Here is a 121,896-nt window from a genome sequence, read left to right as displayed (position 1 = left end):
TCCAGTCAAATTCTCTGTGTGCAGGGGAGAACTAGCAAAAGTAAAAGGGGGTTATGTTGAAAGTATCCTTGGTAAGAAATGAAGAACTGAGACTGGGAACACCAAGAACAGAAGCTGATGAGAAGGTGGGACTTCTTGCAGACTAGAACTGCAAGGTGGCTTGGATTTCAAGACAGCTCCAGGAACCTCACTGACAAGTAAATGCCCTGTCTTTTCATTCTCCTGCTCACGCAGGTGCCAGATGGAGCCATAATCTGACTTCTTCAGCTGGCTCAGAGTTTCCGATTACCCCAAACTTTCATCCCTCTACCTTGTATCTTCAGCTAGAAGGACAACATTAAACAATACAAAATAAAAGTCATTACTATTTCACTTCACTGGGGGTGGTCATTAGGGATCTCATTATTCCAGAAGCTGCACCAGCTACATTACAATCAGGAAATGTTTAGGTCAATCTGAGAATAATGGATTCACTAAGGCCCATCAAGGATGCGTGGTATAACTTTCTCAGACCTCCTCGTGGTGGCTATTGGAGGACAACCATGACCTCCCATGCAAGTTCTCCTCAGAATGTTCCCCCATGGCTAACGCACACCCAGGCACAGGGAATCTCATGCCCATTATACCCACTAGGATTTGTGAAAGGTCTTCAGGTACATTTAAGTTCTCAAACTGTTCAATTTTTTAGTGCTCAATTATTTGTTACATACTTTCTGAGTATGAACCGTTGTTATGGAATGAACTGTGTGTGCCCAAATTCATGTGTTGAAGGCCTAACCCCCAATGTGACTCTATGTGGAGACAAGGCTTTTAAGGAGGCAGTTAAGATTAAATAAGGTCCTAAGTGTGCCGTCATAAGCCCACAGCATTGCTGGCTTTCTAAGGAGAGAGAGAGAGATACAGAGACAGAGAGACAGAGAGAGAAAATAGGGATAGAGAGACACAGAGAGACAGAGAGAGACAGAGAGAGAGAGGGGAGTCCTCCCACGATGTGAGGACGCAGATGGAAGGTGACCCTCTGAAAGCCAGAAAGAGGCCTGGCCAGGAACCACACCTGCCAGCACCCTGATCTCAGACTTCTCAGCCTCTGGGGCTGTGAGAAAATAAATCTGTTGTCTAAGCCACCTTCTCTTGGTATTTTGTAGTCGCAGCCCTAGCAGACAGAAGCAACTGTCTCCTAGGGACTATAATACTGCTGTGCTCCTAAATGCTGAACTTCACACCTGGGAAACACCACAGCCCCGAGAGAACAGCTTTTCTGCACCTGGGGGTAACCCAAAGCCACATCAGACTGCAGTGCTGCCAGGCTCTGCCAGCTGCGGGACAGCCTGGCCCATGACACCCACATTCTCACCTTCCTGTCTCCTGTCTCCCCTCCCATCTGCATCCTCTGAGCTCTCACGCCGTGTGGGACCCAACAGCTACTTATCACTACGTCCACTCCGAGGACACTGCCGCCAGCAATCTGCTCAACTGCACTCATCCGGGTCCCTTTACCGGCCCTGCTCCGCCTTGACTCCCAGGAGTACGGGCCAGTGGAACTGCAGCGCGCTGGACAGGATGGGCTCTGGGGTCAGGTGCCAAGAGTGGGATCCCAGCTGTGGCCTTGCTGAGCTTCCTACCTCTAAGCCTCAGCTGCCGCACCTGTGAAATGGACGTGGTAATAGTGCTCACCAGCGCCTGTGGAGAAACGTACAGACGAAGGAGGAGAGAGTCCACGAATGCGTTCTAAGACTGCCAGAAAAGGTCAGTTTTGAGAGCGCTAGGCCAAGCCCAGCCAAGTTAGGAACCTGACAGGCAAAACCCGTTAGATTTCCCACGCGCCCTGACAGTTTAACTGAAGGTGGCGCATTCCTTGGTGTGGCCTGCCTTCTCTCATTGGCCTCTCGACTGTCAATCAGTCACTGGCTCCGCCCCTGCGGTTCCTGACCGTTTTCTGGAGCTGCTTCGCCCCGCCCCTTTGCCAACGTGCTCTCACGTGAGCACAGCTGCTCCACTGACCACGAGGCCACGCCCCCGGTCGCGCATGCAGGAAGCCATCCTGTCAGCCAAGCCCTGACAGAAAACCTTTGGTTCCTGTCAGATGCCTCCCTCCCAGTCAGCTGCTGGGCTCTGGTGGGAGGGATGGCGGCTCTGGCTCTCCACCACAGCTAAATTTGGACCCAGGAGAAACCTGGGGACCCGCAGAGCACTCTACGTGCAGCCAAGTGTCCCAGCTCTGCCCAGGGCAGCTGGAAATGGATGTAAAGTGGCAGCTCTGCCCCATCAGCGCCACCCGCCTAAGCAGGCGTTTCCCTGAGCTTCCTCCTCCCCGTGCACAGGGGAGCCTGGCGGTGCCCAAGTCCCGCTTAGGGCTGTGAAGTAGCGCTTTTATTCCGTGGTGGTCTATATTTTGGGGAAAATATTACTCCCCAGGTGAATGTTTTTATTTTGGAGTTAGTCCAAAATATTTTTGGGTTGATATGTGAAAACCTAAACCTAATTCTTTCAGAGCTTTGTGTTATTCAAGGATGAAAGACGTTCATATTAAAATGTACTCCGCCTTTTACCAGGGACTGCGGCCATTAGCGTGTTCACACATCTCAGAAACAGCCCGGGCTACACAGTCAGGGCTTGGCAGAAAGGCAGTTCTCAGGGAGAAGGTTAAATGCAGGTGAACTGAAGGGCAGTTGGGCAGTTGGTGCAACTGTGGGGTCAGGACCTGCTACCTCCCTTTCACAGCATGGCGCCTCAACCCGGGAAAAGCTCCCTGAAGCTACTGGCGTGCCCCGTGTGCGTGTGCACGTTGCACGTGCCTGTGTGTACGTGTGTAGTAACGTGCGTGTATTTGTGAGTGTGTCTGTATTGGTGAGTGTGCACGTGTATCTGCCTGCAAATGTGTGTGTTTACACTTATGTGCGTGTTTACACGTGTGTGTGTTTACACGTGTGTGGGTGCGTGGCAGCACGCTCTGTGGGAAGGGCATTCTGAGACCCAGCAGGGCTGTCAGGGGCCGTCCCTACTCCTCTGCTGTCCCTTCCCTCTCTCAGGAAACTAGAGCGCTGCCGCGGGTGCAGCCAGACTCTTCTGCAGTGTTGGCTTCCCACGTGGAGGCGCAGGTGGTGGCTGATCCCTGAAAGGTGGAGACCAGCCCCAGCTCCTGCCCCACTGTGGCCCTTTAGGTGGGGTTGTATGGGGCCAAGGGAGTGCGGGCGGATGGGTGGCTGTTGGTGGGGAAGAGGCCACCCAGGCTCCCCAGCTGCTGACATTTGCCTTATCTGCTGGACTGTCAGGGATGTTCCCCTCCCCCAGAGCCTTTTCCAGGACTGCTACTGTCTCATCCCCCCTGCTGTGCCGCTGCTGCTCTGGGCTCTGCTGTCTGTGCAGCAGGAAGGTAAGTGCTTCCTGCCACCAGGCCCTGGGGCCCCCAAACACACCCAGTCTCTGAGGAACCCGAACATGTGACAGCCACATGATCCTCCCTTGGGCAGGTTCCCTTTGCCTCCGAGGTCATCACGTGAGCCAGGGGAGGGCAGTTTCGGTCCCTGCAATAGCAGGCCATGGAGAGCCTGGGCTTCCACCACGCCTCAGCCCCGGCTTGCCACAGATAGTGGCCTGGGACGCCCTGGACATGGGGCCAAGGCCTGCCCTGGTCCTGAGAGAAGTGACCTCAGCCCCTGGAACAGGGCTGCCTCACACAAGCCTGTCTTCTGGAAGCCCCAGGCGGAACGGGCCAGGAGGGGGCTCCATGTTGAGGGAGGGTGGGAGGGGCGTGAAGCACTGATGGCTCCAAGTGCAGGACGGGGCTGACCAGGGAGGGACGAAAACTTCTGGTCCGGCTGTGCCTTAAAACCCAGCATTGATCTCGGCCAATTTCTAGTGCCTTCCCCACGCCTTCCTCCGTCCTTACTATGTACCAGTTCTTCCTGGATCCCATGCAGGGCTGGGGAGGGACAGAAATGAAGTCACCACCATTGTCACCTGCGAGGGCTCATCCTGGCTCTGGTCTAACCCCCAGGGTGAAACGTCCACCATTGTATGATGTGGCCCATGCCCCACGTGAAGCAGAGCCCAAGAAAAATGTCAGACACTCGCCCGGGGTTGGCCAGTGTTGGTTGGGAGCTCGGGTGGACAGGACCCACCCAGAGAGCTAGAGAAGACAAGGGACAGACCACAGGGAGGGAGGGACAGGGCACGGCCACAGAGACCAAGAGGGTCCGACCTCTGCATGGGAAGCAGCAATGAGAGAAAGCTGCAGGGACCAGGAGAGGGACAGTCCCTGAGGGCTGGGAGGTCAGGGACAGAGAAGTTCTCCCAGGGGAAGAGCAGTGGGCCCTATGTCCTCCTCCCCATGTGGGCTCTGGGCTGATGAGGGGCACGTCCTGGGCTGGGTCTCTCCAGGGCGCAGGCCCATGGCCTGGCTGATACCTGAGGACGCCAGGGCATGGGTGCAGGGGCTCCCCTGGGGTAAGGTGGGGCTTGCTGGCCGCAGCGCCATAGGCTTGGGTCCCTGGACTGACACCCGAAGTATGGCACCTGTCCTGCTGCTCCAGACCAGGGTCCCATCTGTGGGCAGGGACCAGACAGAGCCCACCGCACTCCCACCCATCCCACAATTTTCTGTTTTGAACACTCTAGAAGAAGCCCCCACCTATTCAGACACCAGAACAGGTAAGTCGTGGTTCTGGTCCTGACATTGTCGCCTGAGGGGGGCGCTGCCCTTCAGGAGGAGGCTCTGTGAAGCCTGTGCCCCTGAGCTCCCACCTTCCTGGGAAAAGCAGAGAGTCACAGAGGGGCAGGGAGTGACCTGGGAGCAGCGCGGGACACACAGTGATGTCACCCAGACAAGGCCCTTCCGCTCCCAGAACCGCCTGTCATGAGCCTCTGTCAGGGAAAGTGCAGCCTGGGCCCCAGGTTCCGCAACTGCCAGGGTCCCTGCTGCGATGTGTGGAGCTCTAGTGTGGTCCCCAAAGGGCTGTGGTGGGATGTGAGGACCCAGGTGAGCTCTGGAGAAGGAGCCTCCAGTTTGGGGACCTGGTCCCAGCCCAGGCTCTGCATGGAGGCTTGGCTCCGTGAGATGCGTCTGATCCCCGTCTCCTGGCAGGGCCCAGCGCTGGCTGGGCTCAGCCTCCAGGGACTGCAGGGCTGAGGGGGTGGGAGGGAAGCCAGCCCCAGTGAGCACAGGGACCAAGGGCAGGAGCCGGCTGTGGCTCACCCGGGCTGGGGACCCCAGGGCCGTGAGTGGCCGTGGAGGGTGGCTGAGGCAGGAGGCCCTGGCCGGGCTGCGGTGGAAACAGCCTGGCTGTCTCTGCCTCTGCGCGGGCAGCGTGGGCCTGGGGACACTGTGGCTGCAGGGGCAGAGCAGAGGGCGTGGGCAGGGACGGCCACTCAGCCTCCAGGACAGGCTTCCGCCAACGTGAGTGGCTGAGGAAGCAGGGAGGGCACAGGCCGAGCCGTTGGCGTTTAGGGGAAGAGCCGTGTGCGCAGCCCTGAGCAGTGTGCACGTTTCTCCCACGGAGGACGCTGCCCGTGCTGGGTGCCCCTCACTGGTGCTTTCATTCAGTGACAGGTGTCTGCTGAGGAGCCGGCCCTGTGCCAGGTGCTGTGGCCACAGACCCCACGTCCCTGCTGCCCAGAGTCTGCCAGACAAGGAGGCAGACAGCTGTTTTGCTCCTGGCGGCCGGAACCTCCACCACCGCCTCCTGCAAAGGTGTGTCCCACAGTGACTGTTCACTGCTCTGGGTGTGAGGAGAGTGCGGAGTGACCAGGATGCGAGGGTCAGAGGTCAGAAGGGCCCAGTGGGGAGGAGCTGGCAGAGGGGGGCAGCCGGGTCACATTACAGAGCCCGGCCCTGGAGGCAGCGTGGCTCTGTGGGTGCTGGACGTGGCCTCTTGGTGCTGAGGGAAAACCAGAGAACCAGCCCGCCCTAGTGGGCAACAAGCATGAGGGCTCCTGTCCCCCAGCCCCAGGCCTGTGCAGCACCTGGGGTTCCCCCTTTGGAAGCATCCAGGATTCTGGACAGTGGCAGATGGTGACACTGGCCAGTCCGTGGTTCTCACAGAAGTCACAGTCAGCTTGGGCAGTGGCTTGGGTTTCCAACCACCTCCCTGTGGGTGCCTGAGTCCAACAAACTGAGTCACAAAGAGTCTTGCAGAGGTCAGGGAAAAAATAGAAACAAGTAGTCCTGAACCAGATTCTTACCCCCGTGGAAGCTCTCCAGAAAGGACAGTGGCACCTGCTTGGCCTGGCAGCAAGCCATTCACGTAGGGTGAGGAAAGTGCTCACGGAATGGGCCTTGTCACCTGCTGAGATGGGGTGTCAAGGGCTGCAGGGAGGAGGGTGGAGATGGAGACACAGGGCCTCACAGGCAACTGGGCAGGAGTCTGAGCCCTGGGACCCAGACAACGGCAATTCACCCTGAGGAACCCTCCTTGCCCAGGAAGTCCCGTGGCCTCCTTTGGGGACGGGGAACAAGCCAGGCAGCAGCCATGGGGCTCCGGACAGGGAGGGAGCGGCCCCTGGGGGGCTGGTGGTGACGGGGCGAGAACTCCAGGCATCCAGCCTGGCTTTGCCCTCCTCCTTCTCTGGCCGGACTCTGTCCCTGGTCTCTTCCGCCGCTTCCTGCTGGGAGCCTCCAGCTCCTCGGCCACCCCAGAGGGCAGCAGGGAGGCCAGGCCTGCCTCTCCCCTGAGTGTGTGGCACACTCAGAGAAGCCGAAGCATGCCCTCCAGTGGGAGGAAGTCGCCTACCAGTGGCTTGTTCCCTCTTGTAGGGCACAACCCCCTCCCCCAGCCCCTCCAGGGCCCAAGAAGGCCACACTGCAGAGCCCTGGGCCCGCGCTGCTGCTCATGGCTGCAGGACCGCTATCTGCCTGGACTCTGCCACCTCTTCTCTCTGCCCTGGTCTCGGGCACCCGGTCCCCTAAGCAGGGCACAGTCCTTGCATCTCCTTCCCCTAGTGTGCCCCTATTGCTGCCTCCTTTCCCCGCCCTGAGTTCCTGCCAGGGCCCGTGCCCAGTGCCCTGCACCACCTCTGCTGGGCTTCCACACGTCCCTCCACACTTTGGACTTTCCCTCTAGATCTGCCCCTGGCTTCTCCTCCCACCACACCAAATATACGGTGTTGTGCCAGATTGCAAACCTCACTGTGACCCTCAGTGACCATCCCTCAGCACACCGGCCCCAGGGCCCCTCCCCAGGGGGAGCCAGGAGCTTTGTCTTCTGGGGACAGAGCTGTGGGGAGTGGGGTCCTGACGCCTCTGGGGCAGCGTCCAGGCCGCCTGGCTTCCTCATGGCCACATTGCTTTTCAGGGCAATCTGGGCACCTTGTGCGGCCTCGCTCAGCCCAGCTGCAACCAGGTGCCACCGATGTGGTATCCACGCAGGGTCCAGGTGAGCCGGGCACAGGGACCCTCCCAATGGGCAGGAGGCCACTGCTTTTGCCCTTGGCAGTGGCCCTCTGGGACTGTGGCTCAGAGAGCCGTGTCAGGGCACCTGCCAGGCAGGAACGCCCAGGACAGGGGGAAACGGTGCCCGTGGGTCCCCAGACCGTTTCTGGGTGAGACACGCTGCATTTCCTTTGCTGGTCCCTGGGTGCCGGGAGTGCTGGTGGGTGTGGTTGACGGTGCAGTCTGGGCAGCACTGACGGGTTCTAGAAGGTGGTAAAGCGTCCCTCCTTGTGTCATCGCCTTGGGGCCATGGGGAGAACCGAGATTGTTACTGTACTTCTCCTGTGACCTAAAGTCAATGAGGACTGATAGTGAGGGCTGCCCCGCGGGCCAGTTGCTAGCCTAAGAGCCTTCCCTGTGTTCACTGCTTCCAGTCACATCCTCCCAGTGACTATATGCGCAGGTGCTACTGTTTATTGCCCCAGTTTGCTGAGGGGAACTGAGCACAGAGCGGTTGAGTGGCGTGTCTCAGGTCCGAAAGTCCAGGCGTCATAGAGCTGGAGGTGATGCCAGGCCTGGCCCACCCTGCAGACTGCCCCGCCCCTCTTTCAGATCCACATTCCTGACCTCATTGTGGTTACCCCAATTCCCCCCAGGGCTGCCCTGCTCAGGCCTAGGGCTCCAGACAGTTCTGCTGCTGGCCCAGCCTGGGGCTCACCTGCCTGGGCTTCCCACAGTCCCGACAGACTGGGCCTGGAGGAGGGTCTGGTCCCCACCTAAGAGCCCCACGGGAGGAGGGTCTGGTCCCCAGGGTCTGCGGTGAGGCCCACACTGGCCATATTCCCTAAATCAGGCGCACACAGGCTCTTGGTGGCCAGGTGGGTGGGCACTTGCAAGGCCTGTGCAGGCCGGAAGTATCTGGAGTGCTGCCGTGGAGAGACGGGCTGGCAGCCATGGAGGTGCATGGCATGGCCGGTGTCGGGGGCACGCAGGGCTCCTCTAGCAGTGGGGCCCGGTTCTGCCCGTCTGACCAGGGCTCCCGGTCCTGGCCGTGTTCATGTGGAAGCCCATTGTCCATCTGATTTCTTGTGGTGCCTCTGCATGTCACCACAGCCCAAGTGCAGCAGGCCCAGCCCTCTGCGCTGGATGGACCACACGCCCGGCCAGAGAAGCCCTCCCAGGGTGGAGGCACAGAACAAGCCTGAGGGCTGTGACAGTGGGCACCCCTCATTTCAAGTGCAGGAAGGCAAGGTAGGAAGGAGGAGAAAGGGGACCAGCCGAAGGTGACCTCACTGCACAGGGGAGGGCGGGAATCAAGTGACCCTGAAATTGTCCATTCCTGAGGGCAGCTTTTGAAGATAAGATTTTGGGGAGGGTGGCAGAGTGATTGCCTTATGGAGGGCACTTTCCAGGGCTCTGCCAGGCCCTTGCCACTGCCATCGTCTCAAGTCCCCCTGTGGTTCTGTCAGCCGGGGTGACCATCCTGTTTTACTGATGGCAAAACAGAGGCCCGAGAGGTCCAGGAAGTTACCTGAAGGCACCCAGAGAGTAAGGGGCAGCATCCAGGGCTCTCTGAAGTTAACTCCAGCAATTTCCTGAACCGAGGGGGACCCACCATCTACTTTGTAGACCTACGCTCCCTTCTAGCTACTCTTGTCCCATCTAATTTGACCTTGTCCCCCGCAACCATGAAAACCTTGGGGGGGACAAGTGACTCGTAAGACTTCTGTTGGGTCCCCCAAATACTCAGATGTGGGGAGGAGGTGCAGGTCTCTCCTCTTTAAGCCTTTAGTGTGTGGGTTCCAGGGTCTAAGGTGGGCCAAGCACTAAAGAGGATGGATGTCTGCGGGGACATGCAGCCCCTGCAGAGCACAGGGTCAGCCAGCAACCCCAGTCCTGGGGGTGCAGCGCCAGACACCGGCCCAGGCTACCGATCCAGGATTGCTGGATCCAGTTATTATAACCAGAAATCCTGACCCTTCCCTCTGTATTTCCCTGCTACCCTGGGGCTGCAGGGCACCCTGGGAAGGGGTCCTGGGATCAGAGAGCAGGTGGCCCTGGGTGGGTGCTCACCAGATAGTCCAGAGGCCCTGAAGGGGAGGGGCGGGGCTCAGGCTGTCTCAGAGACCAGTAGGGGCCGAGTCTGCAGAGGTGCACGCGGGGCAGGGGGCAGCGGGCACAGGACCTTAGGGGCGTCTCCTGCACCCCATCCCCAGGGGTCTTCCTGCCTCAGTGCCCCAGAGCCTTCTTGAGGCCTGGGGCTGAGATGACAGGGAAGCAGTGTGACAGACGATTATCCCCTGTTGTACATGATAATTAGGCTGATGCTAAAAATTTATTTTAAAACGTCAATGTTTGTAGAGTGATAGAATACAAAAGAAGGAGACTCTGTTCTAATACATAGCTGTTTCATAGCTGTTTGTTGTCACTTTCCAACTGTTGGACCTGTTGTCCCCTTTCGGGAGCCTGGAGATGTTTGTTTAAAACACAGAGAGGCAGGAGAGTACTGGGAGGGGCAGCTGCACCACCCTACGCCCCCAGTGCTCACGGTTCCAGCCCACGCGCCTCCCAGGGAACCTGCAGCCTCCTGCTGGGCAGAGCAGATGCCCAGCTGGGCGGGCTCAGGCACCCTGAAAGGCTCGAAGCACCCAGGCCCTTGGGCCCTGTGCCCTGTCTGCCACCCGTAGAAGAGGCCTTCCTCTCAGCTGTGCACCCTCTACTCTTCTCCCCAACACCAGCCCTCACTCCCACCCACTGAGACTCGGGCACCTGCTGGCGCTGCCGCCGGCCCACGGCCCACTGTTATCCAGGGAACCTCAACAGCCATGAGATGACCCACCCACTGAGGTGTCCTTGAATGGTCCTTGCCCTCCTGACCTCCACTGCCCTGCCCTCACCCTGTCCCAATGATATTCTGAGCCTGTCGGTGGCCAGTGAGGCTTCCCCTGTGAATGCCCCCACAGGTGTGCATGGCACTTGCCCAGTGAGAAGAGAAGCAGATCCAAGGCAGAGTGTAAAGTCACACCTGGCAACAAGGGGAAGCCACCCAGCAAAGGCAGGGCAGGGGGCATTTGCAGGAGTCAGCCTGGGTGGGCACAGGGGCTGCAGGTGGGACACAGCTGAGGACCCACCAGCCACTGATGCGACCACTGACAGGGGCCACCTGGTGGCCTCTTCATGGTGGCTGCAACAGGTGGTCACAAAGCCATGGGAGGAGGACAGCTGGCGGCATCGTCTGGGGGAGGGGAGCTAACACACAATCCAGACATCGCTCTTTCACCAGCAGCACAGACGCCCCCACCATATGGACTCGCTGCTCCCCCTCGATCCTGTTGACCTCAGCAGGACCTGCCACCCATCCACCTCCTGTCTCCTTGTTCTTTCAAGTCCTGGCCCCAGAGCCTGACCCCTAGACCACTCTCATTCCCACACGGCACACGGCCCCAGCCCCTTTTCTGTGTGTCCTGTGCTCAGGATCACACTGATGATGGATGAAGCCAACCGTTCGCCTTTTCTGTGCCCATCCTGAGCTACTGAACACTACTGGGGGAAAAATAAACCATGGGGCTGGCTGGCACCCACATAAGTTAATGCCCACAGCCTCAATTGAAGCCTCAATGCTGAGCACTTTTTAATGCAACGTTCGACTAGAAGCAAGAAAAGCAAGTTTCTAAGAATTAGGAAATTATCTACAAATGTTTAAGGAAGGAAACTTGAAGCCAGAACAGTGATTGGCTATGAAGAACCGTGAAGATTCGAGAGTGTGACTGATGCCTAAAGGCCTACGACGCTGTGTGACAGGTGGACTGGGAGGTGAGGCCTCAGCTCTCGGCATGGAGAGTGCTGGAATCTGCTCCCTCATAAGCCGGGGGCTGCAGAGCCCCTCCCACCGTAACCTCCAACCCCATGAAACAGAAGAGGAATGTCAGGCCCAGCCCAGGACACAGCTCAGAGGAAGGCCACTTGCCCTGGGCACCGGCAGGAAATCGCAGCCACGTGTCTGCACTGAGTTGGTGCAGACGATCTGAGCTGCGAAGACAACATTACAGCCCATCAGGAACTGATAGAATCTGCCAGGGCCCAGCAAGCCAAACGGGAAACTGTCCCTCTGCAGACACCTTCCCCAGGCAGGGTCACTGGGATCCTCATGGAAAACCGTCTCCTACTGGACAGGAGCTCAGAGGAAAACCTTCCAGGGATCCAACCAAAGTGAGCCAGCAGACACAAAAAACAGGAAGGTTCTGGTGTCAGGAAGCAGAGATGACCTAGCAATCTGAGAGCGGCATTAAAATGAATGCATGCATAGGCCAGGCGCGGCGGCTCACGCCTGTAATCCTAGCAATCTGGGAGGCCAAGGCGGGCGGATTTCTCCAGGTCAGGAGTTCAAAACCACCCCAAGTAAGAGCGAGACCCCGTCTCTACTATAAATAGAAAGAAATTAATTGGCCAACTAATATATATAGAAAAAATTAGCCGGGCATCGTGGCGCATGCCTGTAGTCCCAGCTACTCAGGAGGCTGAGGCAGGAGGATTGCTTTAGCCCAGGATTGAGGTTGCTGTGAGCTAGGCTGATGCCACGACACTCACTCTAGCCTGAGCAACATAGCGAAACTCTGTCTCAAAATAAATAAATAAACAAACAAACAAATAAATAAATAAAATGAGTGCATGGAGAATGTTCAAGAAAGATGAAGAAGGAATAAACCAGCAAGAACAGCTCGTCATGACAGGGTCTTAAAATGGCCAAAGCAAAGTTCTAAAATGCGTTGAATTAGAAATGAAGCACAAGACAAATCTGAAGAGGAAAGGGGGAGTAACTCCAACGACAGACCTGGGCAGTGTCCATGGCCCAGCACCAACGATAGGCATGGGAGCCATGGACAGACAGCGACATTCGAGGAGCAGGCGAGAAGCTTCCACGAGGGAGCTCAGGCTCTAGCCTCTGTGGTCAGAGGTGGAAGGAAAGACACCAAGCGCTCTCTCTCTCAATCTCTCTCTCTGATTCTCTCACATGCACACACGCACGCACACGCCTGTACCTGCAGGCTGAGCTGGCCGATTATCGTGGCCACACAGCGAGCCCCAGTGGCGGAACCCAGTAGCCGTCTGCTGCGGGGAGTCAGGGGTCTGCGCTTCCCGGAGGGTCCTGACAGGCAGGCGGAGCAGGGTGGACACCGCCTCTGGCTGGGGCACACGCGTTCCTGGTCTTACATGGGTGGTTAGAACAGGTCCCACGCTCAGGAACCAGGGCAGTCTTCACTCAGGTCTGGAGTCCCTCAAAGTGTCTGAGATGTGCATGCCGGGTGTCCCCTACAGGTGAGATTCCTTCAGTCCCACAGTGACTGCTTCTCACCTCCCAAACGCCGCCCCCACTGCCTCACCCCTCAGTCGCCTAGCATCTCATCTCCTGCTGAAGACATGACCACCCGCAGGACAGTTGGGAGGACGCCAGCCTGTCCCCACGTGCCCTCCGTCTCTGCCCTTTGATCCGTGGACGCTGGCAGAGAGGGCCTGCCTTTGTTTCCCTCCTCACTGAAGTCAAGTCTGCAGTGTGGCCAGGCTCCCATGCCTGCCCTCTTCTCACTGACCCCGCCCCCTTTCCCTGCATCTCCTGCTGCTCCCAGCTCTCCCCTGGGACTCCCAGAGCTCGCAGCATGCCCGCCCTCCTGCACGCCCTCCTTGGCCCTCGCCCTTCCCCTCCAGCTCCCCCCCATACCCACGCCAGCTGTCTGCCCTCCTCACATGGCTTTGTGGCCACCTGCTGCACCCACCCTGAAGAGGCCCCCAGGTGGCCCCTGTCAGTGGTAGCATCAGTGGCTGTTGGGCCTTCAGCTGTGTCCCACCTGCAGCCCCTGTGCCCGGCCAGGCTGTCTCCTGCAAACGCCCCCTGCCCTGCCTTGCCAGGCGGCTTCCCCTTGTTCCCAGGTGTGACTTTGCACTCTGCCTTCGAACTGCTTCTCTTCTCACTGGGCAGCCACCATGCACACCTGTCGGGGCAGTCACAGGGGAAGCCCCACTGGCCACTGACACCTCCATCTGCAAGTTTGCTGCTGTCTCTGCAGAGTAGGGCTGGACGCAGGGGAGAGACCCTGTGACGTGCTGGGTCTGGGGAGGGGAAGGGCACTGGACGGCAGGGCTGGAGGAGCTGAAGACAAGCACTGAGAATGCCCTGTCTTTCCTGGGATTGTCCCTGGGGATTGGGGCTGTGTCCACAGGTCTCCTGGGCTAAGAGGGTGCCGGTGCTGGTGGGTTGCAGGGCACCCCTCGGACCCTGCAGGGAGGGAGCAGAGGGCACAGCCAGGGTTGAGGGGGACAGTCACTCCAGCTGCAACCTCCCCTGGGTTGAGTGGAGCAGAAATCGAGTTGAAGTCCTGAATGGAGATGGCTGAAACGTGGCCTTTCTACCTGCCCCCCTCTGCACCCACGATCCCCGGAGAACACGGGAGTGAGGATGGTGCTCTTGCCTTAGTCGTTCATCTCAGCCCCCTCTCTGGTTCTAATTCAGGAAGGACACAATGTGCAAGAGGAGCGTACAGTGGTGAACGGACATATCTTCAGGGCCAGGAACACTTTCTCACTCCCCACACTTCTCTGACTGCTAATCAGAGTCTACAGTGCCACCAGTTAGGCCCATTGCCTTAACATAGGCCTTGTCCCTTATTTAAATGCAAAACGTCCAGGGGTGTGGTTAAGTGTGACTGGTCACTCACACCTTCCTAGTCCTTTCCTAAGAGGTTTAGATGCTGAGAAAAGTGAGAGCACAGCAACCTAAGAGGAGCGAGACCTTGGGCAGGAGGGGAGGGCTGAGAGCAGGTGAGCACCCAGCACACACACTGTCCCCTGGCGGAAGGTCCCGGGGTTCAGATCTGCCCATGTAATGCACCATGCCCCATCAGCACAGCCCACCAGGCCCTGCTCGGGTTGGGCAGCTCCGACCCTGGAGCTCTTGGTCATGGCGGCCAGGAGGGACGCCCACCCTTGACACATCTATCCACCTTTTTACCAAAATCTCAGTCACTGCGCACCTACACTGTGCCGGTCCCCAGGCTGGGTGCAGGGAACACAAAGATTCAGACACCCCAGTGATGTTCCCAGGGAAAGAGAAACGCCCCAGTGCAGTGACAGGAATGCTGAGAGGGGAGCAGGCAGCAGGAGAGGCAGCTGTTTCTTTTCTTTAAATTTCTGTTTAATTTTTCATTGTTCATTATTTTCAAATGTACACAAAAATAGAATCAACAGTGTAACAAACTCCCTGAAGCCATGACCAAGCCCTAGCCATTTTTATTAGTATTTTTATCAGTATTATGTCATCTATCTCTTCCATGTTTTTGGACAGAGGATTTTAAAACAAGTTTAAGATATCACACATTTCACCCATAAATCCTCCTGCATCTCTGATACGAGCCTTTCTCAGTCACCGCCACAGCAGCGACCCTGACTCCCAGCAGCACACCTGGGCCCTGCCTCGCTCTCCTGCCCCTTGGGACATCACTCGCCCCAGAACGGAATCCTACATCCTACATGTGTAGGAGTCTCCCCAAGGACCTGCGACCTCGGGCCATGACACACCAGGGGTTTCAGACCTGAGCCCGCCAGCAGCCCCCAGCTACAGATTCCTGGACCCCCCAAAGTGTGGCCAGGCAAAAGCCATGGGAGGTCAAAGAAGACAGTATTGTGCTGTGCCGCAGGTAGGGGTGGCAGCTGAAAAGCCATTTGGAAACGTAGTCGTGCTCTGTGGCACACTTGCTGCTCTCTTCTCAGTTTCTGCCCTCCTGTGACTGAGGCTTCATGACGAATGCACACTCTTTCCTGGCTCCTACCTGCTGTCTCCAATGACAATTGGCCCCGCAACCCAGAGCCACCAAGGATCCAAGGCTTACTCCAACCCATGCACTAGGGGAGAATGGAGTTGGTGCCATTTGCCTGTGGTGTGGCTGCTGGTCTAACCACTGCGGGTGGCATCCTCCCAAATCATAGTGTCAGGAAGAATCCCCCATGGGCTAGGTCTCAGTCAGAACCAAGGGCTTCTCCCCAAACCTCCAGAGTTCTCACCCAGGCTGCCGGAATGGCAACCCAGCCACCAGAACAGGGACAGGCCCATGCCTCTTCCCAAGGGCAACCAGCTGCCCTGGGACTTCCCCTCTGCCAGGCTCTTGTCCCTGTGCTCATGGTTGTAGAAGGGGCAGGCAGCCTGCTTCTCCTGCCTCCTTCCCTCTGGCGCCTCCCCTCAGCTTCATTCTTCTTCTCTGAAGCTGGCACAGGCACAGGGAGCAGAGCACAGAGGACGGCGGCTGTCCGTGGGGCCAAGAGTCGCTTTGTCATGTTGAAACCATTTCCAGGGGTTGGGGCGACACAACTCTTCCACGTGTTGCTCACTGTGGTCCCATCAGGAAACTCTGGGATGTGACCTCATGTTCTCCATAAAGGGCCTATGAAATCGTCTCCAAGGCAGGGACAGGACTAGACACTGACCCCGAAGGCAGGAACTCCTTTCCTAAGGAGAGGGTCCCCTGGAGGAAACCGGGGTCTGCTCTGCCGTTCCTCCCTTTCGAGACGCAGGTGGTCTTTATTTCCCGTGTCCCTGGCCCACGTGGCCCCAGATCCTTGGTCACATCCAGCCCTGTCCCCAGTGTCTCCAGATGTCCTGCGGCTGCACCAAGGGCGCGTGGCTGCGTGTGGCTTCTCCGCGTCTCCACACACCAGCGTGGACAAGCTGCGTGGCACCCAGGCCCTGCCTGACTTTGTTCACACGCAGGCTCTCCGAGGCAGGGGAAGGGAAGGGGCGAAGACTCGGTGCTGCCAAGCGACACACAAGCGACCGCCCAGACCTGCTGGCCCAGCCCACCCGCCTCTCCCTTTCCTTCCAGTGACTGACCGCTCAGGCTGAGAGGGCTGTGTAGCCGGCCCCACGCCCAGCGCCTTTATGGGCCTGGACAAGGAAGACAAAGGCACAGGGAACGGAGCGGATGCCACCTGGGCCGAGACACCCTGCCGCTCTTCACCTGCCGAGAGCCCAGGGGAACAAGCTGGATGTCCTTGCCGAAGGGACTCCTGTGTACTCCGTGCACAAGGTGGCGCCCTGGGAGTGTGTCCAACCACAGTGGAAACCTGCTCAAGGAACAGACAGCGTTTCACAGACAGGACTGGAACGCGCCTTCGCATCGGGGCACCGCAGCCTAAGACGCTGAGGGCACGAGGACAGTGACTGCGACAAACCAGCCCGAGCAGGAGGACTACATCTCATGTCAGGTCTCCTCTAACCAGGAGCCAGGGACGCCCCCAGTGTCCTGCGGCTCCAGCAGTGCCAGGGAACACCCACAGGAGGCAGCTCCTTCCCGTAGCCGGACTCAGCCTCTGATCCGGCTGCTAGGAGGGTTTGGCGACCTAGGGAAAGCGTGTGTTCCCTGGGTGGGGATTCTCAGGGTGACGATTCTGCCAGTCTGGGGACGGGGGTATCTGGGGAGGGGGCGTGACACACACCCAAAGGGAGAGCAGGACTCAGCTAAAGATTCTCTCTGCTGCTCTTAGGCTTGGAGAAGAGGAAAATAGGGGAAATACCTTCCTTTAACAGAAAACAAAAGGCTTAAATGAATAAAACCAAATATGTTTAAATCTGAGACGCGTCAGGGCTGCCATGCGTCACAGCACTGCGTGCAAACGGAAACGCAGAGAAAAGCACCGAGAGTGGCAGGGCGGCGCCTCTGCCCGTCCTCCCCACGCCCCACTAGCACCGGCCGAACAGGGACCAGCCCAGGCCTCGCACAGCGTGGCTGCTCTTCAGTGCCCGGTGCCAAGCCGGGGCCTCGCTCCCAGGACAGGCCTCCCAGGGCCCAGCCTGCCAGGGGAGCCACGGGGACAAGACTGGGTCTGGGAAGCCACAGAGTCCCTGAGCCAGAAGATCCTTCTTCAGCTGGAGGGTGAGAAGCAGCCGGAGCGACCCTGGCCCTCTCCCCAGGGTGGACGGCCCAGCACACTCGGGGCAGCCGCGCAGACGGTCACTGAGCATCTACTGAGCCCCCGACAGGCCTGGGCTCTCCATGACACGTGAGGAGGACGGAGCTCCTTCCCCAGAAGCCAACAGATCTGAGGCCTGCGGTCTGGGCCAGAAAGGAGGCAGAAGGTCCTAGCAACAGGCGCCACCAAAGCGGAAGTGCTGCTCCTTCAGAGATGCCCCAGGGCGAACACCAGCCCTGTCTCCCAGGGCCGCCCAGCTTACCGTTCTGAAAAGAAATGTAAGTGGTTTGTCAGGTTATAGACAAACGCTGCCAGTTAACAATGAGAACAAGGTGAGAAGGTGGATAGACAGCCACCCCCAAGAAATAAAGCCAAACACTGTCCAGCATGGGACCCCACCTACTTGCCAGGGGGAGCCACCCTGGGCTCTCAGCGTCACCCAGCCCATGTGCACACAGAGCACGCCAGTCACATGAGTGCCAGTGTTTACAAGTTTTGAAAGCAAACAAATTGCTCTGAGAAAACTACTCTTACTGAAAGACCAGAATTTTCCCTGTGGGTCCTTGATATGTGTTGAACTGTATCTGCCCACAGTGCGTATGTTGAAGTCCTAACCCCTATGTCTCAGAATGGGACCTTATTTGGAAATAGGGTCACCCCAGATGTGCTCAGTTACCATGAGGCCACTAGGGTTGTCCTAGTCCTTGATAAGGACTGGGGTCCTTATTACAAAGGATGCAGACGTGCACTGGAGGAAGGGGAGGGGATGGCATGTGATGGGACACAGGGAGGAGACGGCCACCCACTAGCCAAGGAAGGGGCCTGAGAGACCCTTCCCTCAGCACCCTCGGGAGGAACCAGGCCTGCCCGCTGGGACTGCCAGACAGGCAGTGGGAATGCAGAGCACAGAGGCAGCGAATCCTGGGCTCGGAATCCAGATCCTGTCCCCACCCCAGAGGCTTCTATGCGGAGAGCTGAACTCCTGGCGTCACACGAGGCTCTGCACTGGGAGGCCTGGGCCCTGGGAGGTCACGGAGCAGCACTGCGGGAGGCAGACTGAGCACCAGGAGACAAGGGACACACGTGTCTCAGTGCGCACGCGGATGTGCGAGCACAGTCTCCTCAGGACGGAGACCCCACCCAGGGAGGCACAGACACTTCTGCACCACCCTGAGGGACAGAAAGGGCGGGGCCTGGGCCCTGGAAGAACCGGCTATGGGATGGGAGAAGAGGATTCTGTTGAGGGCAATGAATGATTGCCAGGGAGAGTGATTCACTGGGGAAGACAAAGTGACCCCCAGGGGGCTCTCTGTGGAATCTGAGTGAGACTGAGGGGCAGAACATCATCTTCTAAATGAGTCTGGGCAGATGTGCTGAGACTCCCAGTCTCTTGGGGAGGGGAAAAAAAGGAACAATTATTCTCCTTGGCGGGTCTGGGCCTTAGGCAGATGCAGAAATTTCCACTCCTCTGGGGGAGAGAGTGGGGAGGGTGAGGTTAGAGAGACCGGGAGGCTTCTTCAGTTCAGCCTGTCAAAGTGCCACAGTTTGGGGCATCAGTTTCTGAGCCTCAACAGTCGCAAAGGTAAAAGCAGAAGTTAGCCCAATGTGGACGACTGCTACAATTTTTATTAAACTACACTAGATGGTGATATCATAGAATTAACTCAAAGACCTACTTAACAAACTCCTCTCAAAACTCAGGGCTGGGAAGAACAATTCTCCTCCTAATGCACACACAGGCTTTCTATAACTCAGCAGTGAGGCCTGTTTATATATTCTGTCTTCTTTGCCTCCACTACTAGTAATCTCCAAACTATGAATTGTGCATTGTTTTAGTTTTCACTGGCAAGCATGTTTCGATACTTTGATTTTTTGTTCTCATTACTTCTTGCTAATTTTAAGTAAATTTTCATTAATTGCTAGAGCAGCTCACAGACTCGGGGAATCACGTGCCCCTGCTGGCTTATCACAAAGGACGTTTTATATGATGCCAATAAACAGCCAGCTGAAGGGATACATAGGGCAAGGCCTGGAATGATCCCAAGCACAGGAGCTTCTGTCCAGATGCAGTTGGGGTGAGCCGCCCTCCTGGCATGTGGGTAAATTCTGATTCATCTCCCTGGAAGCCTTGAACTATCCATATGCTCCCTTAACCTTGTCCTTTTGAGCCTCTTCATTGAGACTCAAGGGAGACTTCATGGGACAGGCATGATTGACAACCATGGAAAAATGTGACTGGACAAGAAGGATCTGATCTAGACTATTAGAATGAGTGGAAAAACCCAGCAAAGCCTGTTCCTAGATCCTACTCGGCTCTCCGGGCAGCTTTCCTTCTGTCTGAGAATGGGGCTGGACCCTCTCTGGAATGAGGGTCTTATGACTGAGAAGCAGATTAGCATCCTGCCTTGGCAGGTGAGAGGAGGACGGGAGAGGGTCAGGGAGAGGGAGGTTCTGTTTCCTGAGGCCTACTTCTGGGGTTTAAATCCCCCAACATTGTAACAAAAGACTGTAACAAGGGCTTTGGAAGTCACAAGCCAGGAATCGGAGACAGAAAGCGACAGATACACATCATAGTATCACAGTGTCCTATAGACGTGTAACTTTTGAACCTTTCATATTTCAACTATACCTTTTCCAACTCCAGATATGTCCAGAGACAAAATACTTACCACTGTGCTCCAATTGCCTGTAGTGTTCAGGACAGTAACATGCTGCACAGGCTCATGGTGTTACCGAAAGCTCAGCACTTGACCTCGAGGCCCTGACAGAAGAATGAGAACAGTGGTTTGACAGAAAGAAAGAGAAGTTCATTACTTTGCCGACAAAGGAGGAAAAAGGGTAGACATTCTCCTGTCAAAGTCCAAATTTCCTCCACACCAGCAGAACAGAGAGCAGAGCTTTTGAAGGGAGGGCCCTCAGTGCTTGGCTATTGTGGTTAACTCTACTCATTGTCCCACCTCTGCCTAAGACAAAGCCTGCGCTCTCCACCCACCTGGGGAGCTGGTGCCAGCCTGGGGTATCTGTGGGAGCTCCTGAAACACAAAGAAAAACCACTCACCTGCCCCTCCCAACCCCTGTGCTGAAGCAGGGATGCAGGTTTTAGTTCTCAAAAAGGAGTGGAGGAGGTTTTCAAGAGATGGAAAATATTTTTGCCATTTTTCTCAGGCCATTCTCTCTGTTACAATAGCCCAGGTGCATTTGCCTACAGCATATAAGGTATGTAGTGGCTACACCATCCAGTTTGGTGTGAGTGCCCTCTGTGTTGTTTTCACAATGATGAAATCAACTAATGATGCATTTCTCAAAAAATATTCTTGTCATGAAAGGATGCATGATTGTATAAAGCATTGACAGGCTCAGATTTTGGTTTCAGAAACTAAAATCAGGAGAGCATTTCTCCTCTAACATTCCAGCTATCTCACCTACCTGCACTAGCTGCACCTTGTTCATCGGAGAGATTCGTCACTTCTCTACTGACACAGAAGATGACCCATATGGCCAGTGTCTCAGTCCGTCCGGGCTGCTATAATAAAATGCCCTAAGCTGGGTGGCTTATAAAAAACAAAAACTTTCTCACAGTCCTGAAGGCTGCGAAGTCCAAGATGAAGGAAGATGTGTTGTCTGGTGGAGCCCTCATCCTGGTTCATCAGTTGCACCTTCTCGCTGCGTCTTCAAATGGTCGCAGGGTGCCGGGATCTCTGGGCTTCCTAAATAGGGGCTTGAATTCTATTCACGAGCGTTCTGCTCTCATGAACTACGCACCTCCCAGACGCTTCACCACTCAACAGCCTCACCTTGGGGGTTCGAATTTCAAAATATGGACTTTGGAGAAACACCCACATTCAGTCCCTTGCACCTTGTGTCTTAGTCAGGGTTCTCCAGAGAAACAACCAATAGGGTGTGTGTGTGTGTGTGTGTGTGTGTGCGTGGAGAGAGAGAGAGAGAGAGAGAGAGATTGAGAGACAGAGAAAGAGAGAGGGAGAGAGAGAGAGGAGGGAGAACAGAGATGTATGTTAAGGAATTCCCTCATGTGTGTATAAAAGCTGACAGGTCCCAATTGCGCCAGGTAGGACATGAGGCCAGAGGCTCAGGGAAGAGGTCATGGTACAATTCAAGTTCCAAGGCCATGTCCTGGCAAAATTCCTTTTTGAAATGGGAAGGGGCCAAGGGCCTCCACTCAGTTGGCCTCTAGAAGCTGACAAAGATAAGGGAACAGAGTCTCCGCTAGAGCCCCCAGAAAGTAGCAAGGCCCTACTATCATCTTGGTTTCAGCCCAGTGAGAGCCGTTTCAGACCTGTGATCTCCAGAATGGTAAAATAAATGTGTGCTATTTTCAGCCTCTGTATTGGTGGCCATTTGTTCCAGCAGTCCTAGAAAACCAGCACAGGGAGGGGCTGGAAAGAATGGGGGGAAGCTGAGGACAGCAGTGCCGGTCTGGCCCTCATTAAGGAGCGTGGGCACGGGAGCAGAGAGGGCTGGGCAGAGGGAGTCTAGGTCTGCAGCACATTTCCAAGAATGTTTCTGGCCAGGCCAATGTGGAGTCCCCAAGCCAGAAATCCTGACTCTCACAGGAATACACCTGTATTAGAATCCCTGCTGTGCCGGTCCATGGCTGAGAGCAGTTCGTAGGAGGCTTGGTCTCAGCACCATACACATGTGGATCCCCAAGGGCAGCAGCTGGGTTGTCTACCGTGTGCCCTAAGTAGCCTCCTTGATCTGACCCAGGATCTTCAGTTTTAAAACGAAGACAGCCCTGGGAAAACTGGGATAGCTGGTCACCCTATCCCTGAGATTGGAGACCTGATGTGAGCACCTTCACGCCCAACATCTTTCTTATCTCTGTGACGCCCTCTTGGAATAGATTTTTGCTTATGGTGACAGTTTACGGCTAGAAGACATTCTCACCACCTACCCTGGAGCCCATTTCCCCACCCTTCCCGATCCATCCGGATTAGACAGAGTGCGAAGTTTCCAGTTTAGTCCTTTGTTTTACTTCCACACTTCTCCCATAAAGAATCTGGGCCAACTGCTACATCCCTGACCCTTCTCATCATGAGATTTGGAGCACTGGCTAGCAACATGCCTACTTAAGCTCTTGCCACAAGGGTCTCTGTTTCCACTATGGGAAAAGCAAATACTGGTTCCAAGCTCATTTTCTTATGGTTCCAGTCAGCCACTCAATGCACTTCTCACCTTCGACAGAAACATGAGTGGTCATTTCTACTTTATAAAGTCCTAAGTCTCTTTGATTTGTTCCTGCATCTGTGCCAAACACAGCATCTCTAAGTTTCATAGGGAGATGTGCCCACAGAATATGATTATAGCCATCCTCCTTGTGGTCAAAGTTTTTTCAATGGAAGCAAATTAAGTGGCTCAGTTTTCAACTTGGGACACAAATGGACTCCGAGAAGTCCTTGGATGGGAAAGAGGCAGACAACACTTGCTATTAGCTCTCAGAACCTTGCATTTGGTGGATCTGATCTAAGTAAAGTGAGCTATACCTACATCCACTTGGACTACTAAGGTCTCTCTTGTTTCATATTTATTTTCCTATTTGTATCTTTTAACTTTTCAGTAATGAAAATATGCTGCTTCTGCATAAACCTTAGTGACTTATTTCTAGTTAAAATAATAAACTATCTTTAAATATGCTTAAATGAAATTAACATAAGGGTTTATGTAGCAGAATTTAAATAGTAAAGATATAATAAATGCAAAATATATAATTATTAAATATTAGGTTGCCAATAGAGGAATAGGCCCATCAGCGGAAAACAATACAGAGGTCAAGGCCTTACTAACATCACGGAAGCTATACAAACCACTGAGATGTGATACTGTTTCTTCAAGACATGCTTAGCGGAAAGTGAACTAGTGAAAAGAATATAACTACACATCGCACAACACATACACCCAAATACCTCCAGAGTGGAAAAAGCATTCAGTCATTTTAATGAAGCTATCATACCACTAACCTTTTTAGAGCAAAATATAAATAAATAGTTATACTATTGGTAAGTGGTAGAAGATTGTTCAAACAAATAACAATGAAAGTTACAAAAGAAAATCTCAATACATTTGGCCGCAGAGACTTATAGTCAAGTAAACTTAGTCAAAATATAGGAAAAAGCATTAACATTCAAAACTATTAAAAGCATTCTTGTGTGTTTACAGTTAAAGGATGGAATCACTTCACACGGCACCCACCAGGACCAGAAGATTTCTGGGCTTATCTTAGAGGGACAAGTGTTCAGCCTCACCCTCTTACCTGAAGAGAACGTTTGCTCTTCAGTTTTGTGTCATCATTTAATTCACTCGCACCTTAGTGTTCTCACCAACTTACAGGTGTGATCACATTTGCATTCTATGAGGAACTTCATGCTATCAGTATTAGGCACATAGGAAATAGGAGGTAGTTTCTTTCTCCTAGTAAACATTTCTTTCCCCACTGTTTTATAATTTACATCACAAAAGGAGAAACAGAAATATTTCTCCACAGTTAAACACAACTTCAGTATATCACCTTGGTATCACATGTCATTTACAAAGCATAATGTTAACAACACAATCAATTCTCATAGTGAACAAAATTTTGGTGGATACAACAAAATGTGTGTTTAGTGGTACTAAGTATCAGAGCCTCATAGTAACATCTCATTTTTTGTAACTCATTTATTTTTAAAACGCTTTCCTTGTATGATGGTTTTAATGTCACCTAATATGGTTGACTGCATGTCAACATGTCCTTGCCCATGAATCATTACGATAAATATATTCTTTACTTTTCATTTTTCATTTTTATTATTTTCAGAAATGAGGCTTTTCTGTGTTGCCCAGGCTGGACTTGAATTTCTGGGCTCATTTGAGCCTCTGTCTTCAGCTTCCTGAATACATGGGACAAATGTACAGAGTGCTATGTCCAGCTGAAAATAGTGTAATTTGTATAAAACTTTATCAATAAGGACCTTTTCTTACATTCTACATATTCCTCTATCAGCCATTTTTTGCTTCAAGTTTTATGTGAGAGGATTCGAGGACATTTTGCAACACTAAGGAGCACTGTTCATTTAAGAATCTTCAAATCACATGAGGATGAAAAAGCACACGGAAAGTACACAGAGTGCAGACACGGGCAAGGACACGCTTTTGTGCCAACTTCCAAAACAGGAAAAGATGCCCTGTGGTTACATAATGTAATGATCAATATGTCCATCCATACACCTTATGTGAAATTAGGTGTGCACAATTGAAAACAAGTGTATTTTCTTTGTGCTATAACAATATTAAACATGTTGCTCTTCCTCAAATGAAAAAGAAGAAACGATTATGAGACTTTGGGCATAGCAGAGCTAATAGTTACACTTTAAACATGCCATTTCTCCGTGGCTTGTGCTATGCTCTCTGTACTCATGAACACATTATGCAAGCCTTTGCATGGCATGATTGACAAATTTCTTACAGCCATTCAGTCATTTCATTTTTGTGGCTGTGGTTGATTTTGGTTTTGTTTTTAAATAACCGCAAATAGTGATTATTGAAAATAATATAAACAGTCCTTTATTTCTTCTTGGAAATCCTTTAACAACCAGTTTCTTGAATTGCCACTGTCATTTTTTTCTCTTCGTCCTCCATCTTCTCCCACTTCTGCCTCTTTCATCATCTGGCTCATAGTATCTAGGAAATTATACAGAAATAACTAGCCTCTCAGGTTTAGGATAAAACAACTGGTTCTTAATATGTATCAGAACAATCGTGGCAAAATATGAGATGAGTATCCAAAATCATTGCTGTAGAGCAGTGGTCCCCAACCTTTTGTCACTAGGGATTGGTTTCATGGAAAAATGGAACTGGTTTCATGGAAATATTTTTCCATTTCCAAAATTTTTTGGAAAAATTTCATGGAAGACAAATTTTATTTCTCCAACTGGGGAGTGGGATAGCTTCGGGATGAAGCAAGTACATTGCATTCATTATATTTGCAGCTGCTCCCCAGCACTAGCATCACCGCCTCGGCTCCACCTCAGCTCATCAGGCATTACCTTCTCATGAGGAGCACGCAACCTGCATCCCTCGCACGTGCAGCTCACAGTAGGGTTTGTGCTCCTGAGAGCATCCAATGCTGCGGAGCTCAGGCGCTCATGAGAGTAACAGGAAGCGGCTGAAAATACAGATGAAGCTTTGCTCACTAGCCCACCACTCACTTCCTGCTGTGCAGCCCAGTTCCTAACTGACCACGGACCCAAACTGGTCCATGGCCAGGGCTTGGGGACCACTGCTGTAGAGCACTAAAGAGAAATCCTAAGAGATAGCACATTTACGTGAAATGTGTCCACTTTCACGGACTTCTTCAGTGGAAAGGGCCGTTAAAGACAGGCTCCCTCTATATGTCCATCTCCCTCAGAGGCCATGTGATCCATTCTTCCTTTTTACATCATAATATTCCTATTTAAACGTAGACCCTGCTCAGTACATACCCATCTACTCAAAAACAAAACTGTCCTCCTTTGATTTGAACATTTGTTAGGTTCACAGTATACAAAGAGAAACATGAACAACATACATGAAACAAGACAAACATGAGATCTGGAAAATAGAAAATATGAGATCATTTTCCACTTTTGATGACATGAAATACTCTACTTCATTATTATAAGTCCAAAAATCTGCATCTGATTGCTACTGGGATAGCAATTCAACTGGAAAACTTTATTAGGTACCTAGTAAAGAAAGCCCAGCATTACTACTTCCTTCCTAAGGGAAGGCAAAGTGATGGCCACCCATTTTTAACTATATTGTCCTATCTCATAATAGGGGGAAACTGTGGGTTTTACTTATGCAAGCTTGGTGTGGAAGGGAGTTGACATGGATGTGATTAATGACTAGAAATCATTAAACACGAGTTCGGTTTCACTGTTTCTCCATCTGCCCCAGTCCCTGTAAGCCCATCAACAACCTCTTCTAGTTTTGCAATGAAGTCTGAAGGCTCCCAGCATTAAAACATTGACATATGAAAGATCCATGTAACTCTGTATCCCATGAGGTTGAATTTTAGTAAGAAATTAGTAGTGCATTTATGCAACATATATGATTTTGACCCTGAATGGCAGTGACTGGCTGGGCAAAGATAAAGTGCTTCTTGAGTGAAATGAATCCAGAACACCCCACAGAATCTCCCATGCTAGAGATCTGAAATTTATCCTTGTGTCCCCCTGACAGATCCTTTGATGTGGCAGATACTCTGCTATCCTGGGTCACTATCCTACCTTGTATTTTTTCTTCTTAAAAAGAAATCAGGCATTTCGCTACAAGGAGACATCCCTCCAGTCTTTTGACTGTGATACTCACCAGGGTATCAGAGATGAATAAAGCCATTAACATTCCCATTCTCTACAGCATTTTATCACTCTTCAGAGAGTCTGGCTCATGTGTTCAAGTGCTCTGCCTGATGGTGAGGGAATTAGGGTAGTTAATCGGCTGAATATCTGTAATATTCACATGTAGTAGGTGCTACCTCTAAAGCATTCTGTGAGCCTTAGAGAGGTGAAGCTGTTCAAGTTTTCTAGAACTCATCAGGTAGGGCAAGGCAGACACAGAAATAATAAACTAGACAGTAGCTTCTTACACAGTGCAAATGAAATGCTGGGGAGGAGCAGAGAAAGCAACTGCAGATGCATCCTGAACAGAAAGGGCCGGGGGAGAGACTAAGAAGCATCAACATGGACAGGAGGACCATGGAGAGGTGGGGAAATAACCAAGGACATGGCACCACAGTGAACCAGCATGACGGGGACAGCAAAGAATAAGGACCTCACAAGGTCATTCCTGAATTTTAACACAATCATATAGAAACACTTTCAATAGAATAATCTATAGAAACGATTTCAATAGACTAAAAGGGGAAATAGGAGCTCTACTTGACTAAACGCAGTTACCAGATGAGATTGTATCTTATTCTAGTTATCAATTTAGCAATAGTGTGGATAATTGTACTAAACCCATAGATTCGTTCTTTCAGTATTAGCAGTATGATTTTTAGTAATGTTTATGGAAAAATAACATGACTAAATTGCATAGAAATTTTAAGAGGCAAACTGAGCCATAGAGTACAATAAAAAATCATATCAAAGAAATAAATACCAAGACAAGAGAACTTTGGTTAAAATAATAAACATAATTTAAATGTGATGTATATTCACACACATATCAAATACATGTTTGCTGTGATGGAGATTATAAAAATATTTGAGATGTTAAAATTTATAGGAATGGAATTATATCAATAACAAAATGTTCAGATAATAATGTATTAATAAATGTCACCACTATCTTTGACTCATGGGGTGTAATCAGAATGCAACATTATCTCTCACTGTAACTTTTCAATTAAATATTCATGTACTCATCTGCCCCAGGCTGGGAACATGATTCTCGAGTTATAAAAAGCTGTGCTGTTGCTTAAACTGACAAAGCCATGACACAGAATGCCAGCCCAATACAATCATATAAATGCCCGAAAGTCAGCGTCAGTCAGCTGGGCAGTGCTGCAGGCAGGCCACCTGCGGGGAGGGTGGACAGCAGACATGCTCCTTTTCTTCTTCCCTGCTTCATTGCGTACGTCCTCCCTCAGCAGCCTAAACGTGGTGGTATGGTTTCTGATCCTGCCACGGTCACAAGGGCAGAGAGTGGTTGAGTTCTTATCTGCCTGGCACTGCTGTGAGGTGATTTTCAGCAGTTTGGATATGGCATTCGTTTTAGAGCTGCCCCTCTCAGGGGCTCTTCCGTGCCCACCCCTGTTCCCACCTGCAACGACCTTGGCCTGAGCAAATGCCCTGCACTCTGGCCTTTCTTTCCTCTGAGCTCCTAAGGACACCAGAGGCCCACGTTGGCTTGTCCTGTTCTGAAGCCTGTTTACACCCTTAACAGGGCCTTTGTCATAGGATCTCAAATAAGTACCCATCCCCACAATGCCTCTCTTGCTCTTTTGCACTTGACCAGCATTTGGTCATCTGTAAACATGCAAATATTCTTTGCAAAAACAAATGCTGAGAGTGCAGACTAGACTCCACTGACTCAAGTCAACTAAGAAAGGGAGGAGAAATATTTGAATGCACAATTCTCAGGCAGATATACAAATGACCAATAGCACAGGAGAAGATGCTCAACATGACCAGTCACTAGGAAAATGATCTAATGGGGATGGCATTAACATTTTGGCAAGAAGAATTTAAATGTCAATGATATAAGATGCCATTTCATATTCAATAGAAGAGCTCTCTCCCTTCACAGAATATTCAATAGAATGAACATAGTCAAAAAGGCAGGCCAAGCCTGATGGCTCCTGCCTATAATCCTAGCACTCTAGGAGGACTAGGTGGGAGGATCGCTTGAGCTCAGGAGTTGAAGGCCAGCCTGAGCAAGAGCAAGACCCCATCTCTACAAAAAAACAGAAAAATTACCTGGGCATGGTGGTGTGTGACTGTAGTCCCAGTTAATGGGGAGGCTGAGGCCGGAGGATTGCTTGGGCCCAGGAGTTTCGGTTGCAGTGTGCTATGATGATGCTACTGCATTCTACTGGGCTGACACAGTGAGAGTATGTGTCCACAAAAAAAAGATAAAAGAGAAAAGGCAGACTATAAGAAATACTGCAAAAGATGTATAACTATAAGTGTAAAGTTACAGTTTCTCCACGTCATTTCACTTCCAATTTCTTCCCCTCAAGAACAATTGGAATTCTTTGGCATCTCAAGTCTCATAGGTCAGTCAAGGTTCTGCTCGATTCTTGTGCTCTTTTGCATGAATTTTCAAGATACATTTTGCTCTTTCATATGAGTCCCAAATAAAAAGCAGATATGTAAGAAGTAGAAAATGCAGGAGAGGCATAAAACCACAGTCAATGGGAGAAAATATAAAAATGTTATGTACCTAGATAATGGAAAATCTATTGGCATATAACCCCATTTAAAAGCTTGGTTCTACAGTAGAGAGAATCTGTACATCATAACATGAATATTCAGAACAAGAGAATAAACATTCAGTGAAGGGACAGAGCTCTTCGTCTCAAACACGGTCTAGACCTTTTCCGTTATAGAAACTTTCCATGTCCTCAACTGCTCTAAAGCATTCCTTCTACTCCTCTGAATTAGTCAAAACCTGGCTCTCTCCTGCTGATCCTGCTTTCCCTAAGTCCTCTCAGGTGTAATCTATTCACTCTCACCCCAGCTGTTTCAGGGTGAAGAAGTGAGCTCTTTGTTCCCACCACCACTCCCAGACCATGTCTAACCCCACCTCTTGTCTAAAGCGCTACTCCTTCCAAGTCCAGAACCATCTGACTAGAGACCTATCCAAGTCCCTTCATGCGCCATCTAACAAATACCCTCATTATATTCCCATTCACCAAAGACTTTGGAACTGACCTTGGTCTTCCTCTTCATGCCAAGCCCTGCCTTAATGAATGGGGAACTTCAACATCCAAACCTCTCCACCACACTCCACACTCACACATCTAACTTGAAATCTTTACCAAAGTACCTCAAATCCAACCTGAACAAAACAGAATTCATGGATCCCCCATGATGGTACATGCCTAGAGCCCCAGCTACTCCGATGGCTGAGGCAGGAGAATCACTTGTGCCCAGCAGTTCAAATCCAGCTTGGGAAACATAGCAAGACTCCAGCTCTAAAAAACATTTAAAAACAACCCTCCCCTTGAACTCATGATCTCCCTACTTGCCAGCCTTAGCCCAGCTTAGTCTCCAGGTTCCTCAGGGAGTGGCACCAACAATTGTACATGCATGAGGTGGAAATCTTAAAAAGACCTTTAACTTCCCTCAGCCCTCACAACCAGAACATCACAAAAACACATTGATTCTACAATATACACATCTCTTGAACTCACCATGTTTCTCCATTCCTACTTTCACCAAGCTCATTCAAGCGTCTGTTCTATCATGCCTGGACTACTGCAGTGCTTACTAACTCATCTCACTGAATCTACTCTTACTATTCTCACCCTAGGCTGTAATGTGCATTGTACCCAAAGGAACACTTGTTTTGCCTATTCTAAATTCTTAGCACATGCACACTGGTGGGTGCAAAGCAAATCATCTGTAATATTTCCTGAAAAACCATGTCAGAATGGGAAACCAGTGACACAGGGAATGAGTAAACAATCTTCCCCTTTATACCACTGGTTGTGGTTTTGTAGACAAAGCAATATTGAATTTTTATCGCCACAAATATAACTGTTCTTAGCTCATGGTTAGAATAAAATGAAGACCCAGTTGATGATCAAAGTGCCTCACTGACATATTTAAAGCACTGATATAATGATGCATCTATTATGTTTCTTTCTTTCTTTTTTTTTTTCTTTTTGAGACAGAGTCTCTCACTCTGTTCCCCAGGCTAGAGTGCCGTGGCATCAGCCTAGCTCACAGCAACCTCAAACTCCTGGGCTCAAGCGATCCTCCTGCCTCAGTCTCTCAAGTAGCTGAGACTACAGGCATGGGCCACCATGACCAGCTACTTTTTTCTATATATTTTTAGTTGTCTGGCTAATTTCTTTCCATTTTCTTCAGTAGAGATGGGGTCTTGCTCTTGCTCAGGTCTCAAACTCCTGAACTCAAATGACTTACCTGCCTCTGCCTCCCAGACTGCTAGGATGACAGGCATGAGATATTATCTTTCTTTCTTGGAGGGATATTTCTGGTGAACAGAGGGCCTACAGCTTTTACCATTTTCAAGTGCCTATTTAGGAATATTATATATTTATGTTATTTTAATAAATGAAAAAATAAACATAGAACAATATTTTCATTATCCTTAGAAGGACTCTTCTTTCCTATGCAATGGCAGATTGAGTGTCTGGACTCAGTTTCCCTGTATTACTGTAGATCATAACTTCAAGCTATAACCCAAATGATGAAACTAATGGAACAGAAAAGCCTCCCAACACCAACATTTAACAGAGAAAGTACAATCTAATATATAAAGGAATAAATATCCTGGCTGAAATGGAAGAAATACAATAGAAAATTGCTTTTAAGCCCCAAGAAATTTCATTGTTCCTCTGAAAGAAGGAAGACTGAAATCAATTAGGAAATGTGTGAGCAAGAGAGAAAACTTAAAATCATTTTAATCTAGTTCTGAGTACTCCCTGGAGAACCTGGGTGAGCCACTCTAAATACAGAAATCCACAGTCCAGAGTACTGAAGTGCTTCAAGGAGCAACCATGACAGTGTGGGAGTCTGAAATTCATGGACAGCGTAAAGCAAGCAAGCTCAGAAAGTGGGCTCTTTTTTAGCCCATGTGAAAAGGCTAAGAATTTACTTCGGCACTTGCTGAACTCATGAAGTCATAGTTAACATCTCACAAGCTAATTCTGACCTAAGAGAATGCTCTATTTTTGTTATTCAGAGAATAACATTTAGAATACTATTTACAATAAATCACTTCAGATCTACCTGAAATAAGACAAGCAAAAGTAAATGCTAGTAACTTACAATCAGAAGCATCTCTGAAAGAGACACTTGACCCATGATTTCACACGTGGAAAGGATGAAAATTAGCTATTACCTTTTCACTGCTTCCAAATCCGGTTAGCATCTGCTTTACTATTTTAGGTGCATTATCAAAATCCCTGGAAGCACCTAAAGTAAAATAAATTTCAAAACAAATAACTCAATTTAAATAATGCCTTTAAACCTACAAACACTATTTTTGAACTAAAGCCATTCTTTCCAGCTACCTGTGGTCATGGGGTCCATTCCAAACACAAGCTCGTCCGCCACTCTTTCTCCCATGCTAACACATGTCTGTGCAAGCAGCTGGGCTCAACAGCATTCCATCTGTCATGCTCAGGCAACACAAGGACTTGGATAATTGAAAAATAATCAGATGATAACTAAAGAAGGACCTTCACGTACAGTTCTGAAATAGTGACATTAGAAACCAGAATGATCATTTGGCTCTCACTAAACACTTACTACCATAATGCTGACTAATGAAAGACACTAAGAGAAATGACTATCAGATGACTGATGGCAAAACAAGCAATGTAGACAACAAAAAATAATTGCTTACATAGCAAAAATGCATTTTTAAAACAATAAGTGCATAATATGGCAATAGCACTGTCTTCTCCTTAGTTATATAGAAATGTTTAAGATATTTACAACTGGAAAGACATAATGAGAAAACCTTTACTAAGTGAGAAAAATCTTAGAAAAACTATTGAATCCATTATTAGGACACATAATTTCTCTCTTTTGGGGGAATTGAGCATTTAGACATTTAAGCCTTATAGCTTGCTGCCATTAATCAATTAAGTTTTATAACACACCTATGTAACATGAAATATATTAAATCCTTATAATAGTCTTTTTAATATAAGGTCCTACTTTAAACCATTTTTAAAAGAAAATGGGCAGAAATCACTCCACAACACATATAATATATATTATAAGTCTAAATAATACTCTTTATTAAGAGAAAAAAAATCCACAAATGCCTCTATGTGATTTCAAGAGGCTTCAAGGAAGTTAAAGAAGAAGGTATTTAAAAACATAAGAAGTAGGTGAATTCTTTTTATAAATGTTTTTATCAGCAATTTCCTACATAACCTTCTGGAGGGCTTGATTTGAGAACAAAACAAGAAACTACAAAAAATTTGCATGTCCAACGGTTGGCCCTCATGTCATGGTTGTAGCTTTGTTGATAGGTGTCGCATCTTCTGTGCAATATGCAATAACAGCACCACCAGATTGGTGTGATGGTTTGATTTTGGTTATCAATTTCCACACTTCCTCCCTCAGACCCTCTGCTAAATATTTAATTGAGCAAAATACTGCATTAAAAGGGAGCATTTCAATCAATGAAACCCATTTTCCTTTGCAAATCAAATACAGTCAGACCTCCTTATCCATGGGTTCCTCATACATCGATTCAACCAACTGGGGATTGAAAATATAGGGGGAAATCAGTAAAAAACATACAAATAAAAGAACGATACAGGATAGCAACAAGTTGCACAGCATTTACATGGTATTAGGTATTATATGCAATCTAGAGATGATGTAATGAATTGGGGGGAATGAGCAGAGGTTATATACATAAAGTCTGCCACTCTGCATAAGAGACTTGAGCCGCCCTGAATTTTGGTGTCCACAGGGGTTCCTGGAACCAGTCCCTCCCACAGATACTGAGGGATGGATGAATGTATCTGATATGGGATTAATCTTAAAAAAAATCATTCTCCTTAAAGTCATTTTAGAGTAACATAATTTAATATTATTCATAAATATTTTGAACAGAGTAAAGGTTTTTGAAAAAGAAAATGGGTAGAATTCACTCCACAACACAGCAAACTATAACAATTTGCAACTACAAACCACAGCTGTCAGAACTATCATCTTAATCCTTACATCGAAAGGGATGGAATAATTCTATTTTATAAAATAAACTTGCTATTTAATAAGAAAGTCCTATGTAAGCAGCTGTTAAGACAATCTGAAATTTAAAATAAAAATTAAAGAAAGAATAAATAAAACTAGCCAGCCTTTCTAACGGCAATATTGGACAAGAGGAAATGCCTGGGGACCCCGTGCCTGGTCACAAGTATAATTATATAAACAACCGGAATATATTTGCTCTTTAAGAAGCCTAATTTTGTCGTTTTCAAGAATATATTTTCATGTTCCGATAACCTTTCCTTTTTTAACCTCTCTCTTCAGTCAGATGAAAAGGTCTTCTAAGAAGAACTAATGGGCGTAACGCTGTGAACGCCCAAGGGCCTGCCACCTGCCAGTGTCCCACCTGCAGTCTTGTCTCTTCAACACCGCGGTGTCCAGCCACAGGCCTCAGGCCTCCTCCTGGGCGACGGTTCCCCTCATGGCTGCCCAGTAGACCAGCCCAGCAAGAGAGGGGACCAGCCGGGCTCAGGACACCTCAGGGAGCGTCTCGGAGCGGCAGTTCCACCATTCGGATCTCAGGCCAACGCCAGGGCTGTGTGAAGTTATTTATTGCAACATGTATGTACTCAGGCAGGAAGGTTTTAGATTAAGTTTAGATTCAGATGAGATTCAACACAGCTTTCGCTGTCTAAATAGCATATTTGCCAAGAAAATAATTTATTATCTAATAAATGAAAAGTAAAGGTAGAAAAAAACATAAAGAAAACCTACCCATTAGCATTTTGTCTTTGGAAAAATCAAGTTTCTTCATGGTAACCATTTCTTTTCTATCAACAGTGGCCTTCAATGCAGTTTGGTTCACAGGATTCTGCAACTCTGTCCCAGAAAAGCCAATAGGACCTCGAGCTGTGATTTCTGGATGAACAGCTAATGTAAAAAGACAACATAACACTAAAAGTCCAAAACAGCTAAAACAAAGCACTTCACAAAGAACTCACATGACAAAGGAAAAAAGAAAACAGCTATTCTGAGCTATAAGTTAAAATATTTACCTTGAAACTCAAAGAAACTTAATTCATTAAAATTCTTAGGGAAAGGAGCCCAAAAATGCCACCAAAATGGGTATTGGGACAAATCACAAACATGCTTAAATTTAGATAAGTTTATGGAGGAAAAAGCAATGTGGAGCTACCTAATATGAATTAGAAACTTCAGATATGCCCTTTATCTTTTCTGTTTTTCTTTTTTCTTTCTTTTTAAATATAGAGATGGGGTTAGCTCTTGCTCAGGCTGGTCTCAAACTCCTGAGGTCCAAGGATCCTCCCGCCTTGGCCTCTCAGAGTGCTGGGATTACAGGCATGAGCCACTGTGCTTGGCCAGATATGCCCTTTATCCTTACTAGGCTAACCACTCACAGAAACAGCAAACTCACAGATAACATCCTGTTCTCTGAATTACATGCTGAAACACTTTGCACATAAAACCTGCCTTTATGGTAGGAAATTTATTTAATTTTTGAATTGATCCAGCCACCTTTGAAATACTGCATCTGTAAGAGCTTCATTTATTACTCCAGTCAGTTCCACAGGTTTTGTATTATGGTTTGCTTTCCTCTTTTCTTGTCCCCAAACTGACCTTGTCACGAGCTGCTGTTTCTGGAACTTTTTCTACTGTTCTGTCTTTTAGACTCATCTTTTAAGCATTTAGTACCACTCGGCCATAAAAAAGGATGAATTAATGCCTCTTGCATCAATTTGGGAGGAACTAGAGACCATCCTAAGTGAAATGTGTCAAGAATGGAAAAACAGACACCACATGTACACTCTAATAAAATGGCACTAACCGATGGCACACAGGTGCACAGATGACAGTACACGTCACAGGAATCAAGCAGGGGAAGGGGAGAAGGGGGCAAGAAAATCCACCTAACGGGTACAAGGAACACTATTCAGGTGACGGGCACATTTACAGCCCTGACTCAAGCTATGTATCAAAAACATTTGTACTCTCCTAAGATTTGAAACAAAAAACATTTAAAAAATAATAAAATAAATCCATAAATCTTTTATTTTGTGATTTTATCCACCCAAAGTCTTCTCTGCTTCTGCAACTTGAGAAATGTTCAATTTTATTTTATCCTGGTGATAATTTTTATCAGAAATTTTAAGTCTTTTACTCTAACAAAAGCCAACCCTAGAGGGCCAAAACTTTATTTTGTTAACTGCTGTATCTCCTGTGCCTACCTCCTGCCTGGAGACACATAAGTGTTCATGAATGGACAGACACACACTGTGCAGCCATTGCAATTACTCTGCCACAAAGCAATGACGGAGAAGGCTGTTCAAGGTCTATTGCTAAGTGAAGAAAAAAATTACAGAAACTATGCGTAGCGTAGTTCAAACTAAAATTACAAACAAATAATTTATTTTTATTAAAATAAAAGTTAGAGATATATGCAAAAAATAAAAACATATATATGTGTGTGTGTGTGATCTTCAAATATTATCTGTCTCAGTACTCTAAAAGAAACCTTTCTTTGGAATCAGAATTCAAAGCAATAGACTCTCTTCAATATACACTAAGGAACTGACTTGTAAAATGATGTGTAAATGGTGGAAAAGGACATAAAACTAAACTGGTCTTTTAATACATTTATCATATGAGGACCAGAAACAGGGTCGATGGATATTTTGCCATTTTATAGATATAATAATGTTTATACTGTAGAATTAGACTTATGCTTATCAAACTGTATTTATTTTATTTAGATACCATTTCAAAATTTCTTGTTGACCTTTTCCATGTGTCCTTGGAAGTATACTCGCATGTCAGAGCCGCTAGGACATATTCAGGTGCTAAAGGAAGAATGCAAAAAGAGAACATCCATTAATAACTGGACTATGCTGGAGTTCAAGTTAAACACGGCTGACACACTAAAGACATGATTGGGAAGATAATGACAGCCAGAGATTAGGTCAATGTTTGAACAAAAATGTTTAGATAGCTCCTTTGAAAACATGGCTCAATTAACAGTCTCAATAACCAGGAGGCAGAACAAAGTTCATTTGGATATATACGTGTATGGCACGTCTAGGTAGCACATCTTGGGAAACAAAGACATGCAAGGAAGTCAGGGACGGAACAAATTATTTTACAACAGACTGCTATGAGAACCACACACCCATCTCCACTGCTAAGTAGAGAATTTTCCACTGGAATCTCAGGCAAAGGCAAACTACTCATCAAGTGTTAATGTAAATAATTTCTACAATCAGTGTTACAAGCTGTCTAAAAGATTGGAAGTGGGAGTGGACAAAAGGTGATCCCAGGCTCAGGTTTTTGTCATCTGCTTACAACTACCACTGACTGTGGCAGATTGGAGCCTACAATGAACTGGCACCCTTCTGGGTCTTGGAATGTGGTTCAGCAAAATCCTAAAAAGGCATTTTAACATCTTAACTTTAAGTTTAAAATCCATGTAAATGTTACAATCTACCCTATGACATCTGTGTGTGCTTTAGTATACAAAATAACATTTTAAAGTAATTGTTGTCTGGTAAAAGGACACCTCCAGAATAGAAGATACAGCAGGTTTTACCCAGTTGCTTCAAATCCCCCCACAGTCCCAGGCTGTGACTCTCCAGTTTAAGCTGGTCAGTTGGGTCCTTCCGGGGCTGGCTGTGGGAGGCTTTAAGCAGCAAGCCATCGAGTTTAGACTTCACACTGTAGGAAACTGGCAAGTCATGAGAACATTGCAAACAGAGGGATCAAATTGCAACGTGTTGGAAACACTAAGCCAGAAACAGTGTGAAGGATGGTTTGGGGGGAAGAGATGAGAAAAAAAGCAAACAAGTTAGCCCATGCAGGAAAACAGGCAATGCCATGGGAAGTGGAGCACAAGAGGCAGTAGGAAGGGACAGGACAGAGGCAGTTAGCACCAGGCTGTGAGTCCTGTCCCTGCCTCCCCTGTCTCCCCCCCAGGGGCTTGTGTTTTGACAGCCACTCTGCCAACACTGGACTCAGGCTGGGCCTAGTGAGGGCCAAGGGCTTTGGCCTCCTGGAGGTTCAGGGACAAGCACTGACAGGAGGCAGATTGATGAACAGGAGAAAAGGCAAACACATGTCTTTGACCTGCATACACAGCAGCTTCAGGATGGAGACCCCACCCCAGGGAGGCACAGACACTTCCACACCACCTTGAGGGGACTGAAGGGGCGGGGCCTGGGCCCTGGAAGAAAAGGCTATGGGATGGGAAGAAGAGGATTCTGTGGAGGGGCAATGAATGATCACTAGGGAGAGTGATTGCCTGGGGAAGGGAAAGTGACCCCCAGGGGGCTCTCTGTGGAATCTGAATGAGTCTTAAGGGCAGAACATCATCTTCTAAATGAGTCTGGGCAGATGTGCTGAGTCTCCCAGTCTCATGGGGAGGGGAAGAAAAGGAACAATTATTCTCCTTGGCGGATCTGGGTCTTAGACAGTTGCAGAAACTTCCACTCCTCTGGGGGAGACAGTGGGGAGGGTGAGGTCAGAGAGACCTGGAGGCTTCTTCAGTTCAGCCTGTCAAAGTGCCACAGTTGGAGGCATCAGTTTCTGAGCCCCAACAGTCACAAAGGTAAAAGCAGAAGTTAGCCCAATGTGGATGACCCTGCAATTTTTATTAAACTACACTAGATGGTGTCATCATAGAATTACCTCAAAGACCTTCTTAACAAACTCCTCTCAAAACTCAGAGCTGGGAAGAATAATTTTCCTCCTAATGCACACACAGGCTTTCTATAACTCAGCAGTGAGGCCTGTTTATACATTCTGTGTTGCTCTTTGTCTTCACTACTTGTAATCTCCAAGGTATATATTGTGCATTGTTTTAGTTTTCACTGGCATTTTTTTGATACTTTGTTTTACCTATTCTCATTACTTCTTGTTAATTTTAAGTAATTTTCATTCATTTGCAAGAGCAGCTCACAGACTAAGGGAAACACATGCCCCTGATGACTTATTACAAAGGACATTTTATATGATGCCAATAAACTGCCAGATGAAGGGACACATAGGCTGCAGTGTGGAAAGGTCCCCAGTGCTGAAGCTTCTGGTGGAGTTGGGGTGCACCACCCTCCTGGCATGTGGGTGGATGAGTTCTGGCTCACCTTCCTGTAAGTCTCCAGCTGTCCAACTGTCTGGGAGCTCCTTGAATCCTGTCCTTTTTAGCCTTTTAGGGAGACTTCATTGGATAGGAATGATTGACAACCACGTAGAAATGTGATCGGACAAAAAGGATATGACCTAACACTATTACACTGAGTGGGAAACCCAGCAAACCCTGTGCAGAGATCCCTCTTCAACTCGTTGCACAGCTTTCCTTCTGCCTAGGAATGGGGCAGGACCCTCTCTGGAATGAGGGTCTTGTGACCCACAAGCAGATTAGAGTGCTCTCTCCAGCAAGTGAAAGGAGGACGGGAGAGGATCAAAGTGAAATTTCTGTTTTCAGAGTCCTACTTCTGGGGCCTAAATCCCCCATCATTATAACAAAAGACTGTAGAAGGGCTATGGGAGTTATAAGCCAGGAACCAGAGACAAAAACAAATATATATACATCATCATATCACAATGTCCTAAATGTGTGTAACATTTTAGCCTTTCATACCGTATTTTAACTATGCCTTTTCTACATTAACTATGTAGAATCTATATTTGTTTAGAGAAACAAATATTTACCAGTTTGTTCCAATTGTGGAGAAACACAAATGTGTGCTGGCCTTGTTATCTGTGGCCTTGTGCTGTTCATGACACTTTGGTTTGGAAAAGTATTTTAACAATATAAAAAATAAAATGTAAAAAGTGAACTAGCTTGGTATGGGCATCCCAACTACTCAGGAGGCTGACATGGGTGGATCACTGGAGGCTAAGAGTTTGACACCAGCCTGGGCAATATAGCCACACACGCATTCTTGAAAATAAAGTGAAAAATATATTAGGTGGACATGTGCCATGTTCCTGGAGTCCCAATTGCTCAGGAGGCTGAGCTGGGAGGATCGCTTGAGGCCAGGAGGTCCAGGCTACACTAAGCTATGACAGTGCACCACGTCCCAGGATGGGTGACAGGGCAACACTGTGTCACTTAAAACAGTAAAAACGATAAGAGTCCACCTAAAGAATTGCTTGTGCTTAAAAGCCATTTGTGAGTCACTGTGAATACTGAGATCGGGGCGATAAAGCTGCTCCCACTTGTTTGTTCAGATGTCAGTGAGACTAGTTTTGGTCCCAGGCAAGGGGCTGCTTTGGATTACAATTGAGGAGGCAGATTTGATCTTGGCAGACACAGTAGGTTTCTGTTTGGTTGTTGTTGTTCTGGTGGTGGTGGTGGTGGTGGTGGTTGTTCACTGCAGCTTGAACTCCTGGCCTCAAGCGATCCTCTTGCCTCAGCCTCCTGAGTGGCTGGGACTCCAGGGACATGCCACCGTGCCTGGCCTCGTGTGGACCTTGAGATGTTCTTGTGCCTCAGTTCTTGTAGCCTCTCACGGTGGAGCATCCATAACGCTTCTGTTGCGCCACCTGTGAAAGAAGGCGCGAATTTTTCGGGGACAGCTCTTTCGACGAGGGTTGTTTTTTCCTTTTTTGAAGAGGTGTGTCTTCCTCTGTGGGATTCTGATGCCCAGTATGGTCTTTCTTGGAGTGGGGAACTGGGAGGCAGGATTGCTCCCAACTTCTTCCAGTAAGGCTTGGGCCAAAGATGTTATGGTTTGGTCCCCATCATCTTCTACACGTTCCAGAGCTGAAAGAAGAAGGAGGTCAACTAAGGCGCCAGACCCTGAGGACCGTCGGCCCAACCTCATCCTTCTCCACCTCACACACCAGGTCATTATCACATGTTTGCATTTACAGTCATTTTTATCACTATCAAAGCCATACTTGCTTCATTGTAGGAAATATGGATAATAAAAATTATTTTTTAAAAAAAGGAAAAGAAGAAAAATCTCTCACCCCCAGAGATAACATTGCTAATAACTTGGTACCTATATTTAAATACCTAATATGGATAAATACCTAATATCAATAAAACATTTATTTACAAAAATAGCTTTAACATTTTTTCCTCCCACAAAATAGTACTCTAAACACCATAAAATCCAATCACATGATTCTAGCATATATTTTTAGATGAATACTTTACTAGTAAATACTTAGATTGTTTGTAATTTTTCACTTTTATTAATATAAATAATCATGAATTCAGTCATCAACTCTTTACTGAGTACTTCTTATCACCTGGCACTGTGCTAGGTGCTGACAATAGAGTGGTGACTCATAGAGACAGAGTCCCCAACCTCAAGCAGTTAACAGGTGGGGGAAAGAAAAAATCATCAGGAAACATGAATTCAGCCCAGAGAAGGAAGCTGAATGGACTAATGAGAGAGAATCACTGGGAAGGACCCCTTCAGACAGGCCAGTTGGGGAATGCCTCTCTGGGAAAGTGGCATTTGAGCCTAGATCTAAAGCCTGAGAGCCTGCCATGTGCAGCCTGAGGGCAGAAGCATTCCCAGTGGGGGAGGGATGTATTCATGCTATACAAAGTTCCAATTGGCTGTAGCTTCTGAGAAGCAGGCAGTGATGTAGGCTGAGGTGCGGGGGGGGGGGGGGGGGGGGGGGGGGGGGGGGGGGGCAGGCAGAGGCCAGAACCCCCGGGGCCAGCCTGTGAGCCTCAGAGCAGTGGGAGGCTACTGAGGGTTTAAAGTGAGGGAGGGGCAGGATCCAGTGTCCCATCTTTACAGAGAATCTGGCTGCTATGTGGAGAACACCGCAGAGAAGAGGAACAGGGTGTTGGAAGGTTGTTAAAGTGGTGTGGGTTACATAGGCATGGGAACATGGTAAACGGAGACAGAAAATTCATTAGCATGAAGAGTAGAAAGACAACAGAAAGAATCTTGGCTCAACAAAACTTTTTGCTTGTAGGCTTCAAACCCATCCGACTATAGCATCCTGTTAATTTAAACCTAGATCACAAGAAATGAGCTGGGCTTCGAATCTAACAGCAAAGAGGTAAGGCATTAGAAAAAAGATTTCTTGACCCCAGGGTTCTTGACCCCAGGGCACAGGATAACTAGAAGTGCTTTCTTTGGGAAAGTCTTCCTCTTGTCCAGGTGGTTTAGAAAATCTAAATTGGAGGCAGGGTGCGATGGGAAGGCAAGGTGAAATCTCTGGAGGACTGAGGGGTCTACAAGATGCAGCAGAGACCTCAGTTTTGAAACCAAGGCCAGAGGGCTTAAGAGGTATAGAATATCAAGGGTCAAGGTGGATCCATGGTGCAATGGATAGCACATTGGACTTCTAGAGGCTGGAGGCATTCCAAATGTCAAGGGTCATAATTGAAACCAGAGTTAGAGGCCAAAGGAAAAAGATACTGCTGCCTAGTTTTCAGTGTTCTAGATGTAGCATGGCTACTCTCTGAGAAACCACCAGGAAACTCATTTTTACTTGACCACAGCTATCAGGATGTTCCCTACCTGCCACTAACAACACTATCCCTTGCGGTAGCCCAGAAGCCTGAAGCAATGAAACACTAATGTATTGTGGGACATCTATGTCTCATGCAAACCTCAGTGTTTTATGTATATTTTTATTCAGTACTTAAAACAACTTTCAAGATCAGCACTATTGTCTTTGTGATACAGATGAAAAAAACTCAGGCATAGAGATTAAGTAATGTTCCCACATTCTCAAGGCCAGTCACTGATAGAACTAGGAGTATAGGTATGTGCTCCCATGTCCAGCTAATTTCTTTTAGATGTTTTAGAGTGCTGACTTCTCACTATGTTGTCCAGATGTTCTTGAACTCCTGCTCTCAAGTGACCCTCCCTCCTCAGTCTCTAAAATTGCTGGGATTACAGGCATGAGCCACTGCATCCAGACCCCATCTTTAGTAATCTTAAACAATAACTGTCAGCTAAGAATTGCATGTTTTACAAAATTAAGTTTCATACATGAATGAGAGATAAAATCCTACCCACACAAGCAATCTCTAAGTGGATTTGTCACCCTTAGAAGTGCCCTACAGGAAATACTGAAAAGTGCTCAAAATCCCAGAAAGGATGTTTGCTATGCATCAGCATATAAACACCAAAGAGTGGCAACTCACAGCTCCTATAAAACAGTATCACAAGGAAGAATACAAAGCAAGCAGGTAACAATCAATATGATGACCAGAACAGTACCTCATTAAATCTAAACATTCTAAATGTCTCACGTAAAGGATATAGTATAAAGGACTGGGGGAAACAAAAAACAAAGCCCAAACATCTGCTGTGCCCAATAAACCCATTTAATTCATAAAGAGTTCCATACACTCAAGATAAAAGGGTACAAGAAATGGAAACCAGAAGTGAGCAAGAGTAGCAGTAGCTTATATCGGAAAAAAATAGACTTTAAATTAACAACAGTGAAAAAAGACAAAGGTGCTCATTGTATAATGATAAAGGAATCAATTCAACAAGAACACATAACCATTCTAAACATATATGCACCCAACACCAGAGTTCCAGATTCATAAAACAAATACTAATAGACCTAAGAATCGAAATAAACAGCAACACAATAATAGTAGGAGACTTCAACACTCCGCTGACAAAACTAGACACATTGTGGAGGCAGAAAATCAACAGACACCCTAGACTTACATGGGACTCCAGAAGAAATGAATCTAACAGACATTTAGAGAACATTCTACCACAAAAGTCCAGAATATACATTCTTCTCACCCACATATGGAATGTGTCCCAGATACAACATATGTTGTGCCACAAAACAAGTGTTAGCAAATTTGAAAAAATGGAAATCATACCATGTATCTTCTCAGACCACAGTGGAATCAATGAACAAATCCATTCCAAAAAGAAATCTCAAAACTATACAAATACATGAAAATTGAACCATCAGCTGCTGAACAATCTTTAGTTCAATAATGAGATCCAGATAAAAATCAAACCCATTTTGAACTGAATGACAATGGTGACATAAGCTACCAAAATCTCTAGGATATAGCTATAACAGTGCTAGGAAGGAAGTCTATAGCACTAAATGTCTGCATCAAAAAGACAGGAGGATCACAAGTTAACAACCTAATGTCACACCTTAGAGAACTAGAAAAACAAGAACAAACCCAACAGAAAGCCAGCACAAGACAAGAGAGAACAAAGATCAGCGCAAAATTAAATGAATTTTACACACACACACACACACACACACACACACGACACACAAGGATCAAGTTGTATCTTTGAAAAGATAAACAAATTGAGTGACCACTAGCTAGATTATGCAATGAAAGAAAATTGAGAATTGAAATAAGCTCAGTCATGAATGAACCCGGAGGCATTACAACTGATACTGTCGATATATTAAACATCCTCCAAGACTATGACAAATATCTCTTTGCAAACAAACTAGAAAACGTAGAGGAAATACATAAATTTATAAAAATTTCACCAAGCCTAAATCAGGAAGAAATAGAAATCCTGAACAGATCAATATCAAGTGGAGAGACTGAATCAGCAATAACAATAATAATTTAAAAACTCCCAAGAAAAAAAGTGCCCAGGACTAGATGGATTCACAGATGAATTTTACCAGACCTACAAAGAAGAACTGGTACCTATCCCACTGAAAGTATTCCATAACATTGAAAAGGAGGGAGTCCTCCCTAACTCATTGTACAAAGCCAGTATCACACTGAAACCAAAAGCAGGATGGACACAACAACAACTAAACTATAGACCAATATTCTTCAAGAAGACAGATATAAAAATAGTCAACCAAATACTGGCAAATTGAACCTCACAAGACATCAAAAAAATCATTCACTACGATCAAGTCGGTTTCATCTCAGGGATACAATGATCACACCATATTCACAAATCAATAAATGTGACTCATCACAAAAACAAGATTAAAAACAAAAATCATATGATCATCATAAGAGATTTTGGAAAGAGCATTCAATGAAGTCCAGCACCCCACCCCTTCATGATAAAAACCCTTAACAAACTAGGGATAGAAGGAACATTCTTCAAAATAGTAAAAGCCATATATGACAAATCCACAGCCAAGCTCATACTGAATGGGGTAAAGTTGACAGGCATTCCCCCTATAAACTGGATCAGTACAAGTGTTCTACTTTCACCACTTATTTGAGATCATATGGGAAGTCCTAGCCCAAACAATCAGGCAAGGGAAAGAAACAAAGGACATCTAAGCCAGAAAAGAAGAGATCCAACTATCCCTAGTTTCCAATGGTACCATCATGTATCTAGAAAATCCCAAAGACTTCATCAAAAGACTCCTAGAATTGATAAATCAATTCAACAAAGTGTCAGGTTACAAAATTTATGTATACAAATCAGTAGCATTTCTATATACTAATAACACCCAACATGAGAATCAAATCAAGAACTAAATACCATTTCCAAATAGCTGCAAAAGAAAAAATAAAGTACCTAGGAACATACTTAACCAGGGAGGTGAATGATCTCTACAAGGAGAGCTATAGAACACTCATGAAAAAAATTGTTGATGACACAAATGGAAAAGTTTCCCATACTCATGGATTGGAAAAAACAATCTTGTTAAAATTTCATACTGCCCAAAGTGTTCTACAGACTCAATGCAATTCCCATCAAAACACCAATGACACTTTTCACATCATTAGAAAAAAAATCATAAATTTTATATGAATCCAAAAAGAGTTTCAATAGCCAAAGCAATGCTATGAAAAAAAACAAAAAAGAAAGAAAAGAAAAAAAGAATGATCTGGATGTAACATATTACCTAATTTCCAGTGATATCACAAGGCTACAGTAACCAAAACAGAATCATACTGGCATAAAAGTAGGTACATAAATCAATGGAAGAGAATAGAGAACCCAGAAATATAACCACATACCTACAGCCAACTGATCTTTGACAAAGCAGACAAAAAACATACATTGGCGAAAAGAAGCCCTAGTCAATAAATACTCCTGGGAAAAATTGGAGAGCCACATGTAGAAGAATGAACCTTGATTGCTACCTTTAACCATACCGAAAAATTAACTCAAGATGCATTGAAGACTTAAATGGAAAACCTGCCACCAAAAAATTTCCAGAAGGAAACTTAGAAAAAATTCTTCCAGACATTTTCTTGAAAAAGAATTGTGACTAAGACCCAAAACAAATGCAACCAAAACAAAAATAAACAAAGGGGACTTAATTAAACTACAAAGGTTTTGCACAGAGTAGACAACCTTAAGAACAGGAGATAATATTTGCACACTCTACATCCAACAAAGGGCTCGTGTCCAGAATCTAAAGAGAATGTAAGCAAATAAGCAAGAAAATAAACCCAAATATCCCTATTAAAAAGCAGGCAAATTATATAAACATATATTTTTCAGAAGAAGAGATAAAAAATGGCCAACAAAAATATAAAATATTAAAAAAACGCTCAACATCACTAGGCATCAGGGAAATGCAAACTAAAACCACAATGAGAGACCACCTTACCCCTGGCAGAACGGCCATTATTAAAAAGTCCAAAAGCAATACATGTTGGTGTGGATGTGGTAAAAACGGAATGCACATTCACCGTTGATCAAAATGTAAACTAGTACAAAGTCTATAGGAAACAGTATGGGGACCCCTGAAAGAATTAAAAGTAGACCTACCATTCAATCCAGCAATCCCACTACTGGGTATCTACCCAAAGGAAAAGAAGTCATTATATCAAAAAGACACACTCACTCTGTGTTTATTGCAGCACAATTTACAATTGCAAAGATATGGAATCAACCTAGGTGCCCAGCAACCGATGAGGAGATAACAACAATATATACACACACACCCTATAGAATACTACTCAGCTATAACACAGAATGAAAGGATGTCATTCACAGCAATGTGAATTGGATGCAACTGGAAGCCACGATCCTAAGGGAAGTATCTCAGGCATGGAAAAAGAAATACTGCCAATATTCCCTTATAAGTGGGAGCTGAATGATGGGTATACATGGTCACATGGAGTGTTATAAGGGACTCTGAAGACTAATAAGGGGGGAGGGTGGGAAGACGGTGGGATCAAAAAATACCAATCTAGTACAACGCATACACTTTGGGTGACTGGCACACTGAAAGCCCTGACTTTGCCACTATACAATTCATCCCTGTAAGGAAAAAAACCACTTATACCCCCTAAATCAACTTAAATAAAAAATGAAAGCTTGAAGCTCTTACTCGAGGGGGTAGGAGGGCCATGGGCAATATCTATAACCTTAATACCTCTACCCCCATAATATGCTAAAATAAAAAAATGCAAAAAAGAAGGAGAATAACATAACATCATTACAAACAAATCCCAAGAGAGCACACCTCTAGATACCAGCACTGAAGAATCTTCTAAAATATATTCTCCAGGATGAAGACAAATGGTCCCCAAAGGATGGTCAGAAACGCAGAATGGGATATTGAGGGATGGATGTAAGTCTAGAGTGTTTGCATAGAAGAACAGCAACAATCATAGCATCTGAATTCTGAGTTAACAAATGGAACTAAAATATCAGTGAACAAAAGCCTGTAAGTTGGGAAGGACAGGGGTTGGAATGAAAGTCAAGACAAGAGGGAAGTTTAAAACGTGGTTTTACTTTACACTCTGTTAAGCTCAATATGCATGACAACAGTCTATGTTTGGTATGGAGCCTATAGAAACTTTTCCAGATACATGTATATATCTGTATATGTGCGTGTATGTTTGTGTGTGTATATAAAGGGATATAGATAAGAATGTTTCGGGAGATTTTATTTTAATAGCAAAACATTGGTAACACCTTAAATGTTCATGAATACGGGAGATTCATGAACTATAGTATATCAATACTATGGAAGATCACGTTGCAGTGTAGGGAATACAGTAGATCTGCATTCCCTAAATACCCATCTAATAGTGGAGAAAAAAGCAAGTTTCAGAAACTGTTCGCATACACACGTAATGTACGCACAGAAAAAGAATACAGATGTCTACAGCAAACCAGTGTGCGAGGGGAGACGGGTATGACATGGCAGGGCGTGTAAAGGGGACTTTACCTTTACTGCTAATTCCTTATTTTTATGACACAAAAAGTTTATTTGTGTATTTCTCCTTTTAAAAAGTTTAATGTAAAATAGAAACAAAACACTACCAGATTTTCAGGGGCAGGGACCGTGTCTGTCTTGAACACCATTGCAGTGTAAGCAGCTACAGCACATAATAAGTGTTCACTGACGGAAAGGATCTATCTCCAAAACATTAGCAGTGTTTTCTCGACGAGTAGGACAATGGAAAAATGTGTCTCTTTCTATTACTTTCCTTCATTTTCTACTTTTCTATATTACATTGGTCATGGTAAAAAGAAAAGGATAAAACATGTCCTTGGGAAATGAACCCATGCTGCCTTCTCTCCCACCCCACCCAGGTGTGCCATGCAGACGCCTGGCTCCAGGCCCAGACTCACCAGTCCTGATCACCTGCAGGTCCTCCTCGTGGATGCGGTTCCTATCAATGTTTCTCAGTGTGCATCCTACAGATAAGGCAGATGTAACATCACACCACAGCTCCTACACCTTTGGGCTGCCTCTTTCCTCACATCCACTAGTCAATAAGGACATGTTTAAAGAAGTCCTGGCAAGGAGGGTTCCTCAGAGATGACTTGTAGCCTCGACAGCAGCATCTTAGTAAAACAACAAACCTCAGAGTGGCTGCGACCCAGACATAGTTGTCAGCACGTGACAAGTAGAGCATGAGCCCAGGATGCTAACTGCATGGTGCCCCCACACCCATGGGATGATGGACAAAGGTCACACGCCTATTAATTAGCAAAAGGGAAATACATGATGCCAACAAACAGGAAAATGATTTAACCTTACCGCAGACAACAAATATTAACAATCAAAACGACTGTTTTTACCTATAGAACTGGTAATGATTTTTAAAATACTACCCAGGCTTGGCAGATGTCTGCAGAAACGGATGCTCATGGACAGTACTGTGGGTGTAGAACATGAGTCAACCATTGCAGAGAGCATTTGGCAATAGGCATCACAAGCCTTAAAATTGTGCATACACTTTGGATCCAGCCATTCTACTTAAAATTTATCTTAACAAAATAATCACAATGTCATGCAGAGACTTAACCACTGCATCCCTCCTTATAAAAATAAAAAACGACACACTCTGTGTATTCAACATTATGATCTGATTTAATAAATTGACTCATAAATCTATCCATAAAAATGGAATCAATAATATGCAGTCATTAACGATAATGTTGAAGAATATATAATGGTATATATTTCTGATCCAGCAAGGGTAGCAAAACAATACATCAAACTGCAGTGTTACAAAGTGCTTATGTATATGTGTATGTGTTTGTTTGTGTATGTAATTATAGTCTTAGAAAAAACTCCAGCATGGTAGCAGTGGTTACATCCAAATGGTGAAATTGAGGCATTGTTTATTTTCTTCTTTTTGCAAATCAGAATTTTTTAGTTTTTCTGACATTAATACTCACTACTACTGTAATTGAAATCAAAATATTTTGGAACGCCCATAGGGCCCCAATTAAAGCAATAGTTTTTCCCATTTCCAATGCTTATGGCTGTCGGCCCACCAAGCAGAGCCCAGACAGTGGGGAGACCCCCACGGAGCTAGGACACACAGCTTCCTCTTCCTCCCTGAGCCTGTCCAAAGCAGGATTTGAGGCCTGGCCACAGGTCAACCTCCCTCATCAGGTCAATGCTGGGACAGGAGGTGACCTGCTTCATCATGCCATGACCTGGCCTTTAGTGGAAGGTCACAGAGGGTGCCCCTGCTGCAGAGAGGAGGGAGGAATCACCAGAAGCCTCCACTTACCTATGAAATTGAGGGCAGCTGCCCTGAGGGAGGTCTGCGGGCTCTCCAGGAACTCAAAGCTCTGGGACAGTAACTGCCCCACCAGCTGGTATTTGCCCTCGTGGACCTGCGGAGCCAAAGAGGGGGTGGTGCTGACCAGAGAGAGGGGCCACTGGGGATTCCACTAAAGACCTTCTAGCAGCTGCACCCCCAGCCCAAGCACAGCAGCAGCCATCCCTCTCCAGGCAGCGTGGACTGCTCGGCCCTGCACAGCAGACCCCAGCCCCTCCCGGCCCCGCAGCAGCACAGGCGTGGCAGGACCACCATAAAGAGAACGCTGTTCCTGGCCACAGGCGGGAGAAGGGAGACGCTGGCTTCAATCCTGGCCCCAGCACATCCTGGCTTCCCAGTTCTGTCTGTAGAGTTGAGGGAAAACCTGCCCAACCTCCCTCCCGTAACTGTCAGGCGTCAGTGGGGAAATGGCTGTAAAAGTGCTTTGTGACATGCTCTACCTGTGGAAGGGACTCATGACACCTGAATTACCGTGCCACTTCCTCACCTCCTTGCTCAGCCCTTACACGGTTACTTGCCAACCCGGTTCCTGCCCTCTGGCCTGTTCTTGCCTATTCATTAGCAAAAGGGAAATACATAGTGCCAACAAACAGGAAAAAGAGCAGGGCTTCCTGCCCTGCTCACCGGAAGACCTCTGTCCTCTGGCCATCCAGTAACTCCGCACGATGTCCCTAACCTCTGAGGAAGGGACCGGGATGCCATGAGGTTCACATGCAGAGAACCAGGGCCAGGGGAGGGTCCTCAGAGGCAACTGATGCTAAAGAATGAGAATCAGGGAACTGAAGGATCATACGTGTCACCTGCCCCCACTATCCACGGAGCCCGCTGTTCTGTCCCCGGGATGAACGTTGAGACTCTCACTCACCAGGTAGGCGCATGTGTCCTGTAACACCTGGAGGCGGTCACCGAGGGTGGTGTGCTGCAAGGTGTGGGTCAGAGACGCCCAGCCAATCAGCTTTGCCCATTCAGCAAGCGCCCCTCCACAGGCCTATGGGTGGAGAGAAGGGAACCCCCCAAGCCCACTCTTAGGACTGCCCAGGCCAGGGGCTGAGTGGGAGCTCACACATCACAAAGAGAGGGTGACAGTACTCAGGGCCAGCACAGAGGACAATGCCAGTGGTGGCTGCAGAGTGTATGGCCACAGCCAGGCCCATGAACAAAGAGCCCAAGGGAAGGGGCTCTGCTCAGGCACAAACGGGACATCAAGCGGGCCTAGGGTTGGCAGGACAGAGACAACCAGTGTACCTTGACCACCTCGCTGTTTTCCTCCTGCATGTTCAGCAGCAACGGGACCAGAAATGTATACAGTTCCCTTTTCATTGTGGCTCCCAGCTTGTCCTTCACGTCCCGGCTCAGCATGTGGCCCAGGGCAGAGGTGGCTGCGATCCTCACCGGCTCCCTCTCCTGCCACGGAGCACAGAACGGAGATGGGGAGGTGGTGGTTGCCCTGGCCCTGCCTGGCCACGCTTCCTTCCAACCCCACCGAGGTGAGCGTGGCCAGAGTGCGCTGGCCACGCCGCTTCCTCCCTGTGGAGACCACAGTGCTGTGTCTCACAGTAACTCTCTTCAGATCCCCAGAGCCGAGAAGTCAGTTCATGAAGACTCAGTGCCAGGGAAACCAACAGCCGACCTTTAATGCTACCATGGACCGTATCAACAGCTCATAACTGCCATCCCTTCTAAGGATTTACCTCAAGCATGCCAAGATTTTTTAAATGCATATTTTTACCCTAGTTATGTTGCACATAAAACTGTTCAAGTCTATATTAGCCTATGTGCACTCATAATGACCACAAAGAGCAAAGCTTTCTACACTTTCAGGAGGATACTATATATTAATCAAACAAATATTTCTTGTCCATCTATCCTGAGCTAGGCTCAGTGCCAAATGATAGAGGCATAGCAGGACAAGACAGATACTTCCTGAACACAGAGGGAGACTTTTCAACAAGTGGGATGTGTATGTTATATATAAGAGCTACACAGAGAGATGATTCCTTATTAGTACTTGAAGGACAAAAACAAAGAGAACTGTGTCCCACGCACAGTAGCTCAAATGGGCAATTGAGCGTCGTACAGTCGTGCCATCCCTAGGAGAAAGAGTGCAAATATGTTTTTACAACTCATAATGGGTCCGAAGTATTAGATGGAGTTCCTCCATTCCCCTCCAGAGAACTAGAGTATCCCTGAAAGATGAACAGTAGACACAATTGGAATTGAGGTAGAAATTATAGCCCAGGGTGTGGGCAAGAAAATCCTACTGCAGGAGGTGGCAGGGGTTCCGGGACTGCTCTAAGCTCAGGGGCTGTGGATATAGGGAGGGAGGGATGATCCTGGGCAGCCAACAGCTGGTGTTCTGGTGGTGTAGTCAGCCACCTCCTTCGCTTCCCCCCTCCTGATATCCCCTTATCAATGACCAAGGAGCAGGGCATGAAACACCCCAGCAGAGCAGGGAGTGTGGTGTCTACACCACAGAGAGAGGAAAGTTCCGTGGGTGTTTCATATCCCCCAAGGAGTGTAGGGAGCCCTGGAGTCGAAAGGCTGGCTATTGGCATATCTGACTGTCCCCTTATCCCTCGATGCTCCCCACGATTACTGAAATCGGGCGGGCGTGATGGGCGTTGCTTCCACAGAGGGTCCCCCAAGACTCTCTAGCATGAAATGGACCCACAAACAGTGAGGAAAACCAGCACTACAAAAGAAAGGGACCACATTCGAGAAATAGCGTGATGTTGACATCGTAAACTGCTAACAACTAAAGACAATTATGAGGCAAAATAAAGACATCTTCATACAAAGGCTGAAAATGTTTCCTCTTTCAGACCCTCAATCAAGGAACCCGAAAGGGAGGGGAAAGCAGACTCCAGGAGGGAGGAAAGAGCTGTAAGAAGGAAAGATGAGCAAGGAGATTTGTAAACATGTGGGTAATTCTAAATAAGTACTGACTGTATAAATTAATAACAACCATGAACATGATGATGATATAAAGACCACAATTGCAGATCTAACAAGAAGGTGGAACTAAAGTGCTAGACAACATTCATACCTAACATGGGAAAGTGTGATCAGAATTAAAGCATTCCCATCTTGATGTTGTTTGGATGGAGGGAAAAGACACTACCTTTAGGCCTGTTTAGGTCAAGAAAAGTAAGCATGATGAATTTTAACGGTCACAGAAATATGGATGAGGGAGACAGTGACCTAGCCATTCAGGAGTTCCAGGGTCATAGCGGAGATGAGACCTATATCAAAATTCTTGCAACACTAGCTTCCAATCCGAAAAGGTTACAAATTCCAGAATAGGACTACTATCAGCTAGTGTCTCAGGGACATGGAGTTCCCTCCTGCCCTCAGATGCCATGATCTGTAAGGAGGACGAGAGATGGGGAGGTTGGTATTGGTCCATTAGTGCAAATTTCTGACTCACAAGGACCTTGGCATTCTAAAGTCCTGTGTGATTTGGCAGAAGGGTAGAGCCATCAGTTCTCTCCCCTCTTCACTCTGTAAGTGGAGTCTGGGTCCTCAGAGAAAAACCCAACTTCACTTTCCATTGTGGGTCCAGTGGCTCCGCCAGGGAATTTCTAGGGCAGAGTAACTGGACGTGTGTGGGGCATCTGGATGTGGTGGGAACATGCTTGGGACATGTCCTTGCACGGCTCCACGTGGCCAGGTCTCCTTTTGTCTAACCTTCCATCATCTCAGCCTTGGGCCACAGGCCCTTGGCCTAGCCCAACCTGTAGTTAAGCCCCAGGGTTCACCCTCAGCCCCAGCTCATCTTGTTCCCAAGGGCTCCTAGCGCTGCAGGCACATACATCACTGATGAGGGGACGCAGGTGCTGGCAGATGCTGCAGAACATTCCCTGGATGTCCTTGTCCCGCGTGTGCTGCATGATGTTCTGCAGGCCCTCCAGCGCCTGCACGGCCACCCGCGCCTCAGCACTCAGGAAGCCGCGTAAGTATGGAACCAGCCTCCCGAGAGCCTCTGACTATTTGGAAGAAGGCAGAGACCACTCACCACCTGGGGGTCAGGCAGCACTCTGGGGACAGGGTTTAGAGCACTCAGATGGCGCCTAAGAGAAACAGACGTGGGAGACCTGGGGCTGGACATGCCGAGGAAATGAAGGCTCAGGCAGCCTGAGGACGCGCCTAGGGAGGCCCACGCACTGGATGTTGCGATGCTCTCGGATGAGGCTAAGGGATGTACTAGCCCTGGGACAAGTGCAGGACCCAAGGGGGTAAACCAAATGCTTCAGGGACTCCCAGGGGGTCCCCCTGGGCCCTCTCTGACTCTTACAAGTTCCGGGTACAAGGCCAGGTTGGTGATGCCCCGCAGGCTGATTTCCACCATGCTGATGTGGGGGTCCTTGAACCACTCGGTGACAGTACCCAGAGACTGGGGCATCAGGGTGTGCCCCACTGATGGGTGCCACAGGAGCTGTGGGGCAGGACACCACGGTTATGGATAGAGGAGTGGTCATGTGGACCCTGTGCTCCCCCAGCCCTCCCTAAGCCCCTGCTCAGGCAAGGACTATGTGCAGAGAGAGCAGTGGCATATCTGGTCACATAGGGGGGAGACTACAGGGAAGGGCTTGGTTGGTCATGCTGGTAAGACTTCAATTGAGAGCCCAATCCTTCTCGGAGGACTAGAACTGCTAACCCCTTCCCAGGTACCCTGGCCTCCTTGAACCAGTCCCCTGACATGCCAGGGAAAGGAGCCCCATTTCAGAGGGCTTGATTTTCCTTTTTTCTCCTTCCTGGGACAAGTAAGTTAACATCCCATTAAAGAGTCAGTCCCTCAGCTACAGGAATGGGACAGCTGCCCCCGTTGGGCTCTCCCCTGCTCTCACCTGCGCATAGACAGCCCTGGCCAGGATTTTCCGACCCTCATCGACGCTGTGGAGGGACTTCTGCACAAGGGCCATCAGTTCATGAAGGAGGGAGGGGTCACACGTCTTTACCATTGCTCTGGGATGGGACACAAGAAGCAAACAGTTGCTGGGGCTGGGGCTGAAGTTGGCCAGGGCCAGTGTGCACACAACAGGCAAGACATGCGGGCTGAGGACTCAGGAGGGCAGAGGGCTAGGGGGTGGGGAGGGAGGGTGGAAGGCTACTCTATTTGAGTGCTGGGACCTGGGAGACTAGGGTCAGGGGTCAGAGTAGTGCCAGGGACACTGGGGAAGTGGTTCCACCTTGTCAGGTCCATGACCCAAGTGTGGAAAGACGTGGAGCTGGAAAGAAGGTCCCAGCAGTGGAGGTCATCTGCATGGGACACCACTCGCTCGTCCGCAGCTGCCAATACCAACTTGACCACCTCCAGGGCACAACTGAAGGACACCGCCATCAGGTTTGTGAAAAGAGAAGAAACAGAAAGATAGACAAGGTGTTAGGTCCGGGGTCGCATTCCTGTGCTGGCAAGTTGGAGACAGTTCTCAGACCTGGTAGCTGGGTTCTGCTCTGCAGCTGACAAGAGGTCATGACTTCATAGCCCCGTCTCCAATTGCCCGTCCACTCACCCCTCTACCCCGACTCTCCTCCAACCTCAGAGTCCTCTGAAAGACACTTCCCTCGGGCTTCCCGAATTTTGCTCTTAAACTTCACCTCCACACCCACATAATCACAGTGTCCCTCCTCCATTGGTTTCATTTGTTCTCATTTTCATTTCAGATTTCATTGGAATAAAATGTACTGAGGTTAATAAAAAGTATGTCAGCCACCTATTTAGGAGTCCAACCCCCATGGCACAGGTGAGAAAACTGAATTCCAGGAGGGACTTGCACAGGATGGGGCAGCTGGTGAGGAAGTCAAGGCAGAGGCCAACAGGCTGATTCAAATGGCCAACCCTGAGTGAAGACGGTGACACAGTCTTGGCCCTGCCATCTACCATCCAACTGAACCTCTTCGCGTGTAGAATTATGAACATGGGGAGGAGCAGGGGTGTATGTCAGTAGAAGAGTGCACAGGACAAAAGGAGTAATGAGCAATCTGAGAATCGGAGAGACTATGCCAGTGCACAGTGCTGCGACCCCACACCGTGTCATACACTTCTCTTCCTGCGTCCCTAAGAGATCAGCATCTAGTTGTCCAGGGCTCTCAGGATTTGACTTGTTGCATTTCTCCACCGCCTGGAGGTGAGGCTCACCTAGCGGGGTCAAAGGACTCGCTCTCGCTGTCCAGGGTCCCCTCTTCTCTGGACACTGCCATCTTCTGGCGAGCATTTTGCTCAGTCACCCAGTAGAGATGATAGAGCACTGCCAGCAACAGCCGTGGGAAGTTTTGCTGGACAGCCTCCAGGCACAGGGATCTTGACAGCATCTCACACAAGACACATGTCACCTGGGGAAGGGGGAGTCAGAATGGACCAGGCCTGGGCAGTGAAAGTCTGGGCCAGAAGCCCACTCTGTCCCTCCCTGTCACTGCCCAGCGGGCACAGCTCACTCTGAGCCAGGCTTGGAAGAAACATCCAAAGACTGAACACCCACACCTCACCCCTAGGGAAATGAGGGGGCCACCCACATGCAATCTGCCTCCTCTTCTGCTCACTTGACATTCAAAATGGAAAGCAAATTGACTCTAAATGCTCAGCACAACATCATTTCTGGCATATGTGTCCACACTAACTCCAGGTAACCAAACTTCCTCCTCTCCAATGCCCCTTGCCATACCCCCAGGCTTCCCGTAAAATGCCAACCACAGGATCAGGAGAGAGCACAAGCTGGTGGCATTTTCCTCATTTGTGCAATGAGTTGGTTCCTCACCCTTTCTCCACCATGCATTCTTAGATCCAAAAGCACCAAAAGGAGGTTACAGTGTTCCTGTGAGGAGCCAGTGTGAACCCTCTCCTTTGGCCCCTCCCCAGTACCTGCTTGGCCCCTGAGGTCAAGCCCTGTGATCCCTAACTCTGCCCCAGACTCCCAGTACAGGAAGTCCTAGGTCCCCTCCTCCCTCTACTGACCGCCACAGGCTGGGCATCCAGCTCCTTTGCATCCTCTCTGGAGCGTTTCTTTTCCAGGATGTCTGTGAACAGCTGCACGACACTGAGTATGGTGTCCCGCTGGGCGCCAAATGCCTTCCACATCGCCAGAGTGGAGCTGCAAGACCCAGGGACAGCAATGTCATGGGCTCTGGTGATCACAGTCCTAGGACTAGTCTCGTCTCAGGCCCATGAAGAGCCAGTCCTCAGGGGCTAGAGGAAGGGAGACCAAAGAGAAATTGGCCAGAGGACATGAAGAGGAGGCTCGCTTGGAATCAAAGAGAAGCGAGGGAAGAAAACAACATCCTTACGGAGTGACTTTTCATCTGGGCTTGGGGCCAGGCACAGGGGGCTTCCTGGGCTGCAGAATGTGCCCCTGGGCCAGGGCAGCGGTACCTGTCCCAGGGCCAGGGCTTGCTGAGCAACACGGAGACCACAGCACGGGTGTTGCTGCCTGTCAGAGAGCACATGGCCTGCAGGGTCTCCTCCTCTGTCCTGGCCTCCAGATTCTTGTTGAGCTGTCCAAGGATGCCCTCCACAATTGCCTCAACCTACAGGACAGAGCCAGAAGTCCCCATAACTCTTTCCATGCTTCCTTCCCATCTTCCTCCTCTACCAACTCCCAACCCAAGGGGCCTATTTGCAATCCTGCCAGTGATACCCTTCCCAAGGCAGAGTTCTAGGGTGCCAGAGGCCAGACCAGCAGGGGCCACAGAATAAACTGCAGAAGATGGTGCAGCAAAGGCCCAAGGACACTGCAGCAAATGCCTGCCACAGCCCCGAAGATTGTGGGTGACTCCCCAGGTTACTCAGGAGGTGCGGGTCCACCAGAACGGAAGGCAAAGGCCCTGCAGACACTTGAGGAGTTCCCCTAACAGCTGGGATCAACTTTCCATCCTCAACACTGCAGGGACAAGTGGCATGGAAGGTGGGGACCCCAGGCTCTGTCCTGGCCCTCAAGTCCCTGACATAGAGTGATGGGAAGCCCACTCCAGTGCAGTGCCTCTCGACACCTTCAGCGCCGGGCCCCAGCCAGGCTAGCCACATATTTGAGTGAGGGCAACGGGTGGAGGGGCTCAGAGAGTAGGATGGTCTGAGGGAGCCCAGGCCCTACCTTTAAAGGGATAGTGGCCACTCAGACAGATACCCTAGGTAGCCAAATTTTAAAAAAAAAATGTTTTTTTTGTTAAAGTGGAAGATGTAACATTTTTATGTCAAAATTTTCCTGTTAAACTAAAAAAAGAAAAAAACACAATACATACAAAGGTCAGAGTCACCCCCTGAGCTTGTTGATTTGCAATCCACAGTCTTATCCCTGACACCCCAGGGAATCAGGTGAATGCCCCCAGCAATGCCTCCCCATGAAATGGAGGATCCAGTAGATTCTCCAGCTAATACAGCCCACCTTACACATGCTGGTGTTAAGTGAGGAACCAGATCCCAACACAGGAGGCAGATTTGAGCTCAGGAATACAAACATCACAGCTCAGTGCGACCACAGAGAAAATCAAGTGCAAGCCTACATTTTATAGGTGAGTGAAGTAAGACCAACAGAGGAGAAGGGACTTCCCTTCATCTGGTTAGTACTAGAGCCAAGAGAGAGCCCGGGGCTCCTGACTTATAGGGCAGAGCTCTTGCTATAATGCCACACTACCTTTATCATGTCTCTGCCCCGCTCTTCTATGACAGCATTCATCAGCTGGGCAGCAGCCAGAGACAACTTGGCCTTGTCATCAGTCAGGCCCTCAATGGCCTCCAGCACCAGGTCGCAGAGCTGGATCTCGGTGAAGTACTCTGCAAACACCTGCAACACGGGCCATCAGTCTGGGCTTGCCTGGACACCCTGCCTCAGATGGCCCAGACCACCCCTCCTGGCAAGGGGACGAGGGGGAACCCCTCTCAGGAGCAAGATGCCCTTCTGTCCTAGGCCTGTGCTGTCTGCCGAGCTTCCAGAGGACACTGTCCCAAAGCCGGAGTCTTTCGGGGTGGGAGGCTGAAACATTGACCTCAGGTGCAATGCAGGGCTCAGAGGTCAGAGGCTGCAGAGGCTGAGCAGTGGGAGAGAGGGGCTGGCGCTAGGGTTCTTAATGTCACCACTCTGAGGCAGGAGTTGGGATACACATTGCACAGGAAGCATCAAGAGAATGAAACCAATAATTCTGGGGACAGGCCATGACAAACGACCAGGACCCAGGATGCTCAAGGGAGAGTGTTCTGAACCCCAGGACTGGACCTTCTACCACAAAGGGACAGTCCCCCAAAGGAAACCTTCACAGCCAGTCAGAGAGGGAACGCAGGTGGGATACAAGAGTCCCACCCGAGGGGGCTGGAACATCACGTAAATGAGAGGCCCAGGCTCTCCCCAGTTTGTGTCTGGCCCCACGCCCTCACCTTGCCAATCTGAATGGTGTTGTCATAGAAGCTGTGGGGACTGTAGGCTTCACTCGTGCCCTCTCTCTCCAACGGCCCTTGTGTTTCCCTCGTCATCTCTGAAACAAAGACCGCAGGCACACCCCTCAGGCACTCAGAAGGCTTCCCAGGCTGCCTGGCCTGGCCCAAGGCACCTACGGAGCTAAGCCGGCTTGGGGATTGGAGGGGTGTGCAGGGGAGGAGGGGACATCACCATAAGGAATGCCGATGGCTCCTGTGTAGGGAGTCCCCACTTTGCTTCCTCAGAGCAGAGACAGAACTGGGTACGAGCATGGAGCTCAGCCAGATGGAGAAACTGATCCAAAAGAACTCTTTCCTGAGCAGGTATTTTGTCCCAAGAGGGTCACTGCAGGTGTTTCGAGGCAGGTCACGGCAGGGAAATGATGTGCTCAGGTAAATTCTAGGCCCTCACTCTTCTGGACGAGCATGTGCGGAGGTTGGAGGGGACGAGACAGGGCTGTGCGTACGCTTTTGCAGCAGGAGGATACGGTAGAGGTTGTAGACGGCCTCGGCGGCCAAGGAGCGGACGCCGTCCACTGGGTCCTGGCAGTGCATGGCCAGCATCCGCACCAGGTGCCCCAGCCGGGGGAACGGAGTTTCCACCTGGGGACAAGAGCGGGAAGTCACAAGTTATCCCAGCCACTGCTCCAGACTGGGCTGTCAGAGGGGAAAAGCTAGGAGGAGGGGACGCATGTGCCAGAGACCTGAGCTGTGAGACTAGGTGAGGGAAAAGGGAAGGAATGCGTTGAGGGCCGGCTGGAAAGCGCGTTCGCCCACACAGCTGGGGCGGGACCTGACACTGTGCCCCTTCTCTGCCACTCCACACCCCCATCCTTTTTGAGCCCAGCTCAGACCTGCCCTCTATCAAGTTCTCCATGATTCCCTCACTTGCATCATGTGTTTCCATATATTCCTCCCACCTCCCTGGGCTTGCACGTGCATCAGGGCATTGAGGGAACTGTCCTGGTCATCTCCATTTCCGCTCTAGCACCTGGCACGGTGCCTGGCCACGGCGAGTCTCCAGTGACTGCTTGGTGATCAGAATGGAGACTGAAGCATGTGGAGTCACATGGACTTGGCAGATGGACAAAGATGACATGGAAGATGTGGGGGTGGGGGAGAGGAAAGACGAAGAAAGGAGAGAACAGACGGGATACACAGGATGAAGTGGGGGCAGAGGTTGAGGCCTAGTGACTGAGGCCAGGGCACAGATGTGATGAAGCTGGGGACAAGGATAGGGGTGAGGGCAGGCTCTGGGGCAGGTGGCCACTCACTTGGAAGTTATTCATTTTGACAGTAAAGCCAAGAAGACAGGTAGCACACCACATGGCCCGTTCCCGCTCGTGGTCGTTCCTGGAATTCAGCCACATCTCTAGAAGCTGGAGGGAGACGAGGACAGGAGAAGCCCAGTCAGCTGCATCCCAGCGGTAGGAAGGGAACCTTGAGCCTGGCTTCTGCACAGTATCAGGGCTGGACTTGTGAGAGTAGGATTTCTATGGCCTAGAGGCACATTGTACGTGGGTCTGCCACCAGCCCCAATTGCCCCTTCTCTAGGTGCTAGAAATCTCTCCACTAGTGCCGCTTTCTTCCAGGTGAAAGCAGAGACTCTCAGATGATATTGACCTGGGCTCACTGCAATGGGTCAACATGCCCCACAGTTCCCCTACCTACTTCTTCCCACTCGTCAGTAGAAAAAGAACTTGGCAATAACAAGAAAGTGTCAACTGTATTCACAAATTCAATGGTGAATTATGTGTGAGTTTGTTGGAGAAATATAGTTCTGGGTGGTTCCTATTTGAAAGGCAATGCGTAAGCGTCTCACCACCGGAAAATGACAGGCCCCAAATACCACTGATCCAAATACACATCACTCCCTGTCCGCTGGAAGCCACTAATCTGACAGTGATGCAGGTAAACAATAGGCAACTCAGAACTGAAAAGGAAGAATAGCAGCAGATGAAAAGCTCCACAACCGACTCCACACAATATTGATGCTACACTGATTAAAAACAAGCAAACACAAAATACCCTTCCGGAAGAGAGGAGGCCCTCCAGTGGGAGCTCTGCATATGTTCTTGTGGCCAGACTCTGATGACATCCCCGAGCCAACACTGTGTTTCTACTAACCAGCTGATACAAAAAGGAACTCAAGTTCCTTCAGAAAACAGTTCATTCCTGGCCAGGGAAGGAAAGTCCACAAAATATTATACTGGAAAGAAAAGAAACTCCTGCAGATTCCTAGAGCCATGTTAAAAGGACTCAGGAGCCAACTTGAAGAGGCTCCCGCTGACAAAAGATGGGACAATTAAAGCATTAATAGGAAAAATAGTTCTCATTGATCCAGACACATCAAATACTTAAAAATTCATTTTAGATTCCAATGATACAACAGGACTTACCTGTGAAGTAATCTTGCTAAAAAGTAATTCTGAATCCCATCAAGCCTCTAGATCTAATAATCTACAGGAAGTCATGGGACAGAGGAATTTGTTGCAGGACCCTAAAAGGATGTAAACAGTGCAACCCACATGTGGAAAATTTACAGACAAAATGACTTGGTTCTTTTAACAAATACATTTCCAGGAAAATGTGATGAAAGGGGAATCTACAGATGAAGAGACTTAAGTGACCGTCAATGGGAATGTTTGTACCCTTTTAGGATCTGATTCAAGTGAACAGACCTTTTAAAAAACATATTTCTGCAAGAGCGAGACCCCGTCTCTACTATAAATAGAAATAAATTAATTGGCCAACTGATATATATATATAAAAAATTAGCCGGGCATGGTAGCGCATGCCTGTAGTCCCAGCTACTCGGGAGGCTGAGGCAGAAGGATCACTCAAGCCCAGGAGTTTGAGGTTGCTGTGAGCTAGGCTGACGCCACGGCACTCACTCTAGCCTGGACAACAAAGTGAGACTCTGTCTCAAAAAAAAATAAAAAATAAAAAAAATAAATAAATAAATAAAAAACATATTTCTAAGACCAGCAGGCCAAACTAAACGTTGTTTGAATAATGATGACATTGAGACATTGAAACAATGTTACATTTTAAATATAATGATGACAGCATATTTATATATTTTAACAGATCCCTATCTTTGATAGACATACTAAAATGTTTATGGGCAATGGAACAATCTCTACTGGGATGAAATGAGGAAATAAAAAAGAAAAAATACTGATGGATCAAATGACATGGTATTTGCTTCCAAGTAACTCAGGGGAAAGAAGTTGGGGACTGTGAGGGGTCTAATTAAAATGACACAGGCCGTGGCTGACCGTTGAAGCTGACGGTGGCACACGGGGCTCGCGCCCCTTTCTCTCCAGTTTGGTAGATGCTTGAGACTTATAAGAAACTTAAACACTAAGGATGCAAAATTGTGAACCATAAACATAGGGACTCTAAACTGTTAAAGGAAGAGATATGATACCAGAAGGAAATTGGGAACATCAGGAATAAAGGAAGACACAGAAATGGTAAATATCTGGGTAAAATAGTAACTCCTCTTTCATGGAACTGTGTGAAATATGTTGACTGGCTCAAAGAAAAGATTATAATGTTGTCAGATGGCATTTTAATGTGTGCAGATGTAACACGTGTGCCCATTCCAACATGAGTGGGGGAAGAGTCCAGGTGTCTATATGCTCAGCGAGTCTCCACATTCTACTTGAAAAAGCAAAGCACTGATTGTAGGCGGGCTGTGAAAAGCTACGTGTGTGTACTGTAATCCCTAGAGGGGCCTCTGTAAAGCTATACAAAGAGACACAGTTGAAAACACAATAGGTAAATTAAAATATAATATGAAAAATGGGAAAATAAGCCAAAGAAGGTAAGAAAGAGGAAACAGATGAAGAAAAGAGGGAACTAACAGAACACAAATAATCAAATGGTAGACCTAAAAGCATATCAATAATTTTCTAAAACATAAATGTTTAACCCACCAATTAAGAGACACCACATCTAGAGAGCCCTGATCACCTTCCCACAAAGCTCTGCACCCAGCCTTCATCCTCAGTTCTGCCTCTCTCCTGTCCCGGATCGTTCTGTTCCCAGCTATACTGGGGTGACAAAATTCACATCCACCCCAAGCCTCAGAATGTGATCCTGTTTGGAAATAGCGTCTTTGCGGATGTCACCAAGATAAGGTGAGTTCATACTGAATTATGGTGGGCCCTACTTATTCCAATGATTGCCATCCTTATAAAGAAAAGACACACACACACACACCACAGGACACACACATGCACACACACACACATACGGGAGAATACACCACGTGAAAATGGAGGCTGAGATTGGAGCGACATGTGTACAACGCAAGGGATGCCGAGGGTTGGCAGGAACCACCAGAAGGCAGGGGAGAGGCACAGAATGGAAGAACAGACTCTCCCTCAGGATCTGCAGTGGGAACTAACCCTGCCAGCACCTTGAATTTGGAAGTCTAGCCTTCACATCTGAGAGAGAATAAATTCCTGCTGTACAAGCCAGCCAGTTGTGCCATTTTACGGGAGTCCTAGGAAACAAACATACCAACTTTCAAGGGTTCCTCCTCACTCACCTCCAAGCAGGACTGGATCTCAGTGGGCTTCTCTGTGACCAATGCCTCCAGGAGACTCCGGAGAGACTGCATGGTCATGCTGAACAGGCCCTGATGGATGAAGAGGGACTCACAGGACTACTGAGGTAGCAGCCTGCCCCTCCTTCTACACTCGGCTCAATACCCCCACCCCCAGAAAGGCCCCTTGCTCATGTTTTCCCTGCATTTCCAGGTGCTGCTAGCCTACCGCAGACTTGAATAAATCCTCTGCTTTTTTGACCAGAGTAGAACAGTCTGCCCGGTGTGTGGTTTGTCCTAGTGGAATGGGATTTCCCTGACACGCAGCTCCCTACCCCCGCCATTCTCCCCTCCCTAACTGTGCACATTCTGGGGCTCTGCTCCCAGGGGTGCTGTGGTCTGGAGCCATGACTGGTGGCCAGCTGTCCCCACGGAGGGAAGGGGGCTGGCCTTGCCATCTGTGCGCAGCCGATTCACAAACAGCAGCAGTGCCCTTCCCCTTTCCCCGCACACAGACCGCATGGCCTGCCCAGCAACAGTACCTCTTTGCCTTTAAGGTAAAACCCTAGAAAGAAAGTAGGTGAGCTGCCTGCGAGGGCTCCTGCAAGATACCAAGGCCTCCACACTGACAAGAAGGGAACGCAGCTCCCTGGTGAATGACGTGCTCCAAAGAAATCCACTCCAAGGTGAGGCCATTCCTCCTGGGCAGCGGGATTCCCAGCCCTGTCCCAATGCCCCATTCCCAAGTGGAACCGCACTGAGGAATGCCTCGGGGGGCACAGCCAGAGGAAATCTCACTGAGCTCTCTCTAGATGTGGCCGTCTTCCCTTCGGAACACAAATTACTGTGAACTGACAAAGAACGGTCACCAGACATCTGATACAAAGAAGGCCCAAGTCACACAGGCCAAGTGACCACTCGACACAATCTAGTTCAGTAAACAGTAGAAAACATAGTTCCAAAAAATTCTTATGAGTATCTTCAGAGAAGTTCAAGAGACTGTGGCATCCATAAAATAAGAACAAGCAGCCAAGAGAAAGGAACAGACCACAGGCCAGAGCTCCCAGGCATGGAGCGCGAGCCTGCAGATGCAAACGCCCACCCCGCTTCCCTCCCTCTAGGGAACACCCGGGCCCTGTGGGACATGGAGTCAGATCTCCTCCTGCTGGCATTCCCGGAAGGCCCGTATCCGTGGGCTGAGAGTAAATCCACACTGAACCTTCCAGACTGGTTTCCACTGGGTGACAGTTATAAAGGGCGGGACTGAGTGTGCGCCTTTGGGACAGAATATTCAAGGGGTAGCAGTGGCCATGAGTGAGTGCCCCCAAGGAGGGAGCCAATCCCCTGGCTCACCCAGACTGCCTGACCTGGCCAGCTCCTCCTCCTAGGACAAGATCTGTTTCTGTTAAAGGTGGGGGAAGACCCTTCCGTAAAACTGCCAAACCTATCCTTTGCACCCTCTCAAAAACAAATAATAAACACAAGGGGTTGACCATCAGACAGCTCCTTACCACGTTAGCCCGGCCCTCGCTGGGATCGGACACCTCCTCGGCCAGGCCCTCGGAGGCGGGCAGGCAGAGCACACTCTCGCAGCACGTGACGAGGAGCTCTTCTCTGCTGTCTGCGTCCAAGACCGGCCTGAGATTCCTAAGGCCCAGGGGAGAGCAGAGTGTGACCGGCGAGCAGTGGCCAGAAATGACAGTTGAGGAAAGGAAGACAGACAGTGCAGAGGGAGATGGCGGTGGGGGCAGAATGGTAGGCAGAGCAAGAACCAGGGACGTTCAGGAAAGAAAGGGCACTGAAAGAGGAAAAGGGAGCAAACCACAGCCACTGGCACAAGGACCAGGGAAAGGAAAGACAGGAACCAGGGGAGTGAGAACAGGCACCGCCATTAGAGGCAATGGCATCTGGGCTGGGCGTGACATATTGCTTTCTGGATCCCCAGATGTCCATAGGGAATGCAGGGGGCAGGGATGGACGTGGAGGGTCAAGCTGGGGACAGCCCAGGAAGCAGAATGAAGCCTGGGACAGAGGGGACAGCAAGGCCCCGCAGACAGGGGAGAAGCAAGTGCGCGTGAAATCCCACCCACAAAATCGACACAAAAGAAAGGGCACACACTGTCCAGGACACGTCCCCTACTGACTGGGGACTCTCATACAAGAAGCTGAAGCAGGAAATGAGAGGTGAGGAGGGACCAGGGACAAGAGTGGAAATCAAGCCAGAGCAAGGAAGACAGAGAAGCGGCACGCTGCTACCTGACGTCGGCGATGATGGCCATGGCCTTCTGCCGGATGGGGCTGGAGATGCGGCCCAGTGGCTCGTCCCTGATCAGCTCCTGTGACAGCCCCGCCCCGAAGACCAGGGGAACCATGAACATGTTCATCTTGCCTTCCTACCACCTGCTCCCACCCCATGCCCTGCTCACAAGAAGGTGAGACCTGAAACCTTCAGGGCCTTCCAATGAGCAGGCTGAGAAGGACAGAAGCTCCACCCACTCCCACGCATCCCTGCCCCACAGTACTCACCCCTACCTTGAGGACAGGACAGGGAGAACTACGGCAGGAAGAGGAAACTGGAAAATCTGGGCTTCTCTCCTCCAGGCCGAGCTCAGGACCCTGTTGAGGGTTTCCACGAAGACCACCCTCCCTGCCCTCTGCTCTCCCCCTTCCTCCTGAGAGGCACTTACCACCATGGAGGCTACAAGGTCTAGTTTGTGGGGAACCTCGCATGGCAAGGGCATGGGCCGCTCGCCCAGGAAGCTGGTCATCTGCGTCAGGGCGTCCAGGTAGGCCAGAGTCAGAGTCGTATCCTGAACCAACCGGTGTGCTCAGAGTCCTCCAAGGGCCAGAATGACCCTGGGGCCAGGGGCATCCACCCACACGCAATCGGGGGATGAGGAGCAAAGCCCAGTAGGGGCTAGCCTGAGGCCCTGCATCTGCCCTCTGAATGCAGGTAAGGAACAGGGATAGCCTGTGGCAGCTCTGGGGGGAATGGGCCACCCCTCTCCTTGGCACCCTTGGGAGCTCTCCTCCATGGAGCTCTGACACTAGGGTGGGAATAGCCTCCTTGTCTCTCAAGACAGCATCTCCCCCCTGAGGACATTCCACCCTGAGCATGGCCAGCTGGGTGGCAGGTAGACAGGGAGTTGGAACGGTGGCTGCCCGTGCCCTAGGGACACATGACATGCTCTGGACAAGCAGCAGAGGCAGGAAAGGTGCGTGGAGCGCCTTCTGTGTCCCCTGAATGCTACTCCCTAAGGACGAGTTAGGAGACTTGGGTGTTGCTCCTCCCTCCCTAGAAGCACAAAGCCAGGGCACAGAGCACCCAGGGGTAAGGAGACACTTTCAACAGACCTCCAATTACTGTGTCCCCTCAGGCCAGTCAGAGGATCAGAGTGGCAGGATCAAGGCACAGAGGTCAGAGGGGTGGGAGTGGCAGTGACAGCAAGAGCCCTGCCCCCGAGCTCCATCCCAGGCCGGGCCTCTTTCCCATGGAGGAAAGAGGGACAGCAGGGCTGGGGTGTGGGCGAAGCAGAGTTAGCAGGAAGTACCTTTTCCACGATGCAATGGCCGTAGTGTTCCACGGCCAAGGCCAGAATGGAATCGAGAGGTAGTGAGAGGGCGTCTTCAGTCACTGAGATGATCTTCCTGTAGCTTAGGTAGACGGTGCTACAGACCAGCCCCCACTCCCTGTGCTGATGTTCCTGTGGGGGGAAGGGAGGCTTGCCTTCTCCTTCCTCATCCTCCTCACCTGATGGGGACATGGAGGCTCGGAGGGAAGAGGATTGCCCAGGGGGCCCAGAAGAGAGGAAGGGCTGGGGAACAGGAATGACTGTTGGGCAGGGAGCTGCTAATGACAGGGCCTGAAGCCCGGGCACGGGGGAGCCAGGGACAGGGCGGGCGCAGGAGAGAATCAGAGGGACACGGGAGGCTTTCTGGGGGAGTCAAAGGCCTGGAGAAGGGCAGAGGCTCTGGCGAGGGGAGGCCTTGGAAGGCCGTGTGCGGGAGGCTGGCAGCACTCCTGCCAATGCGGTCACCTTGGTCAGTGTCAGGACACACGATTTGTCCTTGTCGGTGAGGTTCGCGCCGTACACTTCCAGCTGGTCCAGAGCTACCCTCAGGTGTCTCAGGGACACGATAGCGAGTGCCACGGCGATGCCCTGTAACAAGGACAGCCCCGCCCCTGCTGTGCTTCCAGAACCAGGGATCCAGAGGGGGGAGGAAAAGGCAAGAAAACACACGCAGGGGATTTTGGCTCCGGGCCTTGAACTGTGTAAAATCCAGATGGAGAAGCCAACATCTGTACAAGAGGAGATTTTCAAAGCAAGGGAATCCAGACGTTGAAAGTCAGAGTGACAGACGTGGGAACCTTGCAGGTGAGAGCCCTGCACTGCAGAAGGGAGAGCACTGATTCCCACCAGGAACTCAGGGGACGGCTGAGGAGGAACGGAAGAGAAGCGCAAACCCGGGGCGTGTTTCCGCAGGGCAGGGGGCCTCAGAGAGAGGAGGGGAGATGGCAAACGGAAGACTCCAGACAGTGCCAGTGTTTCTGGTCTAGGAGGACAGGGCACAGCAGGGGCTCTGATCCCAGGGTCAGGGAGAACAGGGGGCCTGTCATGGGTGGGGGAGAGAACAACGGGAGTCCTGGGTGCGTCCTGTGAGATGCAGGGACAGGACACATCAGTGGCTGACGGGACTGAAAGCTGGGGCTCCAAGGGCAGATGTGGGAATCCACAACCTAGCGAGAGGCAGCCTGGGGATGGGCAGGCCCTGACAGGATCAGCCTTTAACTCAAGCCCGGCCACCTCCTGGCAGGGGCTTTGCCTGAGTGTTTGTCAGCCAAGTGTGCCTGGAGCTCCCTGCACAGGGGAGCTGAGCACCCAGCTAAAGGACGCCCATGGCATAGGTGCGGCACCTGGTGTTTGCCACCAGATGGTGTCTTCTTCCCATGGGAGGTGGCACCATGAAGACTCTGCAGCAGGAGGGGGCAGTGTGGGGACAATGGGCACAGCAATAGCGGCCCAGGACACAGGTCATCAGGATGAAGAGAGGTGCTCGTGGGACTCAGATTCATTTGGCCTCCACGTAGATAAAGGGAAGGTTTTGCCAGGTTAGGAAGCAAGGACCAGTGGAGCATCACACGGGGTTCTATTCTGTCCATCTTCTCATGCCCTGCTTAGCTGAGGGCTTCCACGCAGCCTGGTTGTCACCATCATAATAACTCGCCAGATGAGCGCTGGCTTTGTGCCACCCTCGCACGTGTTATCTCACTGATCCTCTCGCTAAAGCTCTGGGGAGATCTTTTCATCCCGATGTCACAGACACTGAAAATATAATGGTTCCCAAGTCTAGACATCCACCTCCATCTGAGCCCCACATGGCGATGGATCTCTCCCCCTGGCTGTCCCAGGGCACCCCAACCCCTCCTGTCCAAAACTGAACACATCATCCTGCTGCCCCTTTTCTCCTAGATTTCCTGACTCGGAGAGATACCATTGTCCTCCCCACAGAACATGCCAGAAACCTGGACACATCTGGACACCTCCTGCCTTTATCCTCATACCTGCATGCAGTCTGTCTCCAAGTGCTGGCAGAGGGCTCACTGTGACTTCCCTGTCACAGAACTCTGCATTCCAGTCCAAGCAGACCATGCACTGCTCCCTAGGAACACCCCAAACTTTCTTGCTACTCTGTCTTGGCTCAGAATGTCACTGTCACAAAGGAAGACCTGTGTCCCCTGTTCTCCTCCACGAGCCTGGACCAGCCCATGAAGCTCTGTCTCTCAGGGACCCCCTGGAACCTTCAGTGAGACCCTCCTGTGTAGTGAGCAGTTTTGTCCTGTCCATGTCTTGTCTCCCAAGTGGCACTGTCTGCTACCTGGGCTCAGGACAAGCTGACCATAGCGTGTGGTGAGGGAGGGTGCTCTGGGGGCCCTGCAGAGAAGAGGTCAGAGGGTGTTGCTGTCAACTCCACCTGCAGCCAACACAGAGTAAGGGCTACGCCAGGCATTTTTGTAAGTCCCCTTACACCTTTCATCCTCAAAATTGCCCTAGGACATGCAGATCTTCTGTGGTTTCCCCCACAAAATACACATCTCATCAAGAGGAACCAGGAGACAGACCAGAAAGGAGGCAGTTTCTACAAAATAAATGGTTTATACCTGAAAATGGCAAGATCGTGAAAGATGAAGACAGGAACTATTCCAGGTTTAAAAAGATTAAAGAGGTAGGACAACTAAATGCACTACCTACTTGTAAATTAGATCCTGCACCAGAAAACTCATTTTTCCATTTGCCCTAAAGAACACTGCTTGGACAATTGGGAATTTTTGAATCGGCTCTATAAGTTAGATAATCGCACTGTAGTAATGTTAAGGTCCTCATTTTGGTCACTGTCCTCACATTACATGAGAGAATACCTTCATTTTTAGGTAACACTCACGGACACATTCAGAGGTAAATCATGCATGGCTGCAACTTCTGGGAATGAGTCACAAAGGAAAATAATAACGTGCATACACATGGAGAGAGAGAAGGAGGGTGCACTCATGGGAAAATGTAAAGATTTCAGGAAACTGGGGAAGGGTTACAGAAGTTCCTTGCGCTGTTGCTTGTTTTCATGTTTTGTAACTTTCCTCTAACAGTGAAATAAAGGCATTTTAGAAAATATTCTATGAGGAAGGTCCCGAAGCCTCATTTGGCAGTGGAGGAAACAGAGGCACACACAGGCACAGGAACAGCCCCCAGGGTGCACAGCGAGTAAGTGGCAGAGCTGAGATTCCAACCCAGGTGGTCTGCCTTGCCAGGTCCCAGCTCTGGCCACCTGGGCATCCTCCCTCTACAACACTGAGCAACCCTCTTTGCCAGGGACCTCCACCTCACCTCCCTCTGCTGCGGCTCCTCGTGGGAGGCGTTCAGCACTGCAGAGAGCATCCTCCGCACCAGGTCCGGACTGCTTGAGGTCCGCAGGGTGAAGGCAAAGAATTTGTAGAGGAAGGCCTAGGGTGGTGGGAGGGGGAGTTCAGGGATAGTGAGGAATGAGGCCAGGGCAGCTGGGGGGGGGGGGCCCTAAGATTCTACACCCTTCAGCCCTCACTCTCCCAGCATCCTGTCCTCCATGCCAGCCACCCCCCTCCCCCGGTCTCCACAGGATCTCTGAATAAGTCACAATGTGACAGGGCAGGGTTTCAAGCTAGAGGGAGGAGAAGACTGCATTTCTAACTCCTCAGCCTCTCAGGGGAGGGGCCTCGTGCCATCAGGAACCTTCCCTGGTCCACACTCAGCCCAGGTCCAGCCAGAAATGGAAACAGCGCCTCACATTTGCATAACATGGAAGTCACCACCGCATCATCAAATAAGGGCATCTCCCTCCTCTCTCTCTCCCTCCTCTGAGTGTCATGACCCTGTCCCTGCTGACGGGCCTTCGTGCCCTGTCTACCCTGCACTGCTGAGAGGTGTGTGCTGTGCCTGCTCGCCCCCAGGGCCTTGGCGTTTCCTGTTTTCTCCACCTGCTTCTCCCGTCCCTGGGCCTGCAAAGGGCCATGTCACTCTCAGAGCTCAGACACTGCCTTAGGAGCCTCCCCTGGGCTCCCGGCTCCTCTCCAGCAACCGCAAGGCGCTTTCCTTCAGACCTCGCCACAGCCACTGACATCTCCCTTCTGCATCTGTCATGTCAGCTCCTGGCTCTCCACCCCACATCTCTGACCGGAAAGGAGCTCAGAAGCGCTTCTCAGGAGCACCGTGTGCCTCGACCTTCACCAGTGCCCAAGGCAGCGTCTGACACAGCGCTCACAGGACGTGCCAGTGGTTCAATGACGTCTCACCTGCGCTCAGCTCAGCCCCTAAGGCCGCTGCCCACGAGCGCCTCTCCCCTCTCTGGGAGAGGCTGCTGGTGCCCCTGCAGACCCGAGGGTCCTTCTCTCTGGTGGCTGCAGCCTTCCCAAGAGCGCTGCCCCACGTCCGTGGCGGCCTCCTTGCCTGGAACTGCCTGGGAGTTGAGTCCCCCCTCTCCGCGCCTTGCTCCAGAACAGCCACAGAAGCCAGTGGCTCAGGGGTGGGGGCGAGAGGGTAGGCACAAACACCCCCTCCCTGGGCTCCAGGCAGGAGAGGCTGCAGTGCGACTTCCCTGCAGAGCTCCCACGGCAGCAGACACCCTCGCTCAGCTTCTGCCCTCTCCTCCCCTGCTTCCTTCCCTCTGCTCCAGCTTTCTGAGGCTGCTCCCCAGAGACCTCACTGCACAGGAATCTCCACCTCAGGCTCTGCCTCCACAAAGCCTGACCTGAAGCTCCTACTTCTCTGCTGGGCTGGCGAATTCCTGTTCATCTTCCCAGACAGATACACTCCTCTGCAGGGGGCCAATCTACCCACTTTGCCCAGTGCTGAGGGGCTGCATAGAACGCTAGACTTTTGGTGCAAAGCCAGGACTGTCCTCAGTAAACGGGTGAGCTACTCTAGGAAACTTCTCTGTCCGGCGCCACACAGAGGCCCAGGAGCAGTTCCCTGTGGCCATTTACTCAGCTATGCACTCAGGCTGACGAGGGACTTCTGAAGGCAGGGTCTGGGTCTTCCATACGCTACCCAGAGCCCAGCACAGTGCCTGTTGTGCCGTGGGCACTCAGTGCATGTTTCAAATTGCTGAATTTTTAGATGGGGAATCCTGCTTGCTTTACTTTGCATTTCTAATCATACCCTCCACAAAGGCCTGCATACACCAGGTATTCATAAATCCTTGTCAACAACAGGAGAGCAACCAGCCAGTCCTACAAATGAGGACTCTTTCCTAGAGACCCTTCCTAAGCCCAGATGAAGTGTTGCTCAGTGACAGGAAAACAAGATTAGGAACTGAAACCTGCATCCGAGTGCCGGTCCCACCAAGCATTTGCTTCAGACTCTAAGTTCCCCCGGATTCTGTCTGTTCACTGTGGACATGAGGATAGTGACAGTGACAGGGTCGTTTAGCCTTTGGACTTTACAAGGCACCTGCACAGGGATCCTCCGGTTTCATCCTGGTCAACTCTCCTGAGATGAACAGTTATTTCTGCCTCTTCCCAAGGGAGGCAGCTGAGACCTCCCAGATCTTAGGACATTTGCCGCCGGAGCGCTTGGAAGAGCTGGGGACGGGACCCAGGCCTTCCCCAACACAGACCTCGAGCTCTCAGAGGGAGGTTCCACAGCTTCTTATTCAGCCCTGGACCCCCAACACCAAGCACGATCCCTAATCCATGGGATGCTCTCAAACATTATGGGATTAACTTCCGCATCTGAGTTGAGGGGCAATAACCTTAACACGTCACGCAAGCGCCAGCTGCACTCTGCTCCACACCAGCTGGGGGCCAGAGAAGACGACAGATGGCACCGTGCTTGAAGAAGCCTAAACACCATGCACATGTCACACACTCGAGCTTACTCATGTTCCTGGTGACACACCAGCTCCCTGACCTCCTGTCCCTTAGTGCCTAGGGGCCCGGGGACTCTGCTGTGCTCTTCCTCCACAGCCTGTCCTCATGAGCACGTCCACAGCCCTTCGGGCCAGGCGCCTCCACCACCCACTCCACCCAAACACGCCCCTCCCCTCCCCAGCCACACACACAGACGCACCTTCTGTTCCTCCTCGTCACTGCCATTTTCTATCCTTTCCAGGGTGGTCACAGTCTGTTGCTCCAGCCAGCTGTCATCACTGATGGCCTCCAGTGACCTGCTATAAAACTGAGGAAGAGGAAGAGAGAAGAGGCCCACTCAGAACTGTGGAAGGGCTTTCTGCACCTGGAAGTGGGGGAAGAAAGAATCTAGCAACAGGGGGTGCTATCTGGAAAGAGGGAGAAAGAGTTCCAGAAACGGGAAGAGCTGAAAAACCAGGGGCAAAGGTGTGGTCAGGACAGAGAATGACAATACAGTGACAAGGAAGGTAATGCCACCCGCACGTGGAGGCAGGCCCCTTTCCAGTTGACAAGCCCCTCTCCCATATTATCCTGTTTGCTTCTGGTGATAGGACTGAACATTCCCATATGACAGACGGAGTAGCTGAGGTCTAGAAAGGTGAAACCGCTTGCCCAAGGACACCCCACCAGGGCTCCTCCCTTCCCTCTCCATGGAAGGAGGGGCCTTGAGAGCGAAGAGGGAGGTTGGGGCTGAGAGCAGAGTCTGAGACTCTGCTGAAGGCACCAGGAGCACAGGTGCCAGAGCGAGGTTCCTGTGCTAAGGGAGGTCCCTTGATGGTGGGGTCCCGGGGACTCTCCTCACTAAGGGCCCTGAGGAGGAAGCCACACTGGGGGAGTGAGGGGTCTCAGGGAGGGCTCACCTGGAGCAGCCTGTCCTCCCACTCCTCCTGATCCAGGCTCTTCTCTGTGTGTTCTGTGACAGGAGAGAGCATGGCTGCTACCAGACCAAGGGCCCAGCAAGAAGAGAGCCCATGCTGGAACACTAAACTGGGGGCCACAAGCCCAGCCTCTCGGCTCCTTCTCACCACAATTCTACACCAGAACTGCTGTCCCACTTCTCAGAGGCCCCAAGGTGAGAGCAACAATCACAGGTCAAACACACAGCTGGTTAATGTCCAAGAAGGATTCGAATCTGGGTCTTTCTGGTCCCAAGGCCCAGCCTCCCCCGGTCCTCCAGCACTGGAAGGGGCAGCAGTTGGTCTGGGAACTCTGGAGCCACAGAGCTCTGGCCTTCCCGTGCGCACACCCATCCAGACAGCACCCAGGGCAGAGGGGCTGGTCCCAGTGCTCCCGCCCCAGGGAGTCTCGCCCTATGCCTGAGGACTCCCGCCTTTCGAGAGTGAGCCCACTGCCCAGCTCCCTTCCTCCAGCTCCCACTGTCCCTCACCATACAGCATCTGCAACATCTGGGGGATCTCCGTGCTCCACAGCTGGTCCACGTCTGCGCTGGCGACAAGGCGCAGGGCGGTGATGGGACCCAGGGCTTGGAGGAGCCTCAGGGAGCTGACTCCAAATGTGTTCTCGCGATAGGGCTTCACAGCATACAGCTGGCAGGCGAGAGAAGCCCCAGGAGACGCAGAAGGATGAAGGGGAGGGAAGGAAGAGCATGAGAACAAACCCACGGGACGGCAGAGCCCAAGCTCAGCACTCCTGTTCTTCTCCACCTGCGCCCGTGTTCCCTGCATGCCCTCAGCTGTCCCTGCTCTGCGATACTGCCGCCGACCATGGGTGGGGGCCAGACAGCAACTGCTCTGCTGAGTCCCCTCCCGGATGGGCTCCTCTGTTAGTGCACTGTCACTCCTCACTCTGGATGGCGAGGTCATCCCCAGGGTCACCGCTCTCACTCACACTGTGAATAGCTCAAGGGCAAGTACAAGGGCCATCTGTCCTTTGTCTGTCCATGGGTTCATAATGTCTAGCACAGTGCAGGGCCAGTAGAGAAACTAAAAATGTACTTGCTGAGAAAATGAGCTCCGGAAAGGCACGGGGATTGGCCCAAGTTCACAGACAGAAGCTCACAAGGAGGACGCAACGGAGATGGCTGGGCTTTCCCCATCTGCCATCTCTCAGGTTCCGCGGGCCCCAGCACCTGTGCCCAGTGCCCCCTCCAAGCCCTGTAGCCTGGGCTGCCCCTGCCCAGGGCCTCCAGGATCCCTGGCCCCAGCTCCTTATTCTATCCCCAGGGCAATGGCTGGGACAGCGCAGGATGCAGCTACTGTGGAACAATCCGGTAGACAGGTAGACAGCGGGAGATGTCCATCCTGGCATCACTTACCACCAGATGGCTCAGCAGGTGCTGTGGGGAGACGAACTCAGGCGCTACATCAAAGAGGTGATGAAGGAAGAGGACATCGTCAATGTAAGCTCCAGGGGTCCCACCTCCATTCCCAGCCAGCAGCCCACCCTCTGCAGGGCAGGGGAGGGGCACAGGCACCGTGGAGAAGGTGAGCCTTGAGACCCGGACATTGCCACTCAGCCTGAAGCACAAACACTGCAATTCCAGCTGACAGAATAAACCATCACCCACTCAGTGTGGAGCGGACACCCTCACCCCATCCCTTACTCCACTGGGATGAAAGGTGAGGGGTGGGGAGTGTAGAGTGAGGCCAGAGGTGGGGCACCGGAGGCACCAAGGTGGGGATGCTGTGTACACCCACTGCGGCACATGATCATTACCACTCCTGGCCTCCAGGGTTGCAAAATGAGATGGGAAGGCCAGAGGGCCTGTGGGGGGCAGCTATCTTGCAAAGAAGGCTCCTTTCCTCCCCTGCTGAGGGCCAATGGGCTCGGGCTGTGGTCCTAACCCTTTGCAAACAGGACTGAGGAGTGGGGTTCCCAGCCTTAGCACAGCACAGACCCAAACCCTCATGCTCACAGGATTCACCTGGGCCCACCCCTCCCATGCCTGGGGCAGCCCCAGTGCCTGTGGTCGACCAACCCCCCGTGGTCTCTCCTCCCTGTACTTACTCCTGACATAGAAGCTGCTGAGGTAGGGGGGCTGCCCCAGCGCTTGTTCCCTCAGAGCCACCTCTGTGGCTGTGTCACTCAAGACCACGAAAGCTGAGGTATTGCCGGGCTCACATAGCATGCTGATAAGAACGGGCAAGGACACCTGGGAGGGGATGTGCCAGAAGGTCAGTGCCAGCCCTGACTCATACCACCACGTGACCTCCAACCCCATGACCTTGGGTTCTTGTCTTGCAGGAACCTATGAGGCCTGCAGCCGCCTCTTCCCCAGACTGGCCTATGCTGTCTGTCTCTGACCCTGCCTCTCTCTCCTCTCACCCCATCTTGGTAAAATGTCACCATGGTCCTTATTAAAATAACACCAGGAAGGACTTGATCAGACAGAGGGCTTTCTTGAAATTTTGAATGGTATGACTTTGTCATTGCCTTCACTGGGGAACATTCCATAGGCAGAAGAAACACGAGAGGTCAGGACTCAGGGCTTCATGGGAGGGAAAGTGGCTGCCTGCAGGGAGGACAGGACCTCCCAGCAGGGCCCTCCCTGGCCTCTTGCCCCCTCCATAGCACAGCAGCTCCCAGGGCCCCCAGGGACACTTGGAGGCTGCTGTGAGCAGACAGGGCATACCATATCCCCCTTTCGTACATAAGGGGAAAGTCAGCCCATAGAGCAATTTGCTCAAGAAGTCACAGCCAGACGCTGGCAGAGGGACTCCAACTCCAGACTCACCACCCAGCGACAATCATGTACTCCCCTGAACCCCTTCTTGAGGAGGCCCAGGCCCTGGAGCGGGAAGAGACGGAAGTGGAGAGGAGTGGAAGAGAGAGGACAAGGGGGAGATGGAGGGCAGGGAGAAGAAGGCAGTCTGGGGGACAGAGGAGTGGGCTGGGAGCCAGGAGAGGAGGAATGCAGAGGCCTGTGTGACCCCAGATGTTTGTACCGTCTGCAGGACTTTCAAAGACATGAGTCCAATGTCCGCTTCATTCTGGAGGAAGAAGAAAAGAACTAAAATCTGGAAGCAATGCCCGCTGACCTGCATGGGACAAGGTTTCCCGGGGCCACTGATCAGGTTTGGGAAGGGCAAAGTCCCCGACCCCAGTCCTGCCAGCCCAGCCTCCTGTCCCCGCTCTGCTCCGCACCCTGCCCTTTCTCTCTCCCCTTCCCTCAGCCTTTCTGCTGCCTCAGGCCCCCTCAGGGCTGCCCTGCTCACCGAGGAGTCCCACTGGCTGAGCTTCAGGAGGTAATCTATGACCACCCTGCCCTCGGGAAGGCTCAGGTAGTCACGCTGCCCCAGCGCCTCCAGGAATCTCAGGAGGGCCATGCGCACCTGCAGGGTCAGAGGGCATCACATGCAACACAGCAATGGACCTCAGGGACACCATCTGACCCCTTGGGTTCCTAGTGAGGACACAGAGCACCTCAGCAAGTTAGGGAGGACTTCAAGGAACTCAGGTCTCCCGAGTCCAAGTCGACTGTGACTCTTCAGTGGACTCTGTGGCCAAGACAGAGCACAGTCACTGAACCTGACCACTTCCAACGCTCCCTGAAGTTCTCACTGACATCCCTGCCACCGTCCTCCTGGAGGACTCTGAGCGCTGGGCTTGTCCACACCATGTGTCCCCATGGGTGTCTGCGTAGGGGGAATCTGAGTCCAGGAAAGGCCCCATTATCCCGCCTTCATGGGCCAGGCCAGTAACAAATCCTGCAAGTCCCGAGGGCCCAGCCCTCAACGCCCAGGCTCTTCGTCAGCCTTCTGGGACTTGGGCCCCTGTCTTTCAAGATGATGCCACTGTCCTACATTTGGTTCTCACAGCCAGGGTGCCCTGTTCTTGCTGCCCCAACGCTCTGTCCGCACGGTCAGAGCTGGGAGTCCATGCTGCCTGCCACCCTGGCTGTGGAGCTTGTTCGAAGTACAGCTGCTCAGCCCCCACCCCACCCATGATGCCTGAGGCTCTTCTCCCTCAGCAAACTGTGCATCCAGGCACTGAGGAGTGTCATCTGGATCTCCATGGGTCCCCTGAGGACACCACAGTGCTGCCCAGAGCAAAGGCTCCAAAGAGGCAGGTAGGAAACACCTTTCTGCACTCAAACTCTTCCTGGGCTTTGAAAACTCCAATGTATCCCGAGGGAAAGTCCTGAGGCTAGGACTGGCTTGGGCAGCCCACCCTCCCTTCCTCCTCCTTCACTGACCCCCCCTTGATAAAGACCACAAGGTCTAAGAGGCAACGGCCCTCCCAGCACAAACCCGCAGCCCTTCAGCTCACTGGTCTTCGATCCTTCTGTATCACTGAAGTAACCGAAGCCAGCACCTCCCTCTTCAGCCTTTCCGCCTGGGGTGCTAGAGAAAACACAGGCATGCAGCCAAAGGTCAGCTTCCTCCCCCCTCCTCTGCTACTTCAGGTGACATAAGGCACACAGGTGGGAGGACTTCCAGGTACAGTCTCGGTCTTCAGGGCCAGGTGGCATCTTCATGGTGTCTGTCTCTGCCACCCCTCTGCCTGCCAACTGCACTGAGATCAACCAGCCTAGATGGAAAAGTGCCCTGAAGCAGTCCTCTCATCAAGCTGGTATTGGAGCCTCCACCCTTGCTAGCCTCTCGTGGCTGCCCTCACAGATGCCCCTGTGCAGCCAAGCTGTGCTCCCGCCCTCTGTGTCTCAGCCTGTAGACCTTGGCACAGGCTCTTCTTCACTGTGAGCTCCCTCTCCTAGCCTTGGTGACAATTCCTTCCCCTACCTTTGGTCCATCCCCTCCATGAGCCCATCCCAGCCCCTGAGGGATCCCTCCTTGCATTCCTGCCCAGCGTCATCATGCACCTGTTTCAGCAACTTAGTGCACATGGCCTGGCATCATTCCCCTGCATGAACAGCCTCACCTTCCTGTCCACCAGCGAGCTCATGGACAGCGGGACAGGAGTCATCCTCATGTGTGTGCCTCAGTGCCCAGCACTGTGTCGCACGCACACACAGTGTTTAACCATAAGCAGGTAGGACTGCAGGTGGAGCCCATTCTTCCAGACGATAGTCGTAGATAAACTACTGTAACCACTTGCATGGCTAGCGCTCTTGTAAGCACACCACATACTGTCAGTTCATTTAATCCTCACTAAAACTCCCTAAAGAGAGGTAATATTTTTATCCCCATTTTTCAGAAGAAGTCATAGATGCACAGAATCAAAAAGGGTTTGCCCAAAGCTGCACAGCTAGTAAGAGGCAAAGCCAAGATTTGAACCCACTGAGTTCACTTTGAGTTTAAAAAAGTGCTTTTAACTAGTAGACTAGACTGTTGCCCAGAGAAAGAAATCTCGTAGGAAATAGCAAGTCCTGGAACCCCAGGACTCCACCCCATCCCACTCACCTCCATGGATCACCTCCCTGAAGGCCTCAAGTGCTGACAGCACTGTAGACTCCTCTTCTACTGTTATTGCCGTCTTCAGAACATGGACTGTGGTGTCCAGGCATAAGTGGCCTATCCAGAGGGTGTGAAGACAAGAGAATTGTAGGAGTGTGTGTGGCAGGGAATAAGTAGGAGGAAATCATGCTCCCAGAAACCACTAAGGCCATGGCTGGATAAATAAGGGGCCATCAGGATGGAGAAAGGAAGGAGGAAGGTAGAGAACCAGTGTCTGTCCGCATCACCGTGTGCCAGACGCTCTCCCTGAGCTAGACCTTGGCCCTCTCCTGCCCCCTGCATTCCCTGCCCTAGGCCAGCACACTGTACTCATCAGTGCTGAAGTGACATTATTTGACTTTATTCTGAGCTGCAGGTCCCCACAGAAGAAAGGGAAGTCAGTAGTCCCAGGCTATGTGAGTGGAAACCAAAGGAGTGGGGGGCCAATGCCTGTGCCCTTTCAGATCCATTTAATTTCAAGCAGAGCTCTCAGGAACTCCTTTGCCTCTTATCTAAAAGGATGGAAGCCCCCAGGAAGACTTTGGCCCCATTCCAGTCTTGGAAGAGGCAAAACGGTCCTGAGTACGCAAAAATACTCATACACAAGTGCATGCAGACACACACACACACACACACACACACCTGGGGCTAGGGAAAGGTGTTGACTTACTCAACAGGTTAAATGCCCTCAGGAATAATGTTTCGGTCTCATCACAAAGAGCTGGTGGCTGGCTCTCTTTGTCACTCATCTGTAGGGAGACCAAGGCCTTCAGACTAAAACCAGGGACCCTGGGCATAGCTGAGGAAACTGAGGCATGAAGCCAAGAAAGACATGGTGCTTGGCTATAAGGAAAACAGGAAAATGTAACTGAGCAATCCACAGTCCCCTCCCCATAGGGAGAAAGACTGTGGCCAAAAAATTAAATACCAGGAAAGTATCACCCTTTTGCTAAACACCAATGGTCCTCTTCCTACTCCATAACAGAGAAGTCTGCACATTTCCCACAGGCAGATGGAGAGGCTCGGGCTCTGGACTTTTCCCAGAGATCAGGGGGACCAACAAAGGCCTTTCACCCCAGGAATCATACAGATGTGTCCAACTGTCCTCATGGGAAAGATCCCACTGTGTGTCAAGAATCCAGGCATGTCACTGTTCCGGGGAAGCCTGAGGTGTGTAAGGCTGAGATCCCCACATGAAAGACACCTGTGCTGTGTGCAGTGGCGCCCTGGTCGGGGGAAGCCATCCCCTCCAAAGCAGAGAGAAAGGGGAGTCCAGGATGGCTCTACTGCCACGGCACTCACCTGCTTCAGGAGGATGCCTGCCAGCTCCTCTGCCCAGGATTGTACCTTGCGACCTCCGTGTTTGCTGCGGTACAGGGCTTTCAGGACGCCGCAGAGACACTGTGTGAGGAAGGACAGTCAGGTTTAGGCTTCCTGACCCTTCAACAGCCTCAGGGGAAATACTCTTTCCTCACATCTTCTCTTTAAGGAGGAGCCAAGCCATAGTCATTGCACATGGCCCTCTTAGACCTTTTCAAGGCAGGCTCAGGGCCCAATTCTTCCACAGCTCAATGCAGCCAGAACCTGTCCTTTCGCCTCACCCAGCAAGCTAGACTGATTTTCAAATAACCCCATCATTCTACAGAAACTGCCAGGGCAATTCCACACTGCAACTGTTGGCTGAATTCAAAGAAACAGGATGACATAACCATGGCCAAAGCAAGAACCGGTTCTATTGTTCTCTGACATTCAAATTTCTGAAGACTACATCTAAAAACCTGAAAAGCTCCCTTCTGCCTTCTGGATTCTTCCATTTTGTAGCTTATTCTTACCACTGGTGTGAGGAAACACTCTCAGATTCCTCATGTGAGCACATGCCCTTTGATTTTTTTTAAAAACAGCTTTGTCGAAGGATAATTGACATATCATAAACTGCACATACTAAATGTACAATTTGAGGAATTTTGACAAATGTATACACTTGTAAAACTGTCACCACAATTAAAAGAATGAACATTTCCATCATCCCCAAAAGTTGGACCTTCCTATGTGTAATCCCTCCTTTCCTACCCTACCCCAGGCCACCAGGGCTCTGTTTTCTGTCAATATAGACCTATCCCTTGTATTTTACCAAACCGCCAAACTGCTTTCCAAAGCGGTGTTCCCATTCATTTTAATAGATGTGTACTGGAATCTCAAATATTCCCATTTACTTAGGCCTTTCTTACTGTCTCACAGCAATTATGTGTAGTTTCCAGGGTACAGGTTTTATGTGCCTATATTCAGATTTATTCCCTAGTATTTCATATTTTTATATAGCTGATCACGCTGACTAAAAATAAAGACAGTTGTACTGCTTCCTCTCAGATGTGTAGGCCAATCAGGTCAAATTGTTTTATAGCATTGTTTAAATCTTTCATATATCTACTGGTGGTATAGCTATACTATCAGTTATTGAAAGAGGCATGTTGAAATCTGAGTGAAATTATGAATTTTTCTATTTCTTCTTACAGTTCTATAAGTTTTTGCCTTATGTATTTTGAGGCTCTGCTATTAGGTACAAAATCATTAGAACTCTTATGTGCTCTTGGTAAATTGACCCCTGTGTGGTTATGAGATGACCGTCTTTAGCCCTGAACACAGTTTTGCTCTGAAATCTACTTTTTCTGATATGAATATAGCCAATACAGCCTTTTGGTTGAGAAGTGTTAGCACAGTATATCTTTTTCTCTTCTTTTACTTTTCACCTATTTGTTGCTTGATCTTTCAAGTGCATTTCCTAAAGGTAGCAGACACATGGGTCTTGCTTTTTTATACTTTTGACAATCTCTGCCTTTTAATTGGGATGTTTAGGTCATTGATCTCTAACGTGATGGTTTATGTGGTTGAGTCTACCATCTTTCCACAAAGGTTCAACTAGTTTGCAGTCCCACCAGCAGTGTAGGAGTATTCCTCTCTCTCCTCATCTATGGCAGCATTTGTTGTTTGGGGACTTTTTGATAAAGGCCATTCTCACTGGAGTTAAGTCATATCTCATTGTGGTTTTGATTTGCATTTCCCTGATGATTAGAGATGTTGAACACAATGAGTGAGATGTGCAACGTTTGGAGGATGGACACGCTTGAAGCTCTTACTGGAGGGGCAGGGGAGCATGGGCAATATATGTAACCTTAACACTTGTACCCCCATAATACGCTAAAAAAAAGTCTACCGTCTTACTATTTGTTCTTGATTAGTCTCAATTCTTTGTTCCCTTTCTCCTTTCTTTCAGTCTTTCTTCAAAATTAATCAAATATTTTTAATAATTCCACTTTATATTCTTTATTGGCTTATTAGCTACAACACTTTATTGTTTCAGTGCTTGGTAGAGTTCAGAGCACACATCTTTAACTTGTCCCAGTCAACCTTCAAAGGATAGTATACTATCTTATGCACAGTAAGAATTACTATGTTTGCGCTATAACCATACTTTGAGCTACTGTCATATATTTCACTTCTCCATGTTACCAAGTCCCCAGTACATTATTATATTTGCTGTTTAGTTTTGTGTTTCTTTGTTTTTTGTTTTCTTTTTCTCTTTTTGAGACAGGGTCTTACTATGTTGCCCAAGCCGGCCTAGAACTACTGGGCTCAAGCCATCTTCCCACCTAGGCCTCCTGAGAGCAGGACTATAGGCACATGCCACCATGTCCAGCTTCATTTTTGTTTAAACAACTGTCTAACAGACATATTTTAAATATGAGAAAAAATATTTATTTATCTACATAGTTATAATTTCTGCTTGTCTTCACCCCTTTGCACAGGCAAAAAATTGTGCCCAACAATTTTGGCACCAGGGACAATATTTCCACAGCTGGGGCTGGGGGGGGAGGAAGAGCTCAGGCAGTGATATGTGGCCTGGTTCCTGACAGGACACAGACTGATAGCAGGCCATGGTCTAGGGATTGGGGACTGAAGCTATAATGTATTTTCAACTGGTATCATTTTATTTCTGGTTGAAAGATTCCTTTAACATTTTTTACACTGCAAATCTATTGATGATCAAGTCTCTCAGCTTTTGTATGCCTGAAAACATTTTTATTTCCAATTCATTTCTGAAAGATATTTTTCTGTGTATAGAATTCTATGAGACAGGACACAGGGCATAGATAGTGAACTAGTAGAAGCCCGGACATGCTACTTTCAAATAGAGGATAGAACACTGCAAGTAGATACCCACCTACCCATGGACACTGCTGGAGAGAGCATTATCAATCATCAGAGAAGGTATGGGAGATGCTCAGAGCGAAGGAGATGGGGATAGGGAGATCCACTTGCCAAGATCTGAAGGTACCGTGAGGGCATATGTACACATGGGGAAGGAAAAGGCAAGAACCCCAGACCCACACCCTCTGTGCATGGACACTGTGACTTGAGCTGGTGGGGAGCCCTAGCACCGTCGTGGGCCTCCATTTTGATCAGGAAACTAGCTGGAAACTGTATTGTAAAGTTGCAACAGAGAGCAAGCTAGCAGTGACCTGCTGGCCTCTGTTCCCAGGTTGCCACAGCTGAAACCACTTTAAGCTCTCAGGTCCAGAAAGCCCAATCTACATATGGATCAGCTTTGTTGCGGATGCCCCTGTAGCATCCCTTGCTGATCCTGGGAGGGAGCAGGGAGAGCAAAAGCCCTTGCATGCCTGTGACTGGAGCCAAGCATACTACCCACTTGGGAACTTGAATAGAGTGGGTGATGTTGCCACTTGAGAGGTCCCACAGGAGCAGCCCCAGTAGAATCTGTGTGAGGAGAGCCAGCCAGCCATCTAGCAGCCCAGCCCATGCAGCTCAATGCACCAACCACCAGAATAGGCTCCCTGACGTCATGTGCCACATGCTGAAGTACACACCCCCAGGAACTTGTGTGTTGCATGGAGGTCCTAGGCACCATGAGCTTCCATGCCGACCAGAAGAGCAGGCTGCTGGCACTGTGAGCCATGTGTACATCCATGAAAACATGTACCCATGCACGGTGTGGGGGGCCATGACCCCACAGACCCATGTGCCACAATATTTGATATCACCAGAGATGCAGATATCCACATACAATCGGTCATTACACACCAGCAGCAAAGAGGACACCTCCAAGACATAGTCACCAACCTGGTCAAAGTCAAAATGAAGGAGAAAACTCCACAAACTGCAAGATGAAAGCAACAACTGGCCTACAAAGGAAAGCCCACCAGGCTAACAACAGGTTCCTAGCCAAGTCCTTATAAGCCAGAAGGGACCAGGGCCCATTTTTAATCTTCTTCAACACAACAACAGCCAGCCAAGAATTCTGTGTGTTGCAAAACTAAGTTTCATGAGTCATGGAGAAATAAAGGTTTTTCCAGATAAGGAAACACTAAGGGAATTTGTCACCACTAGACCTGGCCTACAGGAAATGCTTAATAGTGCACTATATATGGAATAGCACAATAGATACCCTCCGATGTAAAACACCCCACAATTAAAGCTCACAGCTCTTGTTTTACTTTTGAGACAGAGTCTCACTCTATTGCCCCGGCTGGAGTGCCGTGACATCAGCCTAGCTCACAGCAACCTCAAACTCCTGGGCTCAAGTGATCCTTCTGCCTCAGCCTCCCAAGTAGCTGGGACTACAGGCATGTGCCGCCATGCTCGGTTAATTTTTTTCTATCTATTTTAGTTGGCCAATTAATTTTCTTTCTATTTTGAGTAGAGACGGGGTCTCGCTCTTGCTCAGGCTGTTCTCAAACTCCTGACCTTGAGCGATCCACCCGCCTCGGCCTCCCAGAGTGCTAGAATTATAGGCGTGAGCCACCGTGCCCAGCCAAAGCTCACAGCCCTTATAAAACAATATCACAAGAGGGAAAACAAAACAAAAAGGTATCAATCAACATGATGGACAGAACGTTACCATAGATATCATTACTAACACTGAATGTGAATGGTCTTCATGCTCCCATTAAAAGACATAGATTAGCTAAATGAATAAGAAGTCATTGCCAAAGTATGTGTTGACTCCAAGAAACCCATCTCACTCACAAGGAAATGTACAGACTCAAGGTAAAGGGGTAGAAAAAAATATCCATTGCAAATGGAAACCTAAAGTCAACTGGTGTACCCATTCTCATACCAGATAAAATTGCCTTTAAGTCAGAATTGTCAAAAAAATTAAAAAAGACAAAGATGTTCATTACATAAAGATCAAGGGGCAATTCATCAAGAAGATATAGCAAATCTAATGTATGTTCACTGAACACATGAGCTCGTGGATTCATAAGGCAAAGTCTATAAGAGCAAGGCAAAGAAATAAACAGTTGCATCATACTCGCCAGGGAGTTCAATACCCCACTGACAAAACTACATACAACATGAAAGCAGAAAACCAACAGAGAAATACTGAATTTAAATGGAACCCTAGAACAAATGGACCTCATGATCATTTACGGAACGTTCCACCCAAAAACTCTAGAATGTACATCCTTCTCATCAGCACATGAGAAATTTTCCAAGATTGTTGTATGCTAGACCACAAAGCAAGACTTAGCAAATTCAAAAAATCAGTCATATCATGTATTTTCTCAGATTACAGTGGAATAAATCTAGAAATCAAGTCCAAGAAAATTCTCAAATCCACACAAAGTCAGAGAAATTAAACAAACTACTGCTGAATTATCCTTGTGTCAATGATGAAAGTAAGAAGGAAATCAAAATGTTCTTTAAACTGAATGACAGAGGGGACACAAGCTTTCAAAAATCTATAGGATAGGCCGGGTGCAGTGACTCACGCCTGTAATCCTAGCACTCTGGGAGCCCAAGGCGGGTAGATCGTTTGAGCTCAGGAGTTCCAGACCAGCCTGAGAGAGACCGAGACCTCGTTTCTACTAAAAATAGAAAGAAATTAATTGGACAGTTAAAAATATACATATAGAGAAAAAATTAGCCGGCCATAGTGGTGCATGCCTGTAGTACCAGCTACTTGGGAGCCTGAGGCAAGAGGATCGCTTGAGCCCAGGAGTTTGAGGTTGCTGTGAGCTAGGCTGATGCCAGGGTACTGTATCCCGGGCAACAAAGTGAGTCTGATTCTCAAAAAAAAAAAAAGAAAATCTACAAGATACAGAAAAGTCAGTGCTAAGAGGAAAATTCATAGCCTTAAATGCTTACATTAAAAAGATACAGACATCATAATTTATGAACCTGATATCACATCTCAAGGAACAAGAAGAACAAACCAAACCCCAAGGCCTGTAGAAGAAGGGATATAACTAAGCTACAAATGGAAGTAAATGAAAGGGAAACAAACAAACAAAACAATACAACAGAAGATCAACGAAACAAAAAGTTGGTTCTATGAAAATAAAATTGATAGACCACAGCCCAATGATGCAGAATAGAAGAGAGAGAACTCAAAGAACCTGAATCATAAATAAAAAAGGAGACATTACAACTGACACAATAGATATACAAAACATCATCCAGAATTACTACAAAAATTACTAAAATATCTAGAGGAAAAGGGTAAATTCCTGGAAACACACAGCCTCACAAGCCTGAATCAGGAAAGAATAGAAACCTTGAACAGACCCATAACCAGCGGCGAGATTGATGCAGTAACGAAAAGTCTCCTGACAGAAAAAAGCCCCAGACCACATGGATATAGAGCCAAAGTCTACCAGACCTACAAAGAAGAACTGGCACATATCCTACAGAAATTGTTCCATAATGTCCAGGGGGAAATAGTCCCTAACTCATTCTAAAAAGCCAGTATCACCTTAACACCAAAGCTAGAAAAGGCTACAACAAGAAAACAAAACTGCAGACCACCAATATCCCCCATGGAAAACTGACACAAAAATCTTCCACAAGATACTAGCAAACTGAATTCAGCAGCACATCAAAAAGATAAGTCACCATGATCATTTGCAGTTCATTCCAGGGATATAAGGATGGTTCATCATATGCAAATCATTAAATGTGATTCACCACATAAAGAGAAGCAAAAACAAAGACCATATGATCATCTCCATAGAGTCAGAAAAAAACATTGGATAACATCCAGCACCTTTTCGTGATAAAAACCCTCAATCAACTAGGCATACAAGGAGTATACCTCAAAATTATAGAAGCTGTATACAACAAAACTACAGCCAATATTATATTGAATACGGAAAACTTGAAAGCATTCCCCTAACAACTGGGACAAGACAAGGATGCCCACTGTCACCACTTCTATTCAACATAGTACTGGAAGGCCTAGCCAGAGCTATCAGTCAAGAGAAAGAAAGAAAGGGAATCCCAGTTAGGAAGGTGGAGGTCAAACTATCTCTGGTTGCCATCAGTAGGATCCTGTATTTAGAAAACCCTGAAGATTCCACCAAAAGACTCCCAGAATTGATAAATTCAGGAAACTCTCAGGTTACAAAATCAATGTACACAAATCGATAGCATTTCTGTATACTAACAACAGCCAAGTAGAGTGTCAAACCAAGGACTCGATACCATTTATGAGAGCTATGATCAAAAGAAAATACTTAGGATTACAGTTAACAAGAGAGGTGAAAGATCTCTACAAGGAGAACCACAAAACACTGATGAAAGAAATCATAGATGACACAAATCAATGGAAAATATTCCATGCTCATGGATTGGTAGAAATAACATCGTTAAAGTGTCTATTCTGCCCAAGGTGATTTACAGCTTCAGTACAATCCCCATCAAAATATCAATGTCTTCCTTCACAGATCTAGAAAAAATAATCCTAAATTTCATTTGCAGCCAAAAAAGAGCCTGAATAGCCAGTGTATTATTAAGCAAAAAGAACAAGTCTGGAAACATCACATCGCCTGACTTCAAATTTTAGTACAAGTGTACAGTACCCTGACAGCACGGTACTGGTATTAAAGTAGAGACAAAGACCGATACAACCTAATAGAGAACATGGAAATAAAAACATACAGCTATGACCAACTGATCTTCAACAAAGCAGACAGAAACGTGTACTGAGGAAAGGAAGCCCGGTTCAATAAATGGTGCTGGGAAAATTGGATAGCCACATGCAGAAGAACAAAATAGGAGCGCTCTCTCTCACCTTTACCAAAAATTCATTCAAGATCAGTTAAAGACTTTAATGTAAGGCATGAAACCTTAAAAATTCTAGAAGAAAACATAGGAAATACTCTTCTGGACATAGGCCTAGTCAAAGAATGTTTCACTAAGACCCCAAAGGTAAATAAAGCAGCAGCAAAATAAATAAATGGGACTTAATTACATTAAAAAGCTTCTGTACAGCAAAGGAAATAATTAACAGAGTAAATAGGTAACCTACAGAATGGGAGGAAATATTCAGAAACTATACATCCAACAAAGGAATAATTTCCAGAATCTACAAAGAATTCGAACAAAATAGTGAGAAAAAATGCAAACAACTGCATCAAAAAGTGGGCAAAAGATATGAACAGAATTTTTTCAAAACAAAGTAGACAAATAGCCAAAAGATACGAAGAAATGTGCAATATCACTAATTATTAGGGAAATGCAATTAAATCCACAATGAGATACCACTTTATCCCTGCCAGAATGGCCATTACCAAAGTCAAAAAAGAACAGAGGCCGGGCGCGGTGGCTCACGCCTGTAATCCTAGCTCTCTGGGAGGCCGAGGCGGGTGGATTGCTTGAGGTCGGGAGTTCGAAACCAGCCTGAGCAAGAGCGAGACCCCGTCTCTACTATAAATAGAAAGAAACTAATTGGCCAACTAATATATATAGAAAAAATTAGCCGGGCATGGTGGCTCATGCCTGTAGTCCCAGCTACTTGGGAGGCTGAGACAGAAGGATCGCTTGAGCCCAGGAGTTTGAGGTTGCTGTGAGCTAGGCTGACGCCATGGCACTCACTCTAGCCTGGGCAACAAAGCAAGACTCTGTCTCAAAAAAAAAAAAAAAAAAAAGAACAGAAACTGGCATGGATGCAGAGAAAAACGTACACGGATATTGTGTTGCTGGGACTGAAAATTAGTACAACCTCTATGCAAAACGCCATGGAGACTCCTCAAAGACCTATAAGTAGGCCTACCATTTGATCCAGCAATCCCACTATTGGGTATCTACCCCAAAGGAAAGAAATCATTTTATCAAAAAGACACCTGCACTCAAATGCTTATGACTGTACAATTCACAATTGCAAATATATGGAATCAGCCTAAGTGTCCACTGACACATGAGTGGATAAAGAAAATGTGGTGTGTAAACACACACACACACCATGGACTACTATTTAGCCAGACAAAAGGGATGAAATAATGGCATTTGCAGCAACTTGGATAGAACTAGACACCATTATCCTTAAGTGGAGTCTTTCAGGATGGGAGAATAAATGCTACATGTTCTCACTAATAAGTGGGAGCTAAATGCTGAGTGAACATGGACACACAAGGCACAAAGGACATTGGAAACTAAGAAGGGAGGAGGTTGGAAGGGGGATGGGGATGAGGAGTAAAAATTTACCTACCGGGTACAACAATCACTGTCCTGGTGGCAGAACACTGAAAGGTCTGCATCACAGAGTGTATCCATGTAACGAAAACTTTTGTACCCGCTAAATATTTTAAAACTGAAAAAAAAATAGAATTCTAGGAGACAGTGCATTCCTTTCAGTCTTTTGAATGTGTTAGATCACTATCTTCCTGCTTGCATTGTTTCCAGTGAGAAATCTCCTATTCTCTTTATCTCTGTTCCTCTTTATGAAATAAGCTGTTTGTTGTTGCTACTGGTTTTCTTACAGTTTTTCCTCTGGCTATGTTGAAGATTTTCTCTTTTTCACTGATTTTGAGAAATTTGATTATGATATGCCCGGATATAGGTTCTTTATGATTCTTGTGCTTGGAGTTCATTGAGGATCTTGGATCTGGGTGTTCATAAATTTCTTCAGATTTAAAATTTTTTCCACCAATATTTCTGCAAGTGTTTCTTTCTTGCTTTCCCCATTCTATGGAGGCTCCAATTGCACAAAAACTAAGCTGCTTGAAGGGGTCCTACACCTCATGGATGTTTTATTCTCTTTTTAGTCTTCTTTCTCTGTGTGTTTTCACTTTGTGTCATTTCTATTGCTATGTCTTTAAATTAACCAATATTTTACATTCTGATGTCTAAACGGCCTTTAATCCCATCTAGTATTTCTGTCATTGTAGACATTCTAATTTTTAGCTCTAGAAGTTCCATGTGGGTCTTTTCAAAATATGTCTTCCCTGTTTCTACTTAACTTACCTAATAGTTCCTCTAGCTTGGAAACCTGTAGAATGCAGTAAGAGTATCTGTTGCAATGTGCTTGTCTCATACTTTTAACCCCTGTGTGAGTCCTGGGTCTCACCCAGGGTTTGGGTGATATTTGTCCTTATGATAGGTCATATTTCTTGCTTCTCTGCATGCCTCGTGACTTTTTATTTACTGTCACGCATTGTAAATTTATCTTTTTGGATGCCAAACATTATTGTATTCCTGAGTTGTATTCTTGAGATTGTTCTGGGACACAGTTACTTGAAAACTGTGTGATCCTTTGGGTCTTGCTTTTAAGATTTGTTAGGCAGGATGAGAACAACAGTTAGCATACTGCTTAGTTGTCCTGCTTCTCAAGGACTCTGCCCAGTGCCCTGTGTACCGTTCTGAGGGTTTCCGGGCTAGTTGCTAGGAACAGGATCTCTTGCAGGCCCTGTGAGAGTTATGGCTACTGGTCACTCGGTTCTTGGTTCTTTTCTTTACCTGGCCCAGTTTCCACACACGCAGGCACTGCTGAGCACTCTTCCCTGTAAACTCCAGCTGCCTGGTCTCCCTGAACTCTCAGCCCCGTCTCCTCAACTTGGGGACTCCACCAGACTCTGCCTGGAGTTTCCCTCCCTCTGCCACTGCCTGGAACTCTCTCCAGAAAGCTAGGGCAATTACAGGGCTATTTCACTTCTTTCCTGCCTCTCAGGGGTCACTCTTCTTTGATACCAGTTACCCGGTGTCTTGCAGACCATCGTTTCATACCCAGTGCCCAGCTGTCTGGTTGGTGAGGCAGGAGAGTGAGTCTGGGCGCCGTTACTCCGTCTCTGCCAGAAGCAGAAGTCCCCCCACTGGATGTTGATTATGGAACCATTATTCCACTTCCACCTGCCTGATGGCCCCCACCTTGGGCCAGCCTCCTCAGACAGAGCTGGTTAGTGCCAGTTATTGTTCAAACAAAGGATACGATGCACTGATAAATATCTAGATTCATAGTCACTGTCCCCTGGAGTGAGAGAGGAGGTGGGAGAAGAAGGAAGAGAGTAGCCAAAACATTTCCAGGACGAGCCAAGACACGGGGTGGCATCCGGGCACCTGACCAACCTGCAGATTCACGCACAGGGTGTAGCTTTCATCCTCCCAGCGGTATGTTTCCTGCACAAAGCAAACCTCTGCTCCAAGCTCACAGACTTCACCCTTACGCAGCACACGGACACGTGCCAGGAGGGAGAGGAAATAGGAGAGTAAATGTGCCAGTAGGGAGAGTCGGTCACTACTGGAGAAAACTCACAGCAAACCAGTGAGGAAGGTCGCCTCCTCACACACCAAGGGAAGGGCACTCGATGTGGCAGTGCAGTGACAGACTGCTCCTGCGACTTCTAGAAACCTGATTCTAATGGGGGTTCCCATTAAAAAATTCTTCCTCTTGAACATTCAGCAATGCACATTAGCATGAGTAGCAACAGTGAAAAGTGTGCCCCTCGGATGCCAACTCAGAGGGGCAGAATTGACCAGCATCTCTAGCTACCATGCTTCAAACTCCATCGCTGTGTTACAACCAAGGCCAGACCCCCACGGGCTTTCTCTGGCCAATGACTGAGTATGGCAGGTCCACTGCGGCAGGCCTAGTCCAGCAAGACCTGGGACTTCTCTGATGGGTGACTTTGGTCTGATCACTGCCTGTTGGCCTTGCTGACACTCTCTTAGAACTACAGGAGGTTGAAGGACATTCCTGTCTTCCTCTGTCCTTCTCCTTATCAAAAATCAGACCTGCATCACAGTCTGATGGCTTGTCCCGCCCTCCTCTGGCTCCTTCCTTGTTTTCTTTCCTAGGATTTTCTTTAAGAAAGCAATCTCTCACACTATTAGTCCCGTGTTGGGATTTGCTTCTCGGAGGACCAGACTAAGCCACACATTAGAAGTTCTGAGAAGTCCTACAGCTGAGAAACTCACTTAACTCAGTGTTTCCCACCCATTTTGCTAAATAATACACCTTATTCTTCTTGGAATAGCCATTAAGAGGTGGTGGGAACTGGGACTGAGAAATATCATAGGAAAGAGCCTGAAATAACAACTAGAAAGTGGAGGTTTTAGTTCTGGGTCTCTGCTAATAAAAATTCTCTAATATTGGTGTAATCTTCCTGTGGTCGGTAGAATTCTGAGATCACCCTCAAAATTGCAGGCCCTGGTGTACACACGCTTCTGTCAGTTACTCAGGCAGGCGCTCCTCTAGGTGGTGCTGTGAAGGGATTTTGCAGAGGTGATTAAGGGCCCAAATCAGTTGACCTTAGACTAGGAAGATTATCCCCTTGGGCTGGACCTAAGCCAGGAGCCCTTTTACATCTGGGTGGAGAGGTCAGAGACAAGCAGGTCAGAGAGACTCAAAGGATGAGAGGGACCCCGGGAGGAGGGCATTGCTGGCTTTGAAGTGGGGGCTGCCTCAGGACAAGGAGCTTGGGTGGCCTCTACCAGAGGAGGGCTGCCCCTGGCTGCCAGCCAGCAAGGGCAGAGGCAGCTCGTCCCACAACTGTAAGGAATCCACGTGGCCATGTGCTGCGCAGCACAGAAAGGGAATACACCGCGCACTGCGCGTCCATGGCCATCACTTGTGGGAAGCCCGCACTAACCCTGTGGGGCACCTGTTCTGTTACCGCTTGACTGACTGGAAACGGGACAGTCAGGGAAGGTGAGTGAGTGGCTCCAGCAATACAGCTGGTAAATACCGTTTGGGGTTCGTGTGCAAGTGGCCTCCACAGCCAGCCTTGGCACGCTGCCTGCCTCCCAGCCAGGCGAGCCTCTGCGCCTGTGGTCCTCGCCAGCACGAAAAGCACTGGGGGAGGGGAGAATGGGCCAAAAGCCTTCCTGCGCTGTCCTCCCAGGGCTGCTGGAAGGACCAGAGGTATCTAAAGGCACCTTGCAGAGGACCAGGCACAGGACAGGAGGGTGTGGTTCCCAGTTAAGGCTGTGAGTGCTCTCGCAAGGGCCCTATGTGTCTCAGGCTGTTCTCCCCTAGGACACCGCCCAGTCACCCCAGGAGGATTCATGACTGCTCTTGGATTTCCATCTCCCCATAATCTACTTTCAGTTATTGTTACGGAACTTTGACAGCTTTCCTATCTAACGGGAGGGTACTTCTTAGGGAGACCCCAGAAACTCCCCCTCACACACGGTGGCCTTTTGAAAGGGGGCAGGGCCACTCAGGCCAGGTTGTTTCTGACTAGCCTGGGCCTCAAGCCAGTGGGTCAAGTTGACCCAGAGGTCTCCTGGGGCACACTGCTCCCTTTGTACCTTCCTCTTCTTCCTTCAGGAACCCTCCTCACTCCTTAACCCTACTTCCCCGCGGCAATCTGCTGCCCTCCCCACATCCTGACTACAGATAGTCCTTAGATCCTGCAGATGGATTCTTAGATCCCTCTTTCTTGCTAATGCCTAAATCACAGCAGCTTGGAGGAGCAGTTCTTAATCCCAGCACCAGGGATGAGTTTCAGAGGGTCTGTGACTCCCCAAAAGTGAATGCAGAATTCCATGTGAATGTGCCTTTCAGAAGATTCCCCAAGGATCCGAGTGTTAAAACAGTCTGAGAAGCACTGGATGAAGCCATTACTCCAGAGCCCCAGGCAACCTGGGGTCTTCGGGGCTTCCTGTGTGTGACATACAACATGCTGTGTCCAGTCCTGGGCGGCATCCTCACAGGCTCTGCAGGAACTGGCAACAGCATGGGGCCCAGATACGTGAGGATGCTCCACGCGTGGGTGCATCTCCAAGCCACAGGAAGGACTTGTCTGTGGCCTTTGCCTCACTTGTGGGACCCAGTCCCTTCCCATCTACCCAGAGCTTGTCCCAGCAACCGGGCTCTGCAAGCAAAGGCTCGAGCTGCCCTCGCTGCTCCCTCTCCTTTCAATCCCTCCCAGCTCAGTCTGCCGGGGGGAGAGCTGCCTGCTTCTCTAAGGTGACAAACCACAACCATAGGCATTTTTGTGTTTTGAAATATGGAGACACTGTGGAATGGCTGAACTTTGAGCTAATTAACACACATCACCTCACATACTCAGTATTGTATGTGCTGAGAACACTTAAAACCTACACGCAATTTTCATGTACACAATACGGTGTTACTACGTCAACTCTTTCAGTTTCCACACAGAAGTAACATCATATGCTATTTGCCTTTCTCTGCCTGGTTTCTGTCACTTAAAGTAATGCCCTCCAGTTTCATCCATGTGGTCACAGTGACAGAATGTCCTTCTGTTGAAAGGCTGAATAGTATCCCACTGTGGGTGTGCCCTGTTTCCGTCACCCATTCATTTGGATGGATTCCCTGCCTTGGCTACTGTGCATAAGGCTGTGACACAAAAGGAGAGAAAGCCTTCACCATCTGCCCACTGAGTGTGATGTTGGCTTTGGCCTATCACGTGTGCTCTTTACTGTGTTCTGGCACATTCTGTCTGTACCTAATTGTTGAGAGTTTTTATCATGAAAGGATGTGAAATTTTGTCAGGCCGGGCGCTGTGGCTCACGCCTGTAATCCTAGCTCTTGGGAGGCCGAGGCGGGCGGATTGCTCGAGGTCAGGAGTTCAAAACCAGCCTGAGCAAGAGCGAGACCCCGTCTCTACTGTAAATAGAAAGAAATTAATTGGCCAACTGATATATATATAAAAAATTAGCCGGGCATGGTGGCGCATGCCTGTAGTCCCAGCTACTCGGGGGGCTGAGGCAGAAGGATCACTCAAGCCCAGGAGTTTGAGGTTGCTGTGAGCTAGGCTGACGCCACGGCACTCACTCTAGCCTGGACAACAAAGTGAGACTCTGTCTCAAAAAAAAAAAAAAAAAAAAAAAAAAATTTTGTCAAATGCTTTTTCTGCATCACTCAAGATAATCACATGGTCCTTTTCCTTCATTGTCTTAATGTGTTCTGTCATATTCATGAATCTGTGTGTATAGAACATCCCCTTTGATCAGGGTGAACGATGATTTTAATGTGCTGCTAAATTGGCTGTCTGTGTTTTGTTGAGAATTTCTGCATGTATGTTCACCAGGGATATTGGCCTATGATTGCATTCTCTTAGAGTGTCCTTGCTTGGTTTTCGCATAATGGTAATGCTGGCCTCATACAAGGAGTTTCTTCCATTTTGTTCAATTTTGGGGAAGAGTTTGACACGTGTTCTTATTAGTTCTTTAAATGTTTGGTAGAATTCAGCAGTGAAGCCATCAGGTCCTGGGCTTTTCTTTCCTGGGGGACTTTTTAGTACTGATTCAACCTCCTTATTCATTATTGGTCTATGCTGTCTGCCTCATTCTTCAAGGTACAATTCAAATGTCACCCCCTCTGAGAAGCTTCCTTAAATCCCTGCAGGCCCAATTGATCATGCTTTCTCTGCTTCTTCTAGTCACCCCATCCCCATAGGTAGAAAGCAGCTCTGACACAAGCACCATGGCGGATCCAACTCTACTTCCCCAGCCCTGCTTCTAGCAGCTTCTCAGTAAATGTGGGCTGCATCACTCAGGGCTCAGCGAACGTTCTGTGTAAAAGGCCAGATGGGAAATGCTTTAGGCTCTGCCAGCCATGGGGTTTCTGTGGCGGCTGCCCCTCCACTGCGGTAGTCAGAGGCAGCCTTGGAGGATACGCACAGTGTGTGTGAGTGAGTGGACATGGCCGAGTTCCGGTGAAAGCTTATTTACAAACAAACTCTGCAGCACCAAGTACTCAATAAATACGGAATGCACCAACTAGACACGTTTCCTTCTCACCCCCCAGTCACCTTGCACATGTAGAGTGGCCTCACTGCTGTGGAAGTCAGAGTCGTGAACCATTTGGTTAACCAGTAAACACGACTCTCAAGATTTTCAACTGACAGCAGACAGAAGAGGTGGCCAATGGTCTCCAGAGCTTCCTCTGCCACCTGTGTCCAAAGAGACACAATGAGTTTGCCTCAGCTCGTCATTCCTCTTGGTATCCCCAGGGCCTAGCACAGTGCCTGGAAGGCAGAGGGGGCCAGGCAAAGGCAAATGACAGAACCCTATCATTACCAAGTAAGTGAATGGACAGGGGAGTCTTTTCTGATTGTCCCCTTTTCTGGTCAACAGGAAGAGGTGGCTGAAGAGGGTCCTTCTCCCCCCCCCCCCCCCCCCCCGCCGCAAGGGCCTGGTGAGTCAGCCTGTCACAAGCGAGTGGACACACACAGTCCCTCCCCACCTTTGGCTCCAGCCTCTCCCTTTCAGCCCATCCCCCAACCCCAGCTACCTCCCACTCACACCTTGCTTTTGCTGCCCAGGAGCTGATGATTGAAGAAAACCTGGAGGGTTTCATCAGCCCTGGTGGCCACTTCCATGGGCGTTCTGTTTGTCACTTCCTTCTGCAGAGAGGCGTCGTCCAGGAGATCCTGGGCACCTGTGGCCAGTCCATGGAGCACTGTGAGGGGAGCAGGGAGTTGGAGCTGCCATCACCCTTCCCTCCCCACGGAGGAAACAGACACACAGACGTGTGCACACAGTCCCCCCTGCTGCCCACGAGGGCCCCTGGGGCCCTGTGCTGGCAACATTGCCCATTCACCGTCTCCCCAGCTATCCTCCCCTGATGGCACCTGGTCCACCCAGAGGGGCAAGGGAATGGGTGAGGCTGCCGACACTCCCCGCATCCCGATCAAGTTGGGTCCTGGCCACAAACCAGGTGACGGAGCACAACATCTGCTGACACGCTGGCCTGCTCCCAGCCACCTCCCGCCCCTTCTCTGGGCTTCTGGGATCCACATTCAGAGACCCCATCTTTTCCTGCCCTTCTTTGCTCCCTCCCTGATCCCCACAGAGCTTTCCCCACACCCCGACCCTCACCCTGACACAGCAACAACATGTCCTCCTCCCTGCGCTTATTCCTCAGCAGGCTCAGGATACGGGCCCACGTGGCATCCCGGTAGCTGTCTATGTCTGGGAGGGAGAGAGCAAGATGACACCCCCATCCTAGCGAGGGGGGCCTTCCAGCCATGCTGTAGTGTAGGAGGCCTCACTGATTAGGGGCCACGAGGCCTGGCCTCTGACCCTAGCTTTGCATGCATAGAGTCTGGGTAACCTGGAGCAAGGTACTTTGCTGACCTGAATCCAGTTTCTGCAGCTATGAAAGGGGACCCGACCTGGCTGCCTCTGGGAAGCAGCGCGGAAGGTGAGGCTCCATGTTAGTGTGAGCACAGCACACAGAAGCCGGGGGCTGCCACCACCTGCACACGCACCCCCTTTCAGGAACACTTGAAGAACCAAAGACATGTGCTGTCTGAGCTCGATGTGAGAGCATTTGTCATGATCAGATCGGGAGACACAATTCCTGCCTCTGTTGCTGTGTCCTCTGGGCTTGTCTTTTTTTTTTTAATTAATTAATTAATTTTTTTAGCACACTATGGGGGTACAGGTGTTAAGGTTACGTATATTGCCCATGCCCCTTTCCCTCCTCGAGTAAGAGCTTCAAGCGTGTCCATCCCCCAAACGTTGCCCATCTTACTCGTTGTGGTTGTATATACCCATCCCTTCCTCCCCACTCCCGCCCTCCTGTCACCTGATAAATATTACTTCTATATGTCCACTTAGATGTTGATCTGTTAATACCAATTTGCTGGTGAGTACATGTGCTGCTGGTTTTTCCATTCTCGAGATACTTCACTCAGTAGAATGGGTTCCAGCTGTATCCAGGAATATACAAGGGTGCTATATCACCATTGTTTCTTAAAGCTGAATAGTATTCCATGATATACATATACCACATTTTATTAATCCACTCATGAATTGATGGGCACTTGGGTTGTTTCCACAGCTTTGCAATTGTGAATTGTGCTGCTATAAACATTCGAGTGTAGGTGTCTTTTTCATAAAGTGACTTTTGATCTTTTGGGTAGATGCCCAGTAGTGGAATTGCTGGATCAAATGGTAGATCTACTTGTATCGCTTTGAGGAATCTCCATATCGATTTCCACAGAGGTTGAACTAGTTTGCAGTCCCACCAGCAGGGTAAGAGTGTTCCTCTCTCTCTGCATCCACACCAGCATTTGTTGTTTGGGGACTTTTTGATGAAGGCCATTCTCACTGGAGTTAAGTGAAATCTCATTGTGGTTTTGATTTGCATTTCTGTGGGCTTGTCTGGTAGCCCAACCTTCGTGCCTTGTCCTTTGGAACCTGAGGCCCAGAAGGCCGGCTGACTCCCCAGCCTCTCATTGGCCCCAGCTCAATTGGTCAACAAAGGGCAGGGACTGTCATTTGTCCGTGACTTGATTTGTTTTGGATTGAGGGACAGAAGTGGAATGGGTAAGAGAACCACTGCTGTCACCAGGTGCCACAGGGACAGCATGGAAGAGGAAGACTGTGTGGTGATTCTCTACCTCCTCCTGCTACTCAATTGCCCTTCCAAGCCTCTCATCCGATCCACACCCCCAGTGTTCCCTAAGCAATGTCTCCTCACTGTCCCCTTTGCCCCTCCTGCCTCTGGGGAATGGGGCTTTCTGATCCGCCTTCTCATTATTCTTTGTTCCTCAGTCTTTCCTCCAGCTCCAGTCTCTCATACCTTAATACTCTTTCTTCTGAGCCATTCCTGGTCCCCACGAATTGCTCCTCAGTTCCCATCTGCCCCACACGGAGCCTGGATTATCCCCCTCCTCCCCAATACCCCCAAGTGGTGGCCCAAGTGTCCACTAAAATGCCCAGCTGTCCCACTAAAAGAATTAGGAGAATCAAGACTCCCTACAGTGACCCCTCTCCTGCTGCCCCATCGTCTTCTCACACAAACTCTCCCAGCACAGGGTCCAGACCTGGGCGCAGGCTGAGTTCCTTCAATGCCAGCAGGAGGCTCCTTGGGGGCATCATGTTTTCCTCGATGTCATACAACAGCATATCGATGACCATCTCTATGCTGTGCGACCCCAGAGCCAGGAGGACTGATGTACACGCGTCCTCCACTTCTCTCTGTGGATTCTAGAAAGACAAGGTCTAGCTGTTCCCAGGGTCATCCCCAAGACGAGTCCCCAAGCTTCTGAGAACCACATTTCATCAATAAGTGATTGTTTTCTCTCAAGCGGGCAGGAGCTCACTCACCTCAACCCACCACCCATCCAACATTCACCTTAATGGTGCTGGAGGGCGAGAGCTTCCTTGAGTGCACACAGGAGGATGAGAAGACAAGAAGGGACAAGTTCTCAGCCTGCAATGTCTCTGGCTTGTGTGCTGGGGGTGAGGGTGGGGACAGGAGGTTCCAAAGCACAGAGTGTCCCCTGTAGCTGCGAGTGAATCATCAGGAAGGTTGATGGAAGTGGTGGAAGCAACTTTGGAAAGTCCCTGGGAGGTCAGTGGTCTAGGTCACCAGACAACTGTGCCAAGGGAAGGCAGGTAAACTGGAAGAAGGGTACCTCCCGAGTAGCAGTTATCCAAGAAAATAAGAGGGCAGATTAACCCAGTGTCAGGAAAGTAACTGCAAAACTATATGGATGGATAGACAGGTTGATGGCATGCATATTCAGTGCAGAGGTGGGCTAGCACACTGGTGATGGATTTAAATAGCTTAGAAAATTGAGTGGGACAACTAGTTGAGTCACAATAATGGAGGTGACCACCTATGGTATCCCACAAGGGAGTTGTGGACGCAGTCTGAGGATCAAGTCAGGTGCTGAAGCCAATAGCACAGATCCTTCCCTTGTCCATCTCAGCTCTCTTGCCTCACCCTTTCCTCCATTACTGTGTCTTCCATTCTGCCGAGGTCACATTTCCTGAGGTGCACTCAGGGTGCAGGATACGTGGTTGATCGCACTGTTTAGCAACTGGAGGGGCTTATTTCCCAGGTCCCAATTGGGTCCAAATGTCATCGCCCACCAAAAGAGAACTCCTGGGCTCAGACCCGGGGTCCTTTCTTTCTTTTCCCCCAGCCTAAGGACAAGGGCTCCTCACCATTCTCTTGAGGAACAGGATGGTTATGTCAGCCACCATCTGGCATCGTGTATTTGCCAGCTCCCTTTTTATGATTTTTGCTTGCAGCTTCTGAAAGGTGATTAATATATTCTCTGCATAAACCTAGGAGAGAGAGGGTACTCAGGAATGAGGGAAGGTTAGAGGGAGGAAATAATAAAGAAATGACAATCTCTGGCAGAGAAAGGAAGAGGAGGAGTGAGTGTGGAGAGAAGATTCCAGCTGGACCAGTGGTTGTGGGAGTGGAGAAGTTATGGGTCACACGAGGGACATGGGGATCAGACCTGGAGCTGTGAATGAACTGGACCAAGTCATGCACTGCTCACAGGAAGTTTGACTGGGTAGGTGCCCAACCAGCTATGTGGATGGAGGTGTCCCACCTTGGCTGGAGCCAGAAAGATGTCTCAGATAGCCTTACCTCACCAGCTCTTTGCAGACACCCCACAAAGCTGCTCTTTGGCATGTTGTGCATGTACCATTCCAACTTTCTTCTTTGAACCTCCTCTGTGTACTCCTCTCCAGAGCACAAGGAACACACAGCTGCTGGGCAGCACATTACAGATGCTGTGGTACCCATGGCTGCTGATGTTTCTGTAAGGAATAAAGAGGGGGGGGTGTTTCTCTTCTGGTGGACGTGGTGATTTTCTTTGGGGTATTTCATCATGGATGGTGAAAACATGCAAAGACTAATGCTTAAGAATCAGGAGATGGAAGCTTGCCTCTAGACAAGACATTGCACCTCCCCACCAACATTTCCTTAGGCGGTTTGCTTAACTTTTAGGGCCTCCATTTTTTTACATGTAAAGGGAAATAGGTGACCCTTGGGGGCACTGGAAATGTTCTAGATGTGGACACATGTATCCAAACTCTTTGAAGTGTACAACTCAAATTGGTGAATTTTAAACACATATAAGTTATATGTCAATACAGTTGATATGAAAAATCAATAGTGGTTGTACAACAGTGCGAATGTACTTCATGTCACTGAACTATACACCTAAAAATGGTTAAAATGGTAAATTTTCTGTTAGGTATATTTTATCACAATTAAATAAACTGCCACCCAAAATCAATTGCATTCTATATACTGACAATAAACAATCAGAAAATAAACTTTTGAAAAGAGCATTTATAATAGTACCCAAACCAAAAATACCAAGGAATATATCTAGTAAGGGCTGTGCAAAATCTCTATACTGGAAATCATACAACATTCCTGGAGAAAAAAGTAAAGAATACCTAAATAATTACAGGACTATATCATGGTCATGGATTGATACACAATATTTTAAGGTGTCAAATCTCTCTTATTTCATCAATTTTATGTATTATTTTTTGATTAACTTTTTAAAATTACTTTAAACAGAAAAAAGGAAGACATGTTCAACAATATTAAATGTAGCAAACAGTTAAGTAAGGACTTGAAATATCCAAGTCTCTTAGCCAGGGAGTCAGTACTGACCCTAAAAACAATGTTTCACTGGGTTGCTATGAGAAGAAGGCACCTGGCTTTGGGTTTATGGAAGGTGAGAATGCTAACAGCATACTGCCTAAGAAAACCATGCACACCACATACAGGGAGCTCTCTTTGTTAACTGGAGGGCCTTAATCTCTCCCACTCACTGCATATGAAAGAACAAAATGGAAAAACAGAGTATCCAACTGGGCACTTTTCCTGTCCCTAGAGATCCCTGTGTTATCTCCAGAAAGAGTGACAGGCTCCCATCAGTGAGAAAAAGAATGAGTCACATTCTCTCATTCCTTCACTCAGCACACACATATCAGGAGCCTACTCTGGGGCCGGGCGCTGTGGCTCACGCCTGTAATCCTAGCTCTTGGGAGGCTGAGGCGGGCGGATTGCTCAAGGTCAGGAGTTCAAAACCAGCCTGAGCAAGAGCGAGACCCCGTCTCTACTATAAAATAGAAAGAAATTAATTGGCCAACTGATATATATATAAAAAAAAATTAGCCGGGCATGGTGGCGCATGCCTGTAGTCCCAGCTACTCGGGAGGCTGAGGCAGAAGGATCACTCAAGCCCAGGAGTTTGAGGTTGCTGTGAGCTAGGCTGATGCCACGGCACTCATTCTAGCCTGGACAACAAAGCGAGACTCTGTCTCAAAAAAAAAAAAAAAAAAGAGCCTACTCTGGGCCAACTTAGCCAATCCCCCTAGAGGACAGGGACACAGTGAGGTGGCTCACAGGTCATTCTCCTCTAGGAGATCCCCACACAGAAACATACTCATTTCACCAGCACACAGTACTTGCTATAAAACTGAGAGAGATACTGGGGGCCATTGCCACAGCCCTCCTCCTCTACTCCATGGCCAACCTGGAATAAATGCCTCCCTCACTCCCAGCCAGGGAGGAAAGACTCAGGGGCCCTTGATCACATTCCTCCAGTGCTCAGTCAACTACTTCCTGGAGACTAAGACAGAATGTTGAATCTGTGAAGAAGCCAGTTATTTCTGTGTTTCTCAACATCAAAGCACTTCTGTGCCCAGAGAAATCTGGAAACATTCAGTGCTGTGGGGCATGGTGTCCACAGCCATTCACATCCTCATTTGCCTTGAGCCTAACTGACCTCACACCCTCCAGCTGTGTTTAACACTTTCATAGACAAAGTGACTATTACAAAGAAAGATAAACTGACAGGCTACTTTGCATAACTTCTAACATGAAAATCTCTACAAAGGCAACCAGTCACAGGGAGCAAGACCACCTCTCAGTTGGTGTAATCACGCTACCTCACTATTCACACACATAGTGCCCACTGGACTCTCAAATATCTCCATTTGGCCACCTCCAAAGCCTGGAATAGCAGCTCTGCCAGGAATTCTTTCTGGATGGAATAGGGCACGAAGGGAAATTCAACACGAATGCCATGAACCTTCTGGGTTCTTGGGTCCTGGGAAAAACATAAATAAATACTATAATAGCTCTCTCATGAGCCAGGAAGAAGGGGATTGAAATCAAGAGCAGTCTTCATACTTGTTACCCAGTTGCTTCTTGGTTGTACATTTCCTTTCAAGCAGAGACCATGTCCTCTCCATGCTTTGCATGGCCATGTGAAGCTACGCTAGAATCATGCAACGTATCCAGGGGCAGTAAGTGGCTACAGCAGGATGCAGCCTAGGAGAGCCCACAAACCAAACCTCCACTACCAATCTACCACTGCTTCGATCCCACTCTAATGCATCTGTGAAAGGTTTGCAGATGTGCTCTTGAAGATGTCCGCATCTGGGGTCAGGGAGGGTATCTGTGAGGACCTTTGCAGCATTCTGCTCCCGAGTCTCTGCAAGGCAGCATTTGCATGCCACAGCTGCTCCACTTTACCCTGCTGTGGACAAGTGGAAATCATGGCACTCAGGCAGAGAAGCATGAGCACAGCTTGTAGGAGTGAGCATACACAGGGGAGCATACACACCCATACCTTACAGATACCTTTAGTGTGCTTCTTAGTTCTCCCTGGCCTCCAATTCCAGTACAGATAAGAGCCCCTCCCAAAGTGTTCTGTCCTGAAAAAATAACAGCTTTCTCTTTGGCTCCAGACTACAGAGTTCTCTTGAAAGACACTGAGCTCTGCCTGGAACAGCTTACCTAGGTCTACAAAGAACTTCTGCTCCATATTTATATCCTATTGGGTCTCCTCATATGAACCTATTTTCTCTGAGAGGGCTTTGGCCACCCCCTTTCCTCCTTCAGTCACCATCTGGAGGACACACTCTACCATCCTGGTCCCCACACCTCTCTCACTGCAAGCTATTTCCAGGTCCATCTAAGTACGAATGTTCACAACTTTAAAACCAATTGTGTTAATATTAATAGATCCATCATTCATCCTTACTAATCTGGCCTCATGAACACAAGTGACAGTGTCAATCCATTTAGAAGGGGGAAGGTAGTTGCCATTAAGTTCTTTCAATCATAGTTAAGGGGACATTGAAATGACCAGAGACACACACAGGTGGAGGGATTACCATAAGAAGGATGACTCAAAAACACTAGGAGAATTCAATCCTGAGAGGGAGATATGCCATTGAAAAGCCATTTAAGCATGATAGAAAGGGGAAGAAGGGACATCACATTCTGAGCACCTGTTTGGTGCTCAACCCTCTGCAGGCCCTTTTCCTTTTAGGCTCTCCTTGGATCTCCACAACACCACAAGGATCAGCTGTGTACTGATGCTCAAGCTGTGCTCAAAGTCACAACTAATAATGGAAGAGCCAGGGGTTCAAACCCAGGTCCACATGACTCTGTTCCAGTCAAGTACTCTGTTTGCAGGGGAGAACTAGCAAAAGTAAAAGGGAGGTATGCTGAAAGTTTACGTGGTCAGAAATTAAGAACTGAGCATGTCTGGGAACACCAAGAACAGAAGCTGATGACAAGGTGGGACTTCTTGCAGACTAGAACTGCAAGGCGGTTTGGATTTCAAGACAGCTCCAGGAACCTCACTGACAAGTAAATGCCCTGTCTTTTCATTCGTTGCTCAGGCAGGTGCCAGATGGAGCCACAGTCTGACTTCTTCAGCTGGCTCAGAGTTTCTGATTACCCCAAACTTTCATCTCTCTACCTCGTATCTTCAGCTAGAAGGACAACATTAAACAATACAAAATAAAAGTCATTACTATTTCACTTCACTGGGGGTGATCATTATTCCAGAAGCTGTACCAGCTAAATAATAATCAGAAAATGTTTAGGCCAATGTGAGAATAATGGACTCACTAAGGCCCATCAAGGACACGTGGTAAAACTTTCTGAGATCTCCTCGTGGTGGCTATTAGAAGACAACCATGATCTCCCATGCAAGTTCTCAGAATGTTCCCCCATGGCTAAGGCTCACGCAGGCACAGGGAATCTCATGCCCATTATACTAGCTAAGATTTGTGAAAGGACTTCAGGTGCATGTGAGTTCTCAAACTGTTCAATTTCTTCAGTGCTCTACTATCACTATTACATACTTACTGAGTATGAACCGTTGTTATGGAATGCACTGTGTGTGCCCAAATTCATGTGTTGAAGGCCTAACCCCCAATGTGAGTCTATGTGGAGATAAGGCTTTTAAGGAGGCAGTTGAGATTAAATGAGGTCCTAAGTGTGCCGTCATAAGACCACAACATTGCTGGCTTTATAAGGAGAGAGAGAGAGAGACAGAGAAAGACAGAGAGACAGATATGAAAATCCTCCCTCCATGAGAGGATGCAGATGGAAGGTGACCCTCTGAAAGCCAGAAAGAGGCCTGGCCAGGAACCACACCTGCCAGCACCCTGATCTCAGACTTCTCAGCCTCTGGGGCTATGAGAAAAGAAATCTGTTGTCTAAGCCACCTTCTCTGTGGTATTTTGTAGTCGCAGCCCTAGCAGACAGAGGCAACTGTCTCCTAGGGACTATAATATTGCTGTGCTCCTAAAATGCTGAACTTCACACCTGGGAAACACCACAGCCCCGAGAGAACAGCTTTTCTGCACCTGGGGGTAACCCAAAGCCACATCAGACTGCAGTGCTGCCAGGCTCTGCCAGCTGCGGGACAGCCTGGCCCATGACACCCACATTCTCACCTTCCTGTCTCCTGTCTCCCCTCCCATCTGCATCCTCTGAGCTCTCATGCCGTGTGGGACCCAACAGCTACTTATCACTATTTACGTCCACTCCGAGGACACTGCCGCCAGCAATCTGCTCAACTGCACTCATCCGGGGCCCTTTACCGGCCCTGCTCCGCCTTGACTCCCAGGTGTCCGGGCCAGTGGAACTGCAGCGCGCTGGACAGGATGGGCTCTGGGGTCAGGTGCCAAGATTGGGATCCCAGCTGTGGCCTTGCTGAGGTTCCTACCTCTAAGCCTCAGCTGCCGCACCTGTGAAATGGACGTGGTAATAGCGCTCACCAGCGACTGTGGAGAAAGGTACAGACGACGGAGGAGAGAGTCCACGAATGGGTCCTAAGACCGCCAGAAAAGGTCAGTTTTGAGAGCGCTAGGCCAAGCCCAGCCAAGTTAGGAATCTGACAGGCAAAACCCGTTAGATTTCCCAGGCATCCTGACAGTTTAACTGAAGGTGGCGCATTCCTTGGTGTGGCCTGCCTTCTCTCATTGGCCTCTCGACTGTCAATCAGACACTGGCTCCGCCCCTGCGGTTCCTGACCGTTTTCCAGGGCTGCTTGGCCCCGCCCCTTTGCCAACGTGCTCCCACGTGAGCACAGCTGCTCCACTGACCGCGAGGCCACGCCCCCGGTCGCGCATGCAGGAAGCCATCCTGTCAGCCAAGCCCTGACAGAAAACCTTTGGTTCCTGTCAGATGCCTCCCTCCCAGTCAGCTGCTGGGCTCTGGCGCGAAGGATGGCAGCTCTGGCTCTCCACCACAGCTAAATTTGGACCCAGGAGAAAACTGGGGACCCGCAGAGCACGCAGCGTTCAGTCACGTGTCCCAGCTCTGCCAAGGGCAGCTGGAAATGGATGTAAAGTGGCAGCTCTGCCCCATCAGCGCCACCCGCCTAAGCAGGCGTTTCCCTGAGCTTCCTCCCCGTGCACAGGGGAGCCTGGCGGTGCCCAAGTCCCGCTTAGGGCTGTGAAGTAGCGCTTTTATTTCTAGGTGATCTCTATTTTGGGAAAAAAATTCCTCTCCAGGTGAATGTTTTTATTTTGGAGTTAGTCGAAAATATTTTTAGGTATGATATGTGAAAACCTGAACCTAATTCTTTCAGAGCTTTGTGTTATTCAAGGATGAAAGACGTTCATATTAAAATGTACTCCGCCTTTTACCAGGGACTGGGGCCATTAGCGTGTTCACACATCTCAGAAACAGTCCGGGCTACACAGTCAGGGCTTGGCAGAGAGGCAGTTCTCAGGGAGAAGGTTAAATGCAGGTGAACTGAAGGGCAGTTGGGCAGTTGGTGCAACTGTGGGGTCAGGACCTGCTACCTCCCTTTCACAGCATGGCGCCTCAACCCGGGAAAAGCTCCCTGAAGCCGCTGGCGCGCCCCGTGTGCGTGTGCACGTTGCACGTGCCTGTGTGTACGTGTGTAGTAAACGTGCGTGTATTTGCGAGTGTGTCTGTGTTGGTGAGTGTGCTCGTGTATTTGTGTGCAAGTGTGTGTGTTTACACTTGTGTGCGTGTTTACACGTGCATGAGTTGTGGCAGCACACTCTGTGGGAAGGGCATTCTGAGACCCAGCAGGGCTGTCAGGGGCCGTCCCTACTCCTCTGCAGTCCCTTCCCTCTCTCAGGAAACTAGAGCGCTGCCGCGGGTGCAGCCAGACTCTTCTGCAGTGTTGGCTTCCCACGTGGAAGCCCAGGTAGTGGCTGTTCCCAGAAAGGTGGTTCTGGGAGAGTTGCCTTTCCACCTTTTAGGACTACTGCCCAGGGGTACCCTCAGGCGATTGGTCGGGCGAGGCCAGAGGGGAGTTGGCCCCAGATCCTTGGCCTGTCTCTTTAATCCCATCTCTGGACAGGAGCATGGGGGAGGCTCAGGGTGGCACACAAGCGCCCCCAGGTGCAGTCAACATTGCACCGAGGCAGTCATATTGCCCATGTGTTAGGGCCTAGAGACCACAGGTAGCCAATAACCAGCCATCAGCCTCTGCATTATGCTTGCTTGCTTGCTTAGGAGAGTTGAAAATGTTCAGCTGACCCTCCGGACCATGTCACATGCTGCCTCTGTGCCTTGGCCAGTCGCCTTGGCTTGGGGTCAGCCTGGCCTCCTTCCTCCTTCTCCTTTTCTCCAAGCTCAGTCCCTCCCCTTCATCTGCCCAAGATGAGAGGTGGGCACTCCCCACCCCCACCCAGCCGCCACTCCTTCCCAAGCACACACACTCATCTCACTTGAGTCCTGGGGCAGGAACTCAGGAAACTTCCAGCCCTGGCAGGAGCAGGAGCTCCATGCAGGACACAGGAGCCAGTGGCCTGTTCCCCTCAGACTCTGCTGTGCCTTTGCCTCTTGCTCCCGCCACCCTGGGAGGCCCAGTGCCACCCACTGCTCTGTCCTTTGCTTGTGCTCAGGGCTGCCTGACCCTATCCTGGGGGAATCTCCTCATCCTCTCTTTACTTTCCAACTGGCCAAGGCGCTTGCTAGTGCGCGTGGTCTCTCTCTGTCTCTCTCTCAGGAAAGGAGGAGGAATTTCTTCCCCTGTCTAACTTTTCAAGGGACGCAAATTCACTTCAAGGCTCTTCCTTTTCCAAGCCGCCTTCCAAGTGCTCCCAGTGCCCTCAACTCCCAAACACAGAGAAGAGGCTCTACAACCCCAAGCCTTCTTTTCCTTGCCCTTCCCTTCCCCTCCTCCACCTCCACAGCCACCTCCCCTGCCCCCAGGAGAGCCACCTGTCTCTGCCTCCTCCTGCCTCCTTCTTTTTGCAGTCGCTGGACTTCAGGGCTTGGCAGTGGCAGTGGTGGCAGCCTAAGCCACAGCAACCCTGGCAGCACACTGGCCCCAGCCCCAGCCATGGCCTGCTTCTCCAGCCCTGTCACCTGATCCCAGAAAAGGTGTTGAGCAGATGGGGGCAGTTGAGGCAAAGTGGCTGCAGTGGCGGTAGAGGCGCTGCTGCTAAGGGAGGCGGGATGAGCACAGGCGACTAAGGCGCCAGGCAGCTGTCAGCTCCAGCCCGGTGACCACGTGCCGCCCTGGTGCCTCAGAAGAGAGGACGCGGCCCACAGGCCAAGCAGCAGCAAGTCCAGACCCGGGCGCAGCGCGGGCACTTGCCCAGCCCGATTCCCCGGCCAGGCCAACAGGACTTGACAGGCTACCAGAGTGAGGGAGCACAGTCCCCGCGGCCACCTCAGGGTCTTTGCTGGTGGTGGAGTCCCCCCATGTCTGTGATGCTGAGCCTGGGGCGCCCACATCCCTGGGATGGCCAGGTGGAGCACAGGGGCAGGCAGCCTGGGGACGGAGGGAGGTGGGGTCAGGCGAAGCACTTCCTGAGACTGTCGCTATCATGCTCAGTCCTGAGTCAGATGGTGTCGCCTAATGACTGGAAGCCCCTGGGATCCACAAACCAGAGCTCCCCAGTGCTTTCTGTGCAGCTTTTGCAATTGCCTGGGGAGAAGGAGGTGCCACGAACCCGGGTGCTCTGGCCCATCTGGGCTAAAGGGGCTTAGTCTTGGGGACGGGGCTCTTTGTCCCTCTTCCTGTGGCTGCTCCCTGGCAAGGTGCGAGTGCCCAGTAGTCACCCCATAGGTGCCCTCCACAAACTCTCGGTGGCCCAAGACTCCCGCCCTCCGGAGGAAGCACGCGTGGGGTCTGGGCTGCCTGGTCCTCTTGAGACTGTTATAAAGCAATGCCTCAGCCCCCAGAGGTAGCTCCGCAAGGAGGGGTAGGGAGCCTGGGCCCAGGGGGAGGAGGTGAACTCCTTAGGTAAAGGGTGAGTTGAAAGGGGTGTCAGAGAGGGTGAAGAGTAGCTAGGGTTGCTTGCTGCTGGGGTGCCCAGTCCCCCTTTTGCCCCGAATCCCGCTCCTCAGAGCTGCAGACATTAAATGTTCTTCTCCTAGGCAAGCGGCTGGGGGGTGGGAGGGGATGATTGAGGGGAGCCCAGACCAGCTGTGTGAAGGGTTTTATCTGCAGATGCAGCAGGTTCCGCCAGCAGCCAGCTCTTCCTGAGCTGCCCAGATCCCAGGGTTCAGTTTGGTTGGCTGCAATTTCCAAGCCTGGGTGCGCAGGGTTACATGGCCATGTTCCTATGGAGAACATTTAAGCTCCACTTCCTTGGGCTTGAAATCTTCTTCTTGGCTCCTTAGCCTTAAATCGCTTCCTTCCTGGCCAATAGACCAATTAGATAATAATCCTAGAGTCCCTAAGCTGCTTGAGAGCAAGGTGCAGAAGTTGAACACTGTTGGCTTGCCTGTGCATTTTAGAATAACTGACAGTTGTACCTTTTTGAATTCATCTAAGGAAACAAGTGAATCTGGAGGCCCCTGAGTTTTCTCCCTCTGCCCACGGGACACTTTGCAGCATTTTTGGATCTTGTTTCACAGCTCTGGGGAAGTCTCTGCCCTCTCCCCCTTGTTTCCCACCCACCACTTAGCTCTAACTCTACTAATTGGCCACTCCCCAAAACAATCCAAAAGAAAATGCATTGGGGGCTGAGGTGATTGGATGTTTTACTTTTGCATTAAGACAGAGGCCACAAAGAAAGAAAAATGCTTCTCCCATGTGTGCTCTGGATGTGTCCACTGGGACTAGTGGTCCCACAGACAGCTTGCAGGGAACTTCCCCAGACTCTGCAGCTAGGATGCGAATTGTCACTGAGGACATCCGTGCTTTTAAGGTAGTCTCAGTCACCGAATCCGAATGAACTGTGAATAGATGCTTCACTGGATACATGTTTAGGATCTGGAATATTAATCATCACACTCTCTAACCACTGAGTATGTACTACTTGACACGGGGACCACTTAAAGTTTTGCTAAACCTAGTGACTGTTTGAATTTCTCCTTGCCAGACACCCCATTCCTCCTCAATGCACCCCCCACTGCCCGTCAGTTTTCACTAATCCATCCCCATAAGAGTTTTCTCTAAAGGAATTTTGAAGAAAAGTTCTTTATTTTTATCAAAAGATATTTAGACTGGAGACCATGTCTGCTTCTCCAAAAGGAAGTAAAGAATTAAAGCAAATACGTAGATAATTCAGGCAAAACCTCCCACCACAGATTTACAATAATTAGTTGAAAAGTTTAGGGGGAATGGAGTTATTTTGAATTGAGGAGCTGTTCACTCACAATGTGTCCGTTGAGGCATGATCGACCTAGAATGCAGGTAGGCATACAGAGATGATTAAATCTACCTTTCAATGTGAAAGGTGGTACAAGTATCTATGATGTTAGCGTCATATTTCTGTTGTTTGAAATGCTAGTGTAATGGATAGTGTATTCGTATAAAATGGTTATTTCTGTGAGTTGCCAAATGCATCACCACGTAAACTTTTGAATCCCACCCCAGAACACCCAGGGCAAACATGAAGCTCTCACAAAACATGGAACGCCTTCGGGAAGACGCTCTGGGCCACTGCCACATGCTGGTGGATTTGACGCTCCCAGGGGGAGGCCACGGCCTTGTCTGTGGATAGCTGGGAACCAAGGGGGCATAAGGGGGGAAAAGGTGGGTTTGGCATTGAAGGAAACCTGCCAGAATGGCGGCCCAGCCCGATGAGGGCAGTGCAGCGCAGGGTGTGGCCTGCTCGTCCCCACTCCTTCCTCCAGGAATGAGGGGACAGCGTCATACAGCCCCCAGCTCTGCCCGCACCTGCTGTGAGCGTAGAACTGCCGGCCCCTCCTGTCTCCACTGACCTAAGCCTCAGAGGGCCGAGGCCACACCCTCACCTTTTGGAAGCTCACCTGTCACAAACCTCCCAGTGGGGTCCCCCTTTCCATTGTGGAACCCGTTATGGGACCTGACCCTAACCAGCCAGGTCACCCACTGCACCTGCTGTGTCCCCCAGTCCAGGAAGCCAAGGCGGGTGCTGGCAGCCACCACATAGGTCCCCTTCCAGCACAGGGCCACAGAGCAGACTTAGTTTCCTGGGGAAGTCAGGGGACGAGGGGGGTGACCCAGCTGCTGCGTCTCCACAGGGCCAACGTTGCTCCCCACCTGCTGCACACCGTCAGGAGGCGCCGGCAGAGGTACGGGGGCGTTCCTCTTCCCAGGGCAGTGGGCCTGGCTGCTCCCAGGCGTGGTCTGGGCTGGCCTCCGTGGGCCACGTGCATCCTGGCCGAGACGTCACTTCGCTGCCAACCCCACTACTCACGCAGCCATCCACTGTGGCCAGCAGGTGACTGACCTCCTGTCTCTGCCTCCCTGTCTGTAAGGGGTCAGTGGGCTCTGCCTCCTGGGGAGGGTGCGAGGCTGAGGGAGGATGCACCTAGGGCACAGCAACTGCCCTGTGGATGGTGTGAGGCCACATGCCTGCAGCAGCTCCACACACGCATGTGATCCCATGTGGGTGTGGGAGCCCTACACAGGTGTGTGAGCTCTTCACAGGTGCACTAGCCCCATACCGGTGTGTGAGGTCTTTACAGGTGTGTGAGCTCTTTCAGACCGTTTTTTTTCATCCTGCCATGCCCCCAACATCGTGCCTGACCTGCAGGAGTGATGACCAGCAAATGGTCAGGAACCACCAACGCTTGGGCATGTCTGAGTTAAGACAGGTGCCACAAGGCAGGACCTAGGGTCAGGCTCAGAGACTGCCGTTCCTGTGCAGTGACACATTTGAAGATGTTACAGCTTCTATGGACTTTTCCTCCAGAAGAGAAAACAAGTCCTAATTGTTGATGCAACAACAGTCATCGCTGTGGACCTATAAACTCCCGCTGTCTGATAGTGTGTTCCGGATGAAAGTTCCCACTTGAGGTGGCCCAGAAGCACCTGGCCCAGGCTGGAACCATGAAGGATCCAGAGGCAGTGCTCCTTGGGGAGCACCTGGGGTGCCTTTGGCCCCATCAGGGGTAGGAATGAGCCACCCCCTGGACGGGCAGAGCCCAGTGCCCTGGAGCAACCTGGAGTCCTGCGGGAAGCCTCCGGGCTCCTGGGCCAGCCCTCTCACTGCCTCCCGTTTTCCTGTGGGACTTGCCTGAGGGACAGGAGCCCCGCTTGGGGAGAAGTGCTTGCTGAACCCCAGCGTGGTGGGGGGCGGTGCGCTGGGCCAGGAAGAGGCAGGGGAGCAGGAATCATCTGTAGGTCTCTGGAAGCTCAGCCAAGACAGCACTTGTTCTGGGATGGGTTCCCCTTAGCAGTGTCCTGGGAGTCTCACCTGCCACACTGAGTCCTGGCCCTGCCCCTGGGGTCTCCAGCCTGCCACAGGCACACAGAAAGAAAGAAGGGTAGACCCCCACATGGGCAGCAGCCCAGCAGACATCAGGCCCGGGTGCCCAGCTCAGGCAGGAGACAGGGTGTCTTCAGTCGCCTTGTCCTAGCTCCTCTGACGCCTTACAAGAGGGAGGGCCGGGCCTGCTGCCCTCTGGCCTGAGGGTGCACCGTGGGACCCCAGGGTGGGGAAGGCCCGGCTCAGTCGGCCCCTGTGCAGGTGCCTTTCACGGCTCCTTGGGCCAGGGAGGGTGGGGAGAGGGCTCTGAGTGCTCAAGGCCCAGCCGCCTCCTCATGCACCCTCAGTGACACCAGATGAGGACTCGGCCTGGTGGACACACATGTTGGTAGAGGCACAGCTTCTCCCTTGCAGGAGCGCCCTGGCTATCCGTATTGGGTGGACCGCCGGGAAGGGCGAGGCGCGCGTGCGCACAGTGCTCCACCCGTCCTCACTCAGACTTCTGGCTGTCGCTCCTGCAGAAGCCTGCCAAGTGCTTATTCGTGGAACTGGCTTTCTGAATGCGAAGGGGCAAGACCAAGTCATTGCACACTCAAGTTTGGCAAAAACAACCTTGTTGGAAAGTTGTCCTCTTGGTACCGCTGAGTCACACATTCCCCACACAACGCCGCCTTTCTCCACAGCCAGCCAAGACTCCAGTGCGTGGTGCCCATTCCCTGTGGACACTGTGGGTGACAGCGGTGAGGACAGGTGGAAGGAGGACCTGACTCGGAGCCTGGCCACCCCTCCCTTCATCTGCAGAGTGGGGAGGAGTAAATCCCCCAGGGCCACAAGAGCGTCCCAGATCAGGGCTTGACCCCGCTGAGGCTGGGTTGGGGGCTGGGTCTGCGTCTCAGCTGCACCTGCCCACCCTGTTCCCAGCTCTCCCTTCCCTGGAGCGCTGAGGCCCCCCAGCCCGTGTGTCTGCTCCTGCCAAGTGGCAGCAGCCCGGGCTCTGGGCCTGGCCAGGTGTACCAGTAGCTTGCCCAGGCCGGGGTATTTGCCCTGGATTGAGAGAGGATGCCGGCCGCCAGGCCTGGGCCCTGGAACCCCGGCTCAGGCACACGTTGTGTGTCACCTTGACCAGAGGAGTGTTCTGTTCTGAGCCTCTGTTTTCTCTACTGCAAAACGGAGCCAAAACGGAGCAGTAGGCACCGTTGCAAGTGTCGAGCAGGTGGAAGGGCTTAACACTCTTTTAAAAATCTCCTATAATTTGGCATCTGTCAGGCAGGAGGGGTGCTTCTACCACAGGGCGTGGCCTGTCCACAGTGCAGCGGCCTCGGCGCTGACGTGGGAGGGCTCCTCCCCACGAGCTCCTGGGCACAGCTGGACTTCCGGCAGCCTCCTCACCTGGCCCTTGATACACTCATTGGATCTGATTATATTATGTTCCATGACGTCTTTGATTCCAGGGCCATCTGCTGAACCCAGAATGACCCCTGTCCCCCAGGAGGCTTGTTGGCCATCTCCCCTCTTTCCATGAGTGCAGAGAACGGGGCAGGGGCCGTCACTGCCACATTCTCACTGGGCACAGCCGTGTGGATGGTCTCAGGGAATTAGGTTTTCATTGGAATGTACTTTCTCAGGAGTGGCTAAGGACTGAGCAACCCCTTCCTACAGAGAGCGACGTTTACTGAGTACTTCTTGTATCAGACACTGTGCCCAGTGCCCTACATGCAATATCTCCGTGAATTCCCAAAACAGCCTTAGTGTTACTTTCTTGTATGAGTCCACCTAAAAAAAAAACAGAAAGGCTCTCTAAAAGAAAACTGTTTATTCGGGAATAGAGAATTGCAATGGGAATATGCATGCCATAGTCAACTAAGTAGGAATTCAGGGAGATAAAGAAGTCTTTAGGGTAAAAATGAGGAGGATTTCCAATATGTTTGAGCTCATTATTATTGTCTACAAAGATCAATAACATGGGTGAAACCAAAGTGGTGTTGAACAGGCAGTTGCTGGGCAGACGTTCTTGCAGAAGTATTTTTTGTGTAAGCTTTGCAGTGGCCTTTGTGCAAGTTTCTGGTTTTTGCGAAAACTTTTGTGATAGTTTTTTTTTTTTTTTTTTGAGACAGAGTCTCACTTTGTTGTCCAGGCTAGAGTGAGTGCCGTGGCGTCAGCCTAGCTCACAGCAACCTCAAACTCCTGGGCTTGAGTGATCCTTCTGCCTCAGCCTCCCGAGTAGCTGGGACTACAGGCATGCGCCACCATGCCCGGCTAATTTTTTACATATATATATCAGTTGGCCAATTAATTTCTTTCTATTTTATAGTAGAGACGGGGTCTCGCTCTTGCTCAGGCTGGTTTTGAACTCCTGACCTTGAGCAATCCGCCCGCCTCGGCCTCCCAAGAGCTAGGATTACAGGCGTGAGCCACAGCGCCCGGCCGATAGTTTTTGTTATTACGTATGCAAGCAGGAGAACCCTCTCTTCATAGGTTCCCTCAGCCCAATTTGTCAGGTTTTTTGTTTTTGTTTAACACATGTGACTCCATTTTGAGTCTGACAACTTTCCTGGGTCTCCCTTTAGATTAAAACTTTTGTCTTCCAGCATCACTGATCAATCATCCTGCGTCTAGGATGTGATTATCCTTCAGTGCCAGGATGGACCTGTCCTGGCGCTGGTCTCGTCCCATGTTGGAGGGACTGATGGCAACTTGGAATCCGTGTCAAACGCTTCCTTTGCGGGACAATGTGTCTGGTCGTCACCCGTGGCGTATGTATCATGCTCTATAAACCTGTGTCTTGCTCTTGCCCTATAACCCTATCTTTCTCTCCTCAATAAACCTCATTTTCATGTACACCTAACTTTGGCTTCTCTGGTCATTCTTCGGCCACAAGCACGCCAAGAACTGACATTTTCACACTGAAACCTGACACAGGACATTACTGTACACTACTGTAGACTCTATAAATACTGTACACTTTGGCTAATTTGAAACTTTCTTCAATTAATTAACCTTGGCTTACTGGAACTTCTTCATAAACTTTAACTTTTTAAACTTTACTCTTTTGTAGTAATACTTAGCTTAAAACACACCTTGTACAGTCATACAAAAAATGTTTTCTTTATATCCTTATTCTATAAGCTTTTAATTTTTTTTTAACTTTTTTGTTAAAAACGAAGACACAAACACACACATTAGTCTAGGCCTACACAGGGCCAGGACTGTCAATATCACTGTCTTCTACCTCCACATCTTGTCCCACTGGAAGGTCTTCAGCAGCAATGACACATGGAGCTGTAGTCTCCTATGGTAACAATGCTGACCTTCTGGAATACCTCCTGAAGGGCCCGCTGAGGCTGTCTTACCCTTTGCTTTCTTTTCCTAAGTAGAAGGCGTATACTCTAAATTAATAATGGCCGGACATGGACATGGTGGCTCATGCCTATAATCCCAGAACTTTGGGAGGCCGAGGTGGGAGGATCACCTGAGCCCTGGGAAACAGAGAGAGACCCTCTCTCTAAAAAGCACAATTTTTTTAACAAGGAAATACTAGGTGATAGGAATTTTTCAGCTCCATTATGATCTGGAACCAGAGTCACATATGAGGAACATCATGGAGTGAAACATCAGTTTGGTACGCTGTTGGTGAAGAACGTAAATTAGTACAGTCCACTATGGAACAAGAGTATAGAGGTTCCTCAAAAACATCAAAATTAAAAGTAGAACTACCATATGATCCAGGAATCCTACTACTGGGTAATATATCCACAAGAAATAAAATCAGTACATTGAAGAGATATGTGCACACCATGTTTATTGTAGCACTCACAATACCCAAAATATGGAATCAAGAGATGAATGGATAAAGAAAATGTGGTATATTCACCCAATGGAATACTATTTATCAAAAAAAAAAAAAGAAAGAAATGAAATTCTGTCATCTGCAGCAACATAGATAAGCCTGGATGACATTATGTTACGTGACATAAGGCAGGCACACAAAGACAAACGCTGCATGCCCTCACTGATATGTGGAGCCACAAAAAGTTATCTCATACAAGTAGAGAGTAGAATAGTGGTTGCGAGAGGCTAACGGGAAGGGGGCACAGAGTGGATGGGGAGGTTGATCGATGGGTAAATGTTGCAGCTGAATAGGAGGAGTAAGTTCTAGTGTTCCAATGCTCTGAAGAGTGACTATTGTTCACAGTAATATGTATTTCAAAATAGCTAGGAGAGCCAGACGCGGTGGCTCACGCCTGTAATCCTAGCACTCTGGGAGGCTGAGGCGGGTGGATTGCTCGAGGTCAGGAGTTCAAAACCAGCCTGAGCAAGACCCTGTCTCTACTACAAATAGAAAGAAATTAATTGGACAACTAAAATATATATACAAAAAATTAGCCGGGCATGGTGGTGCATGCCTGTAGTCCCAGCTACTTGGGAGGCTGAGACAGGAGGATCGCCTGAGCCCAGGAGTTTAAGGTTGCTGTGAGCTAGGCTGATGCCATGGCACTCACTCTAGCCTGGGCAACAGAGTGAGACTCTGTCTCAAAAAAAAAAAAAAAATAGCTAGGAGAGGAATTTGAATGTTCTCACCACCAATGATAAATGTCTGAGGTGATGGACATGTTAATAACCCTAATTTGATTATGCATATTATATGCACATATCAAAACACACTGTCCGGAGGGGGCGGAGCAAGATGGCGGACGAATAACACCGCCAGACAGAGTGTCGTTGCAAAAAAGACAGATTCTAGCAGAAATTAGAGGAAAGAAGCAAGAAGACGAGCATACAGCGGACAAGGGCCGGAAGGAGGAGTACCTGAGACCCCGGGAGACTCCACGGGAGGAGGCTGTGGAGGAGAACTGGAGGCTGAGACCACCGGAGCAGCCCGGAGACCAGCGGCAAGGGTAGGTGCATTCGCTGTTTCCCCTCCCCTGCATTTGGGACTGCTGGTGGGCTCCCCAGCGGGTGGAGAGACCTGCGGACACCAGCCCAGAGACCGCTGCCACCGACAGCCAGCGGTGAGCCTGTAGCAGACGTGGCACCAGGTTCCCAACTTCCTCCGGGCACCTCCGTGTGCACAGACCCTAACCGCGCAGCAGGCGCCATATTGCCTCCTCCTCCCCTCCGCCGACCCTACCCGCGGTTGCCCAGAGAGACAATACAGCCACCAGCCAGAGGCACCTCCAGGGAACGGGACCTTCCCTTTTGGGACCCTACAGCTGACTCAGGGGAACTCAGACTGTGAGCTCCCTACCCGCCTGCCCTCCCAGGTGCTGCTGGCACCGTGTTCCCGGGAGAACGGTGCCGACTCAGAGGCTGAGAGACATAGACCCAGCTTGGGCTCCCTGTGGGTGAATTGGGACCGGAAATCCTCTCCCTGGTGGGGATACAGCTTGAACTCTGGGACCCAGAGGTTGGACCTGCAGACCAGATCCCCTGCACCGAGGGCTAGCATTGCCTGGGGCACAGAAGGGTTATACGTCAACAGCCTACTGAGGTGTGTGTGCCTCCAGGGGCGGATAGGCGTCCTAGAAGGCAACCCTCCTCCCAGGAGGAGGCCGTGCGCCCAACCCAGGTGGCGTTCCTGTGCAGGGAACCTCCCCGCCGGCATCACAGTCCGGGGAGGCCTGGTGGCTTGTGGTCTGGCCTGCTGGCAGAGGCCCAGGAGTAGCTGCGGAGTTGGGGAGGGTGGAAAGAAGTGAGGCCCATTCCAGACTGCGGGTCTCAGACAGCCCCACCCCCACACACAGACTTTCTGGCTGAGCGGGACCATTCCAGCCCCGCCCTGACAGCTTTTCCTGGAATCAGAGAACAGAACTTTGACCCCTGCTAACGGCCTGAGGGCAGGCTTACCCAACCCAGCTCCGCCCAGAACAAGAGCTGTTAACAGGACACAAAATCAACAGTATAGCCTGTTCCTCCAAGCAAACGCCACCTACTGACAGGGATGGCATCTTGCACAGCCTTTCCACGGCACCCACTGACTCAATATACAGGGAGTGGTCCAATTTCACCCACAGACACCACCTAACGCCTCAGAAACTAAACAAGGTGTGTGAATACCCAAACAATAACTTAAGGAAAGAAACAACAACTGATCGACATGGGAAGAAATCAGCAAAAGAACTCAGGAAATATGAAGAACCAAATGGAAAACACACCCCCAAAGAGGAGCACCAGCCCCCTAGAAACGGACACCGACCAAAATCAGGCAACCAATATGACAGAAGAGGAATTTCGTATGTGGATCATAAGAACACTCACCCAGCTGCAACAACAACTCAATAACCAACACAAAAAAACCACAAAAAGCCTCCAGGATATGGGAAAAGAAATAGACACAATGAAGAAAAGTGTAACCGAACTCCTGGAAATGAAGAATCAATTCAAGGAACTACAAAATACAGTGGAAAGTCTCAAGAACAGGGTAGATCAAACAGAAGAAAGAATCTCAGAGCTTGAAGATAACACCCTCCAATTAAATAAATCAGTCACAGAAATAGAGCAGAGAAACAAGAGAAAAGAGCAAAGCCTACAAGAGCTGTGAGATTATGTGAAGAAACCTAATGTGAGGGTCATAGGGTTACAAGAAGGGGAAGAAGACAACACTCAAGGGTTGGACAAGCTGTTTGAAGATATAATAGAGGAAAATTTCCCAGGCCTTGCTCAAAATCTTGATATACAAGTTCAAGAAGCTCAGAGGACCCCTGGGAGATTCAACGCAAACAGGAAGACGTCACGACATGCAGTCATCAGACTGACCAAAGTATCAACTAAAGAGGCCCTTCTAAGAGCTGTAAGACAAAAGAAGCAAGTAACATACAAGGGAAAGCCAATTCGAATAACATCAGACTTCTCTAATGAGACTTTACAAGCAAGGAGAGACTGGGGCCCCATTCTCACTCTTTTGAAACAAAACAATGCCCAGCCTAGAATATTATTCCCTGCAAAACTAAGCTTCGTATATGAAGGAGAAATAAAAACATTCTCAGACAAGCAAAGGCTCAGAGAATTCACCAAGACAAGACCAGCCCTACAAGAAGTACTTAAAACAGCGTTACGCACGGAACATCATAATAATAACCCACGAATATAAAAACAACCAAAACCCAAAGATATTAAAGGCCAGATATTACAATGGCTCAAGACACAAATCATAGCAACAACATCCAACCCAACAGAATGATCGGTAATCTACCTTACCTATCAGTTCTCTCAATAAATGTGAATGGCTTAAACGCTCCACTCAAGAGACATAGGCTGGCTGAATGGATAAGAAAATACAGGCCAAGTATATGCTGTCTTCAGGAAACACATCTAACCTGCAAGGATGCATATAGACTAAAAATAAAAGGGTGGAGATCAATATTCCAAGCAAATAGAAGCCAAAAGAAGGCTGGTGTGGCAGTTCTAATTTCAGACGATTTAGTTTTTAAACCAACAAAAGTAATAAAAGACAAAGAGGGTCATTATATAATGGTGAAGGGCACAGTCCAATAAGAAGAGATAACAATTTTAAATATATATGCACCCAACTTAGGTGCACCCAGATTCATAAAGCAAACCTTACTGGAGCTAAGCAAATGGATTAATAGCAACTCCATAATCGCCGGAGATTTCAACACCCCACTGACGGCACGAGACAGATCCTCCAAACAGAAAATTAATAAAGAAATAATGGACTTAAACAAAACTCTAGAACAATTGGGTCTGAAAGACATCTACAGAACATTCTACCCAAAATCCACTGAATATACGTTCTTCTCATCAGCTCACGGGACATTCTCTAAGATTGACCATATCCTAGGACACAAAGAAAATCTCAAGAAATTTAAAAAAATAGAAATCATACCATGTACCTTCTCAGATCACAGTGGAATAAAAGTAGAAATCAACCCTAACAGAAACTCACATTTCTACACAAAAACGTGGTAATTAAACAACCTCCTACTAAATGATTACTTCGTAAATGAAGAAATCAAGACAGAAATAAAAAAGTTCTATGAAGAAAACGACAATGGAGAGACAAGTTATCAACTCGTCTGGGACGCAGCTAAAGCAGTTCTGAGAGGAAAGTTTATCTCCATAAATGCCTATAACCAAAAGACAAGAAGATCACAAATAGACAATCTAATGAAACGACTCAAAGAGCTGGAAAAAGAAGAACAGACCAACCCCAAACCCAGCAGAAGAAGTGAAATCAACAAGATCAAATCAGAACTAAACAAAATTGAAAACAGGGAAGCTATTCAGGAGATTAATAAAACAAAAAGTTGGTTCTTTGAAAAAATAAACAAAATTGACACACCATTGGCTAAGCTAACGAAAAGCAGAAAAGAGAAATCTCTAATAAGCTCCATCAGGAATAAAAAAGGAGATATCACAACTGATCCCAAAGAGATACAAGATACAATTTATGAATACTACAAAAATCTTTATGCACACAAACTAGAAAATGTCGAGGAAATGGACAAATTTCTAGAAACACACAGCCTCCCTAGGCTCAACCAGGAAGAAATAGATTCCCTGACCAGACCAATCTCAACAGCTGAAATA

At 49.3% G+C, this 121,896-nt stretch overlaps 3 protein-coding genes across 5 annotated transcripts; all 3 read right to left on the bottom strand.

Annotated features, from left to right (window-relative positions):
- Window positions 1-23,233: 23,233 nt before the first annotated feature.
- Window positions 23,234-66,029, bottom strand: LOC142875559 (maestro heat-like repeat-containing protein family member 7). 3 transcript variants are annotated; one of them, XM_076010167.1, is made up of 27 exons: window positions 65,896-66,029; window positions 65,151-65,286; window positions 63,643-63,732; window positions 60,356-60,460; window positions 59,549-59,684; window positions 59,043-59,140; window positions 58,306-58,455; window positions 57,048-57,202; window positions 56,634-56,769; window positions 55,821-56,014; window positions 54,871-55,005; window positions 54,529-54,646; window positions 53,976-54,116; window positions 53,494-53,667; window positions 50,927-51,085; window positions 50,547-50,669; window positions 49,631-49,736; window positions 48,234-48,299; window positions 39,439-40,495; window positions 36,499-36,581; window positions 34,498-34,653; window positions 34,130-34,318; window positions 32,064-32,245; window positions 31,892-31,965; window positions 28,777-28,896; window positions 26,666-26,762; window positions 23,234-24,994 (listed from the first exon to the last, which is right to left on the bottom strand). In XM_076010167.1, exons 1-19 carry the CDS (start codon window positions 66,021-66,023, stop codon window positions 40,239-40,241), a joined length of 2,607 nt encoding a protein of 868 aa, XP_075866282.1. In that variant the 5' UTR covers window positions 66,024-66,029; the 3' UTR covers window positions 23,234-24,994; window positions 26,666-26,762; window positions 28,777-28,896; window positions 31,892-31,965; window positions 32,064-32,245; window positions 34,130-34,318; window positions 34,498-34,653; window positions 36,499-36,581; window positions 39,439-40,238. The 3 variants fall into 3 exon arrangements, with proteins under 3 accessions (XP_075866282.1, XP_075866284.1, XP_075866283.1); XM_076010169.1 differs by lacking the exon at window positions 28,777-28,896; XM_076010168.1 differs by lacking the exon at window positions 34,130-34,318.
- A 132-nt stretch (window positions 66,030-66,161) lies between these two features.
- Window positions 66,162-77,020, bottom strand: LOC142875560 (maestro heat-like repeat-containing protein family member 1). Its single transcript, XM_076010170.1, has 10 exons — window positions 76,981-77,020; window positions 76,043-76,187; window positions 75,351-75,394; window positions 74,463-74,622; window positions 73,936-73,988; window positions 73,236-73,343; window positions 70,521-70,637; window positions 67,677-67,799; window positions 67,191-67,343; window positions 66,162-66,449 (listed from the first exon to the last, which is right to left on the bottom strand). Exons 1-10 carry the CDS (start codon window positions 77,002-77,004, stop codon window positions 66,168-66,170), a joined length of 1,209 nt encoding a protein of 402 aa, XP_075866285.1. The 5' UTR covers window positions 77,005-77,020; the 3' UTR covers window positions 66,162-66,167.
- Window positions 77,021-97,321: 20,301 nt separating this feature from the next.
- LOC105868919 (uncharacterized) lies at window positions 97,322-106,629 on the bottom strand. The gene is made up of 5 exons (XM_076009655.1): window positions 106,492-106,629; window positions 101,030-101,202; window positions 100,594-100,716; window positions 99,465-99,627; window positions 97,322-97,602 (listed from the first exon to the last, which is right to left on the bottom strand). Exons 2-5 carry the CDS (start codon window positions 101,186-101,188, stop codon window positions 97,322-97,324), a joined length of 726 nt encoding a protein of 241 aa, XP_075865770.1. The 5' UTR covers window positions 101,189-101,202; window positions 106,492-106,629.
- Window positions 106,630-121,896: the final 15,267 nt, after the last annotated feature.

The sequence above is a fragment of the Microcebus murinus genome, chromosome 14 (genome assembly GCF_040939455.1).
Source record: "Microcebus murinus isolate Inina chromosome 14, M.murinus_Inina_mat1.0, whole genome shotgun sequence".
Classification (NCBI taxonomy): Eukaryota; Metazoa; Chordata; class Mammalia; order Primates; family Cheirogaleidae; genus Microcebus; species Microcebus murinus.
The sequence above is the reverse complement of the archived record's forward strand: the minus strand, read 5'-3'. Positions and strand labels throughout refer to the sequence as shown.

Excerpts from the sequence above, each read along its gene's own strand:
- LOC142875559 (XM_076010167.1), bottom strand. The coding sequence starts at position 66,023 with ATGAACATGTTCATGGTTCCCCTGGTCTTCGGGGCGGGGCTGTCACAG. Across the intron at positions 63,733-65,150 it reads GCGAGGGCCGGGCTAACGTG|GGCCTGTTCAGCATGACCAT; the intron begins GTAAGGAGCTGT and ends TTCATCCATCAG. Across the intron at positions 50,670-50,926 it reads AAAACAGCGAGGTGGTCAAG|GCCTGTGGAGGGGCGCTTGC; the intron begins GTACACTGGTTG and ends CTCCACCCATAG.
- LOC142875560 (XM_076010170.1), bottom strand. The coding sequence starts at position 77,004 with ATGTCTTTGAAAGTCCTGCAGACG. Across the intron at positions 75,395-76,042 it reads CAGCAGCTTCTATGTCAGGA|CGCCTGAGTTCGTCTCCCCA; the intron begins GTAAGTACAGGG and ends TCTTTGATGTAG. Across the intron at positions 73,344-73,935 it reads GGGAGGACAGGCTGCTCCAG|TTTTATAGCAGGTCACTGGA; the intron begins GTGAGCCCTCCC and ends CCTCTTCCTCAG.
- LOC105868919 (XM_076009655.1), bottom strand. The coding sequence starts at position 101,188 with ATGGGTACCACAGCATCTGTAATGTGCTGCCCAGCAGCTGTGTGTTCC. Across the intron at positions 99,628-100,593 it reads TCCTGTTCCTCAAGAGAATG|AATCCACAGAGAGAAGTGGA; the intron begins GTGAGGAGCCCT and ends TTGTCTTTCTAG. Across the intron at positions 97,603-99,464 it reads GGAACTCAGCCTGCGCCCAG|ACATAGACAGCTACCGGGAT; the intron begins GTCTGGACCCTG and ends TCTCCCTCCCAG.